This window comes from Oncorhynchus masou, chromosome 5, assembly GCF_036934945.1.
Source record: "Oncorhynchus masou masou isolate Uvic2021 chromosome 5, UVic_Omas_1.1, whole genome shotgun sequence".
NCBI lineage: Eukaryota > Metazoa > Chordata > Actinopteri > Salmoniformes > Salmonidae > Oncorhynchus > Oncorhynchus masou.
The window spans coordinates 68930304-69074482 of record NC_088216.1 but is presented as its reverse complement, the minus strand read 5'-3'; the positions used below and the strand labels follow the sequence as shown (position 1 = coordinate 69074482).

The window sequence follows — 144179 nt, the reverse complement described above, 5'->3', positions numbered from 1 at the left end:
TCATGACCACTGTCAAATTACCTGTGACCGTTGGTCGCTTATGTGTAGCCTACCCACCTTGCTAACGGCCCTCACTAATGGCCTGGTACTCAGCGCTCTATAGTCCCTCTAATTACGTTCTAAACACTTTATGATTTAATTTGAATAATCTTAATGATGAGGACAAATGGTGATGGGAGTTAGAGGTCCCGTTCTGAAATGGACACGGGAAAGCCCTGGACCCAATATGCATCATTACATTTTTAAAACACATTCCGAACTGACCTAAAGACAACGATCAGAAAAGCCAATTATTTTGCTACTTTATTAACCGCTAGGGAGAAAGGGATGGAGAGAGACACACAGAGCAAGCATCTCTAACTACTATGGAGCAAGGGAGGGGCTGTGCGGTGTGTGAGTAAGACGCAGCAGGCTTGCTTGGAGCACTGGAGGCTCGGAGCAGGTACAGAGAGAGAAAGAGACAGCAACCATTAGTGCTAGTAGACTAACTTTTTGCTAGTTATTTATCACCCATCCGATTGCATAGTAGCCTATCTGCCTTGACTGCATCAAACCGAGAGAAGCAAGCTAACTAGGCTAATTGAAGCTAGCCATAACGCTACTGCGTTCTCACAGTCCTACAGTTTGCCTACAAATAACAACAACTCCATTCCGATTATAAATAGCAGCCTTGGCTTTTGGTCGTTGTAGCCTTTCCTTCTAATTTCACTTTTAATTCTGTCATTTTAATTCCATCTTCCACTGATTAGATATCTCCCAACTTGCTTGCTACACAATCAGAGCAGCAATGCAATTCCCTCTCTCTGCGGAAGCACAAGGATTAGAGCGCATGCCTTTTTTCCCAACTTTTTCCAAATCATCAATATAGAGTCGCATCATTTTAATTGATTTATTTTACCTTTATTTAACTAGGCAAGTCAGTTAAGAACAAATTCTTATTTTCAATGACGGCCTAGGAACAGTGGGTTAAATAAATAAGTTCAGGGACAGAATGACAGATTTGTACCTTGCCAGCTCGGGGATTTGAACTTGCAACCTTCCGGTTACTAGTCCAACACTCTAACCACTAGGCTACCCTGCCGCCCCAACACTTTAAGCATCATGGAGCCCATATGTTTTTATTTGTATGGTTTGTATACCTATCACAACTAAAGTTACCAATTAACTCTAAATTAAGTGTAGCCTATAGGACCTGTTTCAAAGATCACTTTTACGCTCAACACAATAGCCACTCCTTTCGACTTTTTAAAATGTATGCCAAGATGTTCCAAACGCCCGCATCAGCAGCTTGTAAGCGTGGAATCCCAGAGATGCTTAAGGTGTTTATGTTAATTAACGGTCACCGCCACAGCCCTAACATAATGTAGTATGTTTGTTCCAATCCCACCCAGGTGCTCCTCACCTCTTTGAGAACCAGGACACAGTTGCCAGGGCCAACACACTGGGGCAGCTCAGCGATGCGGCCCTTGTTCAGGTAGGGGCCAGAGAAGCAGCGGTGGTTGAAGAAAATCTTGGGACAGCAGTACTTTCCGTTCCCCTGTCCTGTACACAAACACATCACACAGAATGTAAGAGGTGTGTCTCACGTCAGAAACCCCAATAATGTATTTCTCTGGTATGTCTACATGAGAAACACTCACCAGTCTCTGATTGGCTGGCCAACTGCAACCTGAGTGTGTCAGGTGTTGTGGATTTGGGTGGTGCTCGGCTATAGGGACAAAGATACAGGTTAGTCGTCAAAGTGCATGGGACTGGAGTGTTAACCAATCAAAAGTGGACAAACAACCAATTACCAGCCAATGATAGATTCCTTCCTTTCCCATAGGCCTACTTACTGTTTCTCAGGCTGCACCACAGCAATCCTCCTCTGCTTTTCAACTGTAAGACAATATATAATCACCAGTAATAAAACTCTGAAACTATACAGAGTACTGTCAAATACGGCAACTGCAATGGTTAAAACTTCCATGCATATTGTGGAATGCTAGTGGCTCCCCTTCACATTAGAGAGAGAGAGACACAATGTTATCTTATTTTGGGACACCCACCTTTGGGTTTGATGGGGTACAGCAGGGGGTAACCGTTGGTCTCACACCAGCTGACAGGGAAGATATCCAACGAGTCCACATGAGCTATCAGCTCTGGTATAGCCTGTTTCAGCCCTAGACACAAAGAGACTTAGACCTACAGAACTAATTCATTATCTAATATTAATAGCATCAGTGTGAACAAGCCCACACTCAAATGGTCCCAGACTAAGATTGAAAAATGCGGGCCCAGATATGATGATTTTATTTATTTAACCTTTATTTAACTAGGCAAGTCAGTTAAGAACAAATTCTTATTTACAATGACGGCCTACCCCGGACAAGGCTGGGCCAAGATGCGTAGCTACAGGTTCTCACCTTCCAGGCCAAGCCAAATATGTTGCCCTTTGACCTTGGTCACCGTTGCCACGTGAATGTGCTCAGGTGAGATTGGGTTGACCGCCTCCAACTTCATGGCCTCTTTAAAGCTGTGATCAGACTGTTCCTGAGAGGTAGACAGGGATACATCAGGAGAGAGAGATTATTCATGTCCCATGTCCACCCATGTTATATAACATGAGTGCTCTATGTAAGACAGAGCTTGACTCACTGTGGGGAAGCAGTGTTGTGGTGCTGCCTCTGCCTGACACTGTTTCAGGTAGTCTGCCCAGTCAAAGTCCTGCCCCTGGTACCCTACACAACCGGAGAGAGAGACGACAATACAATTAGATAAATCCTCAAAAATAATAACTGAGCACATTTTTAAAAGTAGCTCTGTAAATGTTACTAGCGTGTCATCACCTGGAGGGGGGCTGAGCGGGAGGCCGTTCTTAAGGCTCCACTGGGCAGGAAAGATCCCAGGACTGTCCCTGTGACACAGGAAGGACCCAACGCCCTCTGCCCCTGAATCATCACCACGGAGACTGTCCATCTTTACTAGGAAGCACTCGTCACTGAACACCTGAAGAGGAGAGGTAGGGTATCACATCACACTCCCCTCTGGGCACAGACATCAAATCAACTTTTATTCCAAGTTAGTTTAACCAGTGTGTGCCCAGTCGGTCATGTCTGCTCTATGCGGTATTTACCCTACCCTTGTTCCATAAGCATATCACACCCAAAGCTAACCTCACATACACTACCATACTGTATCTTAATGACTTCAATATCTACTTGGTGGGTAGGCTCCCAGAGTTTACATGGGTACTATGTCAGGATTTATTTGAGCAAATCTCGACTCTCCTAGCCCTGAGGTGACCATTGATCTGGGTGGACTGAATATGCAACAACAATATAGCTGAAACTGTTGGGTGGGCTGGAGTGCCTTCACTACTGTACTGTCATCATCCAACCCAGTCATATTAATCATCTCTGGTCCGAGAAGAACATAGTCCGACAATTCTAGGAGCCTGAGGTGAGACTGGGCCAGTAAAGAGGTTGTCACCTTGATAACGGTGGCAGGACTGATGCAGAAAGGGGACGTAGGGTCAACGGCCTCCAGTTTCATCCCCTCAGTAAAGCAGTGGGCAGCAATGGCAGGCCGGTCCTGAAGCAAACACACACACACAGTGATGGCTCATTCGATCAATATTGCACTGGTATTCCACAGACCCTTGTAGTGCTAATAAATAGTGCTTGGTGGTGCCTTTACCTTATAGAACTCTTCAGAGAGGGCCTCATCAAGAGGCTGATCACTGATCCTCTGTCTGACGTCCTCCCACTCCTCCTCTGTGTGCAGGGGGACCAGGGCTGAAACAAGCAACCACACACACAAATGATCATATTATACAGTACAAAAACACAACCTCAGATTTATTCATGAATCATATTTAGCTTTTTGCATTTTGAAACTGAATTCACCCAAGATCTTTCTGAAAAGAGCCGTTTACCTGAAGGAGGCCTGAGGGTGCAGCCGTGCTCTTTGGCCCAGCCAGGTGGGTGGAGGCGGGGGTGCAGGTAGTAGAGCCAGAGGGTGGCGTGTGTATCAGGGAGTCTCTCTGTGCCTGCTAGGCGTAGTCTCAGCCTGCCACCCATGTTCTCCTCCACCTCAGCACCCCACGCCACCCCAGGGTCAACACTGTCCTGCAGCTCCACACTGCAGCCTGGAGTCATCAGGTCCACTGGGTCCTTACCACGCTGGGGCTATAGACACACACACAAGCACATACGCGTAAGCGCACAGGCAGACACACAAGTAAGGACATGCTGGATTACACTCAGCAATACCCTTACTGATACAAAGTGAGTTCAAAACCCTTGCTTATCTGGCATACATTCCCAGTTGTTCCAGTTTATAACTGAGCCCCTCTCACCCCTTCCAGCAGGTTGGCAGGTGCACTGCACTTCTCAGCTAGGGCTTTCTCTAGGACACCCTCCCAGTCTGGTTGGTTCTCTCTCACACCTGAGGTGGGCAATGGAGAGACATGGTTAAGGAATATAAAAACAAGCTTGGGAAATGTCTTTGAAAAACTCAGGTCTGGGTCTCATGGTAATAACCCCATAATAACCCTCGTACAACTAGTTGGGAGTGGAAGAGATATTTCACAACAGCCATCCCAGTGAGTTCTCTCCCCAGTCCTAGCTCCCTCACCCTCAGGGGGTCTCATGGGTTTGCTCTGCTCCCGGCTCCAGCCCAGGGGGTGGAGGTCAGCCGTCATAATGTCACACCAGAAGTCGGCGCGGCGGTCGTCGTGGTAACCTTCATATCGCAGGAGGAGCAGCTGGCCACAGGTGGTGATGATGGTGGCCACCCAGTAGGGTTGGTCGGTCTCTGAACGCACACACACCTCCAGCTTCATACCTGGAGTCAGACCTGTTTGCAAGCCCTGGTCCACCTGGGGAGAATGATATATGAAAAGCTCTTATAAGGTGAACTATTGATCAACATTGTACGAGTATTGTGTGGGGTTATGAGGAGTGTAAATAGTCTCAGTACTTACGTGTTTGAAGGCATGGTGGGGCACAGACACTGCTCCGTTCTCCTCCAAATAGTCATCCCAGTTAAAGTCAGAGACATCCAGACTAGAGTCTCCGTCTGCAACACACACACACACACACACACACACACAAATATACGCACACGCATACACACAAATACGCACACGCATACACACAAATACGCACACGCATACACACAAATACGCACACGCATACACACAAATACGCACACGCATACACACACACAGTTTAATTCTGTTATTTGTGTCAAAAACCCTCTCCACCAGTAACAAAGCTGCAGGTCCATGTTGTTACTCACCGGACTCCAGCAACTCATGACTCATGTTGGCTCCTCCTACCGACCAAGTCTAGAAGCTCTGGGGAAGAAAGAAAAGACAGATTATTATCTAGAGAAGATGGACATCATTCTTTAAATCTGTTTGACAGCCAAAACCAGGAGAGCAAGAAAGCATAGTAGGCTGTTGGTAAAAGTGGCATAGGTGGTCTTAGGGATGTCATTTGAATGTGTCCAGTCCTTACATTTTGTTTTTGGGATGGGGAGGGCGGCTTAGCAAATGGAAGTATAAACAAAGTTTAGTTAGTGTGTGTGAGAGAAGAGTGACACAGAGAATATTTAGGTATGTGTTTTGAAAATACAAAATGACCTTGCTAATAAAAAATGACCTTGCTAATACAAAATGACCTTGCTAATACAAAATGACCTTGCTAAGTTGCTAAAAGTATGAGAGAGGACTAAATCATTTTTAAAATGCTAAATGAGGCGAAATACATCTCAAACAGACCACAACTTTGAAACAAAGTTGAACTGTAGGCTATAGCCACTCTGTGACAACAAAGAGGATAAACTAACTTAACACAACAAGAGAAATAGCATTTATATACTGGGCATGAGAGAACATTAGAGATGACAATAGCCGAGAGGTTTGTGTAAAGGATGCAGAGGATAGCTGCTCTGTCACTGCTGCTCCATTCAGCAGGGCTGTCAGGCCTGTCTTTGTCATGTCTGATGTCTCTATTAAAGAGGAGACAGCCATCAGACAGGGTCTCCCTGACCACGGCCCGGACACCACGGCCCACGTAACCCAGGATCAGCCCTTTACCCTCGACCCTGCTGCCCACACACACACACACACACACACACACACACACACACACACACACACACACACACACACACACACACACACACACACACACACACACACACACACACACACACAGCTATCCAGCTGAGGGCCTCATTGTGCTTGAGGTCACACTCACGTCTCAAACACTAGAGGATGAAAAGAGCAGCAGAGCCATTTAGCTATTGACAAAGAGCCAGCCCTCAGTGTTGGGCTGCCTTCTGATAACTGATTATCTTCAGAAAATATTTTCAAAGTTGTTGATTGAAAGACAAAGAATGTTTGAAAATGTCAGACAGTTTTTCCCTCATTATTTCCATATGACATATACACAAGTCTGAATGAAGCTGAGAAGAGGAAGGGGTTGATGAGAAATGATTTCTTGATGCTGAAATTTTAGGGAATTCACAGGTCATTCTGTTAAACAAACTGTTACTTAATCACCAAAGTGAACTGGAAAACGAACAACTTCCTCCATCTTTTAATAGAGGCCTACCCAGTACTCACACTCACCACCAGCAGACTGACTGCCTGACTCTCAGACTGACTCTTTCTAGCAGAATGTACACTGACTCACCCTGAAAGAGAAACTAGAATGCATACACTAACACACGCTGATCTTTACAACCGCCTCCTAAGAGTTACTGGATCATATGATCAGTGCTTAACATGCCATTGACTGAATGAAGTCCTCTGAGCCACACTGAGTGGTCGCTGGGCAGGAAATGCAAGTTAAAGAAATGCATTGATTGGACACACAGGGGTTTGAGAAATGAACTGTAAACGAAAGTGAAGTCTGTTGATGACATGTTGAGAATAACCTTAGACTAATGGGAGTATTTTCATCAAGTACAACAAGTTCACAACAATGTGTTGATGTGTTTATGAATCCTCATTGTCAGCAATTAGCTTACACATAGGCTTCTTGTTATTTGAGAGATTGCATTTCAGTGTTGTATGTTGCCATTGTCAAATAGTGGCCTAATGTAAGTGGGGTGCCGAGTGCCCCTTGCACGTCACAAGACATTAAGCGCAGTATTGGAACTGTCATTTTAACTGGATTTGTTGTGTTAATGCCCATAGAAGAGTTTGGCCGGGAGAAGTGGAAATCACATTTTTATGCAAAAAACACTTCATATTGATATTTCATCGGCAAGTCAAATAAAACAATGTTGCATTTTAGACTACATGACACATCAATTGAAACAATGTTGCAGTTTATAGCGAAATGTAAATTGAAACAATGTTGCTGCGATTACTCAAGTTGCATAACTGGGAAGTTGGAGTTATAGTTGAGAAATAGGCAGTTTAGTGCTTAGATTAGCCTACGTGTAAATGGCAATGTTTATAGCATAATTTATCTGTTAGGCATACAACAACAATGAAATAAAATTAAAATTTAATCTAAAGGATTCCTAGGCCTATTTGATTTAAAGTCAAATACACCAGAGTCGTCTATTATAAATCGTGCAGCCTTTATTATATAAGAGCGATAAATTGATTAAGTTCAGTAACAACATTTTCGGGGAATTCTCGATTGACGCGTTCAATAATTTTCAAGCTATTAACGCAATAGCTTTGCACAGGCACGAGCGCCGATGATCCAACTTTCACACTGGAACGTGCAATAAGAGAAGGACACAGAATGCAAGAAATAACATGTATTTCATAGCCTCTGTGTTTATTCCATATAGGTCAGTTCTGATGCCAAATGCACCAAGTCGAATGCGGCTGATTCAGCACATGCTAAAAACGTCTGTGACCATGTCAAGTTACTGGAACGTCATGGCTTGAGCAATAGGCTAGCTACACTGTAGCGAGCAATAAGGGCGCTTGCACTCGACCGAGCCCGAGTCATCTTTTTTAGAGACGGGAAAAAAGACGCAGACAGTATCAAAATGCATTATATCATATTAAGCTCGTAATAAACAAAATATAGTATGTGAGTATTTGGTTACATAATCTGATTCTTACCAGTAAATAGTTTTTCAACTCGGTTTTAGATGCCGTCTCTTTCCGCCTAGTCGTTCACGACCTCATTCCAATATGGCACAAACTGCCACTGCGCATGTTCTGCCGCCTATATCCACATTCTAAACCCGGGTAGATAATATTGTCGGCTTTGACAATGAAAAAATGACTAACATCTTCAAACAATACAAATTGACATCTCCAAAACCAGTATTAACAGACGCAAAGAAAATTAAATGTATTTTTTATTCGGAAATAGCCTATTTCAGAGGAGGCAAATAATATTAATATTCTTTAACGTTGATTGAGACAGAAGCTTTAGCCTACCTTTGGCTAATTTCCCTATGGATTCAACACTTTGTTTAATCGTTGAACTAGAATATGGATCGCATGTATAACCGACTCACTTTTGTTGAATGGCATTTTTTTTTTAATATAAAAAAAACTGTGAAGGTGATATTGACTTTTGCCTGGAAAAATAAACGCATCGAGTTGCTTACATTTGCCTCATTGTTCCGCACAGAAATACATATACAGATGAGGAAACTGAAGGATATAATGGAATAACATAGCAGGCTTTGTTTCCACAATCAGAAAATCTAAGATTTGATGGAGGGGTGTCGGGGACTGTGTGATAATAAGGTGTTTGTGAAATGTTTGGGTGTGGAGCTTTTAGAAATATGCTTTCATAGCAATATGCTTCCAATTTCACGGCGAGCCAAATGTGTTTCTCGTTTTGACTAGGCTATATTAAAAGGAGCCCCGTTTGATAAAGGCATGTTCTCACGACGACGATGTAGACTAGGCTAAAGCTGAATTAATCCCCACAAAAGACCAATGCATTTGGTAGATGAATAGAAAACATTTCTGAGATTTCCGTTGCACAGTCGTTGCGAAAGGAAATGGTATAACTACAATTCAATAAACGTGGCATAAGGAGAATTCATTCAATATGCTTGAATGAATGGCACGAATGGCTTGAACATTAAAACCATTTGTAGCCTAACTTCTTTCCAATTTTACGTCGATTTGATCTTTCTTTAAAAAAATGTGGTCTAACTACGGCCATGATAATAACATATGAAACAAAGGAGGATAGTGTAATTTTGAAACATAACATGGGCCTATCTAACTTTATGTTGTTGAAAAAAACGAGTTCATGATAAAGTCTCAGATTTTACTGGTGTCCGAGATGCATAGGATGGAATAACATGCAGTCCTATGCTTAGAAATGCCTTACGGCTAGTCTTAATTCATGCAAACTTCATGAGCAAGTCAGCCTCGGAAGGCTTGTAATGTTGTCCGACGAGGTAATTATGCAACTTTTCAAACGTTGTAGAAGAGTGCAGTGAGCCTATATTGTGATGCCAGAGAGAGAGAGAGAGCGGACTCGGAGGACACTCCCGGTGCGCACTGCATGAATGTCGTCGGCCTTGGAGGCTCCGACACAATGAAGATATGAATAGTAATTGTAGCACCTGGCCGCTAGATGGCAGGGTAGCCAAAGTCCTATTGCAGCCAGTTAATAGGCCACCCGCCTGTGAAAGTGCATCTGAGTAGTGAAATTGTGAAAACATCATGCCAGGGAATAAAAACTAAACTAACCACTGACTAAGCCTACAAGGAGAATAGAAGGAAAAACAATTATCAGTAGCCTACAATATTGATATTTTCAGGACAACAATTTAGAGTTAAATATCTGTTTATTTATAATCAGATGTAAAATATGAAGACAGTAAAAAAAAGTATATCCTCACGTCACCAAATATTGCAACTATTTAGGGCAATATACAGTTCCTTCAGGAAGTATTTATACCCCTTGACTTATTCCACATTTTGTTGTCTTTCAGCCTGAATTGAAAATGGATTAAATATTTTTTTTCTCATCTATCTACACACAACACAAAATGACAAAGTGGAAATATGTTTTTTAGAAATGTTTTCAAATGGATTGAAAATTAAGTACAGAAATGTTCATAAGTATTCACACCCCAGAGTCAATACTTTGTAGAATAACCTTTGGCAGCGATTGCAGCGGAGTCTTTTTCTGGGTAAGTCTCTATGAACATGCCACACCTGGACTGTACATTTGCCCATTATTCCTATTCAAAATTCTTCAAGCTCTTTCAAATTGGTTGTGGATCATTGCTAGACAACCATTTTCAGGTTTTGCCATAGATTCTGCCATAGATTTAAGTCAAAACTGTAACTTGGCCACTCCGGAACATTCACTGTCTTCTTGGTAAGCAACCACTGTCGATGTGGTCTTATGTTTTAGGTTGTCCTGTTGAAAGGTGAATTTATCTTCTAGTCTGGTGGAAAGCTGACTGATCCAGGTTTTCCTCTAGGAATTAGCCTGTGCTTAGCGCCATTCCATTTCTATTTTATCCGGAAAAACTCCCCAGTCCTTAACGATTAGACATATACCCATAAGATGATGCAGCCACCACTATGCTTGAAAATATGGAGAGTGTCACTCAGAAATGTTTTGTATTAGATTTGCCCCAAACAAACACTTTGTATTCAGGACAAGAAGTTAATTGCTTTGCCATGTTTTTGTATTATGTACAGGCTTCCATCGTTCCCTTTGTGTATTAGGTGAGTATTGTGGAGTAACTATTATGTTGTTGATCCATCCTCAGTTTTCTCCTATCACAGCCATTAAACTCTGTAACTGTTTTAAAGTCGCCATTGGCCCCTGAGCGGTTTCCTTTCTGTCTGGCAACGGAGTTAGAAAAGATGCCTTTATCTTTGTAGTGACTGGGTGTATTGATGCACCATCCAAAGTGTAATAACTTTACCATGCTCAAAGGAATATTCAGTGGCTTTTTATTGTATTTTTTTACCTATTATAAATAGGTTCCCTTATTTACAAGGTATTAGAAAACCTCCCTGGTCTTTGTGGTTGAATCTGGGTTTGAAATTCACTGCTTCACTGAAGGCCCTTACAGATAACTGTATGTGTGGGGTACAGAGATGGTCTTTTTTCTATGACTGTGTTAATAACACTATTATTACACACAAAGTGAGTCCATGCAACTTGGCACTTGAAAAGCAAATTTTTACTCCTGAAATAATTTAAGCTTGCCATAAGAAAGAGGTTAGGTTGAAAAGTTGAATACTTATTGACTTAAGACATAAGCTTTTAATTTTGAATTAATCTGTAAAAAAAAATATATTTTTTTTAACATAATGGGTTATTGTTTTTGTAGGCCAGTGACCAAAATCTAAATGTAATACATTTTAAATTCAGGCTGTAATACCAATATGTGGAAAAAGTCAAGGGGTGTGAATACTTTCCGAAGGCAATGCACATATAATTTTAATTTAACGTACAGCATATTATTATTATTATTATTTGCTTTTTAAAATACCTACATTCAAGTAACACAAGACCCAATTTATCCATCCTTTTTCTAAAGGAATCCCCCCAACACACACCCATAACCTTCAAGACGAATTACTGCTGAGTGCCATTACATTAACTCCTTCCAGTATGTCGTCCCACTACATCTCACACTACTGTAACGCAGATCTGAATCAGAGTAGCTGTGGTTTGATCAGAGTAGCTCTGGTTTGTTCTGGAGAGTGGGGAAGCTGCAGTACCATTTACAAATCCTTAGTTTTAGATCATGTGGCTGGGCAGACAAAGGAGAGAGACTATCCATGCCTGTATAAATCTGTGCATCCTCTACTGGTTCTGAAACTTTGGTGTTCTATCATTTGTTTTTTTTTATGACCCTTTCAAATGAACTAATTGTACCTTCCACAGGGTACTGAATTCACACCTGAAAAAGTAAACGTTCTTTTCATTATAAAACATTTAAAATATACTCGAGATTCATGCTGTCACTCAGACATATTCATTCATGCATGCATTTATGCACTGTAAGTGAGTTCTCCAACACACACACACACCCCACACTTTTATATTGCTATCCTTGTGGGGGCCAAAAACTTGATTGCCATCCAAAATCTTATTTTCCCTAACCCCTAAATCTAACCTTAAACCCCAAACTATACCTAACCGTAACCCCTAGCCCCAACCTTAATTATAATCCTAATCCCCAAGTCTAAAATAGCATTTTTCCTTGTGAAGACCAGAAAAATGTCCTCACCTGCCTGAATTATCCTTGTTTTACTATCCTTGTGATGACTTCTGGTCCCCACAAGGACAGTAAAAACACAAAGGAATGATGTGAATGATGGGACGGGAAAGAGACATACAGTAGGCAGAGCACACGGGTGTGAGAGAGAGCCACATTTCACCCCTGACATCCCAGCATGGACAATACTAAACTACTGAATGATGGGACGGGAAAGAGACATACAGTAGGCAGAGCACACGGGTGTGTGAGAGAGCCACATTTCACCCCTGACATCCCAGCATGGACAATACTAAACTACTGAATGATGGGACGGAAAAGAGACATACAGTAGGCAGAACACACGGGTGTGTGAGAGAGCCACATTTCACCCGACATCCCAGCATGGACAATACTAAACTACTGAATGATGGGACGGAAAAGAGACATACAGTAGGCAGAACACACGGGTGTGTGAGAGAGCCACATTTCACCCCTGACATCCCAGCATGGACAATACTAAACTACTGAATGATGGGACGGGAGAGAGACATACAGTAGGCAGAGCACACGGGTGTGTGAGAGAGCCACATTTCACCCCTGACATCCCAGCATGGACAATACTAAACTACTGAACTATGGGGTGTGTGTAAATGAGTGTGTTGATGTATGGTGGGGGATAAAGTACAGTACATGGATTAATTCAAGGTTTGATCCCAAGGAAAAGAAAGAAACCATTATTGAAGGAACCACCACAGAGATAAATGCAACACTGGTTTCCCCCTCCTCCCTTTCCTATGCGTTTATAATGGTGTGGTTGAAACAAAGAGCTGGGGGAATCTTGTTGTGCCTTCATTTGTCCATAACGTGTTCCATCTTGAGGTTGATGAAAGAGAAGCCTGCAAAGGCTGTCTGGTCCATAGAGTCGATTAGGTTCTTGTCCGTGTGGGAGAGACGGGGCTTCTCACTCAGGAACTCCCGGTCAAAGTTGTTGCAGTCATTGGGGCCTTTCTGTGATTGGCAGAGAAGGGCTGTCAGTTCAACAAGAGACCAATGACACCATTCACAATACAACACCAAATAAACAATTAATATGGTGTAAAAAAATCTGAAAATAGCAAGTGTGGGAGTTTCACTAGCCACAGTTCCATTATAAGCCAGAGATCCAGATCGTACCACTTTAGGTTTGAAGGGGGGGTCCACCTCTCTCTTCTCCAGGGCAGGCCAGTTAAGGGTCTTGAAGAAGGAGTGGCCACGGATGTTGTCCACCACACCTAGCCTGCGACTGGGGTCTCTTTCAAACAGCTAGGGATGGGGAACAGAGACACGCAACAGCTTTGGGACAAGCATCCAGCTTGGATTTAAGGTGTGTGTTTTTGTGCCTGCATGTGTGTAGATGGGCAGGGTTGAGAGGGATATAATAGCAAGGTAAAAAAGGGTGTGGAAACATTGCTTCCATATGTAAGGGAACATAACATTTTAATCACAGGCAACATTGTGTCATTCCAATGCCTGTCTTTCTCTAAGTCTAGATGTGGCTGTGTATGAATGTCTGTGTGCAAAGGCTAGTGTTGATGAAAGTCAGGTGAAATTGCAAGACTGATTGCATTGTTTACTAGTGGACACCAATCTGCCACCCACTGTCACAGACTTACAGGCACACAACGTTGTGAAAAGGAGGTCAAGGTTGTGTGGGGAATTAGTGAGAAGAGAATGAGCAGCAGCTGCACCTTCTCCAATAGGTCCTTAGCCTCCTTGGTGATCCAGCGAGGGTAGTGAGGCACGTCCATCCTGATGGACTCAAACAGCTCATCCTCGTCATCACCCTGGAACGGCGACTGGCCAATCAGCATCTCATACACCAGTACCCCAAACGACCACCAGTCCACGGAGAAGGTGTACTTCTGTCCCAGCAGGATCTGAGGATGGACAGATATAGTTAGATAAGTTTGTTATATCTGGAGTACTTCTCCTGTCCTATTCGGTGTCCTGTGTGAATTTAAGTGTGCTCTCTCTAATTCTCTCTTTCTTTCTCTCTCTCGGAGGACCTGAGCCCTAGGACCATGCCGCAGAACTACCTGACATGATGACTCCTTGCTGTCTCCAGTCCACCTGGCCGTGCTGCTGCTCCAGTTTCAACTGTTCTGCCTTATTATTATTGGGCCATGCTGGTCATTTATGAACATTTGAACATCCTGGCCATGTTCTGTTATAATCTCCACCCAGCACAGCCAGAAGAGGACTGGCCACCCCACATAGCCTGGTTCCTCTCTAGGTTTCTTCCTAGGTTTTGGCTTTTCTGGGGAGTTTTCCTAGCCACCGTGCTTCTACACCTGCATTGCTTGCTGTTTGGGGTTTTAGGCTGGGTTTCTGTACAGCACTTTGAGATATCAGCTGATGTACAAAGGGCTATATAAATACATTTGATTTGATATACACATGGACAATGTTAAGAGTCATCTTCTACAGTCAGGATCAAAACACAGACTTACAAATAAATACAGGACAGAGAGTGTAAATTTCATTGCAAACAGAATCCTACAATACCCTATCCTGCACAGACACAGTCACACACCTCTGGTGCGATGTAGTCTGGCGTCCCACAGAAAGTAGTGGCCCGATTCTCTCCAAACACGTTCTCCTTGCACATCCCAAAGTCAGCGATCTTAATGTGGCCGTCTCTGTCCAGCATCACATTGTCCAGCTTCAGGTCCCTGTAGCAGGGAAGGGTTGGGAGGGGAGGGTCCATCTACTAAGCGCTAGTACAGGGATTAATAAGGGAAATCAAGTGCAAGGCCAGACGAGACCATTAAAGTTCATTGATCTCACCTGTAAATGATTCCTTTTGAGTGGAGAAACTGCAGTCCAATTATGATCTCTGCTGAGTAGAACCTGGGGGAGAAGAGTGGTAGAGGGCAAATAACTTCTGGGTGCATCATCCCTACGAAATGCCTACAGTCTGCCCTTAACCGGCTATGAAACTGTCGTGGGTGAGTTCTAAGTAAATAACTACTGCGTGTCTGGTGGATAGTGAGTTAACACTGTAGTCTGTCACTTACGTGGCTCTGTAGAGGTCAAAGCGACCCTTATCCTGTATGTGGAACATCAGGTCACCTCCATTCAGGTACTCCATCACGAAAAACAGGTGTTCCTGGTAACACACACACACAATCAGTTAACTTGGGTGTTTAGACAGTAGTTTGAGTGACACACATCAGTCTGATGAACAATTGTTCCTGGAGTGCTGTGTGTGGAGGTAGTGATAGATGACGGTAAATCCTAATGAAAGCTTTGGAGAGGGGTAGGGGTCTCACCCTGGTCTGGAAGGTGGAGTAGAGGTGTGTGAGGAAGGGGTTGTCCCAGGCCAGGGCCAGGACTCTCTTCTCCACCATGGTACATTCCACATCATCATCCATCAGAACCACATCTTTCTTCAGGGCCTTCACAGCAAAGTACTGTCCTCGCCCCCTCAGCTCAGCCAGCAGGACCTGGAGCGCCACACAGGAGAGGTGATACAGCACAGCCGAATACTCATGTTGAACATACTAAACTATCAGACCAGAGCAGGCCATTTTGTTAGGTTACAGCCTTGTTCTAAAATTGATTCAATTGTCCCCCCCGCCCCCCCATCAATCTACACACATCCCATAATGCATTGAGATGTATTGGCTATTTAATAAGACATTACAAATGAAATAACACATTTATATAAGTATTCAGACCCTTTACTCAGTACTTTGTTGAAGCACCTTCAGCAGCGATTACAGCCTCGAGTCTTCTTGGGTATGACACTACAAACTTGACATGGGAGTTTCTCCCATTCTTCTCTGCAGACCCTCTCAAGCTCTGTCAGGATGGATGGGGAGTGTTGAGGCACAGCTATTTTCATGTTTCTCCAGAGATGTTCGATGGGGTTCAAGTCCAGGCTGTGGCTGGGCCACTCAAGAACATTCAGAGACTTGTTCCGAAGCCACTCCTGCATTAGTCTTGGCTGTGGGCTTCGGGTCGTTGTCCTGTTGGAAGGTGAACCTTCGCCCCAGTCTGAGGTTCTGCGCGGTCTGGAGCAGATTTTTATCAAAGATCTCTCTGTACTTTGCCCCGTTCATCTTTCTCTCGATCCTGACTAGTCTCCCAGTAACTGCAGCTGAAAATAATTCCCACAAAATGATGCTGCCACACTATGCTTCACCGTAGGGATGGTGCCAGGTTTCCTCCAGGCGTGATGCTTGGCATTCAAGGCAAATAGTTTCATCAGACCAGAGAATCTTGTTTCTCATTGTCAGAGTCGTTAGGTGCCTTTTGGCAAAATGCAAGCGGGCTGTCATGTGCTTTTTACTGAGGAGTGGCTTCCGTCTGGCCACTCTACCATAAAGGCCTGATTGGTAGAGTGCTGCAGAGATCGTTGTCCTTCTGGAAAGTTCTCCCATCTCTACAGATGAACTCTGAGGCTTTTTCAGAGTGAGCATCATCTTCTTGGTCTTCTCCCTAGATTGCTCAGTTTGGCCGGGCGGCCAGCTCTAAGAAGAGTCTTGGTGGTTCCAAACTTCTTCCATTTAAGAATGAATGAAGCCACTGTTTGTGGGGACCTTCAATGCTGCAGAAACGTTTTGGTCCCCAGATCTGTGCCTCGACACAATCCTGTCTTGAAGCTCTACAGACAATTCCTTCAACCTCATGGCTTGGTTTTTGCTCTGACATGCACTGTCAACTGTGTGAACTTACATAGACAGGTGTGTTCCTTTCCAAATCATGTCCAAACAATTACATTTCCCACTGATGGACTCCAATCAAGTTGTAGAAACATCTCAAGGATGATCAATGAAAACAGGACGCACCTGAGCTCAATTTCGAGGCTCATAGCAAAGCATCTGAATACTTATGTAAATAAGGTTATGGGGTATTTTGTATAGATTGATGAGAAAATGTTTGTATGGAAACCATTTTAGAATATGGTTGTAATGTAACAAAATGTGGAAAAAGTCAAGGGGTCTGAATAGTTTTCGGATGCACTGTAGCTACTCCAACAATAGATAATAACACGGGACACATACTCCTGGAACCTTTTAGACAAAGCAGTGCTAGCAAGTGATGTGTTTGAAGGCCATTGAGTCTGTGTGCATGGGTGTCAGTGGCATGAGGAATGTAGCAGTGATTGTACCTTGCCAAAGCTGCCCTTGCCCAGCACCTTGTGGAACACAAAGCTGTCAATGGTGAGGCGGGTCTTGGGGGGATGCTGGCTGGGGCAGTGCCCTTACCTCCCTCCCACAGCTTCTCATAGCCTTCTGTTGAACACACACGCACAAAGAGACAGGCATAATGTCAATAGATGCATACACACGTAAACACCCACAAAAAACGAAAGAGAACTAAAAGACCTACATTGTTAAGGACCAAAATATTGTTTACTGCAGAATAACATGTGCTTTCAACTGCAGCAGTGACAGCTGCTTACCACTAGGGTCCGCTCCTGGGCTTTTGTTGAAGTCCTGGTAGATTCCAATGTCCGTTGACTCAGAATTGTTGGATTCAGACCGTCTTGAGGATTTCTGAAGAGGTATAATGCTATTACAATAGGGTTATGAATATGCATTCATGGCTCCATAAAATACATTAGTATGTTTGAATGTGGGCATGACCAGGTGTCTCTGTCTTTCTCACTTGGCTAACTTGGTTGAGGGCCTCAGCCAGGAGTTTCTGGTTGATTCCACAGAGATTTCCCACTTTCTTCTCACATTTGTGATGGGAGTTCATGCCACAGTCTAACAGGAGAGAAGAGAAAAGAGTAAGACAGTAGCTGGGAGAAAATGAAGGGAAAGATATAAGAGGCAGTTAAAATATTGGGTGGATTGAAGATTGTTCTCTATCAAACACCATTGCAAATACATTTGTTTTCCTGTTTGTACTTTAACTCTTTGCTCATTGTAACAACACTGTATATAGACATATAAAATGTCTTTATTCTTTTGGAACCTTTGTGAGTGTAATGTTAACTGTAAATGTTTTATTGTTTATTTTCTATTTGACTTGCTTTGGCAATGTAACCATATGTTTCCCTTGCCAGAAAGCATCTTATATTGAAATGAGAGAGAGAGACAGAGACAGAGATGGAGGCCTCACACCTACCTTCACACTTGAGGCCCTGCTTGACCATTCCCCAGAGCATACTGCCACAGTGGTCACAGAAGGTAGGGCTCATGTAGTTGTGGATCTTAAAGCGATGTGGCATGTCGATCTTAAATCGCTCCTTCTGGAACTGTGGATACACAGAGCTCCCATCATCAATGAGCTAGTCCATAGTACCCATGGGCACTGCACCCCCCAAAAAAAATGGGTGTCTGTGGGGCCTCACAGCCCTTCTGAACCTCCTCATGGTGCCCCACAAGGAGCAAGAGAGAGGGGACAGGGGCACACACCTACACCGATAACTAGTGGACTGACTCCACCCTCTCTTCCCTCACAGCACTGACTTGCCAACCACTCCACCTGTACTGTTCCCATACAGGCTGCAGACAGGGAACAGGTTCACCTCTAACCCCTGAAGAGAAGGCCTCTCTATCCTAACTGCCACAGGTGCTATAGAGCTGATCCCACTACTGCAAATACTCCAAGTCTTTCTAGTACTCCAAGGCTGCAACACTGATCAAAAGTGCTCCACTACTGGTAATAACTGTCCCATGCTGAATCCACTGGCACCATACTGGCTACTTTGGTCCCGTGCTGAATCCACTGGCACCATACTGGCTACTTTGGTCCCATGCTGAATCCACTGGCACCATACTGGCTACTTTGGTCCCATGCTAGCTAAATTACAGCTGAATAAAATGAGAAAAACAGAAGGAACCCGCACACTGCTCTTGATAGCATCACTGTTATTTAATAAGCTTTAAGTATCGGCCTCAGAGCCTTCGTCAGAGTTCAGATGTGTGAGCTCCATTTGAATTCTGCGCTAAATTACAGCTGGAATGAAGCACCACTGTTCAGTTTTAAACACAAGCATATTGATTTGACTGACACAGTTCTCCTGGTCTCTGATGGCTGTTGATTTGACCTCCCTGAAAGTGCCTCGTCTTGCCTATTGAAGGGTGTAGAATAACGTGGCACAGTTCGTACAGCTGCATGACTCCGATGTGATCAGAGAAAACAATATGGAAAAATTAGGACCCTAGTCAAAATATAAAATCAAGGGAATCAAGGGAATCAGTCCATAGAAAACGGATCTTCAAACACCATCTACAGTAGGTTACATGGTGCCATTTGGCCACACAGTATTATATCCAGGTTTTGTGTGTTTTGGGAGGTGAGGTCATGTTGCTCACCATAGTCTCTCTGCTGTTGGCTGCTGTTCCTGTGCACCTCCCGATGATTTTGTCAATACATTTCTTGTGGATGGCGGCGTTGCATTCTGAGACAGATTAAGCCACATTAGGAAAAGCTGCTATTTAAGATATTCACTTATTAATATGAGAAATTCGTGACTATTTTTGGGAGTAAATTATTGCAGAGTGAACGCTTTGGATGTTTCACTCCAAGCACCAAAACAACTACCATATAGTGAAAGATTTTAACGGCAAGAGGTCAGAGACACTCACGTCTGCACTTGTAGCCTTGCTTGTTGAATCCCCTGTTTAAAAAGAAAAACAGGGTAAAGATTCATACAATAAATTACTCATCTTTGTGCACTTTTCCCAAAAGGCATACTGACAGATAGTAAGAATATCTCAATATAAAGTATTGACAGTGACAATAAACAATGGTAGTTTAACAGAATGAGAGGAGAGACATTCATCTTTTGCACAAACTACACCATCCACACACACTAGGGACATTGGTCATTCCTCAACCTGTCACCATAAGGCACCAATAACAACTTTCTTCTCTGGCAGGAAGGGGGCAGCCCTGCACTGGTAATTGTGCTGACATTGTTGGAACATTGCAGCAACACCCTGTGGGTTTTCCCCAGACAGCGTCTCAGACAGCTCACAGAACAGGCACTGCCAGCCAGTCTTACTGTTATTGTTGGACAGACTGTTCCAGTTATGGATCAATTAGAGCTGTTAATTGGTCTACTCAGAGACCCCATGGGGGGCTCGTTTTGGGGTAATCAGTCGACTGTCTCTGTACTGTGGTTAACTGCTAAGCCAAGGCATAATACCGTTGTGTAGCAAAACGAAACACTTGTAAAACAGGTTGAAAGCTCAATGGTCTTTGTCATGGTCAGTGTGGTGGTCACGGTGGTGTTTGGATGGGGTGATCTGCGTCTCTCACCAAACAAACTCCCGGCAGACAGAGCAGAAGGTGGGCTGTCCGAAGAAAGTGGCTGTGAACTCATGGTTCTTGATGAAATGGACCTTGGCCTGTTTCATGGCTCCTCTCCGTCGGGTCAGTGTCATTGCCCCATCCTCCTCTTCACGCCCCTTCACGTTCGACTTAAACACTGCTCGGGACACATAATATTACAATTCATTATTTGATGTACTCAATCATATACCATTGTGTCTGCTGTGAGTGATATTATTAGATAGTGTGTTACATTGTGAGCTAAAAATGGTACCTTGGTGAAAATTTATTGTAAAAATTAACAATACAAAATGACTCAAGTAAAACTGAGTCACCCAGTAAAATACTACTTGAGTAAAAGTCTAAAAGTATTTGGTTTTAAATATACTTAAGTAAATGTAATTGTTAAAATACACTTAAGTATCAAAAGTAAGAATCATTTTACATTTATTATATTAAGCAAACCACACAATTTGTGTTTTTTAAATTTACGGATAGTCAGGGGCACACTCCAACATCATTCACAAACAAAGCATGTGTATTTAGTTAGTGCCAGATCAGAGGCAATATGACCAGGGATGTTCTCTTGATAAGTGTGTGAATTGGACCATTTTCCTGTCCTGCTAAACATTCAAAATGTAACGAGTACATTTGGGTGTATGGAGTAAAAAGTAAATTATTACAGGAATGCAGTGAAGTAAAATACAAATACACAAAAAAACTACTTAAGTATTACTTAAGTACTTTACACTACTGCAAAACATAATCATGTGCCCTGTATCTACATTGTTATATTCTAAAACCACATAAATTATTGCCCGTCTATACAGATATCTCAGCATTAGAGATGATTGCTTATTAAAGACATGCTCTGGAACTTTGGCGACTACTAAGTATTTGTTATCCTCCTGCTTTGGGCTGGATGTGTCAATGTGTAGTTCATAAAGTTCATTCGGAAAATATTACAGCATATTCTAAAATGTATTAAATTGTTTCTTCCCCCCATCAATCTACACACAATATCCCATAATGACAAAGTAAAAACAGGTTTTTAGAAATGTTTGCAAATGTATAAAAAAGGTGTAAATATCACATTTACATAATTATTCAGAACATTTACTCAGTACTTTGTTGAAGCACCTTTGGCAATGATTACAGCCTCAAGTCTTCTTGGGTATGACACTACAAGCTTGGGACACCTGTAATTCGAGAGTTTCTTCCATTCTTCCCTGCAGATCCTCTCAAAGCTCTGTCTGGAATGGGGAGCGTTGCTGCACAGCTATTTTCAGGTCTCTCCCCCTAGCTATTAGAGTTCTAGCCAATGAACTTCAGCCCCTCACCATTTGAGTGATAGCTAGCAAGATGCACACACAGCAGAGTGAGAGAGAGCGCAATGACTTTAGGTGCACATATGTGACATAAAATCGTACATTTTCAGGGGACACCTTTGGCTCGTGAGAGCTACTTTCAGAACTACTGGCTAAAAATTCAAAAGTACTGGAGAATCTCTTTAAACATCAAATCATCAAATTGAGAAAGATTAAGGAAAAGTCATCTAAAGAATGAGGTCAGGTCACAATTATTTGACTTTCAGAGTAAACAGTGAGAATGGCCTTCTGCAAAATGTGGCTGTAGCTGATGCAAACCAGAGACAGAAGAGAAAAGCGAGAAACTCTGCTACCAAATCTTTTGCTGATCGGGAAGGGCCACTCTGATCTACTTGTCCCCGGCCCACAGAGGGGGTGTCCCAGAGCGATACATCACACTAACTCATTTTTTCAGGGTGGAGCGAGGACACTAAATACACCAGATTCAGCTGTTCCCTCTTTCAATTGAGCATGCTAGATATTATGGAGAAACCGTCAGATCACGCGGGAAAGTTTAGATGGAGTTTAAGGGAGGTGATACGTGAAAGGTGTTTGTTTTGAATAATCTTGTTGTATGTATTGTATGTTCATGGGAGCCCCCTTGCAAATGAGACCCTGGTTTCACTCAAGAAAGGGAAAGCCCACTTACACAGACAGGAACCATGACAATTTTTGTCATTAGTGAATGGCCTGAGTAAACAATCTTATTTATTCACCATATTTGACACAAGCCAAGGGGACTCGGTCAAAGGTCATGGAAAGAAAACAAAGAGAGGTGTGAGAGAGGTAAACAAAGAAAATAAAACTGAAATGAGGACTGTGAGAAGACACAAAAGAGGGTGATGGAAGAGGACACAGCTGGGAAGATGGAGTAAAAGACAGGAGACTAATGAGAAAATTGGAGACTAACACATTTCCTCCTCGCCATGTCATTCCTTTGACTGGTGTGTATGTTTAGAGAGGAGATGCTCCCACCTGCCAACACTGGACACATGCTTTTCAGGAAAGCTGCAGAGAGAGGGGGTGGATAATGGATGCTGCTCCAGCCTACCCCCTCTCCTACCCTGGGCCGACCCAGAGCAGGTAAAGCCTGACTGGGACACTAACATACAGATTCCCCCTGGGTCTGGGTCCTATGCCAGCTCCTAGATACACACAATCCTCCTTCCAGGGCCTGTATGGCTGCTAGGCTGAGCGCCATGTGACAAGCTGGCCTGGCAGCCTGGAGGCCACTGTTTACTCTCTGTAGCCAGTGTGTTTGAGTGCTGGAGAGTACAGAGAGCGACATAGATTTACAATAAATGCTAGATTGAGAGCCTGTTTGTTTGGCTTACTACCTGCTGTGTCTGTGTCCTCCACAAAGAACTGGACGACCATCTGAACCTTTCCAGAAGGCTGCAGGTCTACCCAGAATTCAGCACAGCCGTTGCCCTTCTTACAGCGCTCAGCCAGTACGGACACGCCCACCGTGGCCTCGGCCAATGGCTCCTCTGCGGTCTTCATCAGAACCACTTGGAGGACACGGCCCTCGTAGATGTGGGCATCGAAAGAGGACTTCCAGGCAGGGTACATAGTGGGTTTCCTCTGGACTAGGGTCTTCCCCCGCTCTGGAGAGGGGGGGGGAGAGAGAGAGAGAGAGAGAAAGGTTACACCACCACCACAGCTTACACATGTGCATGACAAAGTGTGTTTGTATATGTGTGAAAGGGAGGGAGAGAGAAAAGTGTGTGTGTGTGTGTACACACACACACACACAGTGTTTCTGTGGTATCTGTACTAAACTATTTATATTTTTGACAACTTTTACTTTACTACATTCCTAAAGAAAATAATGTAATGTACTTTTACTTCCTTACATTTTCCCTGACACCCAAAGGTATTTTTATGCTTAGCAGGACAGGAAAATTGTCCAATTCACACACTTATCAAGAGAACATCACTGGTCATCCCTACTGACTCTGATCTGGCGGACTCACTAAACACACATGCTTCATTTGTAAATGATGTCTGAGTGTTGGAGTGTGCCCCTGGCTATCCGTAAATGTAGAAAAACAAGAACATTGTATCTTTTGGTTTGCTTAATATAAGGAATTTGAAATCATTTATACTTTTATTTCTAATACAAGTATATTTACTTAAGTATAACATTTACTTAAGTATAACATTTACTTTTGATACTTGAGTATATTTAAAACCAAATACTTTTAGACTTTTACTCAAGTAGTACTTTAGTTGGTGGCTTTCACATTTACTTGAGTCATTTTCTATTAAGGTATGTTTGCTTTTACTCAAGTATGACAATTGGGTACTTTTTCCCCACCACTGAGTAGTACCCAATGGGTAATGCTACTGACCAGTGCTGAGGGACTCCTTCATCTTAATTGCACAGAAGGGAGCGTCAGTCAGGGGTGGCAAGACACCCACATCAAACGCATTAAAGGCGATGCGTAAGAAGGGAGACATGGTGACCACTCATCCAGCAGCCTCCTGTGAAACATAGACACAATCAGGATTATAATTCTGAAATACAGACATAAATTCACAAACTCTTACACAACACATATCCTGAAAACAAGAAGTAGACACAGCTGTGGGCAGCGATTGCCAAAGAGACAGGAAATACAGAGGAAGTGGAAGCTACCCACTGTCACACGCCGCGCGCTGAAATAAAGCCCTTCATTAAAACATCAGAGGGAAGAGAGACTGTTGTGAAAGACTCTGAAGAAAAACCCTCTCCTGTTCCGCAAACTGTGTGAGAGAGTGAGAGCAATACAGGCCAGCGAGAAAAAAAGGAGAAAATCAGACAGAAATCAATGGGATCAGATTCACATGACATATTAATTCCCTGAGAGGGAGTGTTCTAAATCTGGTGCGCTGGCATTTCCTTCCCCTCCACTAACAGTGTCCATCCACCCTGCTCCTTCACATGCGTTTGATTTTCTGGCTGATATAGACAGACACGGATCAGGCCATTGAAATGCAGTCCTAGGGGTCCTACCCTGGGTAATGAGGCCAACCAGATCCCTACTCCTGCAAGAGCCTTCCATATCTGACCCAAAAAGGTTGAGGTCAGTTTTGCTGATATAGTGATATAGAACCCCAACCGGAGGAGAGACCAGGAGCATCATAGAGGAGAGGAAACAACACTGTGATGAGGTCTGTGAGCTCTCAGAACTGAGTGTTAACACAGCTGACTGGATATGCAGCAGAGGACCATGGCACGCTTTTTGTGACCTTGACGTTGTTACGAACCACAAAAGGCCTGACAATGTTGCTCATATTCCCCCAAAGCTACACTAACTACTAATTGTGCCCTGTGATAAAATCAGGGAGGGGACTGTGGATCTGTTTCCGACCATTAGTAGGTTAGTCACATGCGATATCTCAGACAGCACTGGCCCAATTTTAGAATTACAATAGTTTGGGGGTGCTTATATTTGTCCTGTTACACACAAGTGTTTTTTTTTTGCATATCCCAACTCGCCCTGAGACAACCGCAGGGAGTGGGGTCATGGTCAGGGGTCACCATTGTACAGCGCCCCTGGAGCAATTTGCCTTGCCCAAGGGCACAGCAACAGATTATTTTCACTTTGTCATCTCTAGTATTGAAACCAGCAACATTTCAGTTACTGGCCAAACGCTCTAACCGAGGCTACCTGCTGGTCAGAATTTGACAAAACTTGGGTGAACGATGAGTCTTGCCATAGAGATCCGGCATTTACAACATTACAATGATTGGCTGAAGACGGGAGCTATAGTAATCTCGATTGGCCCAACGGGGGGGGGGGGAGAGACATGCCTTGTTTTCATATGACAGGCTGCACACCTTCAAAGGATCCATAACTTTGGCTGTATTAATATGAACTGGTAAATCCAGTAAGACTGCTCACTCAGCTTACTGCTCCCAACAATTTCAAAATGTGACAGCCGTCCTCTTCAGATGCTTTTTAAAGAATTTCATTCAGTTTCTGGGATTATGACACCTCTTGTTCTGCCACTAGATCTTGTGGAATCCATGTCTTGCATAATGCAACAGGACCAATGGACAGTGAGTGGGGAAATACCTTCTTATATAAGAAAGGCTAATTCAGAACAAAAAATTAGAGGAGCAGAGCTACAAATGGTATGAGTTAGCATGCCAAAGAGGGAGGCAGAATTAGCCTACATCATAATCCCCCAAGCAGCCATGAAATCCCACAGAATTCCTTCAAGAATTTCCACACAGTGGTTTTCTTATGAGCTTTGTGTCATAACTACCCTACTTTCCTCTTTTGAGTCTTTGTGAGCATAATCATGTGGATTAACGAACAGTATTTTCAGAGAAGTACTACTTCCTTGTAACCCAACTAAGGATACATCTCATGACTCAAGCCACTTGGCTGTCCTGTGGCTGTTCATATCAAAGCTCTATAGTGTTACAACAGTGTAGTACTCTGTGTACATGTGATATTAGCAAAGGATATGATATTATCCTTTAACACCTCAGCAAGCAGTGTATGTATGCACTGCCAATGTACTGCCATAGTGGTACAGAGTGCCCTTGGGTGTAAAAAGGTAAATCAACAGACACTGCTTTGTTTTCATGCTCATTTTCACAGGATTTCATGTCATTACCTGGGTTAGCTAGGAAGTCTAGAACACCTTGTGGCTTTCAGCTCACGACAACTGGTAGATGTGACTTCAGTCACAACTTGTTCTGGTTTCATTAGGCTACATTAAAATGAACTGGTCCATGTTTGTAGACTGGTTTTCCTCCAATACCATTCTATGTAGGGTTACTGTCTGAGCTGGTTTAGTTCTAAATCGATTAACATGTCCACACTGTCTGGCTTGGATCTGGTTTCTCTGTGTGTCTGAAGGACAGTAGTTTGAGCAGCCTGAAGTCAAGAGGGGTAAAACAGTTGAGTGAAACTCCCCCAGTCTTCCTTTGTACGCACACAGCTTCAGGAAGTAGACTTTGGAATCAACCTGGCAACCAGTCGAAAATCAACTATAGACTCAGTGCCAGCGGTCAAACAGCTCACAGTAATACATTGCAAAACACTAAAATACCAGCATACACATAGCAATTTAATTTGCGCTCTATTGTAGACAGGCAGGCATATACACATACAGTGCTGTAAAAGAGAGCCGTGTGGAGCATTTGCAAATGCATCTGGGGAGACAGTGGGCAGAGAAAATAGGAGAAGAGAAGGGAAAGAGGGAGATGGAGGGGCAGCATACTATAGGCAGGCTAGTTGTCATTTATAAAAATTAAACATGACCAACATGCAGACTATGGACCTTGAGTAGGGAGTCAGAGACATGCACTTGGACAGACCACTGATAGAATAGGTTTCTGTGTGTTGAAGTCCTTCATTGTGCTATTTAGATTAGGCTCTCATGTAAATATTACGCTTGTGTGCTGGAATTAAAGGACCAGAGAAAGCATAACAATACAACTGGAATGTCACATTTGAGGTTTGTGTTAATAATATAGTAGCTACATGTGGTATGTCTTTATGGATGACACACTAACATGCAGACACAAGGAACGCTGAAAGTACACCAATGAGGGAGGAGTAGTTGCTGGAACAAGACGGGAAACAAATTAGGCCTGGGTGACATACATTTCCAGTCAAATGTCACCATATATATCACCAAGGAATATGCAAATTAAACAGTTGTGACCTTCAAGGAAGTGATACTTAGTGTTATACTTAGGTGGGATGTTTACTGGAATGTCTAGTTATATGTAACTATATACAGCAAATCCCTATGTAGGGTATATTAACTCTTCAGATGACATGGTTGACGGAGGAACATTTCTTGGAACCAGACTAGTGTGAGATAAAGCACGATTAGTCATACAGTACATCTGAGGTCATCTCAATATTCTCCACCAAGTATATAGGACTCCTGAAGACAAGTGAAACTTCCAGTGAATAGAACTGACTGAAAGAAGCAATTAGTTCCCATGTGACCACTTCTTGGTCTCTTTCACAATCTCATTCTACTGCTCCTTCAGTTCATTCTAAAAACAAATGATATAAACAGCAGCATGAGCAGAGACATAGCCACCACTATGTCTGGCTTTGACGGTAAACCGTTTATGCGGTATACTGGGGTATTTTTGAAATACTCAAGAATTTTATTAGGATCCCCATTAGCTAATGCCATAACGTTAGCTGATCTTCCCGGGTCCAACCCCAATTACAGTTTTTGACAATTGCTTACACATGATTTCTGAAACTATGGCTCCTTTTCTCTAGACTCTACCCACAAAACCCCAAAACACACACACCCACTCACCCCTTGCAAAACCAAACACTTCATTCAAAACTATTTTAACTCTTCTCAAAACTCTACATACAAACCTTCAAATGATTAGCTCTTATACACGTCAACTATACAAAGATGTGACAAATGTAAAACACTATTTTGTGTCTTTTGCATGTTCAGTGGAGTCCACGGCAGTTTGTCATAGCACTCACATGTACACAAATATATACAGTATTTAAGCATATTCAGTATATATTTACACTAGAAACAGAAATGCAAGGGGGGAAAATGTAATGTATTTCTTTCTCAGAACATTGTATTTTCATCCAGATTTCAGGATGAACAGTAACAGACAAACAAATAGGATTGTTACTATAAAGAAAAAACCCAATTAGGGTGCATCCTGTCTCCTATTTGGGTCTGGCCACAGCACCTCATCAACATCCCAAGCGATGTTCTCTCTGGCTAAACAGTGAGGGAAGTAGCGTCTGGAGTGGCGTATCCAGCCCTGGCACGCCCCCTCGTCTATGTCACCACAGGCCTCCTCCTGGTCCTCGTCCCCCTCTCTCTCCTTCTCTCTAAATCTCTCTCTCCAAAATTGGCCTCCATTGTTCTCCAAACCAAGAAAGCCAACCTGAAGCCTATGCTCAAGCTCTGATTTCTATGTGAAGACACCGAGCTATAAGTGTTTTCACACGTGAGCACTGGGTGTAGGTAATCGGTAAAGGAGTGTGGCGTTTTGAATGGCAGTGTTTTCAAAAACGAAAAACAAGACCTGTTAGTTTTGCATGTTTAATGTAGAGAACTGTGTTTAGTGTTCTGCACAAAGTGTGTTTTACAATTACAAACTGAGTGTAAAGCAGATAATGTGCCTGCAGTTTTGCAGACTTGTTCTGAAGATTAGGTACACGAGTTAATGGTTTTACTGAGTGTGCCTCAAGTACCACCTTTAGTGTGTAAGCAATTGTAAAGAAAAAATGTTAAACTGTAATAAGACATTACAATTACAAATGAAGACTTTACAAACATTTGACAAGTAGACAATACAGACAATTAAAATAACTGACAGGAAACACATTTAACATTCAGTTGATACTTTCTATTTGCTGTCCTGTCATATGGTCTTTCACATTAGATGTTCTTTGATTTTTTTCTTTAAGGTAGATTTACTTTTTTCCTGAGAAAGTTGGATTGGTAAAGAGTTTTGTCAGCTATGGCTCTATATAAAACTTTAGATTTAAGGCAATTTGTCCTTGTCTTGGGTTGTGCTATATGCCCTGATTTTACCTGTCTGGTTTGATGGTTATGCATGTTGCTAGTATGTACCAACTGGCCTGAAAATACCATCATTTTTGGGGGGAGGTGCGCTACACCAGGGGTTCCCAAACTTTTGGGGGCTGGCTCGGGACCCTTTTGTGATAATTAATTTATAGTTTATAGCAGTTTTACCATCTAAGATGTGCGAAATATGCATTTGGTTTGTTCATTTGCTAGCAACATGAAAGTAGCTAGCTTGCAAGCGCAAGCTTCTTGGTTACAGCAGAGACAAACGATCCCCTCCTGGTTCAGGATCCCTGCTGCCTAAATGTGTTTTGTGCGTGCAGCAAGCTGTGAGTAGCCTTTTAAAATAGTAGTATAACTTTATGAGCTGGGTTGTCTGCCCTTGCAATTAGCATTTAGCTAGGGTCTGCTATGGGACTTCACTAGTAATTTGTTAGCATTAGCATCTGTATACCACCAAACCCCTCTGGCTACATCTTCATAAAGATATCTTTAGATAAGGGATATACATGTGTAGAGAGGTAGGCATGCAGCAGAGAGACATCATTAGAGAGGGAGGGAGTGGCCTTAGCACTAACCACAGGGCCCTGCCCAAACAGGGCAGGCAGGTTTAGGCCGAGAGCTTAGTTTTGGCTACATTATCACTATTATGATTTGCCCTGCCCTTCTTTCTATGGGAAAGGGACAATGACAATGTGTTTGCATCATGTCATCATGAGAAGGTTCCCTGTAATTCAGCATCGTTACAGACTCTTGGTTGCTACCTACATAGTATTCATTCCAAAGGTTAGTAAAGTAACCTTTGCCTGCTAACAATCGGTTAAAATCACATGATACACACCTGATTATGTCATCAGTGTCTCTGGATGATGTCATCAGAAACATCTTTTGGATTACAAAACATATGTTGATGTTGGGTTGGTGGCTGGAGATGATGAATTTGATGTTGAAAAAGAGTGACATTTCCCTTTAAGAGTGGAGGAGATTTAGACAAAAGGAGGTCCATGAGAACTTCAGATGATCTTTAAAGGGTTGATAAGGTGAACAGCCGAGGGCATTTAACAATTGGTTCTGATGATAGGGACCAGAGGGCAGATAGACAAGAGAAGATTTCCTCACCGATACCACAAAGTGCTTTGGCCATAAAGCCTGATATAATGTTACTGTATAGAATACTCTCACGAGAGGTATATGCTGTTCCAAAGCTTCTTTAAAACATGCTAGACCAGAAACTACATTCCTGTTTTTATTGCATGGATACAAGTGAAAAGTGAGGTGGGCGGAAAGACTATTTTAATTACTCCAACCAAATATTCACCCTTGTTTTTCAAATGTTATTACATATATTCTAATTGGATGCTATGGGAGATGGTTGTCGGGATGATGGGTTTGGAACCAAACAGCTTTGACCATATGGTCTTTGTTACTGTAGACAGAGATATAGAAAAGATGAAAATGCCTACCAAAACCGTCCCGCTCACACATACTGTACATCGTCTGCTGCTGGGATAGCTCAGGGTCTGTGTCTGTCTGTCCATTAATCAAAGTGCCTTGGTGTGATCTCTCTGTTCAACAGGGGAGGCTCCCCAGAGGAAAGGGAGGACCATCCTCCCCAGTGAATTTCTTAAAAACGTTACTTGTAAAACACTTAACAAGTTATCTTTTAGATAAAACTATAATAAATATAATCATATCACCAAATAACTTGTTAACACACACTATTTTGCAAAGAATGTCCACAGTAGCCTCAACAGCACTGTAGGGTAGCACCACGATGTAGCCGGAGGCCAGCGAGCGTCAGTCCTCCTCTGGGTACATAGACTTCAATACAAATAAAAAAAATCTAGGAGGCTCATGGTTCTCACCCCCTTACACAGACGTACACAGTAATTATGTCAACTTCCGGAGGACGTCCTCCAGCCTATCAGAGCTCTTGCAGCATGAACTGACATGTTGTCCACCCAATCAAAGGATCAGAAAATTAATTTTCGCATGGTAACACACAGCTGATGTGTTGTGCATTGAAGTCCACAAGCGAAGGGAAGAGAAGGAATACAACGTGGCTGTTATGAGAATGAACTCTGTTTACGCGTGATCAGGGATGTATTCATTCCACTGATTCTGTTGAAAAATGTTTGTCAAACGGAACAAAACGGGGATAAACATACCTGAATTTGTCCAATAGAAACTCGTTTGCAACTGTTGGACTAATGATTACACCCTATATCAGCTAGATGCAGGCAAGAGTGTGCAAGGCAGTATTGAATGTCACTGTCACCTCAAATTTGTCTCTTCACCTGTGTGCACCTGTTGTAAACTTTGATTCATAGGCTAGGTTGTAGCAACCTCATGATGTGTATAAGATTTTTTTTTGTATCATGTAGTACCTAAACCTATCGCTGGTACATTGAACTGGGTGAATATTAATGAGAGTCATCCAATATACTGTAATAGAAATAAGGCCATGGTCATTCAAAAAAAACATTTAAAAAAAGGTCCTCCCTCTTCTTAAAACGGCACTGACTGCCACTGCTGTTCAACCAGAGAATATAGATCCGTCTGAATCGGTCTGGGTTCACAGTGAGTGTGTACAGTATGTGCACAGGTTCCATCACAAACGAACGCACACTCAACACGGAAATATTACGTAAACCCGGTTGGTGCAAAATATTGAGAATCAAATCTTACACAAACCATTTTCCAGGCAGTGGGATTCCTCTAGCACGATAAATGTGTGATTAAAACCCAAGCAAAGCTCAGTTCAGTCCAAACAGCATTGTGTCACTGAGTGTAAAAGGCTCTGTGCTTTTGAACAAGTTCGCCTTTCCAAAACCAAGAGGGCCAGAGTGACTGTAACTTGAGATGTGAAAGACAGAAGAGAGCGGGAGAAACGTATCCAGCCAGAGAACAAGGAGGGCCTATAAACCAGGGCCAGGCTCAGCCCTAGCAATTAGAGCTAAGCAAACAACCTCCACAGGACAATAATGAACCTGAACAAGCATCGCCTGTGGCAGCCTGGACTAGATTACAGATACAGCTAATAACATGGCGTGTGTGTCAACTCAAAGAAGGTTTCTACTGAAGTTATTGCTCATTGTGAGAACTGCAATGGCAATTTGGAATGCGGAAAAAAATGTCGTCACAGAGTGTAATTTACTACTGTTTGTCTGTTAATGCGTCATCTCTTTATCTGTTAATATGGTTAAACTGTATGGCAGCTGCTTGTACAAGATAACCATACCGCTTTACACACAAGTAGAGCTGGCATAAATATACCTGTAAATTCTCTGTGAATGAATCTGACCATCCACAAAAGCTTTCCACTAGCTTTGACTACTTCTGACCGTTTTAGCTGAACATTTTTATTTGATTCAACCATATACTCATCAGCAACTACAGCTAGTGAAGTCACTGAAACGCTTAACAAAGAGTTGCGTCTGTTTTGGAATGTGTCCTGAACATCTCAAACTAAGAGCATTGTATTTGATACAAATCATTCCCTAGGTTCTAGACCTTAGCTGAATCTGGTAATGAATGGTGTGGCTGTTGAACAAGTTGAGGGGATAAAATGACTCGGCATCAACTTAGATTGAAAAATGTCATGGTCAAAACATATAGATACAATGGTTGTAAAGATGGGGAGAGGTCTGTCCGTAATAAAGAGATGCTCTGCTTTTTTGACACCACACTCAAAACAGTAAGTCGTGCAGGCTATAGTTTAGTCGTATCTTGATTACTGTCCAGTCGTGTGGTCGAGTGCTGCAAGGAAAACCCTAGGTAAGCTGCAGCTTGCCCAGAACAGAGCGGCATGTCTTGCTCTTCATTGTAATCAATATAAATACTATGCAAGCCATTCTCTCTTGGTTAAGAGTTGAGAGTAACTGCATCACTTCTTTTTGTAAGAAACATTGTGTTCACAATCCCAAATTGTTTGCATAGTCAACTTAGGGTACCATGGTGCTTTTCAGTTGCCAAATCCAGAACAAATTCAAGAAAGCGTATATTATTATGGTACATAAAATGGCACCGACAGACAGGGCTTCCTCACTTCTTGTCCTTAGGAAACTTTACACCATTTCATTTTTATTTGTATGTATCATTTCTTACATTGTTAGCCCAGAAAACCTTAAGTGTTATTACATACAGCCGGGAAGAACTATTGGTTATCAGAGCGGCGTCAACTTACCAGCACTACAACCAGGAATAGGACTTCTCCGAAGCGGACCCTTTGTCCGCATCACCCAGGGCATTTTAACTGATTTCCAGAGGCCGAGCCAAAACAACACCACCGGAGAAGAGCGAGTCGGAGCAGTCTTCTAATCAGACTTCAGAGGCGCGCACAACACCCACCGCTTCCGAGTATATTACTCACTAATGTCCAGTCCCTAGATAACAAAGATGACCAAATCAGTGCAGGGTTGCTTTCCAGAGAGACATCAGGGATTGTAACATACTCTGTTTCACTGAAACATGGCTCTCTGGGGATACGCTGTCGGAGTCGGTACAGCCACCTGGATTCTCAGTGCATCGCGCCAACAGGAATAAACATCTTTCCGGGAAGAAGAAGGGCGGGGGTGTATGTTTCATGATTAACGACTCACGGTGTAATTGTAATAACATGTAGGAACTCAACTCTTTTTGTTCACCTGACCTATAAATTCCTCACAATCAAATGCCGACCGTATTATCCCCCAAGAGAATTCTCTTCCGTTATTGTCACAGCTGTGTACATCCCTCCTCAAGCCGATACTACAACGGACCTTAAGGAATGTCATTGGACTTTATGCAAACTGGAAAACATATATCCTGAGGCTGCATTTATTGGTCGCTGGTGATGTTAATAAAGCAAATTTGAGAAAAAGGCTACTTAAATACTATCAGCATATCGAATGTAGCACATGAGCTGGACTATTGTTACCCTAAATTCAGGGATGCATGCAAGGCCCTCCTCTGCCCTCCTTTCGGCAAATCTGACCATGACTATATTTTGATCCTTCATTCCTATAGGCAGAAACTCAAACAGGAAGTACCCGTGCTAAGGACTATTCAACGCTGGTCTGACCAATCGAAATCCACTCTTCAAGATTGCTTTGATCACGCGGACTGGGATTTGTTCCGAGTAGCCTTGGAGAAAAATATCGACATTAACGCTGATTCCGTGAGTGAGTTTATAAGGAAGTGTATAGGATATGGTGTACCCACTGTGACTATTAAAACCTACTCTAACCAGAAACCATGGATGACAGCATTCACGCAAAACTGAAAGGGCGTACCACCGCATTTAACCATGACAAGGCGACATGAGTAGTCATTCCCCCCACATGGCAATTAATCAAGCAAAATGTCAGTATAGAGCCAAAGTGGAGTGCAATTCAACAGCTCAGACACAAGACGTACAGTTGAAGTCGGAAATTTACATACACCTTAGCCAAATACATTTAAACTCAGTATCACAATTCCTGACATCTAATCCTAGAAAAAAAATCCATGTTTTAGGATCACCACATAAATTTTAAGAATGTGAAATGTCAGAATAATAGAGAATGATTTATTTCAGCTTTCATTTCTTTCATTATATTCCCAGTGGGTCAGAAGTTTACATACACTCAATTAGTATTTGGTAGCATTGCCCTTAAATTGTTTAACTTGGGTCAATGTTTCAGGCACCCTTCCAGAAGCTTCCCACAATAAGATGAGGGAATTGTGGCCCATTCCTCCTGACTGAGCTGGTGTAACTGAGTCATGTTTGTAGGCCTCCTTGTCCGCACACACCTTTTCAGTTCTTCCCACACATTTTCTATAGGGTTGAGGTCAGGGTTTTGTGATGGCCACTCCAATACATTGACTTTGTTGTCCTTGAGCCATTTTGCCACAACTTTGGAAGTATGCTTGGGGTAATTGTCCATTTGGAAGACCCCATTTGCGAACAAGCTTTAACTTCCTGACTGATGTCTTGAGATGTTGCTTCAATATATCCACATAATTTTCCTACCTCATGATGCCATCTATTTTGTGAAGTGCACCAGTCCCTCCTGCAGCAAAGCACCCATACAACATGATGCTGCCACACCCGTGCTTCACGGTTCGTATGGTGTTCTTCGGCTTGCAAGCCTCCCCCTTCTTCCTCTAAACATAATGTAGGTCATTATGGCCAAACAGTTCTATTTTTGTTTCATCAAACCAGAGAACATTTCTACAAAAAAGTACAATCTTTGTCCCCATGTGCAGTTGAAAACCGTAGTCTGGCTTTTTTAATGGTGGTTTTGGAGCAGTGGCTTCTTCCTTGCTGAATGGCCTTACAGGTTATGTCGATATAGGACTCGTTTTACTGTGGATATAGATAGTTTTATACACATTTTCACAAGGTCCTTTGCTGTTGTTCTGGGATTGATTTGCACTTTTCGCACCAAATACGTTCATCTCTAGGAGACAGAACGCATGTCCTTCCTGAGCGGTATGACGACTGCGTGGTCCCATGGTGTTTATACTTGCGTACTATTGTTTGTACAGATGAATGTGGTACCTTCAGGCGTTTGGAAATTGCTCCCACGGATGAACCAGACTTGTGGAGGTCTACATGTTTTTCTGAGGTCTTGGCTGATTTATTTTGATTTTCCCATAATGTCAAGCAAAGAAGCACTGAGTTTGAAGGTAGGCCTTGAAATACATCCACAGTTACACCTCCAATTGACTCAACTTATGTCAATTAGCCTATCAGAAGCTTCTAAAGCCATGACATAATTTTCTGGAATTTTCCCAACTGTTAAAAAGGCACAGTCAACTTAGTGTATGTAAACTTTTGACCCACTGGAATTGTGATACAGTGAAAGTTAAATAATCTGTCTGTAAACATTTTTTGTAAAAATGACTTGCCAAAAAGTAGATTTGCCAAAACTATAGTTTGTTAACAAGAAATTTGTGGAGTGGTTGAAAGACAAGTTTTAATGAATGCAACCTAAGTGTATGTAAACTTACAATTTCAACTGTATGTTGTGCATTAACTTCAACTATATGTGGCAGGGTCTACAGACAATCACATACTACAATAGGAAACCAAGCTATATCGCAGAATACGGACGTCTTGCATCCAGATGAAATAAACTTTGCCCGCTTTGAGGACAATACAGTGCCACCGATGCAGCCATCTACCAAGGGCTATGGGCTCTCCTTCTCTGTGGCCAACGTGGGTAAGACATTTAACACGTTAACCCTCACAATGCTGCTGGCCCAGATGGCATCCCTAGCCGTGTCCTCAGAGCATGCGCAGACCAGCTGGCTGGTGGGTTCATTGACATATTCACCCCGCTACCATCCAGAAGGTGAGGTCAGTACAGGTGCATCAGAGCTGGGATGAGAGACTGAAAAACAGCTTCAGACTGTTAAATAGCCATCACTAGCACATTAGAGCCTGCTGCTCACATGGAGACTTTGGCCACTTTAATAATGTTTATGCTGTATTCTATATGATCTATTGCATCTTGGCCTATGCCACTGACATTGCTCATCCATATATGTATATATTTTTATTCCATTCCTTTACTAAGATTTGTGTGTATAAGGTAGTTGTTGTGGAATTGTTAGATATTACTTGTTAGATATTGCTGCACTGTCGGAGCTAGAAGCACAAGAATTTCGCTACACTCGTAATAAACATCTGTTGACCATATGTAGGTGACCAATAAAATTTGATATTGAGACATTATTGCATGGAACTCCATTCCATCTCATATTGCTCAATTGAACAGCAAAACTAGTAAAAAAATAAAAAACAGAGAGCAACACCTCACGGCACAACACCTCTCCCTTATTTGACCTAGATATTTTGTGTGCTTGCATTGTAGGCTACATGTGCGTTTTGTCATTTTTGTTTAATTTATGTAGTTCTGTCCTTGAGTAGTTGTCTATTAATGTTCTGTATTATGTCATTCTGTATCATGTTTCATGTTTTGTGTGGACCCCAGGAATAGTATCTGCTGTTTTTACAACAGGTAATGGGGATCCTAATAAAATACCAAAAACATTGCCATGAATCAACATTTCTTAGATTTAGCTCTGTCGTAACTGGCCGCGACCGGGAGGTCCATAGGGCGACGCACGATTGGCCAAGCGTCGTCCGGGTTAGGGAGGGCTTGGTCGGTAGGGATGTCCTTGTCTCATCGCGCACCAGCGACACCTGTGGTGGGCCGGGCGCAGTGCGCGCTAACCAAGTTTGCCAGGTCCACAGTGTTTTCTCCAACACATTGGTGCGGCTGGCTTCCGGGTTGGATCAGCGCAGTGTTAAGAAGCAGTGCGGCTTGGTTGGGTTGTGTATCGGAGGATGCATGACTTTCAACCTTAGTCTCTCCCGAGCCCGTATGGGAGTTGTAGCGATGAGACAAGATAGTAGCTACTACAACAAATTGGACACCACAAAATTGGGGAGAAAAAGGGGTAAAAAAAATCATAATAATACATAAATAAATAAAAAATAAGGCAAGAAAGTATCAAGTATGATTTGATTTTACTATATTTGTTAGACTCAAAAGCCCAACATGCTACAACACACTGAAATGAATAAACATGTTTCTACAAATGTACACAAAAGAGAGCATATCCCTTTATCATCCCCTATAACTTTGGGTATGACGGAGGTTGTTTCCTGAACAATAGCACAGTAGGGACTGGACAGAGCCAATAAAAGCCTTCCTTTTCCTCCCTATCCGGGGATAATGTCTCAACTAGAGGTCGACCGATGAATCGGAATGGCCGATTAATTAGGGCCGATTTCAAGTTTTCATAACAATCATAAATCAGTATTTTTAGACACCGATTAGGCTGATTATGTTTTTACACCATGATTTAATCTTTATTTAACTAGGCATGTCAGTCAAGAACACATTCTTATTTTTCTGCAGACAGAATGCCAATTGCATGCGCCCTCAACTTGAGACATCTGTGGCAATGTGTTGTGTGACAAAACTGCACATTATAGAGTGGCCTTTTGTCACCAGCACAAGGTGCAGTTGTGTAATGATCATGCTGTTTAATCAGCTACTTGATATGCCGCACCTGTCAGGCGGATGGATTATCTTGACAAAGGATCAAATGCTCACTAACAGGGACGTAAACAAATTTGCGCACAACATTTGAAATAAATAATATTTTAGTGCATATGGAACAATTCTGGGATCTTTTATTTCAGCTCATGTTGCATTTATATTTTTGTTCAGTGTATGTTTGTAGTCATAGGTAACCAGAATGTGACTACAACTAAGTCTTTGAACACTGTGTTGTTAAACTCATGCTTCCTACCGTTTAATGTTTTAACCCTATCCAAAAACTCAACCCTTAACCTTCTAAATTCAACATTTGGAGCAATGGAAAGATACTGAGCAGGAGTCAACCCAGGGTGTCAGAAACACAAATTTGCTGTTTGGAGAAACATCTAATTCTGCAGTGAGACAGAGCTTGTTGCTTGATTACCACAAGCTGCAGACAGCACAGTGGCCAGACTAGTAGGCAGATGATAGAGGTGTCTGAGAGTGACTGACTCCACTACACAGTACAGGGTGGGTAGGATAGAGAGAGAGCGAGAGAGGCTAAATGATGCAAGACGACAACATTGGGTGCTGCTAAACTGCTGTCAGAGAGTGTCACTAAGTAGTAGAATGTGTGAAAAACCAAACTCATCACCTATATAACTGCTAGGATAAATAATGGAGTATGGGAGAGTGTTGTAGATTCAGCCAAAGTATCCCTGTTTCTCTCCCACCCACTCTCGCTGTGTGTGTGTGATGCGCTGAGAGCCACGCCTGGCAGCAGGTGTGCTCAAAATGAATAAATAATACAAGCCTGCCATGTAGCTAACACCACAACAGAGCAGACAACAAAGCATTAGTATCTAAACAAGGTCTGTGTGTGTTTTGTAATCGTGTCTGCACAGCAACTTCCCACTATTGCAATAGTACATTATGGTTTACTGATTAAGCTTTTTGGTCAGACAAGCACAGAAATGGCAAGAGTATATTCTGAGTATATAAGAGTATATCCTGACCCACCTCAACCATCTTTCTCCCACCAGAGAAGAGAGACATCACAGTCAGTTGCTCTACCAAAAGAGAGCTCTAAATAGAGTTTGCCAGATTAGCTATGCTATGGAGTGTTTGTCTTTAGCCTCAGCTAAATCATTTTATAGAAAAAGATTCAAAGCAGAGTTAATTAAGCCAATCTCTCCTTATATATCACATGCACAAGCTGTACTGTTTTCCTCCAGCAGATCCATAGAGAGTGGGTGTTTGTTGTGCTTCCCTGTGGATCAGTGCTGCATGGGGAAATCTTCACTGAGCAACTGTCATAACTGTTTCCTCACACCCGGATACAAAGCAGAGCAGACACCAGACCAGCCCACAGCAAATATTGACACACCTCTCAGCCTCCTTAGGCATCCAATGCATGTGTAGAGTTACCCTTCCAGTCCTATTGTGTCCCATTCCCCCCCCCCCCCCACCAGGTAGGCCAGCTGAGAACAAGTTCTCATTTACAACTGCGACCTGGCCAAAATATTACAAAGCACAGAGTTACACATGGAATAAACATACATACAGTTAATAACGCAATAGAAACATCTGTATACAGTGTGTACAAATGGAGTAAGGAGGTAAGGCAATAAATAGGCCATAGTGGCGAAGTAATTACAATTCAGCAATTAACACTGGAGTGATATATGTGCAGATGAGGATGTGCAAGTAGAAATACTGGTGTGCAAAAGAGCAGAAAAAAACAAAAACAAACAAATATTGGATGATGTAGGTAGTTGGTTGGATGGGCTATATAGCTGCAGTGATCGGTAAGCTGCTCTGATATCTGACGTTGTGTGAGATATAAGTCTCCAATTTCAGTGATTGTTGCAATTCGTTCTATTCATTGTGGCAGCAGAAAACTGGAAGGAAAGGAGGCCAAAGTAGGTGTTGGCTTTGGGGATAACCAGTGAAATATACCTGCTGGAGTGCGTGCTATGGGTGGATGTTGCTATGGTGACCAGTGAGCTTGAGGTAAGGCGGCGCTTTACCAAGCAAAGACTTATGGTAAGAGGTGTTGAGAGTAGGTAACAATATGTCTGCCATGCTGATCCTTAACACTGGGTCCCTCAGGGGTGTGTACTTAGTCCACTCCTGTATTCCCTGTTCACCTACGACTGCGTGGCCAAACACGACTCCAACACCATCATTAAGTTTGCTGACGATCACCGACAGCGATGAGACGGCCTATAGGGAGGAACTCAGAACTGGCAGTATGATGCCAGGAAAACAACCTCTCCCTCAATGTGAGCAAGACAAAAGGAGCTGATCGTGGACTACAGGAAAAGGCGAGCCAAACAGGCCCCCATTAACATCTATGGGGCTGTAGTGGAGCGGGTCGAGAGTTAAGTTCCTTGGTGTCCACATCACCAACGAACTATCATGGTCCAAACATACCAAGATGGTCGTGAAGACGGCACGACAAAACCTTTTCCCCCTCAGGAGACTGAATAGATTTGGCATGGGTCCCCAGATCCTCAAAAGGTCCTACAGATGCACCCGAGAGCATCCTGACCAGTTGCATCACCGCCTGGTATGGCAACTGCTCGGCATCTGACCGTAAGGCGCTACAGAGTGTAATGCGAACAGCCCAGTACATCACTGGGGCCAAGCTTCCTGCCATTCAGGACCTATATAATAGGCGGTGTCAGAGAAAAGACAATCAAATTGTCAGAGACTCCAGTTATAGTTATTTCCAGTTATTTCCTCTGCTACCGCATAGCAAGCGGTGTCCGGAGCGCCAAGTCTAGGATCAAAAGGCTCCTCAACAGCTTCTACACCCAAGCCATTAGACTGCTGAACAATTCATAAAAATCGCCACTGGACAATTTACATTGAGACCCCTCCGCCCTTGTACACTGCTGCTACTCGCTGTTTGTTTGTTACCTATGCATAGTCAGTTTGCCCCCACCTACATGTACATATTACCTCAACTAGCCTGTACCCCTGCACACTGACGGTACCCCCTGTATATAGCCTCATTATTGTTATTCTTATTGTGTTACTTTTTATTTTTGCCTACTTTGTAAATATTTTCTTCTTGAATTGGTTAAGGGTTGGTTAAGGGCCTGTAAGTAAGCATTTCACGGTAAAGTCTACACTTGTTGTATTCGGCGCATGTGGCAAATAAGGTTTGATTTGATGACAAAGCAAAAACAGGTTTTAAGAAATGTTTGATATTTTTTACAAGTACATAACTGAAATATCACATTTACATAAGTTTTCGGACCCTTTACTCAGTACTTTGTTGAAGCATCTTTGGCAGGGTTTACAGCATAGATTCTTCTTGGGTATGATGCTACAAGCTTGGCACACCTGTATTTGGGGAGTTTCTCCCATTATTCTCTGCAGATCCTCTCAAGGTCTGTCATGTTGGATGGGGAGTGTTGCTGCACAGCTATTTTCAGGTCTCTCCAGAGACGTTCGACTGGGTTCAAGTCCGGGCTCCGGCTGGGCCACTCAAGTACATTGAGACTTGTCCCGAAGCCACTCCTGCTTTGTCTTGGCTGTGTGCTTAGGGTCGCTGTCCTGTTGGAAGGTGAACCGTCGCCCCAGGTTTTATTCAAGGATCTCTCTGTACTTTGCTCCATTCATCTTTGCCTTGATCCTGACGAGTCTCCCAGTCCCTGAAAAACATCCCCACCGAATAATGGTGCCCCCACCATGCTTCATCGTAGGGATGGTGCCAGGTTTCCTCCGGACAGGACACTTGGCATTCAGGCCAAAAAGTTCAATCTTGGTTTCATCAGACCAGAGAATCTTGATTCTCATGGTCTGAGAGTTCTTTAGGTGCCTTTTGGCAAACTCCAAGTGGGCTGTCATGGGCCTTTTATGGAAGAGTGGCATCCACCTGGCCACTCTACCATAAAGGCACCAGTCTAATGTCCACTGCTATTTTTTTCTAGGCCCAAGCAAGTCTCTCCTTCTTATTGATGTCCTTTAGTTGTGGTTTCTTTGCAGCAACTCAACCATGAAGGCTTGATTCACAGTCTCTGAACAGTTGATGCTAAGGTGTGTCTGTTACATTTTTCACAGAGTTCATGTATGTGGGCTGCAACTTCCGAGGCTGGTAACGCTAATGAACTTATCTTCTGCAGCAGAGGTAACTCTGGGTCCTCCTTTCCTATGGCGGTCCTCATGAGAGCCAGTTTCATAATAGTGCTTGATAGTTTATTCAATTGCAATCACAAAAACTTTCAAAGTTCTTAAAATGTTCCGTATTGACGGACCTTCATGTCTTAAAGTAATGATGGACTGTCGTTTCCCTTTGCTTATTTGAGCTGTTCTTGCTATAATATGGACTTGGTCTTTTACCAAATAGGGCTATCTTCTGTATACCAACCCTACCTTGTCACAACACAACTGATTGGCTCAAACGCATTAAGAAGGAAAGAAATCCCACATGTTAACTTAAGGCACACCTGTGAATTGAAATGCATTCCAGGTGACTTCCTCATAAAAGCTGGTTGAGAGAATGCCAAGAGTGTGCAAAGCTGTCATCAAGGCAATGGGTGGCTGCTTTGAAAAATCTAAAATATATCTTGATTTTTTTTAACACGTTTTGCCTACTACATGATTCCATATGTTTCTACAATGTAGAAAATGGTTAAAAAAATATATTTAAAAAATAGGAAATCCCTTGAATGGCACATTCACCATTTTCTGCAGCTACTCTTTTCTTTTTTAACTCTCCCTATTATCTATCCTGATGCCTTATCAAACACTTTATATTGCCTTCATGCACATACAGTTGGGCAAAAAAGTATTTAGTCAGCCACCAATTGTGCAAGTTCTCCCACTTAAAAAGATGAGAGAGGCCTGTAATTTTCATCATAGGTACACTTCAACTATGACAGACAAAATTAGAAAAAAGAATCCAGAAAATCACATTGTCGGATTTTTTAATGAATTTTTGCAAATTATGGTGGAAAATATGTTTTTGGTCACCTACAAACAAGCAAGATTTCTGGCTCTCACAGACCTGTAACTTATTCTTTAAGAGGCTCCTCTGTCCCCGACTTGTTACCTGTATTAATGGCACCTGCTTGAACTTGTTATCAGTATAAAAGACACCTGTCCACAACCTCAAACAGTCACACTCCAAACTCCACTATGGCCAAGACCAAAGAGCTGTCAAAGGACACCAGAAACAAAATTGTAGACCTGCACCAGGCTGGGAAGACTGAATCTGCAATAGGTAAGCAGCTTGGTTTGAAGAAATCAACTGTGGGAGCAATTATTAGGAAATGGAAGACATACAAGACCACTGATAGTCTCCCTCGATCTGGGGCTCCACACAAGATCTCACCCCGTGGGGTCAAAATGATCACAAGAACGGTGAGCAAAAATCCCAGAACCACACGGGGGGGACTAGTGAATGACCTGCAGAGAGCTGGGACCAAAGTAACAAAGCCTACCATCAGTAACACACTACGCCACCAGGGACTCAAATCCTGCAGTGCCAGACGTGTCCCCCTGCTTAAGCCAGTACATGTCCAGGCCCGTCTGAAGTTTGCTAGAGAGCATTTGGATGATCCAGAAGAAGATTGGGAGAATGTCATATGGTCAGATGAAACCAAAATATACTCGTCGTGTTTGGAGGACAACGAATGCGGAGTTGCATCCAAAGAACACCATACCTACTGTGAAGCATGGGGGTGGAAACATCATGCTTTCTGCAAAGGGACCAGGACGACTGATCCGTGTAAAGGAAAGAATGAATGGGGCCATGTATCGTGAGATTTTGAGTGACAACCTCCTTCCACCAGCAAGGACATTGAAGATGAAATGTGGCTGGGTCTTTCAGCATGACAATGATCCCAAACACACCGCCCGGGCAACGAAGGAGTGGCTTCGTAAGAAGCATTTCAAGGTCCTGGAGTGGCCTAGCCAGTCTCCAGATCTCAACCCCAAAGAAAATCTTTGGAGGGAGTTGAAAGTCTGTGTTGCCCAGTACCAGCCCCAAAACATCACTGCTCTAAAGGAGATCTGCATGGAGGAATGGGCCAAAATACCAGCAACAGTGTGTGAAAACCTAGTGAAGACTTACAGAAAACGTTTGACCTCTGTCATTGCCAACAAAGGGTATATAACAAAGTATTGAGATAAACTTTTGTTATTGACCAAATACTTATTTTCCACCATAATTTGCAAATAAATTCATTAAAAGTCCTACAATGTGATTTTCTGGATTTTTTTCCCACATTTTGTCTGTCATAGTTTAAGTGTACCTATGATGAAAATTACAGGCCTCTCTCATCTTTGTAAGTGGGAGAACTTGCACAATTGGTGGCTGACTAAATACTTTTTTGCCCCACTGTATCTACCTCAAATACCTCATACCTCTAAACAATGATCTGGTACTGGTACTCGCTGAAGCTCCATTCTTGTGTATTTTATTTAATTCTTCGTGGGAACTATTTTATTTTTAAACTTTGCATCATTGGAAAGGGCTCGTAAGCAAGCATTTCACAGTAAAGTCTACACTAGTTGTATTCAGCGCACGTGACAAATAAAATTAGATAAATACAGTTGGTAAAATGTATTATCATCTTCCTATACATTTCCTCTCAGAGGCAGCACAGACAAATGTTGAAAATAAGTCTGGGCCAGTGGTCACAAAATTTGAATTTCTCGGTTGCATAGACCCACTGTATTGTGTGGTGATTGACACCAACGACTGTAAATGACAACTTGTGGTTGTGGGCTTGTTTTGCAGAATTCCTAGATTACAAGGGGCACTAGCAAACACTAGTGACTCATGAGTGTGTGGTAACCACAGTAACATAGAAGAGTAATAACATTGTGGCATAAAGTCTAGAGAAAAATGATAGTGTACATCATGTACTTTGGTGGCAGCTGAAATGGGCCAGATCCTTCCACACAAATAACAATCTGTCCGGAATACCTTGGGACCATATTACAGCTCAAGGCCCACGGAAACTAAATAGACTACAGGTCTTCACGTGTCCAAAAACTTGGACCGGAACGACAATCAGACCCAACTATATTTTCTTATCTTTAAAAAAAATGGAGACCCGAACTCAAATGGAGACCCATACCCTAACGGATCTGGGTCTAGACCAGACCCAACTGGACTAGAGTGACAATTCATTTTTTTCCTCTTATCAGCCAAGTTGCTCTACTGGTTAAGGTATATGTTTTATATGTTGGCTTGGCCTTTTATAAGTAAAGAAATTCAGCTTATTGGCGTAAAATAAAATATACTACAGGACCCGACCCAGACCTGAGGGACATGTTTGTATTCTTCAGCCCCCAATCCATTCGTGCCAGGGTCAGGTCTCGGGTATATAGGGTCCACCCGGACCCATGAAGACATCTAAACTAGACGAGGATGACTGAGTTGATTGATGATTCACTTTTATCAACTTCATTCTCACAAAAACGGAGAGTCCGTAATGCGCTTTGAATTAGCCTACTAACAACCAAAACGACATTTGACAGACCGTAAAATGAGGCTACCAGAAGAAGGCGAGGAAAGTATATGAATAAGGATTCCCACAGAACATGGCTTACGTAACATGAACAGAGAGGAAATCATTATCTGAGAGCACAATGTTTGTTACCCACCAACCGCTTCGTTTTGACCCGGTTCGATGTATCGTTTTTTTTTTTTTGCTTTGAAGCGCACATAGGTTACCTAAAACTTTCCCGCAGTGATTTTGTAGTAAACAAACTTGTCCGATTGCTCATTTTCAGCAATCAGCAGATGTGGTAGGTACTAAGTAGTGCCCCAAAGTATCAACACAAAAAAACGTTAAACCACTGTAAGATTTGATTGTAAAAAATCACAAAAAACAATGCGCTTCAGCACTTTTATCGAAAGTAACTCGTCCCGATCGTGACGTCAGTGTGCAATTCGACCATGTCCTTTTACTGTCATTTTGTCAAATATTGAAGATTTCCTCCAATTGAGTTACAATTATTCAAATATTAGGGAGTCGACTTACCTTTATAAAGCGTTTAAAAGGGTCCCGATCAAGTTTGCTTTGACTTATTATGTTCTGCCCTTGTTTGTATGCTACACCGGGAATCTTCAGTGTGTTTAAGGAAGCATTCGCACGCAGCTCTCTCGCAGCCTGTCAGCTATGGAGTGCAGTGGTGGTGACGTCGTCCAGGTGCAATCCCAAGTACAGAGAGCGGTCAGAGCGTTTGATTTCTGTGAAAGTCGAAAGTCAGAAATAGAGAGTACAGTACACAGAAAGGGATAATTGGCCACCAATAGAACATTACTTCAAATTTGAGTCATAATCGATTTTGAGAGAGAGGTGTAAATGTTTTTGTAGTTTTACCACATTTGTACTTTTCACTGCTAGGAGACTTGCCTCAAAGAAGATATTCAGTTTTGTTGTTGTTGTAGCAAACAGTATCAACAATGGTGCCTAAGATGCAGTCCTCTAAAAGCTCTAATATGTTGTTTGCCAATCTTTACATATTGAAAATAAAACCCAGTAAAGCTCATGAATAGGCTACAGCATTCAAGGCTGCCTCTATTACTTTCCATGAAAATGTGTATTTGGCAGAGGGTCATATAACCAGCAAACTGAACGAGGGCAGTGTACACACAAACAGAAAGCCCCTTACTCCACAGGTTAGAACAGCCAGAAACACCCTTTGGAGGCTTGGCTAAACCATTGTGGCCCCACCTACATGCTCCCAGTCCTGTGGCCCAGCCATTTCTTCCTCCTTATCCACGCAGAGTAGAGTCATGTGCTGCTGAGTCATCATACCCCACACACCCCGCCCACCCACCTCTCTGGCTATAAGAGACAAAGAGCTGGTAAATTTAGCCAATCTGTCCCAGCTCCTATACTGCTATTTTTAGTCCCATTCAAAGTTTACGGATGACACACACACAACTGTACTTCTAATTGTAAGTGAATGCTGACACAGATTTGGTGTGTTAGACTAGAGGTGGTTACTCATCAATCACATCCATAAACAGCAGGGTGCTCTCCAGTATAAATAAAATACAGTGGTTTCTAATGAGGGGCCAGAGAAGGGTAATGACACAAAAATAACCCCATGGATGCTTTTGTGTCATACAAATGCCTGTGGCATTGTTGTGAGAGAAGAAAGGAAAGAGTGTGTTATTAACATGATTGTGTACTGTATAGAGTTAGCACATTGTTTTATATATATATATTTATTTTATTTCACCTTTATTTAACCAGGTAGGCTAGTTGAGAACAAGTTCTCATTTACAACTGCGACGTGGCCAAGATAATGCAAGGCAGTGTGACAAAAAACAACAACACAGAGTTACACATGGGATAAACAAAAGTACATTCAATTACAATAGAAAAATCTACATACAGTGTGTGCAAATGGAGTTAGGAGGTAAGGCAATAAATAGGCCATAGTAGCGAAGTAATTTCAATTTAGCAAATTAACACTGAAGTGATAGATGAGCAGATTATGATGTGCAAGTAGAAATACTGGTGTGCAAAAGAACAAAAAAGTAAATAAAAACAATATGGGATGAGGTAGGTAGTTGGATGGGCTATTTACAGATGGGCTGTGTACAGCTGCAGCGATCGGTAAGCTGCTCAGATAGCTGGTGCTTAAAGTTAGTGAGGGAGATATAAGTCTCCAACTTCAGCGATTTTTGCAATTGGTTCCAGTCATTGTAGCAGAGAACTGGAAGGAAAGGCGGCCAAAGTAGGTGTTGGCTTTGGGGATGACCAGTGAGAATACCTTCTGGAGCGTGTGCTACGGGTGGGTGTTGTTATGGTGACCAGTGAGCTGAGATAAGGCGGATCTTTACCTAGCAAAGACTTATAGATGACCTGGAGCCAGTGGGTCTGGCGACGAATATGTAGCGAGGACCAGCCAACGAGAGCATACAGGTCGCAGTGGTGGGTGGTATATCGGGCTTTGATGACAAAAACGATGGCACTGTGATAGACTGCATCCAGTATGCTGAGAAGAGTACTGGAGGCTATTTTGTAAATGACATCGCCGAAGTCAAGGATCGGTAGGATAGTCCGTTTTACAAGGGCATGTTGGGCAGCATGAGTGAAGGAGGCTTTGTTGCGAAATAGGAAGCCGATTCTAGATTAGATTTTGGATTAGAGATGTTTAATATGAGTCTGGAAGGAGAGTTTACAGTCTATCCAGACACCTCGATATTTGTAGTTGTCCACATATTTTAAGTCAGAACTGTCCAGAGTAGTGATGATAGTTTGGCGGGTGGGTGGGGCAGCGATCGGTTAAAGAGCATGCATTTAGTTTTATTAGCGTTAAGAAGCGTTAAGAGCAGTTGGAGGCCACGGAAGGAGTGTTGTATGGCATTGAAGCTCGTTTGGAGGTTTGTTAACACAGTGTCCAGAGAAGGGCCAGATGTATACAGAATGGTGTCGTCTGTGTAGAGGTGGATCAAGGAATCACCCTCAGCAAGAGCGACATCATTGATATATACAGAGAAAATAGTCGGCCCGAGAATTGAACCCTGTGACACCCCCATAGAGACTACCAGAGGTCCGGACAACAGGCCCTCCGATTTGACACACTGAACTCTATCAAAGAAGTAGTTGGTGAACCAGGCGAGGCAGTCATTTGAGAAACCAAGTCTGCCGATAAGAATACGATGATTGACAGAGTCGAAAGCCTTGGCCAGATCGATGAAGATGGCTGCACAGTATTGTTTTTTATCGATTGTGGTTATGATATCGTTTAGTACCTTGAGCGTGGCTGAGGTGCACCCATGACCAGCTCGGAAACCGGATTGCACAGCGGAAAAGGTACGATGGGATTCTAAATGGTCAGTGATCTGTTTGTTAACTTGACTTTCGAAGACTTCGGAAAGGCAGGGCAGGATGGATATAGGTCTGTAACAGTTTGGGTCTAGAGTGTCACCCCCTTTGAAGAGGGGGATGACCGTGGCAGCTTTCCACTCTTTAGACATTTCGGATGATACGAAAGAGAGGTTGAACAGACTAGCAATAGGGGTTGCAACAATGGCGGCAGATCATTTTAGAAAGAGAGGGTCCAGATTGTCTAGCCCAGCTGATTTGTACGGGTCCAGGTTTTGCAACTCTTTCAGAACATATGATATCTGGATTTGGGTGAAGGTAGCTGCAGGGAGTGCGGAGCTGTTGGCCGGGGTTGGGGTAGCCAGGAGGAAAGCATGGCCAGCCGTAGAGAAATGCTTATTGAAATTCTCGACAAAGTTCCATTCCCTGGAAGGCAATGTAAATGTTATTGTACATGGTTCCAAGGCTGTACTATTTCACACACACGATATGTTTCAGTAAGGTTATTTCCCTAAAGTGTGCATGTGTTTGACATGTACAGTGTAATCAACCTCGTGTAAAAAGAGATGGCTCTGGCTTTTGTAAATGCTTTGTTTTAGTCCAATTTGTCTCCTGTGCTGTCATTAAATTCAAGTGTTGAAACAGTGATACGACTGAATTTGGTTGTGTTCTGTACCCTGCATTTTGCTCTGATGCTGTGTGGTATATCACTCCTGTATCTCCTGCCTGCCCTGGATATTGTGCAACTGTATATTCATATTGGCACTGGTCGTTAGGGCAGGGTGCACAGACGTTTCCCATGGAGATGCCTGCTGCTGTCGTCCCTGTGGTGCCAGGGCAAACATCAGGGTGAGTAACAAGAGGAAGGGATGAATGAAGGGGAACTCTACAACACATAAAACAGGAAATAAATTATCCTTTCATCATGACCTCCGCTATGGACGGAGAAAGACTTTCTCTATGTTCCTCCCCTGGTTCTATAGCATCCATTCTCACTTCTTCTTTGTGTCCTGTCATTTTCTCTTCCTCTTCACGTCTTGATTCACATGTCCTTGTTTATTTGAGCTTCATGAAAACACAGAACTGCTCTTAAACTGACACAGTGGCTTTCTGTATGAATCGGCTACTGTTTGTTTGTATGTGTGTGTCTGTGCGTGTATTAAATTGGCTTACACACAAGCATGAGATAAACCAGACCACTGTTCTCTGGCCAACACAGTTGTTTCACCCATATATGGAGACAGTGTGTGAGTGTCAAACAGTGAAGCACTTCATAGAATACACTCTCTCAAAGCAGCAAAACTTCACTTTCCTCTTTTAGCCACTGACTATCAGATGTTTTAATCTAGAACAAATGGCTTGTCCATCTGTTTCATATGCTTTACATGCCATGCTAACCTATACTGTGTATAACATCAAGGGCCTGATTATCAAATGGACACTGGTACATTCTGTTTTAATGCACAACATACATTTGAAGTTGTAAGTTTACATACACTTAGGTTGGAGTCATTAAAACTTGTTTTTCAACCACTCCACAAATTTCTTGTTAATAAACTATAGTTTTGGCAAGTCGTTTAGGACATCTACTTTGTGCATGACACAAGTCATTTTTCCAACAATTGTTTACGGACAGATTATTTCACTTATTTCACTGTATCACAATTCCAGTGGGTCAGAAGATTACAAACACTAAATTGACTGGTGCCTTTAAACAGTTGGGAAAATTCCCGAAAATTATGTCATATCTTTAGAAGCTTCTGATAGGATAATTGACATAATTTGAGTCAATTGGAGGTGTACCTGTGGATGTATTTCAAGGCCTACCTTCAAACTCAGTGCCTGTTTGCTTGACATCATAGGAAAATCAAAAGAAATCACCCAAGACCTCAGAAAAATAATTGTAGACCTCCACAAGTCTGGCTCATCCTTGGGAGCAATTTCCAAAAGCCTGAAGGTACCACGTTCATCTGTACAAACAATAGTACGCAAGTATAAACACCATGGGACCACGCAGCCGTCATACTTCTCAGGAAGGAGATGCGTTCTGTCTCCTAGAGATGAGCCTGCTTTGGTCCGAAAAGTGCAAATCAATCCCAGAACAACAGCAAAGGACCTTGTGAAGATGCTGGAGGAAACTGGTACAAAAGTATCTATATCCACAGTAAAACAAGTCCTATCTCGACATAACCTGAAAGGCCACTCAGCAAGGAAGAAGCCACTGCTCCAAACCGCCACAAAAAAGCAAGACTACGGTTTGCAATTGCACATGGGGACAAAGATTGTACTTTTTGGAGAAATGTTCTCTGGTCTGATGAAACAAAAATAGAACTGTTTGGACATAATGACCTACATTATGTTTTGAGGAAAAAGAGGGAGGCTTGCAAGCCGAAGAACACCATACCAACCGTGAAGCACGGGGGTGGCCACATCGTGTTGTGGGGGTGCTTTGCTGCAGGAGGGACTGGTGCACTTCACAAAATAGATGGCGTCATGAGGAAGGAAATTTATGTGGATATATTGAAGCAACATCTCAAGACATCAGTCAGGAAGTCAAAGCTTGGTCGCAAATGGGTCTTCCAAATGGACAATGACTCCAAGCATGCTTCCAAATTTGTGGCAAAATGGCTTAAGGACAAAAAAGTCAAGGTATTGGAGTGGCCATCACAAAGCCCTGACCTCAATCACATAGAATATTTGTGGGCAGAACTGAAAAAGCGTGTGCGAGCAAGGAGGCCTACAAACCTGACTCAGTTACACCAGCTCTGTCAGGAGGAATGGGCCAAAATTCACCCAGCTTGTGGAAGGCTACCCGAGTCGTTTGACCCAAGTTAAACAATTTAAGGGCAATGCTACCAAATACTAATTGGTGTATATAAACTTCTGATATCATCCTCTCTACTATCATTCTGAAATGTCATAATTCTTATAATAAAGTGGTGATCCTAACTGACTTAAGACAGGGAGTTTTTACTAGATTTAAAAGTCAGGAATTGTGAAAAACTGAGTTTAAATGTATTTGGCTAAGTTGTATGTAAACTTCCGACTTCAACTTGTATGCTCTGTCCCAAATCTGAAGGAGTTATGTCCTATTGGTGAACACATTATCCCTTCGTATGTACTGTACTCTCCATTTCTATTGGCAGCCCTTTATCCCTTTCCTGCAGTCAAATGACCTTGTGGGTCATGGGTGGAATGTTAATATTTTTCATAATTTCATAATTCATAAACATTATAATTCAGTCTCCTGTGATGTATATAAAGTGTAATATTGGGATGCAAACTCTACATTGAATACATTTCAACTATATATCTTGCATGCAAAACAATTTCTCTCTCTTTTTTCTACATCTCTACATCTGTCTACAATCCTTCTGATGGTGCAGCACTCAATCAATGACACATTGTAACTTCTGAATGTGCTTCTGAAACTTTCTGAGGAGGTACAGACAGGAAGTGTCATTGTATATCTTTAGAGCTCCTTTCTCACCTTTAGGACTCTACAGAACACAGAGACTCAAAGACAGAGGAAGAGAGAGAAAGAGAGAGGGAGGGAGAGGTCTACCACCTGAGAACGAGGAGGGACATGCTCGAGGAGAAGGAGAGCACAAAGGACATGGATGGATTCGTGAAAAGTAGAGTAAGCCCACTGGGCACACACTGGTTAAATCAACTTTGTTTCCACTTAATTTAATTAAAAGTATGTTGAACCAATGTGGAATAGACGTTGAATTGACGTTTGTGCCCAGTGGGAGGTGTATTTCATGTTTAGGTTCTTTCGAAAAGTGACATTTTTCCTGTTGTCTCCGTTTCTGTTTCCCTGCCTCTTTCTTTCCTTGTCAGCACTAACTTAGTATTGGGTCACGGTGACTTCAGGGATTGTGGTAACTAGAACCACCCCATTTATTTCTCCATCTTTCCTTCACGGTTCTCTCTGATCTCAGTAACTCAATCTTTTTTTGAAACATTTAGCCAACATATCCAAACATACTGTACCTCTACCTCAGTCTTGAACACTGCTACATCTTAATTTTCCCTCAACCCCTGCTACCTACTTCTTCCTGTTTTGTCCTCGCTCACTCTGTCAAGTATCCCCTCGTTCCTTCTCTCCTCACTGACCTGAATAAGGTTCTGTTAGTTTGTATACTCTGAGACAAACCCAGGCTTTGAGGTGGTTTCAGAAGACCTGGATGGATCAGCCATTGAAGTGAAAACAAGGTACTTACAGTGCCTTGCGAAAGTATTCGGCCCCCTTGAACTTCACAACCTTTTGCCACATTTCAGGCTTCAAACATAAAGATATAAAACTGTATTTTTTTGTGAAGAATCAACAACAAGTGGGACACAATCATGAAGTGGAACGACATTTATTGGATATTTCAAACTTTTTAACAAATCAAAAACTGAAAAAATTGGGCGTGCAAAATTATTCAGCCCCCTTAAGTTAATACTTTGTAGCGCCACCTTTTGCTGCAATTACAGCTGTAAGTCACTTGGGGTATGTCTCTATCAGTTTTGCACATCGAGAGACTGACATTTTTTCCCATTCCTCCTTGCAAAACAGCTCGAGCTCAGTGAGGTTGGATGGAGAGCATTTGTGAACAGCAGTTTTCAGTTCTTTCCACAGATTCTCGATTGGATTCAGGTCTGGACTTTGACTTGGCCATTCTAACACCTGGATATGTTTATTTTTGAACCATTCCATTGTAGATTTTGCTTTATGTTTTGGATCATTGTCTTGTTGGAAGACAAATCTCCGTCCCAGTCTCAGGTCTTTTGCAGACTCCATCAGGTTTCTTCCAGAATGGTCCTGTATTTGGCTCCATCTATCTTCCCATCAATTTTAACCATCTTCCCTGTCCCTGCTGAAGAAAAGCAGGCCCAAACCATGATGCTGCCACCACCATGTTTGACAGTGGGGATGGTGTTTAGGGTGATGAGCTGTGTTGCTTTTACGCCAAACATACAGTTTTGCATTGTTGCCAAAAAGTTCAATTTTGGTTTCATCTGACCAGAGCACCTTCTTCCACATGTTTGGTGTGTCTCCCAGGTGGCTTGTGGCAAACTTTAAACAACACTTTTTATGGATATCTTTAAGAAATGGCTTTCTTCTTGCCACTCTTCCATAAAGGCCAGATTTGTGCAATATACGACTGATTGTTGTCCTGTGGACAGAGTCTCCCACCTCAGCTGTAGATCTCTACAGTTCATCCAGAGTGATCATGGGCCTCTTGGCTGCATCTCTGATCAGTCTTCTCCTTGTATGAGCTGAACGTTTAGAGGGACGGCCAGGTCTTGGTAGATTTGCAGTGGTCTGATACTCCTTCCATTTCAATATTATAGCTTGCACAGTGCTCCTTGGAATGTTTAAAGCTTGGGAAATATTTTTGTATCCAAATCCAGCTTTAAACTTCTTCACAACAGTATCTCGGACCTGCCTGGTGTGTTCCTTGTTCTTCATGATGCTCTCTGCGCTTTTAACGGACCTCTGAGACTATCACAGTGCAGGTGCATTTATACGGTGACTTGATTACACACAGGTGGATTGTATTTATCATCATTAGTCATTTAGGTCAACATTGGATCATTCAGAGATCCTCACTGAACTTCTGGAGAGAGTTTGCTGCACTGAAAGTAAAGGGGCTGAAAAATTTTGCACGCCCAATTTTTCAGTTTTGATTTGTTAAAAAAGTTTGAAATATCCAATAAATGTCATTCCACTTCATGATTGTGTCCCACTTGTTGTTGATTCTTCACAAAAAAATACAGTTTTATATCTTTAAGTTTGAAGCCTGAAATGTGGCAAAAGGTCGCAAAGTTCAAGGGGGCCGAATACTTTCGCAAGGCACTGTATGTTTAGCGTTGAAAACGAATTAGGCCAAAATGTTTTGTGCTGTTTCTTTAACTTTAATTATTCCTACCAACTGCTGGTTACTTTCCTTGGTGTGCTGGTCGGTTGGAACTCTGGGAAACTCTTTGATATAGCTAATTACCGTTCCTCAGTTGTGTCATATTACCATCAGTTCTAGCCGGGAAGCAGGGTGAGCACAAAGACACTAAGGGATACATGCATCTATAGAGATAGAATCTGATGCTACAGAAGACTTCAGGTAGAGTCCACAAGCGGTATGTATCATAAACCCCTCACAATGGAAATGAGCTCATGTCTACTTTACTATCAGATTTTGAGAGTACAATCATTTGAATAATGAGGGCCATTCGGTGCATACAAATGTCTGCATAGGACTACAGATGGTCTGATGGAGAAGAGTTTAATATCTCTGGAACCACCTGAACATAACAATCATATAAGCTGTGCAGAAGCACACCCAATGACTGTGTTATAGTTTTAAGATACATTCATCATGGGTGATAACAGAAACAACACAATTTAAGCACAGCAAATGTGCAGGCTAGTTTACTGAACACCAGCCAAAACTCCACAATCCCAGTTGTGTTCCTTCACTGGGAGTAAACTCATTACACTGTGACGCATTCCAGAACAGGCTGATATTTTTGCTTCACAATGTGAGTCTCTCTCTCTGTCTCTCTCCCTCAAATTTGTATTGGCGGATCGCAACACCGCCACCTACCGAACTGGAGTGTGATGCCATTCACATGTGTGTCTGCATGTGTGCACACGTGTTCAATTAGGGGAAGGCTCCAGGTGCGTTGGGAAAACAAGCTACTTTCCTATTCTGCCACCAGAGGGAGCCTATGTACAGCCCCATCCTGATGATCCAGAATACTGGTGATCTTGATGCTCCAGATATAATAAATCATTATGTTTGGGTAGTGTATTTTTCCCCAAACGAGGTTAGCCAAAATCACGCCCCGTATTCGAGCATACATACGTCCATGTCATTGGTCAACAACATAAGAGTGGTGATTGGATAGATTCGGAGAGCCTCTACCAGGCAGGTGCCTTCAAAAGACAGGAGAAAAGGATTATCGGTACTGTAGCCCGCAATTTGGTGCGTTCCTGCACCCCTGGGTGAAGGACACTCTCTACCGGTGTACGGCTAGCTAGCTACTACAGAAGTATAAAGAGGGGTTCCTGCACCCCTGGGTGAAGGACACTCTCTACCGGTGTTCCTGCACCCCTGGGTGAAGGACGGCTAGCTAGCTACCACAGAAGTATAAAGAGGGGTTCCTGCACCCCTGGGTGAAGGACACGGCTAGCTAGCTACCACAGAAGTATAAAGAGGGGTTCCTGCACCCTGGGTGAAGGACACTCTCTACCTAGCTACCACAGAAGTATAAAGAGGGGTTCCTGCACCCCTGGGTGAAGGACTAGCTAGCTAGCTAGCTACAGAAGTATAAAGAGGGGTTCCTGCACCCCTGGGTGAAGGACACTCTCTACCGGTGTACGGCTAGCTAGCTACCACAGAAGTATAAAGAGGGGTTCCTGCACCCCTGGGTGAAGGACACTCTCTACCGGTGTACGGCTAGCTAGCTACCACAGAAGTATAAAGAGGGGTTCCTGCACCCCTGGGTGAAGGACACTCTCTACCGGTGTACGGCTAGCTAGCTACTACAGAAGTATAAAGAGGGGTTCCTGCACCCCTGGGTGAAGGACACTCTCTCTACCCCTGGGTGAAGGACACTCTCTAGGTATAAAGAGGGGTTCCTGCACCCCTGGGTGAAGGACACTCTCTACCGGTGTACGGCTAGCTAGCTCCACAGAAGTATAAAGAGGGGTTCCTGCACCCCTGGGTGAAGGACACTAGCTAGCTAGCTACACAGAAGTATAAAGAGGGGTTCCTGCACCCCTGGGTGAAGGACACTCTCCGGTACCGCTACTACAGAAGTATAAAGAGGGGTTCCTGCACCCCTGGGTGAAGGACACTCTCTACCGGTGTACTAGCTACTACAGAAGTATAAAGAGGGGTTCCTGCACCCCTGGGTGGGTTCTCTATAAAGCCTGCACCCCTGGGTGAAGGACACTCACAGAAGTATAAAGAGGGTTCTCTACCGGTGTACTCTACTACGAAGTGTACGGGTGAAGGACTAGCTAGCTACTACAGAAGTATAAAGAGGGGTTCCTATAAAGCCTGCACCCCTGGGTGAAGGACACTCTCTACCGGTGTACGGCTAGCTAGCTACTACAGAAGTATAAAGAGGGGTTCCTGCACCCCTGGGTGAAGGACACTCTCTACGGCTAGCTAGTGAAGTATAAAGAGGGGTTCCTGCACGGGTGAAGGACACTAGCTAGCTAGCCCACAGAAGTATAAAGAGGGGTTCCTGCACCCCTGGGTGAAGGACACTCTCTACCGGTGTACGGCTAGCTAGCTACCACAGAAGTATAAAGAGGGGTTCCTGCAGATGCAATAATGCCCACATGCAGGAAATCCCCGAATTGCGGGCCACAATTGCACCCTCCTCGAAAAGTAGGCACGTGCGGTGACTACAATCAAAATACAGGAGAAAATGTGATCGAACTCATTGAAGTACCAACATTACCTTGTTAACGAGTCGTATTATTGCTGGAAAAAGTACAAACATAAAGTGTGGTGACTGTACATTACTGGCTTAAATAATGTCCTTGCAAAACTTGCTCTAAAAATGTGATTTTAGCAAGCATGGATGCTGCAAACGATACAGCAAGCAATGAATGCTCCAAACACGGTACTGTGAGTTAAGACTATTTTTCAAAACTCTTGGCTATTGTAGTTAGCTAGCTGACAGGATAAACTTGATATTATACATGATTTGTGTTATATTATCTCTGTCGACAAGTGTAGGCCTAGCTGTAGTATTATGTAGAAAGGTTAACAGAAATTGTAGTTCGGTTGATCAAAACGTTTTCAGGCAAGAGTATAGAAAGCATCTGGGTCCACAATTGGAGAGACTGGTTTCAGACTAGGGCCCAGTCCCAAATGGACCCCCGACCTTATGCACTTGTGGAGTTCTGAAATTATTTGGCAGGTGCAATCAATATGGTAGTAGCTCCACCTTGTTATCCCCTGATAGGCTAGTTTGAAGGTTCATCATATTGCATCTACCAATCAAATATCCTCAGATCTCTACAAGTGCATAGGGTCTAGGGGTCCATTTGAGATAGGGCCTAGAATAGCAAAAGTCTGCGTGATGAAAAAAAAGAGACATTCTGTAGCAAACCTACTCCAAGATGTGTGGAGATAGGGCTTTGTTAATAAAAAACAAGGGAAATGACTTGAATGACTAAGCTACTCAATTCAAGATTTTAATGTACTCTGCTTTTCTTTCATCCAAATACAAGGCTGCTGTGGTGTGGGCGTATGTGTGACTATCAAACAGCTTCCAGTCACAAATGCAAGCTGCACCTGTGCAACTCCAACCCCCAGTTAGTAAACAGTGAGTGACAAACTAACGAAATAAGGGAACATCCTAATAGTCAAAGTGGCTACGCCTTCTTGTCCTTCTCTTCGTCTGGATAGAGTGTAGACTTCTAAATGTTCACTGCTAAATGTGTAAATGGAGTCTGCAGCAATGTAAAATAACTGGATAAGTGAAAGTATAATCTGAGAAGACATTAAATGTAGATAACGGGGAAAGGATGATTAAAATTCAGGTGTTAAAAGTGCAAGTCATTATACTGTACTTATTTATGTTAACAATATGCTGAATATTACTCTTACTTGTCAGATTTCACGATTGGCAAACACAAAGATGAGTACAGATGAGGCATGCAATGACCAGCCCAAGGAAAATCAGCAAAGAAGTGGTGAGTGAATAACCATTTCAGTCTGTAGGTGTAGCCTACTGTGTAGTCCAAGGCATGCTCCCTCTAACCACCTTGTTTCCCGATCTCTGTTTCTCCCTTGCCGGAGGGCCTGAGGCCTGATGACTCCTGTCACAATTCACTTGATGCAAATCACCATGTGAAAAGAGAGAGAAATACGCAATAAACCAATCTATTAATTTCTTATCTCTGTCTGAAATAAAAATGGGTAATAATAGGCCTGCTATAGGGTTACTGCTAGTCCTACATAGCTTGTTGTCATGTATACAGTTAATAACAGTAAGTACAGTCATTTTAACAGTAACAACATGTCTTAGGGCATACCATTGGAGAGGCGTGCAAGATATTTGCTGGCCCGTACCTATGCCATTTTGGCAACGTTTTCCCACGTCAGGAAGAAGAATGAAGCGTCGGTGCGAGCGCAGACATTGACATCCATGTTTGGTTTTGATTCAGGAGGGTGGTTGCATCTAACAATTGGATTTTATTATTAATTGGGCACCGCTAGGCCACGCAAACAACATTCCTTATCAAAAGCGCCCATGGATATGCACTCCGAAGTGGGAGAAGCATCGCCAAACAACAGGCACAGGTCGGCAAATAAATCGCAAGGTAGCTAAATGTTATACAGCAATACAGAGCAATGAAAGCAAATCCATGTGTCTGTTTTGCTCATTCAGCATCTACTGACTGACTTGGCTGTCTCAGTGGCTGCAGAAAATCCAGAGGTATTGCTGCTGTAAGAAATACAGTATTTAATCAACTTCAGCACTCTGCTTTGGTACATCAAATATTCACATGAAAATGATTGTCTAACCATAAACAAAAATAAAATAGCCACTATTTTACCTCCTGTATCTTCAGCAACTCAGCCCTCCAGTGTTTGTAGGTATTTGTATAACTGGACCACAGCAGGCTGGCGCTTGCATGGAGCTCCTGTGTGCCCTACTAGACAAGTGCAGAGGTCTATCTCCATGGTCACAGTTTCAAATAAAATACAATTTTATCAAATCAAATTTTATTGGCCACATACACATATTTAGCAGATGTTATTGTGGGTGTAGAGAAATGCTTGTGTTTCTAACTCCAACAGTGCAGTAGTATCTAACAATTCACACATCTACAAGTCGAAGAATGGAATTAAGAAATATATAAATATTAGGACGAGCAATGTCGGAGTGGCATTGGCTAAAATAGAGTAGAATAGAATACAGTATATACATATGAAATGAGTAAAGCAGTATGTAAACAAGATTAAAGTGACCTGTGATGCCATATCTATGTACTTGGAGCAGCAGCCTCTAAGGTGCAGGGTTGAGTAACCGGGTGGTAGCCGGCGAGTGATGGCTATTTAACAGTCTAATGGTCTTGAGATAGAAGCTGTTTTTCAGTCTCTCGGTCCCAGCTTTGATGCACCTGTAACACCTTCTGGATGGTAGAGGGGTGAACAGGTCATGGCTCAGGTGGTTGATGTCCTTGATGATCTTTTTGGCCTTCCTGTGCCTTCGGGTGCTGTAGGTGTCCTGGAGGGCAAGCAGTGTGCCCCCGGTGATGCGTTGGGCAGACCGCGCCATCCTCTAGATAGCCATGCGGTTGCGGGTGGTGCAGTTGCCATACCAGGCGGTCATACAGCCTGACAGGATGCTCTCAATTGTGCATCTACAAACTTTTGTGAGTGTTTTAGAGGCCTAGCCAAATACCTTCAGCCTCCTGAAGTTGAAGAGGCGCCGTTGCGCCTTCTTCCCCACACAGACCTAACACGGTCTGTGTGGGTGGACCATTTAAGATAGCAGTTGATGTGTATGCTGATGAACTTGGTGGCACTGTGTTATCCTCAAAGCGGACGAAGAAGGTGTTTAGCTTGTCTGGGAGCAAGACGTCGGTATCCGCAACGTGGCTGGTTTTCCCTTTGTAATCCGTGATTGTCTGTAAACCTTGAAACATACGTCTGAGTCGTTGAATTGCAACTCCACTCTGTCTCTGTACTGACATTTTGCCTGTTTGATTGCCTTATAAACAGTGTAGTTATTCCTTCCATATTTGACCATATTCACAGTCACCTTGCTATGGTTAAATGTGGTGATATGCACTTTCAGTTTTGCGTGTATGCTGCAGTCTTTCTGCGGTTTCTGGTTTGGGTAGGTTTTAATAGTCACAGTGGGAACAACATCCCCTACACACTTCCCTATGAACGCAACGTGTCAGTGTATATGTCAATGTTACTCTTAGTGGCTACCCGGAACATATCCCAGTCCGCGTCCCAGTCCATTTTGAAGCATGGATTCTGATTGGTCACACCAGCGTTGAATAGACCTTAGCACAGGTACTTCTTGTTTGAGTTTCTGCCTTTGGGAAGGGAGGAGCAAAATGGAGTTGTGATCTGATTTAACGAAAGGAGGGCAGGGGAGGGTCTTGTAGGCATCCCAAAAGGGGGATTATCGGTGATCAAGCATTTTAATAGCGCGAGTACTACAGTCAATGTGTTAGTAGAACTTCAGTATCATTTTCCTCAGATTTGCTTTGTTAAAATCCCCAGCTACAATAAATGCAGCCTCAGGATATGTGGTCAACAGTTTGCACAAAGTCCAATGTAGTTCCTTGAGGACCATCGTGGTATCGGCTTGAGGGGGAATATACATGGCTGTGACTATTACCAAAGAATTCTCTTGGGAAGTCTCATGACGTTGGCCTGGGGGGAGGTTTATGACAGTCATAAATACCTCTTCCCCCCCTTTTCCAATCTCTACCCTACTGATGTTACAACACCCCCCTATCCACATCGATGGAACAGTAGTGGAGAGGGTAGTAAGTTTTAAGTTCCTCGGCATACACATCACAGACAAACTGAATTGGTCCACCCACACAGACAGCATCGTGAAGAAGGCGCAGCAGCGCCTCTTCAACCTCAGGAGGCTGAAGAAATTCGGCTTGTCACCAAAAGCACTCACAAACTTCTACAGATGCACAATCGAGAGCATCCTGGCGGGCTGTATCACCGCCTGGTACGGCAACTGCTCCGCCCACAACCGTAAGGCTCTCCAGGGGGTAGTGAGGTCTGCACAACGCATCACCGGGGGCAAACTACCTGCCCTCCAGGACACCTACACCACCCAATGTTACAGGAAGGCCATAAAGATCATCAAGGACAACAACCACCCGAGCCACTGTTCACCCCGCTATAATCCAGAAGGCGAGGTCAGTACAGGTGCATCAAACCTGGGACCGAGACTGAAAAACAGCTTCTATCTCAAGGTCATCAGACTGTCAAACAGCCACCACTAACATTGAGTGGCTGCTGCCAACACACTGACTCAACTCCAGCCACTTTAATAATGGGAATTGATGGGAAATGATGTAAAATATATCACTAGCCACTTTAAACAATGCTACCTAATATAATGTTTACATACCCTACATTATTCATCTCATATGTATATGTATATACTGTACTTTATATCATCTACTGCATCTTTATGTAATACCACTTTAAATAATCAAGGTTTATTTGAAAACACACGGTAATGGGTGGGGGGGGGGGCAGGAAAAGGGGCTGAGCTGGACCCAAGGAAAGAAACAATATGTATTCAAAAACACCCCTAAGCTAGACTACTTTAACAACAGCTAACTAACTAACCAAAAATAAAGTGGGTGGTCCGCCCAGTTCTAACTAGTGTATTTAACAAAGTCTACCTACGGGTAGTGTATGCCCATGGGCGACTTGTCTTGGTTCCCCCTTTTCCCACCAGCAAACAAACACCATAACCAAAAACAATACTCACAGGTGAGGACAAAGTGCCATGGAGGTGCTCAAACAAAAGAGAGGTTAATACACAAAGAGAGAGTGAAACACAGAGACCTACAGACATGGCATTTACAGAGAGATTGAGCTCTAGAGCAAACAACTGACAGGGTTTTTAAACCAAGGGAAAGGAACTGTGATAGGGTAGGAAACAGGAGGAGGTGTGTCTTCTGATTGATGATTGGATTGGTGACTGATTGGGGAGTGATGATTTTCACCTGTGAGGGGAGAAGGAGAGAAAAGAACACAGGATACACACACAGGATACTGGTATCCGTAACACATCACTCATTCATATATCTTTATGTACATATTTTTTTATCCCCCTACACTTGTATAAGACAGTAGTTTTGGAATTGTTAGTTAGATTACTTGTTGGTTATTACTGCATTGTCGGAACTAGAAGCACAAGCATTTCGCTACACTCGCATTAACATCTGCTAACCATGTGTATGTGACAAATAAAATTGGATTTGATTTGATTTTCAAAACCCTTGGTTAATATAGAGATTCTGGGAACATCAGAAGGTGGGGGGAAATTAACTATAATCTGGTAATCCGACCTATTGAACATATGTGGTACTTAATGAATATGATGTCAGTTCAGTTGTCATCTGAGACATTCTCATCAATGATAAGATGACAAAACTCTACAGAGGAAAGTCCACACACACATCAGAGTTATCAGATTCACATGGAATTGTTGTTCAATTTAAATGTTTGAATATGAAATTATTCGTGATGGGATGAAATGTGATTTTAGCTTCTAAAATGTGAGAATTGGGTTTTCATAAGGTTAGTGGCCCGCCCCTGTGAAGAGTCAACTTTTCAGACACACCCTTCTCGCTCCACTATATAAAGCCTTGACGATAATACAACCTCCTGTTCCGAGGATGTGAGGACGACGGTCCGATGTCAGAATGGTTCAGATAATAACTACAGAACGAAGCCAACATCAGCGTGAGCTTTGGTTGCGAATGGTATGAACTTTGAACTCTTATTCACTACAGAAGTGATACCTCCTAGCCGTTGAGTTAGCAACAGCAGCTGCAAACGTAGGTTAGGAAGGAACAGACAGAGTATCCCGTCTATCACACAACAACGTTACTACAACGTATCCAATTGACCACCATAGACATTCTTCAAAGGACTCGGTTTGGCAACACGGCCTTCCATCTACCACCAACCTACCGAAGCGCAGCTCAGAGTGAATATTTATTGCATTTTCCTTTTCCAAATGGGCGGTAATTTAGAATGCACAAGATACTGTATTTACGATAGCACAGCTTCGCCCTTTGGTCCTCAGTCTTCCCGCTCTTTCACTCAAACCCAGCCCTTTTCTTTTGTGTAACCAGCTGTCATATCTGCTCCGTCTGCTAGGGACGTTTTCCTTTATGATGTAATTTGTAATGAAGTTATGATTAATTATGTGTATATGTAATTCTGTGTGATTAGTTAGGTATTTAGTAAATAAATAATTAAACCCAATTTTGTATTGCTGATTCAACTTGTTAGCCAGGTTTCGTGAAGAACCAAGAATTTACAACTTTCAGATGAGACTGAATTAAGGTGATGATTAATATTGACTGCTATTGATGTAAAATATTACTAGGTCTTTAAGAGTTTATTCGGAAGATAACAGCTCTATAAATATTATTTTGTGGTGCCCGGACTAGTTAATTACATTTACATGATTAGCTCAATCAGGTAATATTAATTACGGAGAAATTATTTTATAGAATAGCATGTCATATCACTTAATCCGGCATCGCCAAAGACACGACAGAAGTAATACGGTTGGAATTTAATTGTGAGGTATTCTAGGTCGGGTGAACAAAAGGACTTGGGTTTCTGTACGTTATCACAATCGCACCAGGAGTAGTTAATTATGAAACATACATCACCACCTTTGAGGGCCTTCAACTGTTGAAGGAAGTCCTGAGGAAGAGGTCAGGCTGGTCCTCATCATTACAGATGACTGCAAGGCAGAGAGGAGAGCATTAGGAAAGGCATTTCTAGGGGGCAAACTGCTCCTCTACACGTCCCACCTAGTCCAGGCAGTGTGGAGGTGACTGTGGAGCAAGGAGAGTGGAGTAGACTGTCTTCGAAGTTATAATTTATGCAAGGCAAGAGATGGTTGAGCCCCTGTATCAGCAGCCAAAACACAACCCAGTTGTTGCCGGGTTAGTGTAGTATAACAGTATAATGAGGTGTGATCTATTAGCTTGTGCTTTGTTCAGTCATTTTCTAATGATAAAACCAAGACTTGCTGGTCAGTTTTAGTCTTATATAAATTTACCCAGTCCTTGTTTGGGATATGTTGTTATTTGGGGAAACATTTTCCCTTATTTTGTCAGCAATATGCAATAGTACAAGACATTGTTCAATTACTTTACCCTGTTTACAGGTACAAGAAATTCACAGCCTACTTAGATCAACTGTTCAGTTGTCGAGAGTGTTGAGCACTCCGCTATCGGGAGGGAACGACACATCACTTTGTGGAGGCATAAATGCGGGTCCTTGCTGACATTGCGCCTAGAGGCCTACTATAAGGCACCGATGACAAATGTTGCCCTTGGCCACTGGGAAACGTTCCAGCGCTCATGTTTTCTGTCCCAGGAGAGCAACGTCAACCCATCTGACATCAAACAGGTAAGATGTACTAAATACAGGTTCGCAATATTACAAAAATCCATCATGTGGTCTTTTATTACTTGTTGTATCTTATAGCTTGCATTATAAGTTGTCTATCCTCTCTCTCCTAATGTCTGCCAGATGGGGGAGAAATAATGAAGGCCACCACACCAGGCCAGCAAGATGGCGCCGACAGACATGGCAGCTCTGCTTCTAGCTCTTTCGCAACTTTGCAGTATTTTTTTTGGTGTTATTTCTTACATTATTAGCCCAGAATGTTTTTTATGTTATTACGTACAGCCAGAAATAATCCTTCATTCGTACCACCCAGGCAATTGAACTTATCCTATGCTGCTCCAAGACGCCTCGGAGAAGAAAGATTCGGAGTGGACTTCTAATCCGACTCAGTAGGTGAAGGGTTACAGAGGGGTATAAGTGGGGTGTGAGCAGCTCGTCCTTGATTGCAAGGACAAGGATAAGAGGCACAGCCAGCCCACGACAAAGAACCAAGTGCCTGACCAACACACACACACTGAACTGACCGCTGCCCCACCCTGCCCTGTGCTCAGCCCCTCAGATCTTTCTCTCCCTCTAAAGACCTAAGGTATTTTCCTCTCCAGATCTCAGGTCTGGTCTCAGGCTATTTCAGTCTACTGCTATTTCTAGACAGTAGACAGGGCTCAGGCACCAACAGTGTTGTGTACCTAACCATTTCTTGATCTACAAATACACCTGCATATCAGGGAGAGGGGATACGTGTTTGTTTTAACTTAATTTAAAGTGACTCTTTAACAGTCTATGGTTCGAGAACCACCTGCACAGATATCAGTTTGTTTATTATGACTTTGTCCCACTGACTTTGTTATTATATAGTCCCAGTAACTCTGTCATATCTATTGCAACACTATTGTTTCTGATCAAATATACATTCTTTCTTTGTTTGTCTTAAGTACAGAGGAAATCATTTTCTGATGAGTTTATTTACTGTACTTTTTAACTACATACTGTACATCAACATTTACATTTACAATGCCGAATTATATGCATGTTAGAGGTATAATCCCATAACACTATTGACATAACCCATAAACACAGGTATGAAGAACACATGTATTGGCTAAGTGCAGATATACAGGACATACGCATGACAAGCTGCATTTTGAACAGACTACTGTAAAATGTACTCCGACAAGCCTGACAGGATAGTCAGTTAACATACGATCTCAAAGAAGCAGAATTAGAAAAGAGTGATGTCATCAGCATCTAAAAATAAAAACAAGGCAAATAATGTTTCTCTTGAAAATTGACTGTTAGTGCTAAAACTAATATAGGTATTTTTAGTTTTACCATTTTCTTTGCATCAGTTTTTTTTCATAGACTAATTTTGTATGTGTAATTTATATACAATAATAATGCAATGTAGTCGAGAGTGTTTAGATTATGGTATTAACCTAATTGTTAATGAATTGTACAGTACAGTGCAAAAACAGCATGCCAAAAGGCATCAACATGGCACCTCCACATATTCTTTTGTGATTGCAAGAAGACACAGTGGAATCACATGGATTTAAGGTGATAGGATGTTATGTGTGTTATATAAATGAATAGGACTCTCTTTGCTAAGTTTCGAGCATTTTTTTTTACATCTACCCGGAAGAGATTGGCACTTAAGACATAATTAATTGTAGTGTTGAGGAAGCTCCTCTGAAAAGATAGTTTACCAAGCCACCAATTACTTGACACGGAAAGACGTTAAGCTACACTAAAGATACCCTTAAATATATATATTTCACGAAAGTAACATTACTTTAAAAAAGTAGTTCACTACCAAACTACTTTGTGAAGAAGTATTATATGTAAATGATTAGAAATTGCAAGAAGAGATCACGTCGGGGTCATATGTTAACATAAATAAATACCAAAAAATAAATTCCAGGTGAGAATTACGCAGGTCTGATCCCGAAAAGGAAAGGAAATGATTGCCTACTTCACCCATATTTTCATTTATTTTAGCAAAAAAAGTAGTGTGTAGTTTCAGTAGTTAGTTACACCACTACAATAAAATAAAAGATTGATACAATCTATAAAATATTGTATCATGAAGGAGAGGCAATGCAGGTTCCAATTTCATCAAGTAGAAAGGGAAGAGGTAGAAAGGATGCTGTTGTCTCTTTCGGATGAAAAGTCACCTGGTACAGAGTTACAGCTAACCAAATATCGACCCCAATCTCTCATATTTTTAATAAGTGCTTTATGTATGGGGTGTGCCCAGACGTCTGGAAAGAGTCAAAAGTTATTCCCAAAAAATCTGCATTCACTGGTCCTAATAGTCGTCCTATAAGCTTGCTGCCTGTGTTAAGTAAATTATTGGAAAGAATTATATCTGTACAAGGATGATTTCTCATGTAATGGTATGATAACGGGTTTCCAGCATGCATGCAAAGAAGAGCATTCTACGAGTACAGCCTTAGCACAAATGACAGATGATTGGTTAAAGATTATGGATGATAGGAAGGAAGTAAGTTGGTGCAGTGTTGCTTGATTTCAGTGCTGCTTTTGATGTAATTGATCATGAACTGTTACTAGGACAACTCAAATGTTATGGTTTTAAGGATGCAGCTCTATCCTGGATGGTATCTATCCTGGAGAAATCAAAAAGTGTTCTTTAATGGTAGCTTTTCAAATATTAAAGATATACATTGTGGTGTTCCTCAAGGAAGCTGCCTAGTCCCACTACTCTACTCTATCTTTACTAATGATTTGCCTTCAGTAATGAACAAATCAAGAGTGGTCATGTATGCTGATGACTTTACAATGTATAGTGCAGCATCAGAATGTAATGAGCTAACAGATGTACTGAGCAGTGAACTAAGAATGGTGTCTGAGTGGGTTGACATGAACAAATTAGTGTTGAACATTTCTAAAACTAAATGTATTGTGTTTGGTTCAAGATATATGCTTGCTGATGACCCTCAATTGACTTTGTCGATGAATAGAATACATGTAGTGAAATAAACAACAACCACTAAGTGTCATGTTGGACGCAGCTTTATCATGGTCAGAACACATAGATAATATTGTTATTAAGATGGGTAAGGGAATTGCTGTTAGAAGAAAATGTTCAGAGTATGTAACAGCTAGCACTCTGAATCAGGTGATTCAATCCCTAGTCCTATCACACTTAGGGTACTGTCTGGTTATATGGTCAATCCCTGGTCCTATCAGACTTAGAGCACTGTCCGGTTATATGGTCAATCCCTAGTCCTATCACACTTAGGGTACTGTCCGGTTATATGGTCAATCCCTGGTCCTATCAGACTTAGAACACTGTCCGGTTATATGGTCAATCCCTGGTCCTATCAGACTTAGAACACTGTCCGGTTATATGGTCAATCCCTGGTCTTATCACACTTAGAGTAATGTCCAGTTATATGGTCAATCCCTGGTCCTATCAGACTTAGAACACTGTCCAGTTATATGGTCAATCCCTGGTCCTATCAGACTTAGAACACTGTCCAGTTATATGGTCAATCCCTAGTCCTATCACACTTAGGGTACTGTCCGGTTATATGGTCAATCCCTGGTCCTATCAGACTTAGAACACTGTCCAGTTATATGGTCAATCCCTGGTCTTATCACACTTAGAGTAATGTCCGGTTATATGGTCAATCCCTGGTCTTATCACACTTAGAGTACTGTCCAGTTATATGGTCACCTGCCGCAAAGAAAGATATAAAATGCTCCAAATGGCTCAAAACAGGGCTGGTAGATTACCTCTTCATTGCTCTAAACAGGGCTGGTAGATTAGCTCTTCATTGCTCTAAACAGGGCTGGTAGATTACCTCTTCATTGCTCTAAACAGGGCTGGTAGATTACCTCTTCATTGCTCTAAACAGGGCTGGTAGATTACCTCTTCATTGCTCTAAACAGGGCTGGTAGATTACCTCTTCATTGCTCTAAACAGGGCTGGTAGATTACCTCTTCATTGCTCTAAACAGGGCTGGTAGATTACCTCTTCATTGCTCTAAACAGGTCTGGTAGATTAGCTCTTCATTGCTCTAAACAGGGCTGGTAGATTACCTCTTCATTGCTCTAAACAGGTCTGGTAGATTAGCTCTTCATTGCTCTAAACAGGGCTGGTAGATTAGCTCTTCATTGCTCTAAACAGGGCTGGTAGATTAGCTCTTCATTGCTCTAAACAGGGCTGGTAGATTAGCTCTTCATTGCTCTAAACAGGGCTGCCAGATTAGCTCTTCATTGCCCTAAACAGGGCTGGTAGATTACCTCTTCATTGCTCTAAACAGGGCTGGTAGATTACCTCTTCATTGCTCTAAACAGGGCTGGTAGATTACCTCTTCATTGCTCTAAACAGGGCGGCCAGATTAGCTCTTCATTGCTCTAAACAGGGCTGGTAGATTACCTCTTCATTGCTCTAAACAGGGCTGGTAGATTAGCTCTTCATTGCTCTAAACAGGGCTGGTAGGTTAGCTCTTCATTGCTCTAAACAGGGCTGGTAGATTAGCTCTTCATTGCTCTAAACAGGGCTGGTAGATTAGCCCTTCATTGCTCTAAACAGGGCTGGTAGATTAGCTCTTCATTGCTCTAAACAGGGCTGGTAGATTACCTCTTCATTGCTCTAAACAGGGCTGCCAGATTAGCTCTTCATTGCCCTAAACAGGGCTGGTAGATTACCTCTTCATTGCTTTAAACAGGGCTGGTAGATTACCTCTTCATTGCTCTAAACAGGGCTGGTAGATTACCTCTTCATTGCTCTAAACAGGGCTGCCAGATTAGCTCTTCATTGCTCTAAACAGGGCTGGTAGATTAGCTCTTCATTGCTCTAAACAGGGCTGGTAGATTAGCCCTTCATTGCTCTAAACAGGGCTGGTAGATTAGCTCTTCATTGCTCTAAACAGGGCTGGTAGATTACCTCTTCATTGCTCTAAACAGGGCTGCCAGATTAGCTCTTCATTGCCCTAAACAGGGCTGGTAGATTACCTCTTCATTGCTTTAAACAGGGCTGGTAGATTACCTCTTCATTGCTCTAAACAGGGCTGGTAGATTACCTCTTCATTGCTCTAAACAGGGCTGCCAGGGCTGCCAGATTAGCTCTTCATTGCTCTAAACAGGGCTGGTAGATTAGCTCTTCATTGCTCTAAACAGGGCTGGTAGATTAGCCCTTCATTGCAAACAGGGCTGGTAGATTAGCTCTTCATTGCTCTAAACAGGGCTGGTAGATTACCTCTTCATTGCTCTAAACAGGGCTGCCAGATTAGCTCTTCATTGCCCTAAACAGGGCTGGTAGATTACCTCTTCATTGCTTTAAACAGGGCTGGTAGATTACCTCTTCATTGCTCTAAACAGGGCTGGTAGATTACCTCTTCATTGCTCTAAACAGGGCTGGTAGATTAGCTCTTCATTGCTCTAAACAGGGCTGGTAGATTAGCTCTTCATTGCTCTAAACAGGGCTGGTAGATTAGCTCTTCATTGCTCTAAACAGGGCTGGTAGATTAGCTCTTCATTGCTCTAAACAGGGCTGGTAGATTAGCTCTTCATTGCTCTAAACAGGGCTGGTAGATTACCTCTTCATTGCTCTAAACAGGGCTGGTAGATTACCTCTTCATTGCTCTAAACAGGGCTTCCAGATTAGCTCTTCATTGCTCTAAACAGGGCTGGTAGATTACCTCTTCATTGCTCTAAACAGGGCTGGTAGATTACCTCTTCATTGCTCTAAACAGGGCTGGATTACCTCTTCATTGCTCTAAACAGGGCTTCCAGATTAGCTCTTCATTGCTCTAAACAGGGCTGGTAGATTACCTCTTCATTGCTCTAAACAGGGCTGGTAGATTACCTCTTCATTGCTCTAAACAGGGCTGGTAGATTACCTCTTCATTGCTCTAAACAGGGCTGGTAGATTACCTCTTTATTGCTCTAAACAGGGCTGGTAGATTACCTCTTCATTGCTCTAAACAGGGCTGCCAGATTAGCTCTTCATTGCTCTAAACAGGGCTGGTAGATTACCTCTTCATTGCTCTAAACAGGGCTGGTAGATTATGTGATAGACTATATGACTGGACAGGAAATAGAAAAAATCTAATGTGATAGACCATATGACTGGACAGGAAATAGAAAACATCTGTGATAGACCATATGACTGGACAGGAAATAGAAAACATCTAATGTGATAGACCATATGACTGGACAGGAAATAGAAAACATCTAATGTGATAGACCATACGACTGGACAGGAAATAGAAAACATCTAATGTGATAGACCATATGACTGGACAGGAAATAGAAAACATCAACTGAATGTTAAATCTGTTTTCTGTCAGGTATTTTAATTAGTTCAACTACCACCAAGTTTAAATGACTAGTTAAACTACATGCAGTTCACTACTCCCCAAAACGGATGAATTATAATGTGAATGAATGATAATAAGGATAATAACGGCACGGCAGGCACATTCTTTCAGCCATAACACACTGCATTCAAGTGGAGACTATTGGCCCATAAAAATGTAGTCACCCTTTTAAAAATGTTTAAAAACTATACATTCATCTATGAAATATACTTCAAAATGATGTTTTGTTGAATAATACTAATACTGTCTGTAACATTTGACATTCTGTCATTGTTATTACAGGTGTAAACCTACGGTGTAAAATAAGTATGTTTACATAGAGTACAGAAAATACATTGGGCATGATGTAACATCATGTCATAACATTTCTGTTATGTATTTACAAATCATTATTATATCTCACTTCAAAATATGGGAATTGAATATTACACTATATATTCCAAATATGACATGACTATTATATGTTCTCATACAATACATAAGCTGTTCATATTAACTTGGTATTGTTTAAACAGCATCAAAAAGCCTATGATATCAAAAACAAAACCCATAGAAAGTTGTTCTATGTACATACACATCCATGGTAGAAAAGGAGTGTCAGAAAGGAAAGATAAGTCTCTGAATGTACATGGCACTGGAGACTGTTAATGGAAAAAGTTGTAAAAACACATTGTCTATGAGCTTTTAGACACAGGAGCGGAATTTGTGGCATGTTGTGGCATGCAGTATACTCATCTGAGAGGTTTTCACCTTAGAGACTCCCAAGCAGTAACCTCACACTTGGATGTTTGCCCCACACAGAGTCTGCATGATCTTCTTTCTGCCTGTAGATGGCAGCCATGTCAAAGATGCTCTTGCACAGCACAGAGACTTGTATTCTTCCAGAGTGAGAATTGGTCCAGTGCATTAAGGGATGGATTATAAGAATGATATTCAATGTCCTTCAAGAGAAGATACGTTTTCATAGATATTCCATTTAGGCATTGTGAGGGACAGCTGTAAACCAGGACAGGGAGCGTAGGTAGGTAGGTAGGTGATGCACAGCAGGGTCCGTCTGTGCAGACAGGCAGATGTTATAACACTGTGGCCTCCTCCATGGCATTGACCCACCTGTGAAACACAAGTGAACTACATGAACACCATGGACCTGTGTGTGTGTGTGTGTGTGTGTGTGTGTGTGTGTATTTATCCTGACCTGCGGGCAGTGTGCTGGTCATCTGCTCTAAAGGTGTAGTATAGAGTCTTCTTGTGGTAGAGCTGAAACACGTTGAATCTCTCCTCACCCTCTGGCCTCTCTGTCAGCTTCACTGTGAAACCCTGCAGGGGCAGACTCTCACATGCCACCTTGTCCTGTGTTGAGCGATAGACAGAGAGAGAGAGAGACAAAGAGAGAGAGGGAGGGAGAGACGGACAGAGAGAGAGAGAGGGACATTCATAAGGGACAAGTCACATATTCAGCTGTATATACCAATGATATTTGTAAAACATTCTGAGAAGCATGGAAACTAACTGCTAAATTGTATTCACAAGTTCAGTTGTTAATGATACTGCTTGTTCAAAATGGTAGCTACAAAGCTTGATACAAAAACACACAATAAACAGTACAAAAAAAGAAAGAGAAAGAGAGCACAGAGAGACTATGTAGAAGCTTTTAAGTATAGTATAGGCACAATGTGAGTATATTAAGGGTGTGTGTGTGTGTATGTGTCTCTGTTTGGGGCTGGTGTGGGAGACTGTGCCCCCTCACCTCACGTGCTGTGAAGGTGTAGAGCACCTTGTCTTTGAGGATGAACCACAGCCTCTTCCACTTCCTCTTGCTCTTCTTACGCCGTTGCAGGTTGCCACTCATGGCAGAGTCCTCAGCCCTCAATGCCACCTGTAACAAAGGCTCACAGGTCAACGCCAGGAAGTTAGCAGGGTCTACCATAGCTGCCTGCATCAGTGCAGAACGTCATGACTACAAAGATAGGTCAAAGGTCAAATGTGATGAATATTGCAGACCTGGTTGAGAGGGGAGGTGCTCTTCCTGCTTCTCCACAGGCTTGGGGGCTGTAGACTCTGGAACACAGCTGAGAGGGGCCGACTGGCCCGGTGGGTGCAGGGGCTGGAGTTACCACACGCCCCTGAGATACTGACACCTATCTTCCTGAGCTCAGCGTAGCAGTGGTCACACACTTTGGCCATTCTGTCTTTGAGGTACTTCAGAGGATACCTGTTCCTGGAGCAGGCACGACACACAACCTGGGTTTGGATAGAGAGAGAGAACAGGTATGAGAGTGGAGAGAGAGGGGTGATCCGGGGAGTGTTAAAGCATAGGTAGAGAGTGACTTTCTGGCAGGATAATGTAAAACAGTGGGTTGGGCTGGGGTCAGGATGTTGTCCTGTAACAGCAGTGTGAGTGAGGGGTCCTAAAGCAGCAGTAGGAGTGAGGGACGCCTACAGTAAGGTGTGTGTCTCACCTTCCCACAGGCGTTGCAGTGGTGGCGTCTCAGGGTCAAGCTGAAGTCAGAGGTACAGTTCATACACATCATCACATGAGACACGGGCACCAGCACTGGAGCTGCCTCCCCTAGGGCCATCCACAGCTTCTCACGTCCCTGCATGGAGAAACGACATTACCACAATGTTACCACATTCTCACAACAACGTCACCGCAATGGTACAACAACATTACCTCAATGTTACGACAGCGCTACGACAATGTTACAATCACATAAAAACATTGTTACGATAACATTAGCCTTATTTGCATAAGTGAGTTTCAATGGTATGTCCTGTACTGAGTCATTCAAGGGTGAACTCATTACCTCACTGCAGGGGCCACCAAAAGTACACAGGCCTGCAGCATGGTCTGCTATGGCCCGACTCAGTGTGTGGAACCAGTCGTCCCTCTCTCCACAGGAGCTAGGGACACAGAAACAGATATGTGTTGAGGCTGTACACATAATTATACATATGTACATAAATACTGTATCTAACCAATGGACAAGCCTTGTACAAAGCCCCAGACAGGTGTCCTCTGCTTTGACTCACCTGGCTGACAAGGTGATGGTGACGTCAGACACCTCGATCCTCAGGGCATTGAGCACGTTGTCTATGACAGGTATACTGACCTGGGAGAACAGGACACACAGCACAGCATAGCACATTCAGCACACAGTGAGCACACACACAAGACACGACAGAGCCAGAGGTCAGGGGTGAAGGGTCAGGGAAGGTTATCTCTGTAGGAGGGGGAGGACTCACCTTCATCCCAGACAGATAGAGAGTGTTCTTCAGCCTGTATTTACCATCTTGCTGAGGGTAGGTGTACAGCATCACGTCATTCATCTAGTGGAGACAGAAGCAGATGGTTACAATCATAGCTTATTGTTTGCATGGAAAGCCTGACTGCCAGCCTGAAATGTATATCTCATTTAACTATCTGACTAGTGTAACTCTGATGCCACAGGGGGGCACTATAAGCTTTTGCAATTCATGAAGAATCTCCTGAGTCGCACAGAAACAGCTTTGGATTTCCATATTATTACACGTTTACCCCTCAAAGCAGACATTCCCATGTAAACACACAACAAAGGCTACATGATAAAAAGTCACCAATGTTTATTTGCTCATCACACCCAATATACTGTAATCCTCAGAACTTCAGCCTGTTATGTTAAAGGGCCTTATTTAGTGTGGGACAAAAGTGGTGACATCATTGGTCACACATAATGTTTGCTCTAAACCTGTGTGGCCCATAAGGCAGCATCCAGGAATCGTCTTCCCAGCTGCTCTGAGAGCATGCCTGATCTGGATGGAGGTTCTGGAACCAGCCACCACAACAACAACACAAGCTCAGCAGGGACAAAACAGGATGTGACCCTACAGTCCTGACTGTGACCTCTAGTGGTGCTCACACTGCAGGCCTATGCCACCCTGTCTCAGGCTCACACACTCACTCTCAGTAGCAAACTCACCACATACAGATTGCTCAAAATGAACCCAGGCAAGAGATGTGTACCAACCAACTCCATTTTGACCATGCATTAGATGCCCAACTACAACACATTCACTTTCCCAACACGTTTCTCTTCCTCTCTTCTGTTTCAAGTAGAAGAGAGGAAGACAGTGTGACAGTACCTCTCTCTTCTCCATCCTCCCCTAATCCCTTCCTTCACTCATGGCTCTCTCCTCTCTAAGACTCCCCTCTGGTTACCATGACAGTGCCTTGATGGTTGTTGAGCGCTGTTCCTCAGTTTCACTAAGTGAGTGATGGCTTTCATCCTCTCTGTTTGGACTTTCCTTAAAGGCCCATATATTATACCTGCTGCCCCTTTCCAGCCATCTACTCCAGAGGAGCTACCCAGTTACTCACACACACATCAGTCTCTCAACCATCACTCATAAACAACCCAGTTTAGAGAGACACATGGAGAGAGAGACATGAAGACACTAGGAAAGTGAAGAAGCAGAGAAAGAAAATAGCTCCTCAATGGGCCTTTCTCCCTCTCATCTCCCATCTCTCTGATTCCTATTCTCTCTTTCTTGAATTGTTCAGATGATTTGTGTTAAAAGTGTTATTGTCTATACTACTGTGTGTGGATTTGTGTGAGTGTGTGTGTTTGACTGCTGAAGAAACAACTGAATTTCACAATATATTAATGTCACATTAATAATTCATACACTTTTCTTCTGGCCCATCTACTTCCTTAAGACTGTGTTTTTATGTCTCCCCCCCATCCAACAGAGTGTCTGGCCTTCACAGCCCTGTCAGTCCCCTCTCTGCACAGGAAGCCAGCATCCAGTAACCCACACCAAACATCCTGTGAGTAAGCAGGGCCCTCGAAAACAAGCCCTGAGAGAGGGAGGTCCCTGGCTGGGTGTGGGGGGGCCCTGTAGCCTTGTCCTCCTGCCTCCCAATACATTCTGCCTCTCTAGGCCTCCCCGCTTTGCAACTCTCTGCCTCGCCATGTCTCCCTCTATATCTGATTGCCTCGACCAGCCTGGACGACACCCCACCCTTCTTTGATCAGAATAACCACCATGTGTGAAACTGAAATATCAGATAGTGAAAGTTATAGTTCTAATGATACAAGGAGAGCATAGTAGTTAGACAGGTAGTAGTTACCAGAAACAGGTGTCTGGGCTGTCTGCTTTTCCTCGACACTTTCCTTAGTGTGCCTTCCTTCACAAACACCTGCAAACACACAGAGAAACAGAGACGATGTTAGCAAGAGGGGCTGCCTATACTGTAGTATCACTGGGCTTATAGTTCCTGTGTGGGAATCCTAGTAGGCCACAGTCTGAGATTGCTATTATTCACTGTTTATGTTATGTTTGTGGAACAGAGTAACACTGTCCAGAGATGGAGAGGAGAGAGAGGCAGACTGATCTCACCCTTCCTGGCTTGAGTAGATCTCTCTTGCCTCTGACACTGTACTCAATGTGGACCAGCCGCAGCAAGTTCTCCTGTGTGTCAGAGAGAAAGGGCGAGAGAGAGACAAAGATAGGAGAGTGAGAGAACGAGGGATTTTCCTGTGAGAGATGGAGAAAGAAATAAACTCTCCTTGTCTGTTTGTGAATGAGAAGGAGGGCGGCGGAAAGGGATGTGCTGCTGGAAGCTGAAGGGGGTGGAGCAGATAGAGGGATCCTAAAGGGAGTGGAGCAGATAGAGGGATCTTGAATGGAGTGGAACAGATAGAGGGATCCTGAAGGGAGTGGAGCAGATAGAGGGATCCTGAAGGGGGTGGAGCAGATAGAGGGATCCTAAAGGGAGTGGAGCAGATAGAGGGATCCTAAAGGGAGGGGAGCAGATAGAGGGATCCTGAAGGGAGTGGAGCAGATAGAGGGATCCTGAAGGGAGTGGCGCAGATAGAGGGATCCTAAAGGGAGTGGAGCAGATAGAGGGATCCTGAAGGGAGTGGAGCAGATAGAGGGATCCTGAAGGGAGTGGAGCAGATAGAGGGATCCTGAAGGGAGTGGAGCAGATAGAGGGATCCTAAAGGGAGTGGAGCAGATAGAGGGATCCTAAAGGGAGGGGAGCAGATAGAGGGATCCTAAAGGGAGTGGAGCAGATAGAGGGATCCTGAAGGGAGTGGAGCAGATAGAGGGATCCTGAAGGGAGTGGAGCAGATAGAGGGATCCTGAAGGGAGTGGAGCAGATAGAGGGATCCTGAAGGGAGTGGAGCAGATAGAGGGATCCTGAAGGGAGTGGAGCAGATAGAGGGATCCTGAAGGGAGTGGAGCAGATAGAGGGATCCTGAAGGGAGTGGAGCAGATAGAGGGATCCTGAAGGGAGTGGAGCGGATAGAGGGATCCTAAAGGGAGTGGAGCAGATAGAGGGATCCTGAAGGGGGTGGAGCAGATAGAGGGATCCTGAAGGGAGTGGAGCAGATAGAGGGATCCTGAAGGGGGTGGAGCAGATAGAGGGATCCTGAAGGGAGTGGAGCAGATAGAGGGATCCTAAAGGGAGTGGAGCAGATAGAGGGATCCTGAAGGGAGTGGAGCAGATAGAGGGATCCTAAAGGGAGTGGAGCAGATAGAGGGATCCTGAAGGGAGTGGAGCAGATAGAGGGATCCTGAAGGGAGTGGAGCAGATAGAGGGATCCTGAAGGGAGTGGAGCAGATAGAGGGATCCTGAAGGGAGTGGAGCAGATAGAGGGATCCTGAAGGGAGTGGAGCAGATAGAGGGATCCTGAAGGGAGTGGAGCAGATAGAGGGATCCTGAAGGGAGTGGAGCGGATAGAGGGATCCTAAAGGGAGTGGAGCAGATAGAGGGATCCTGAAGGGAGTGGAGCAGATAGAGGGATCCTGAAGGGAGTGGAGCTGATAGAGGGATCCTGAAGGGAGTGGAGCAGATAGAGGGATCCTGAAGGGAGTGGAGCAGATAGAGGGATCCTAAAGAGAGTGGAGCAGATAGAGGGATCCTAAAGGGAGTGGAGCAGATAGAGGGATCCTGAAGGGAGTGGAGCGGATAGAGGGATCCTAAAGGGAGTGGAGCAGATAGAGGGATCCTAAAGGGAGTGGAGCGGATAGAGGGATCCTAAAGGGAGTGGAGCAGATAGAGGGATCCTAAAGGGAGTGGAGCAGATAGAGGGATCCTGAAGGGGGTGGAGCAGATAGAGGGATCCTGTGTGTGTGACGGGGAGTGGAAGGAGATAGTGAAGAGGGTTTGTGGAGGGAGTCAGTGTGTGTTTGAGTAAAAGAGGGAGAGATAAAGAGAAAAGGGGAAAAAAGAGAGATATGAGAAACGGGAGAAATGGTAAGGATTATGTGAGAGACGGGAGGGATAGTAAGGATTATGGGAGAGATGGTAAGGATTATGTGAGAGACGGGAGGGATGGTAAGGATTATGGGAGAGATGGTAAGGATTATGTGAGGGACGGGAGGGATGGTAAGGATTATGGGAAAGATGGTAAGGATTATGGGAAAGATGGTAAGGATTATGTGAGAGACGGGAGGGATGGTAAGGATTATGGGAGAGATGGTAAGGATTATGGGAGAGATGGTAAGGATTATGTGAGAGACGGGAGGGATGGTAAGGATTATGGGAAAATTGGTAAGGATTATGTGAGAGACGGGAGGGATAGTAAGGATTATGGGAGAAATGGTAAGGATTATGGGAGAGATGGTAAGGATTATGTGAGAGACGGGAGGGATGGTAAGGATTATGTGAGAGACGTGAGAGATGGTAAGGATTATGTGAGAGACGGGAGAGATGGTAAGGATTATTTGAGAGACGGGAGAGATGGTAAGGATTATGTGAGAGACGGGAGAGATGGTAAGGATTATTTGAGAGACGGAGAGATGGTAAGGATTATGTGAGAGATAGGTGAGATGGTAAGGATTATGTGAGAGACGGGAGGGATGGTAAGGATTATGGGAGAGATGGTAAGGATTATGTGAAGACGGGAGAGATGGTAAGGATTATGTGAGAGACGAGAGAGATGGTAAGGATTGTGTGAGAGACGGGAGAGATGGTAAGGATTATGTGAGAGACAGGAGAGATGGTAAGGATTATGTGAGAGACAGGAGAGATGGTAAGGATTATGTGAGAGACGGGAGAAATGGTAAGGATTATGTGAGAGACAGGAGAGATAGTAAGGATTATGTGAGAGACAGGAGAGATGGTAAGGATTATGTTAGAGACAGGAGAGATGGTAAGGATTATGTGAGAGACAGGAGAGATAGTAAGGATTATGTGAGAGACGGGAGAGATGATCTGTTTCAGGATGATCTATGTGAGGGTGTTTGTGTGTTTCAAAATATACGTCATGTCTTCTCCCACACTGTACCCTTTGTTACGATGCACCTGGGATCTTTTGATGACATCATCTTTCCTCACCCTCTCATTAATCAATAGGCAACAGAGCCCAGTGAAAGTAAAGAGACAGGCGTCTCCAAGATCATTGACGTGGGTTCACTCACAATAGTGTTGTCATCCAGAATGAAGAAGGATTTACACAGGGAAAACCTGAAATCTGAGCTGTCATGTATACCGCTAGCAAACACTTGAATGAACAAATGCACACAGTAGTCTGAAATAAATACAGAAACACCCATACACACTGACATACCCCTTGCTTTAGATTGTCATTAGCCTGGTCTGCCACCTCTGACACGATTACTAAGGCAGCTGAAGCAGAGAATGGAGAGAGAAACAGAATGGGTTAATGCACATCAATATGCTGGGAGTATACACAGCTTTGTTTGTCCCGGAACAACTATCCTCTGATATTATATCTAACAGCCTGTGTGTGTGTGTGTGTGTGTGTGTGTGTGTGTGTGTGTGTGTGTGTGTGTGTGTGTTGACTGCTGAAGAAACAACTGAATTGTTAAAGTATATTGGAGAGTCTACAGAGTAAGACTATACCTTGTGTATCCTCATATTCTTTAGAATCAGGGGAAAGGTTGTTTAAGTAATCTAGAAAAAAATGATGGCACAGACAAATTAGTCAAAAACATAAACTGGTTAATAAGGTTTAGAATGCCACATACTGAAACACTATTCAAGGTGGAGAGCCATGATAGGGTATGCACATGAAAATTAGTATTACAATATTGCAATAGTACATCATGAGGTGAGTATAGGGTACCTGTGAGCAGCATGCGGTACTGGAGGACTCTCACAATGACCTGTAGCAGCTGATGCCGCAGTGGGAACTGAGGTCCATCTGGGCCCTGCTTCTGAACACATAAACACATTGTCAGGTTAATACATGCTTGCATTCTCAACTGTGGAACATACACACACACACAGAGACATAAACACACAACCTCACACAAGCACATAGATAATACAATGCACACACTACTCTGCCTAAGTGACCTTGGGTTCAAATGTCATAGATGAAAAAGGGAATGCTTATATAACCTTGCTAGAACGTTTGACCACCAACCTGACCTCTGAACCGACCCTATTCTTCTGCCCTATGGAATTATTTAAGGGGAGAAAGATTGTTTTTAAATCCATCAGGGGATAATTGTGTCTGACAGATCTGCATTCCCAGTCCCAGAGGTCTATAATACAGAGGACCCAGAGCAGTGCTCTCCTAGAAAAAAGGGTCCCAAAATGATTATTCGGTTGTCCCCATAGCAGAACCCTTTTTGGTTCTAGGTACAAAGAACCCTTTAAGTTCCAGGTAGAACTCCTTTGGGTTCCACATAGAATCCTATGTGTAAAGGGTTCTACCTGGAAACCAAAAAGGGTTCTTCAAAGGGTTATTGTATGGGATCAGCCGAATAACCTTTTTAGGTTCTAGATAGCACCTTTTTTCTAAGAGTGTGGGAGCAGGTACACACATCAGCACTGACTGAGGATCCTCCTAATCCAATAGAGCCCCGTTCCGCATTGGAGAGGGAGAGAGAACACCCCACGGGACTGAGACAACCATCCCTTAATTTACACTGGGTGACTGTGGAACACACACATGCATGCAAGACTCACGCATACCTATGCACACACATGCACCGGGTTGGTGAGATAATATTGCTTACCCTGTAAAAGGGAGAATTAGGAGCCAACACACACCTTTGGCTTCATTATCAGAGATGGAGCCTTGAAGAGGCAGAGCAACAATTTGGAAGCAGGATTCTAGTGTCAACCCCCCCCCCTCTAAATCAACTAAATTATCCTTCTCTCTGTTTCACTCTCCCTCTCTTTTATTCCACTCCCTCTCTCTCTAAAGGCCCTTTCCAGGATTATCTCTATCAACATAGCAGCCTGCTTAGGAGACTGATGGTCTGGATTTGGTAGGGCTCCAGTCCTCTCTGTCATAATAACCAACAGAGGACATGGGAATCAGATTATATCCCAGAGAAATAGAACTGGAGTCAATGTAAGCAACCTAATCTATGATCCTTTAACTGTTAGCTCTGAGGGTATTGTCAGCAATAATCATATGCCCATATAATTGAATGTCACTGTTTGCACTGAAACTGTCTGCCTTTAGGAAGAAGCCCACTGTGAGCAGCCCATTGGCTTAAATGTCACTGACATGTCTACCTCGGATCAGCCTCTCAGAATAGCACCAAAAACAAGCAAGCGACCCATAACCCATATTAACATATGTAGCGTGAGGAACAAGTTTCATGAAATTGACAACTTACTGACATCAGAAAATATTCATATTCTGGCCATCTCTGAAACACATTTCGACCATTCCTTTGATGATGCAGTAGTATCTATACATGCACATGGTTATAGAGCATACAGGAAAGATGTACATGGAAACGGAGGAGGTGTTGCAACAGTGTTATGTCCAGTGTCAGATTCCTGGTAGGCTGAGAGAGGATCTCATGTCAGATGATATAGAAGTGATATGGCTACAGGTTGATCTGCCTCACCTAAAGCCTGGTCTCATAGGAAGTTGTTATAGACCACTGAGTGCTAAAAGTCAGTATTTGGACTATATGTGTGAAATGCTAGATAATGTATGTGATATCAACAGAGAGATATATTTTCTGGATGCCCTAAATATTGACTGGTTGTCATCAAGCTGTCCACTAAAAAATAAGCATTAAGCTATAACTGATGCCTGCAATCTGGTTCAGGTTATCAGTCAACCTACCAGGGTATTTCCAAACAGAACAGGAGCTAAATCATCCACATGTATTGATCACATCTTTACTAATGCTGCAGAAATCTGCTCTAAAGCATTATCCAAATCCATCAGATGTGGGGATCCTAATATAATATCTAGAAAAAACAACGTTCCAAAGACCTGACCTAAAATTGTGCATAAGTGATCATACAAGAGGATTTGCAATAATACCTATGTTGAATGTTTGTTGAGCTGATGTGTTTAATGAGGAACAACCTGACGCAGCACTTGAAGCATTAATGTAACTGCTTCTTCTGGTTACTGATGGGCATGCACCGATTAAGAAACAGACTGTTAGAATTTAAAAACACCCATGGATAGAGTCATTGAAAAACTGTATGGCTGAGAGGGATGAGGCAAAGGGAATAGCAAATAATTCTGGCATCACAGCAGACTGGCAAACATACAGTAAATTGAAAAATCACATAACTAAACTAAACAAAAAGAAGAAGAAACTATACTATGGACCAAAGATAAATTATATAAAGAATGACAGTAAAAAGCTCTGGATTACTTTAAATGAATTTCTAGGCAAAAAAGGTAAATCTGCTCCATCCTTCATTGAGGCAGATTGCTTGTTCCTCACAAAACCCTTTGCCAACCACTTTAATCACTTTTTTGTTTTCAAGACATGGAAAACAACAAAACGCTGAGCCTTCATATTCATGCATAATGGAGCAAATAATGAAAGTATTGTAGTTTTGAGTTCCGCAATGTGGGTGTGGAAGCGGTGATAAAATGGTTGCTATCAATAAATAAGGACAAGCCACCTGGTACTGATAAACTGGATGGTAGCAGAACACATTGCCACTCCTGTTTTCCACATCTTCAATTTAAGCCTAGAAGACAGTGTGTTCCCTCTGGTCTGGAGGGAGGCAAAGGTCATTCCGCACCCTTTAATGGTTCAAACAGCCGACCAATCAGCCTGTCACCAGCGCTTAGCAAACTTTGAAAAAAAATGGTGTTTGACCAAATACAAAGTTATTTTACAGAAAACAAATTAACAACAGACTTTCAGCATGCTTATAGGGAAGGGCACTCAACATGCTCGGCACTGACACAAATGACTGATGATTGGCTGAAAGAAATTGATTGTAAGAACATTGTGGGAGATGTTTTGTTAGACTTCAGTGCAGCTTTTGATAGCTTTGATCATAACCTATTGTTGAGAAAATGTAGGTGTTATGGATTTTCAATCTCTGCCTTATCATGGATTGAGAGTTACCTATCTAATTGAACACAGAGGGTTTTCTTTAATGGAAGCCTCTCTAATGCAAATTCAGTTGAGTTTGGTGTACTGCAGGGCAGTCGGCTTGGGCCATTATTGTTTTTATTAATGACAAGATGGCGACCAGCAAGTTTGGCATGGTGGCAGCACTTTTACTTTATGTGTGTGTGTTAAATGTTACTGGAAATAATTGCATCTGCAATTTAAATGAAAGAATAGTACATTCCCAGCAACTTCTCAGTCATGCAAACAGTTTTGATGGCATCCAGCACTTCGGATTTGGAAGGAATGTTAAACACCAAACTTTCATAGCACCTTGGCACAAACCAAAACGATCATTGAAAGCCAGTCTGAAATCTCAAATTAATGGCGGAGATCTTATAATAACTCCATGCCTTCTCTTATCGGGTGATATCCATCAATGCCCTGGACCTCACTTTATCACCAACCCCATCAAACGGTCTATGTACCCATCCTCCTCTTGCGAACGGTGGATAAAGAGTAACAGCAAAGCTTTGGTATGTTTGGAATGCGCACAGTGGATTCATTTAAAATGCGGTGGCCACCAGAGGCGAGTGACGGGGGACACGGAGGTGAGGACGATGGAGTAGCACCTGGGGAGGGGTGCTCCATGGCAACAGAGAGGCCACCGGAGGCAGTGCAGTGGGAAGATGGCAGCACAGTGGGAGGCGAGTTACAAGTGGATCGGGAATTCAATGAGGCCTTTGGGGAGAAGGGCTTACATTTTGTGCACTTCAACGCCGAAGCCTACTACCGAAGATCGATGAGATACGCCTGTTGGTTTGCAAATCAGAGGTGGGAGTCTTATGTTTTACTGAGACATAGTTGGATTCATCTTTTTGTGACTGAGAAATTGAGATAGATTGAGGTAATTACTCTGTTGTCAGGAAGGATCGGAATTGGAACGGTGGGGGAATATGTGTGTTTGTAAGATCAGACATTGCTTTTAACGTCAGATCGGATTTAAGCGCTAATCTGGAGATTGTCCGGCTGGATATCTGCCTTCCCAAAACCAAGCCGATTTTGTTGGGGGTGTGTTATAGGCCGCCCAAGCAGAATGCATTCTATGAAGGTCATGAACTTGTGTTGTCAAACTGATATGATTCCCTGTTGAAGGGAATAATTTTGTTAGGGGATTTCAATACTGATGTCTGCAAAAAGAATAGCCCAACCCACAATGTATTTATGCACTTTTGTAGATCACTTGCTCTGACCCAAATTATAAAATATCCCACCAGGATATGTGAAACAGTGCAAAGTACGATTTACTTAATATTGGTGTCTGATAAATCTAAAATATCACAGTGTGGAGTAATAGTATATGGAATCAGTGATAATTTTATTACATTTTACACAAGGAGGATTTTTAAAGATATATTTAAGTGTCACAAAACCGTTAGAATCAGAGGACTCAAAAAATACTGTGTTGAAATGTTTAGGCAGGAAGTGGTTAAAATTGACTGGTCACCTGTGCTAGATAGTGTAGGGGTAGACAGTGCCTGGGAAGCCTTTAAATGTAGATTACTTGATGTGGTGAATGTGATGGCTCCCATTAGACGGATCAGGGTAAAGCAGAGATCTAGCCCTTGGTTTAATCATGAGATTCTAGAATCTTTCCAAGCAAAGAATTAAAAAAATAAAGAATGCTCAAGAGCAGGATGATTTCATCCTGTATAAACGTCACAGAAATGAAGCACAGAGCAGGATGAAGCTAAGAAGGGTTACTTTGCTGAGAAAATATTTGAGACCAAAAAAGTCCCTAACAAAAAAAAAAAAAAAAAAAAAAAAAAAGTCCCTAAGTCCCTTAAGGAACTAGGCTGTAGTAGTACTACCAAAAACAAACTAAACAGTATTGGACGGAACATCAGGTGGGAGATGGTAGAGTTGAAGTCATAAGTTTACATACACTTAGGTTGGAGTCATTAAAACTTGTTTTTCAACCTCTACACAAATTTCTTGTTAACAAACTACAGTTTTGGCAAGTCAGTTAGGACATCTACTATGTGCATGACAGAAGTAATTTTCCAACAATTGTTTACAGACAGATTATTTCACTTATAATTCACTGTATCACAATTCCAGTGGGTCAGAAGTTTACATACACTAAATTGACTGTGCCTTTAAACAGCTTGGAAAATTCCAGAAAATTATGTCATGGCTTTAGAAGTTTCTGGCATCATTTGAGTCTATTGCAGGTGTACCAGTCAATGTATTTCAAGGCCAACTTCAAACTCAGTGCCTCTTTGCTTGTAAAATGAGTCTTATAACAACATAATCTGAAAGGCCGCTCAGCAAGAAAGAAGCCACTGCTCCAAATCCACCATAAAAAAGCCAGACTGCTCCTCTGGTCTGATGAAATAAAAATAGAACTGTTTGGCCATAATGACCATTGTTATGTTTCGAGGAATAAGGGTTATGCTTGCAAGCCGAAGAACAACATCCCAACCGTGAAGCCCGGGGTATGGCAGCATCATGTTGTGGGGGTGCTTTGCTGTAGGAGGGACTGGTGCACTTCACAAAATAGATAGCATCATGAGGTAAGAAAATTATGTGGCTATATTGAAGCAACATCTCAAGATGTCTTCGAAATGGACAATGACCCCAAGCATACTTCCAAAGTTGTGGCAAAATGTCTTAACGACAACAAAGTCAAGGTATTGGAGTGGCCATCACATGCCCTCCGATTTGACACACTGAACTCTGTCTGCGAAGTAGTTGGTGAACCAGGCGAGGTAGTCATTAGAAAAACTAAGGCTGTTGAGTCTGCTGATAAGAATACAATGATTGACAGAGTCAAAAGCCTTGGCCAGATCGATGAAGACGGCTGCACAGTGCTGTCTTTTATCGCTAGCGGTTATGATATCGTTCAGCACCTTGAGCGTGGCTGAGGTGCACCCGTGACCGGCTCGGAAACCGGATTGCACAGCGGAGAAGGTACGGTGGGATTCGAAATGGTCAGTGATCTGTTAATTAACTTGGCTTTTGAAGACTTTGGAAAGGCAGGGCAGGATGGATATACAGTGGGGAGAACAAGTATTTGATAACCTGCACAATCGGCAGTGTTTCCTACTTACAAAGCATGTAGAGGTCTGTAATTTTTATCATAGGTACACTTCAACTGTGAGAGACAGAATCTAAAAATCCAGATAATCTCATTGTATGATTTTTAAGTAATGAATTAGCATTTATATATATATATATATATTGCTAATATTATACCTCTATATAAGAAGGGGATAAAGTCTGACCCTGGAAATTATAGGCCTGTATCTATCATCAAAGATCCTGGAGAGAGTTGTACATGAGCAAAATATATGAATATGTTAACAAACAGGGTGTAATATATTATTTTCAGTCTGGTTTTAGAAAAACATACTCCACTGATTCATGTCTACTTTACTTGACTGACTTCATCAGCTAAGAGATTGATGAGGGAAATCTCTGTGGAATGGTACTGCTTGACCTACAGAAGGACTTTGATACAATTAACCACTGTCTCCTAATCTCCAAACTGGAGGCACTGGGATTAAGTAGTATCCCTCTAGGCTGGGTAAAGTCCTATTTATCAGGAAGGGAGCAAGTTGTAGAGGTTTATGGTTCACTGTCTCAGGCAAAACTAATGAGTTGTGGCGTTCCGCAGGGTAGTGTGCTTGGGCCTTTGCTGTTTTTATTGTATATTAATGATATGAAAGATGCTTGATCTTGCCATCTTTTTCTTTATGCGGATGACTCTAGACTTCTGCTGTCTCACAAAAGTAAAACTATGTTGGAGAGCATACTTAGCACAGAGCTTACTAACATTAGCAAATGGCTAGGAGATAATAAGCTATCTCTGCACGTGGAATTAGGGGGCGATGTGCTGACTACTAAAACTTCTGTTAGCTACTTGGGATGTATCCTAGATGGAAGCTTGGGAGGTGTGTGCATGGCCAATAAAGTGCTAGGGAAGGTTAATGCCAGGACTAAGTTTTGGCTAGAAAGTCCAAGCTGCTTGATAAGGACTCCATGAGTGCTAGCTACTGCCCTCATTCAATGCCATTTTGACTATGGTAGTACTTCCTGGTTTGGGGGCTTATCTAAACTTATGAAGGGGAAGCTCCAGATATTTTTATTTTACCTTTATTTAACTAGGCAAGTCAGTTAAGAACAAATTCATATTTTCAATGACGGCCCAGGAACAGTGGGTTAACTGCCTTGTTCAGGGGCAGACAGACAGAATATTACATTGTCAGCTCAGTGATTAAATCTTGAAACCTTTCGGTTACAAGTCCAACGCTCTAACCACTAGGCTACCTGCCGCCCCAGAGAGGACATAGTTTTTATGGGCAGAGGCAACTCATAGCCCAGAATAAGCAGATCAGGGATGTATTGAAGGTGAGTCCACGTACTCACATAGGCAGGAGCTGCTTTCAGGAACTAAACTGTCTGCCTGTTGAGGCTAGGGTGTCCCAGATTAGACTAGGTTTGGTTTACAGGAGTATTTATGGTCCTGCGCCCAGATATTTAAGTGATTACTTTCCTCGTGAGTTGCCTCTGCCTATAAAAACAACTTCCTCTCTGGGCAGCTTTAAAAATAAAGTAAACATATGTTTGATGTCCTCTGTGCCCATATGAATAACCCCTATGATGTAACTGGAATGATGAGATAGATCTTCTTCTCTGTTTTTGTTTTATTATTTTACTGTGTTTGATCTTGTCTAGCCATCTTGTCTCAAGAGGACCACAATGGAAATAGGTCCCAGACTTCAGTGTTATGCCAATAACATGTATGTCAATCTCTCTTGGCTCTAAGTTGAGGAGAGCCTGACTGCATCACTCCTGGTCTTTGTGCGAGGTGTTGAAGGTACCGAACCATCTGCTCAAGCAGTTGGCACACAGTTCGGACACTCATCGGTAGAACACAAGACATGTAATCAGCAGTCTCTTCATAGTCCCCAGCTCCAGAACAGAGGCAAGGAAATGCACAATATTAAATAGAGCCATGACTACATGGAAATCTCAGCCACCCCAGGTAACACCCCAGGTAACACCCCAGGTAACACCCCTGGTAACACCCCAGGTAACACCCCAGGTAACACCCCTGGTAACACCCCAGGTAACACCCCAGGTAACACCCAGGTAACACCCCAGGTAACACCGCTGGTAACACCCCAGGTAACACCCCAGGTAACACCCCTGGTAACACCCCTGGTAACACCCCAGGTAACACCCCAGGTAACACCCCAGGTAACACCCCAGGTAACACCCCAGGTAACACCCCAACACCCCAGGTAACACCCCAGGTAACACCCCAGGTAACACCCCAGGTAACACCCCTGGTAACACCCCAGGTAACACCCCAGGTAACACCCCTGGTAACACCCCAGGTAACACCCCTGGTAACACCCCAGGTAACACCCCTGGTAACACCCCAGGTAACACCCCAGGTAACACCCCAGGTAACACCCCTGGTAACACCCCAGGTAACACCCCAGGTAACACCCCAGGTAACACCCCAGGTAACACCCCAGGTAACACCCCTGGTAACACCCCAGGTAACACCCCCCTGGTAACACCCCAGGTAACACCCCAGGTAACACCCCAGGTAACACCCCAGGTAACACCCCAGGTAACACCCCAGGTAACACCCCAGGTAACACACCCTGGTAACACCCCAGGTAACCCTGGTAACACCCCAGGTAACACCCCAGGTAACACCCCAGGTGACACCCCAGGTAACACCCCTGGTAACAACACCCTGGTAACACCCCAGGTAACACCCCAGGTAACACCCTGGTAACACCCCAGGTAACACCCCAGGTAACACCCCTAAACACCCCACACCCTGGTAACACCCCAGGTAACACCCCAGGTAACACCCCTGGTAACACACCAGGTAACACCCCAGGTAACACCCCAGGTAACACCCCTGGTAACACCCATGTAACACCCCTGGTAACACCCCAGGTAACACCCCTGGTAACACCCCAGGTAACACCCCAGGTAACACCCCTGGTAACACCCCAGGTAACACCCCAGGTAACACCCCTGGTAACACCCCAGGTAACACCCCAGGTAACACCCCTGGTAACACCCCTGGTAACACCCCAGGTAACACCCCAGGTAACACCCATGGTAACACCCCAGGTAACACCCCAGGTAACACCCCAGGTAACACCCCAGGTAACACCCCTGGTAACACCCCCCCTGGTAACACCCCAGGTAACACCCCTGGTAACACCCCTGGTAACACCCCTGGTAACACCCCAGGTAACACCCCTGGTAACACCCCAGGTAACACCCCTGGTAACACCCCAGGTAACACCCCTGGTAACACCCCAGGTAACACCCCAGGTAACACCCCTGGTAACACCCCAGGTAACACCCCTGGTAACAGCCCAGGTAACACCCCAGGGAACACCCCTGGTAACACCCCAGGTAACACCCCTGGTAACACCCCAGGTAACACCCCAGGTAACACCCCAGGTAACACCCCTGGTAACACCCCAGGTAACACCCCAGGTAACAACCCTGGTAACACCCCATGTAACACCCCTGGTAACACCCCAGGTAACACCCCAGGTAACACCCCCGGTAACACCCCAGGTAACACCCCAGGTAACCCCCTGGTAACACCCCAGGTAACACCCTGGTAACACCCCAGGTAACACCCCTGGTAACACCCCAGGTAACACCCCAGGTAACACCCCTGGTAACACCCCTGGTAACACCCCAGGTAACACTCCTGGTAACAGCCCAGGTAACACCCCAGGGAACACCCCTGGTAACACCCCAGGTAACACCCCTGGTAACACCCCAGGTAACACCCCAGGTAACACCCCAGGTAACACCCCTGGTAACACCCCAGGTAACAACCCTGGTAACACCCCATGTAACACCCCTGGTAACACCCCAGGTAACACCCCAGGTAACACCCCCGGTAACACCCCAGGTAACACCCCAGGTAACACCCCTGGTAACACCCCTGGTAACACCCCAGGTAACACCCCTGGTAACACCCCAGGTAACACCCCTGGTAACACCCCTGGTAACACCCCTGGTAACACCCCAGGTAACACCCCAGGTAACACCCCTGGTAACACCCCAGGTAACACTCCATGTAACACCCCTGGTAACACCCCATGTAACACCCCTGGTAACACCCCATGTAACACCCGTGGTAACACCCCAGGTAACACCCCAGGTAACACCCCTGGTAACACCCCAGGTAACACCCCTGGTAACACCCCTGGTAACACCCCAGGTAACTCAAGCTAGCAATAAAAAACAGATAAAAGAACACCTTACGGCACAACGAGGACTGTGAAGAGGCAGACATTTTGACACATGTTGTACTGTATTATGCATTTTAATATATAGGAGGGTGACCTTGCACGAGCCTTGGCTAGTGTGACCCGGAACGGCTCATAGGGCAGGAGCCATCTACTGTTTCTGAAGCATGAGGCAGGATATTATGTACTATTATATAGCATTATGTAGTATTATGTTGTGTTATGTATTTTATGTAGTGTTATGTATATTATTTTAGGTATATTATGTTGTTGTTTTGTTTCCTGTTCGGACCCCGGGAAGAAAATCCCAATAAAATACTACAAAACATTCGCTCAGTGTGGTTTCCTTTATCTTTGGATTACCCTTAAAATGTTCCCCTTCATGTTCAATAACAACATCCCTTCAAAAAACCTTACTGACAGAACACCAGCTCCTCAAGTGTCGCTTGTTCATATAAATTGTGATCCAATTGAAAGGCGGAAGTGGCTTCTGTGGTGAGCCAAAGACGACAATTAGTGAGTAGTTGTTTGGGTTAGTGAGTCAAAGAGAGAAGATGTCTGCAGTTCACATGCCAGTGCGCACACACACAAACACGCACACACACACACACGGCCAGCTGATTCACTGGCTGCACACACAGCTGATCTAATTGGGGAGTTGTAAAGGAGGCTGCATCTCTAATTAGCTTGTGTCTGCCTCATTGCCCAGCTGCCTATACTGGGATTTCACACCATCACACTGTCTTTATCTCTCTCTGTGCACCTGCTGCATCACACACACACGCACCTACGCACACACACACACAGTACATAGCAGCACAGTAAACAACAAATTGGCTGAAGAGGGGCTAATCCTGTAAGGTCCTATGGTGATCTGATCACAGACCGTAGCTACTTCATCACTGTCATCACCACATCCACAATGAAATTACACCCCACAATACAAGACTGCTGAACCAATGCTTAAAGAGCTTAACCCTCCACTTCCAGAGAGACAGAGAGAGAGACAGAGAGAGACAGAGAGAGACAGAGAGAGACAGAAAGAGACAGAGAGAGAGAGACAGAGAGAGAGAGAGAGAGAGAGAGAGAGAGAGAGAAACAGATAGAGAGACACAGAGAGAGAGAGAGAGAGAGAGAGAGAGAGATAGACACAGAGAGAGAGAGAGAGAGACAGAGAGAGAGAGACACAGAGAGAGACACAGAGAGAGAGAGACAGAGAGAGAGACAGACAGAGAGAGACACAGACAGAGACAGAGACAGAGAGAGAGAGAGAGAGAGAGAGAGAGAGAGAGAGAGAGAGAGAGAGAGAGAGAGAGAGAGAGAGAGAGAGAGACAGAGAGAGAGAGAGACAGAGAGAGAGAGACAGAGAGAGAGAGACAGACAGAGAGAGACAGAGAGAGACAGAGACAGCGACAGAGAGAGAGAGACAGAGAGAGAGAGACAGAGAGAGAGAGAGAGAGAGACAGAGAGAGAGAGAGAGAGAGAGAGACAGAGAGAGAGAGAGAGAGAGAGAGAGAGAGAGAGAGAGAGAGACAGAGAGAGAGAGAGAGACAGAGAGAGAGACAGACAGAGAGAGAGAGAGAGACAGAGAGAGAGAGAGAGACAGAGAGAGAGACAGAGAGAGAGAGAGAGAGAGAGAGACAGAGAGACAGACAGAGAGAGAGACAGAGAGAGAGAGACAGACAGAGAGAGAGACAGAGAGAGAGAGACAGAGAGAGAGAGAGACAGAGAGACAGAGAGAGAGAGACAGACAGAGAGAGAGACAGAGAGAGAGAGACAGAGAGAGAACGAAAGAAAGAGGGAGAAAGAGAGAGAGCAGATTAAATAATATGAAGGACAAACTCCTTTAAGCTATCAAAATTAACAACAAAAACAAACCAATTAGGAAGAGATATAAAGTATACATAAATCATTTTTTTATTTATTTATTTTTTATTCCACCTTTATTTAACCAGGTAGGCTAGTTGAGAACAAGTTCTCATTTACAACTGCGACCTGGCCAAGATAAAGCATAGCAGTGTGAATAGACAACACAGAGTTACACATGGAGTAAACAATTAACAAGTCATCCGTGCTACGGATGGGTGTTGCCATCGTGACCAGTGAACTGAGATAAGGCGGAGCTTTACCTAGCATGGCCTTGTAGACGACCTGGAGCCAGTGGGTCTTGCGACGAATATGTAGCGAGGGCCAGCCGACTAGAGCATACAAGTCGCAGTGGTGGGTAGTATAAGGTGCTTTAGTGACAAAACGGAGGGCACTGTGATACACTGCATCCAGTTTGCTGAGAAGAGTGTTGGAAGCAATTTTGTAGATGACATCGCCGAAGTCGAGGATTGGTAGGATAGTCAGTTTTACTAGGGTAAGCTTGGCAGCGTGAGTGAAGGAGGCTTTGTTATGGAATAGAAAGCCGAATCTTGATTTGCTTTTCGATTGGAGATGTTTGATATGGGTCTGGAAGGAGAGTTTGCAGTCTAGCCAGACACCTAGGTACTTATAGGTGTCCACATATTCAAGGTCGGAACCATCCAGTGTGGTGATGCTAGTCGGGCATGCGGGTGCAGGCAGCGATCGGTTGAAAAGCATGCATTTGGTTTTACTAGCGTTTAAGAGCAGTTGGAGGCCACGGAAGGAGTGTTGTATGGCATTGAAGCTCGTTTGGAGGTTAGATAGCACAGTGTCCAATGACGGGCCGAAAGTATATAGAATGGTGTCGTCTGCGTAGAGGTGGATCAGGGAATCGCCCGCAGCAAGAGCAACATCATTGATATATACAGAGAAAAGAGTCAGCCCGAGAATTGAACCCTGTGGCACCCCCATAGAGACTGCCAGAGGACCGGACAGCATGCCCTCCGATTTGACACACTGAACTCTGTCTGCAAAGTAATTGGTGAACCAGGCAAGGCAGTCATCCGAAAAACCGAGGCTACTGAGTCTGCCGATAAGAATATGGTGATTGACAGAGTCGAAAGCCTTGGCAAGGTCGATGAAGACGGCTGCACAGTACTGTCTTTTATCGATGGCGGTTATGATGTCGTTTAGTACCTTGAGTGTGGCTGAGGTGCACCTGTGACCGGCTCGGAAACCAGATTGCATAGCGGAGAAGGTACGGTGGGATTCGAGATGGTCAGTGACCTGTTTGTTGACTTGGCTTTCGAAGACCTTAGATAGGCAAGGCAGAATGGATATAGGTCTGTAACAGTTTGGGTCCAGGGTGTCTCCCCCTTTGAAGAGGGGTCATCTACATGGTCATCTCACATAATAACAACCACTTCTTGCATTGATCACTGGCTAAACTGCCATAGCCAGGCAGAGGGGATGTTATTTCTAGTACAAGTTTTTAACTAGGAATAACATTCATCTTCATAATATTCCTCAGTGTTCATATTTGAGCAAAAAACCCTAGATTTGCTTTCTGCTTGTTTCTGTCTGAAAATGTGATTTTATCTACAGATGTACGATCTTAATTTGATCCCCATGTTGCAGGATTTCCTGTGTATTTGAGGTTTAAAAAGGCTTCTGAAGTTTGTAATTTCCACTTTGAAATTTGACTTGGTTTTTCCTACAAAAAATATAAACCCCTGCAAAAATGTCCATGAATTATAATCCATGTAATATTTCCACATTTCCTTTTGCTGCCGGATAATTTTTTTGCTGCTGCCTCTGCCTCTCTCTCTCTTTCTCTCTCTTGCTCTCTCTCACCTACATTGCCTGTCCCTATCATAGTCTGTGGAACCACAGTATCTCTGGTGAGGGCAGCTGCTCCTGAATATTCATGAGCTCTGAGACAGTTGCTTCCTTGTCGGGTTGCGATCCTAATCACCATTGAGATGCGTAGAATCATTATGTCCACCAATCACTATGCATCAAAATATGGTGAGGAACCGCTATTTGATAAATATGCAAGAAACAGTATGTTATGCATATCTGTGGGCGGTCTTGGGTAGAATCTTGGTAGCATGTAGAGCCAAGACTAATTTCCAAAATTAACATAATTATAATGAAACTTGAGGTGATTCAATTTAATGTGGTAAATTAATTGAATTACTTCATAACACAAAGGTAAATTTAATATAGAAATAGTGCATTATTCTTGCACAAAGATAAACAAGCATTCTACAAGTCGACCTGTTAACTCTACCGTTACCAATCAATAGGACTTAACAGGGTAAGCTAGGTAACCTGGAGCATGTGAGAGTTTTCCACTATATGAGCACTGAATCAAGTCTATAGGTCAGACCATGCCTGGAGTGGAAATGAGAAACCCATTGTTGCATCCCAATGGTCTTATCTGAGAGCATGTTTAATATCCTCTGCCATGGTTAATGGTTCCTATCATCATCATTAGGGGCCTTGATTACATATCTCCCTACTCAACGGAGGAGTCATTTGCTTACTATGGAGTTGTGCATATAGTTTGAAGACATCCTCTCAGATACTACTTCCTAGGTTCTGTTGACAGCCAAGATAAAGGGATTCACAGTACAAAAAGGTATGTGTTCGGACTGTGAAAGGTATCAAACATGAGAGTAGCGCATTGAAAAGGTCAGTCCCGTAGAGGAGAGCAGAGCAGAATAGAGTTTGGAAAGGCCATTGACTCCCAGTGGAGTCTGGATAACAAACTAAAGCTGCTATAAAAATGGAACAGGGAACTCCTGCCTGAATAAAGACATTGTTATAGTAAATCCCTCTGCTCATAGAGAAACCTGCATGAGACTGGCAGGTACAGCCTCAGGACTGATGTTTCTGAGCCTGCATATGCAGAGGTTAGTTTACAGACGATAAACTCACATTGAGTTTTTTGTTAGAGGACTTCCACTTTAATAAGTAGTCTGTAAGCTCAAACTAAGTCCAGCCTCTTACCTCAAACTGCTTGACGATGTCATGGAAGGCAGGGTTGAGTTTACAGCTCTCTGCCAGTAGGGACATGCTGCGGTCGTACTTAGAGATATAGGTAGCGAACACAGCAAACTCCTCCTGACGAGACAGGATAACATCCACCACCTGCTGGCTCTCCTCCCTGGTGATGGGGAATAGAATCATGTTGAGGTTTGGCAGATTGGTTGACAGTTAAGTTATTGAATAATAGTTTACATTTAAGTTATTGACTAACAGTTAACATGTAAGTTATTGAATACCAGTTGACAGGTAAGTTATTGAATACCAGTTGACAGGTAAGTTATTGAATAACAGTTGACAGGTAAGTTATTGAATATCAGTTGACGGGGAAATTATTGAATTATGGTCAGAGAAACATGTCAAAACCTCCTGAGCTACTGAATAGACACACATACACACTTACACTCATCATTTCCTGCTGCTACTCTGTTCTTTATTTTACTCTTATTATTATCTATCCTGATGCCTAGTTAATTTACTCTGCCTTCAGGCACATATCTAGCTGAAATACCTTATTATTATCTATCCTGATGCCTAGTTACTTTACCCTGCCTTCATGCACATATCTAGCTGAAATACCTTATTATTATCTATCCTGATGCCTAGTTACTTTACCCTGCCTTCATGCACATATTGTTACGGTTTTCTAGGTGTGAAGGAGAGTCGGACCAAAATGCGGCGTGTAGATTACGATCCATGTTTAATGAACTGAAGAAACACAAATCAAAATACAAACACTGCAAAAACAATGAACGTAACGAAAACCGAAACAGCCTAAAACTGGTGCAAACTAATACACAACAGACATAAGGACAATCACCAACGAAACACTCAAAGAATATGGCTGCCTAAATATGGTTCCCAATCAGAGACAACGATAAACACCTGCCTCTGATTGAGAACCACTTCAGACAGCCATAGACTTATCTAGAACACCCCACTAAGCTACAATCCCAATACAAAACACACCACATACAAAAACCCATGCCACACCCTGGCCTGACCAAATAAATGAAGAAAAACACAAAATACTTAGACCAGGGCGTGACACATATCTAGCTGAAATACCTTATTATTATCTATCCTGATGCCTAGTTACTTTACCCTGCCTTCATGCACATATCTACCTGAAATACCTTATTATTATCTATACTGATGCCTAGTTACTTTACCCTGCCTTCATGTACATATCTACCTCTAATACCTCATTATTATCTATCCTGATGCCTAGTTACTTTACCCTGCCTTCATGCACATATCTAGCTGAAATACCTTATTATTATCTATCCTGATGCCTAGTTACTTTACCCTGCCTTCATGCACATATCTACCTGAAATACCTTATTATTATCTATACTGATGCCTAGTTACTTTACCCTGCCTTCATGCACATATCTAGCTGAAATACCTTATTATTATCTATCCTGATGCCTAGTTACTTTACCCTGCCTTCATGCACATATCTAGCTGAAATACCTTATTATTATCTATCCTGATGCCTAGTTACTTTACCCTGCCTTCATGCACATATCTAGCTGAAATACCTCGTACCCCTGCACATTGATCTGGTACTGGTACTCCCTGTATATAGCTCCACATTGATCTGGTACTGTTACAACCTGTATATAGCTCCACGTTGATCTGGTACTGGTATAACCTGTATATAGCTCCACATTGATCTGGTACTGTTACAACCTGTATATAGCTCCACGTTGATCTGGTACTGGTACTCCCTGTATATAGCTCCACATTGATATGGTACTGGTACTCCCTGTATATAGCTCCACATTGATCTGGTACTGGTACTCCCTGTAAATAGCTCCACATTGATCTGGTACTGGTACTCCCTGTATATAGCTCCACATTGATCTGGTACTGGTATTCCCTGTATATAGCTCCACATTGATCTGGTACTGGTATGACCTGTATATAGCTCCACATTGATCTGGTACTGGTACTCCCTGTATATAGCTCCACATTGATCTGGTACTGGTACTCCCTGTATATAGCTCCACATTGATCTGGTACTGGTACTCCCTGTATATAGCTCCACATTGATCTGGTACTGGTACTCCCTGTATATAGCTCCACATTGATCTGGTACTGGTACTCCCTGTATATAGCTCCACATTGATCTGGTACTGGTACTCCCTGTATATAGCTCAAAATTGATCTGGTACTGGTACTCCCTGTATATAGCTCCACATTGATCTGGTACTGGTATTCCCTGTATATACCTCCACATTGATCTGGTACTGGTATTCCCTGTATATAGCTCCACATTGATCTGGTACTGGTACAACCTGTATATAGCTCCAATTGATCTGGTACTGGTACTCCCTGTATATAGCTCCAAATTGATCTGGTACTGGTACTCCCTGTATATAGCTCCACATTGATCTGGTACTGGTATTCCCTGTATATAGCTCCACATTGATCTGGTACTGGTATTCCCTGTATATAGCTCCACATTGATCTGGTACTGTATTCCCTGTATATAGCTCCACATTGATCTGGTACTGGTACTCCCTGTATATAGCTCCACGTTGATCTGGTACTGGTATAACCTGTATATAGCTCCACATTGATCTGGTACTGTTACAACCTGTATATAGCTCCACGTTGATCTGGTACTGGTACTCCCTGTATATAGCTCCACATTGATCTGGTACTGGTACTCCCTGTATATAGCTCCACATTGATCTGGTACTGATACTCCCTGTATATAGCTCCACATTGATCTGGTACTGGTACTCCCTGTATATAGCTCCACATTGATCTGGTACTGGTATTCCCTGTATATAGCTCCACATTGATCTGGTACTGGTATAACCTGAACATAGCTCCACATTGATCTGGTACTGGTACTCCCTGTATATAGCTCCACATTGATCTGGTACTGGTACTCCCTGTATATAGCTCCACATTGATCTGGTACTGGTACTCCCTGTATATAGCTCCACATTGATCTGGTACTGGTACTCCCTGTATATAGCTCCACATTGATCTGGTACTGGTACTCCCTGTATATAGCTCCACATTGATCTGGTACTGGTACTCCCTGTATATAGCTCAAAAATTGATCTGGTACTGGTACTCCCTGTATATAGCTCCACATTGATCTGGTACTGGTATTCCCTGTATATACCTCCACATTGATCTGGTACTGGTATTCCCTGTATATAGCTCCACATTGATCTGGTACTGGTACAACCTGTATATAGCTCAAAAATTGATCTGGTACTGGTACTCCCTGTATATAGCTCAAAAATTGATCTGGTACTGGTACTCCCTGTATATAGCTCCACATTGATCTGGTACTGGTATTCCCTGTATATAGCTCCACATTGATCTGGTACTGGTATTCCCTGTATATAGCTCCACATTGATCTGGTACTGGTATTCCCTGTATATAGCTCCACATTGATCTGGTACTGGTACTCCCTGTATATAGCTCCACATTGATCTGGTACTGGTATTCCCTGTATATAGCTCCACATTGATCTGGTACTGGTATTCCCTGTATATAGCTCCACATTGATCTGGTACTGGTATTCCCTGTATATAGCTCCACATTGATCTGGTACTGGTACTCCCTGTATATAGCTCCACATTGATCTGGTACTGGTATTCCCTGTATATACCTCCACATTGATCTGGTACTGGTATTCCCTGTATATAGCTCCACATTGATCTGGTACTGGTACTCCCTGTATATAGCTCCACATTGATCTGGTACTGGTATTCCCTGTATATAGCTCCACATTGATCTGGTACTGGTACAACCTGAAAATAGCTCCACATTGATCTGGTACTGGTACTCCCTGTATATAGCTCCACATTGATCTGGTACTGGTACTCCCTGTATATAGCTCCACATTGATCTAGTACTGTTACTCCCTGTATATAGCTCCACGTTGATCTGGTACTGGTATAACCTGTATATAGCTCCACATTGATCTGGTACTGTTACAACCTGTATATAGCTCCACGTTGATCTGGTACTGGTACTCCCTGTATATAGCTCCACATTGATATGGTACTGGTACTCCCTGTATATAGCTCCACATTGATCTGGTACTGATACTCCCTGTATATAGCTCCACATTGATCTGGTACTGGTACTCCCTGTATATAGCTCCACATTGATCTGGTACTGGTATTCCCTGTATATAGCTCCACATTGATCTGGCACTGGTACAACCTGAAAATAGCTCCACATTGATCTGGTACTGGTACTCCCTGTATATAGCTCCACATTGATCTGGTACTGGTACTCCCTGTATATAGCTCCACATTGATCTGGTACTGGTACTCCCTGTATATAGCTCCACATTGATCTGGTACTGGTACTCCCTGTATATAGCTCCACATTGATCTGGTACTGGTACTCCCTGTATATAGCTCCACATTGATCTGGTACTGGTACTCCCTGTATATAGCTCAAAAATTGATCTGGTACTGGTACTCCCTGTATATAGCTCCACATTGATCTGGTACTGGTATTCCCTGTATATACCTCCACATTGATCTGGTACTGGTATTCCCTGTATATAGCTCCACATTGATCTGGTACTGGTACAACCTGTATATAGCTCAAAAATTGATCTGGTACTGGTACTCCCTGTATATAGCTCCACATTGATCTGGTACTGTTACAACCTGTATATAGCTCCACGTTGATCTGGTACTGGTATAACCTGTATATAGCTCCACATTGATCTGGTACTGTTACAACCTGTATATAGCTCCACGTTGATCTGGTACTGGTACTCCCTGTATATAGCTCCACATTGATATGGTACTGGTACTCCCTGTATATAGCTCCACATTGATCTGGTACTGATACTCCCTGTATATAGCTCCACATTGATCTGGTACTGGTACTCCCTGTATATAGCTCCACATTGATCTGGTACTGGTATTCCCTGTATATAGCTCCACATTGATCTGGTACTGGTACCCTGTAACCTGAAAATAGCTCCACATTGATCTGGTACTGGTACTCCCTGTATATAGCTCCACATTGATCTGGTACTGGTACTCCTCCACATTGATCTGGTACTGTATATAGCTCCACATTGATCTGGTACTGGTACTCCCTGTATATATAGCTCCACATTGATCTGGTACTGGTACTCCCTGTATATAGCTCCACATTGATCTGGTACTGGTACTCCCTGTATATAGCTCCACATTGATCTGGTACTGGTACTCCCTGTATATAGCTCAAAAATTGATCTGGTACTGGTACTCCCTGTATATAGCTCCACATTGATCTGGTACTGGTATTCCCTGTATATACCTCCACATTGATCTGGTACTGGTATTCCCTGTATATAGCTCCACATTGATCTGGTACTGGTACAACCTGTATATAGCTCAAAAATTGATCTGGTACTGGTACTCCCTGTATATAGCTCAAATTGATCTGGTACTTGATCTGGTACTGGTACTCCCTGTATATAGCTCCACATTGATCTGGTACTGGTATTCCCTGTATATAGCTCCACATTGATCTGGTACTGGTATTCCCTGTATATAGCTCCACATTGATCTGGTACTGTATTCCCTGTATATAGCTCCACATTGATCTGGTACTGGTACTCCCTGTATATAGCTCCACATTGATCTGGTACTGGTACTCCCTGTATATAGCTCCACATTGATCTGGTACTGGTACAACCTGTAAATAGCTCCACATTGATCTGGTACTGGTACTGTATATAGCCCACATGATCTGGTATATATAGCTCCACATTGATATGGTACTGGTACTCCCTGTATATAGCTCCACATTGATCTGGTACTGATACTCCCTGTATATAGCTCCACATTGATCTGGTACTGGTACTCCCTGTATATAGCTCCACATTGATCTGGTACTGGTATTCCCTGTATATAGCTCCACATTGATCTGGTACTGGTACAACCTGAAAATAGCTCCACATTGATCTGGTACTGGTACTCCCTGTATATAGCTCCACATTGATCTGGTACTGGTACTCCCTGTATATAGCTCCACATTGATCTAGTACTGGTACTCCCTGTATATAGCTCCACATTGATCTGGTACTGGTACTCCCTGTATATAGCTCCACATTGATCTGGTACTGGTACTCCCTGTATATAGCTCCACATTGATCTGGTACTGGTACTCCCTGCATATAGCTCAAAAATTGATCTGGTACTGGTACTCCCTGTATATAGCTCCACATTGATCTGGTACTGGTATTCCCTGTATATAGCTCCACATTGATCTGGTACTGGTACTCCCTGTATATAGCTCCACATTGATCTGGTACTGGTACTCCCTGTATATAGCTCCACATTGATCTGGTACTGGTACTCGCTGTATATAGCTCCACATTGATCTGGTACTGGTACTCCCTGCATATAGCTCAAAAATTGATCTGGTACTGGTACTCCCTGTATATAGCTCCACATTGATCTGGTACTGGTATTCCCTGTATATACCTCCACATTGATCTGGTACTGGTATTCCCTGTATATAGCTCCACATTGATCTGGTACTGGTACAACCTGTATATAGCTCAAAAATTGATCTGGTACTGGTACTCCCTGTATATAGCTCAAAAATTGATCTGGTACTGGTACTCCCTGTATATAGCTCCACATTGATCTGGTACTGGTATTCCCTGTATATAGCTCCACATTGATCTGGTACTGGTATTCCCTGTATATAGCTCCACATTGATCTGGTACTGTATTCCCTGTATATAGCTCCACATTGATCTGGTACTGGTACTCCCTGTATATAGCTCCACATTGATCTGGTACTGGTATTCCCTGTATATAGCTCCACATTGATCTGGTACTGGTATTCCCTGTATATAGCTCCACATTGATCTGGTACTGGTATTCCCTGTATATAGCTCCACATTGATCTGGTACTGGTACTCCCTGTATATAGCTCCACATTGATCTGGTACTGGTATTCCCTGTATATACCTCCACATTGATATGGTACTGGTATTCCCTGTATATAGCTCCACATTGATCTGGTACTGGTACTCCCTGTATATAGCTCCACATTGATCTGGTACTGGTATTCCCTGTATATAGCTCCACATTGATCTGGTACTGGTACTCCCTGTATATAGCTCCACATTGATCTGGTACTGGTACTCCTGTATATAGCTCCACATTGATCTGGTACTGGTACTCCCTGTATATAGCTCCACATTGATCTGGTACTGGTACTCCCTGTATATAGCTCCACATTGATCTGGTACTGGTACTCCCTGTATATAGCTCCACATTGATCTGGTACTGGTATTCCCTGTATATAGCTCCACATTGATATGGTACTGGTACAACCTGTAAATAGCTCCACATTGATCTGGTACTGGTACTCCCTGTATATAGCTCCACATTGATCTGGTACTGGTACAACCTGTATATAGCTCCACATTGATCTAGTACTGGTACTCCCTGTATATAGCTCCACATTGATCTGGTACTGGTATTCCCTGTATATAGCTCCACATTGATCTGGTACTGGTATTCCCTGTATATAGCTCCACATTGATCTGGTACTGGTACTCCCTGTATATAGCTCCACATTGATCTGGTACTGGTATTCCCTGTATATACCTCCACATTGATATGGTACTGGTATTCCCTGTATATAGCTCCACATTGATCTGGTACTGGTACTCCCTGTATATAGCTCCACATTGATCTGGTACTGGTATTCCCTGTATATAGCTCCACATTGATCTGGTACTGGTACAACCTGAAAATAGCTCCACATTGATCTGGTACTGGTACTCCCTGTATATAGCTCCACATTGATCTGGTACTGGTACTCCCTGTATATAGCTCCACATTGATCTAGCACTGTTACTCCCTGTATATAGCTCCACATTAATCTGGTACTGGTACTCCCTGTATATAGCTCCACATTGATCTGGTACTGGTACTCCCTGTATATAGCTCCACATTGATCTGGTACTGGTATTCCCTGTATATAGCTCCACATTGATCTGGTACTGGTATTCCCTGTATATAGCTCCACATTGATCTGGTACTGGTATTCCCTGTATATAGCTCCACATTGATCTGGTACTGGTACTCCCTGTATATAGCTCCACATTGATCTGGTACTGGTATTCCCTGTATATACCTCCACATTGATATGGTACTGGTATTCCCTGTATATAGCTCCACATTGATCTGGTACTGGTACTCCCTGTATATAGCTCCACATTGATCTGGTACTGGTATTCCCTGTATATAGCTCCACATTGATCTGGTACTGGTACAACCTGAAAATAGCTCCACATTGATCTGGTACTGGTACTCCCTGTATATAGCTCCACATTGATCTGGTACTGGTACTCCCTGTATATAGCTCCACATTGATCTGGTACTGGTACTCCCTGTATATAGCTCCACATTAATCTGGTACTGGTACTCCCTGTATATAGCTCCACATTGATCTGGTACTGGTACTCCCTGTATATAGCTCCACATTGATCTGGTACTGGTACTCCCTGTATATAGCTCCACATTGATCTGGTACTGGTACTCCCTGTATATAGCTCCACATTGATCTGGTACTGGTACAACCTGTATATAGCTCCACATTGATCTGGTACTGGTACTCCCTGTATATAGCTCCACACTGATCTAGTACTGGTACTCCCTGTATATCGCTCCACATTGATCTGGTACTGGTACAACCTGTATATAGCTCCACATTGATCTGGTACTGGTATTCCCTGTATATAGCTCCACATTGATCTGGTACTGGTACAACCTGAAAATAGCTCCACATTGATCTGGTACTGGTATTCCCTGTATATAGCTCCACATTGGAGTGAGCATTTCACAGTAAAGTCTACACCTGTTATATTCGGCGCATGTGACAAACACAATTTGATTTGACAAACATACAGTATGGTAATATACCATTTACAATCATTCTACTTGATGTGCTTGAAATGCAAAACTCTCCATGCTTTATTCTATTGAGTTTACAAATCTGTGGGTATTTATCTATGAGTGCATATAGACTGTCATATACCCACTGTGTTTTAACTACTGTATGTCTCACCACTGTCTGATGCGTGCGTCCAGCTCGGTGAGGATGTTGCTGTGGAGTATGTAGACCTCAGGGAGCGTGCCCAGTATCTCCCCCAGCCTCTGTTCCTCGACCACAGGTTCCCCATCCTCCCCCACCGCCTCCAACACTGCTGCCCTGAAGTCCTGCATGAGAGGGAGGGAGAAAGGATAGAGGGAGAAGCGAAGAGGGGAGAATGAGGGGGAAACGGGGAAGGAGGGGGAGAGGTAGCGGGGTGATGGGTCAGATTCTCCTAGAGTTTAACATTCTTCCCATCCCCTAATCCAGTATCAACTTAGTCTGTGTCCCTCTGTGATCTCTGCCTGTCCAACCACTCAGGAAAAGGTGTGTTGGACCTGAGTTACATACCAGCTGTTGGGTTACATAATGACTTTGGTTGCTGATACATTGTTGACACAACCCTACCATTTATCAACATACTGACATTACTTATATGTTCATAACCATGGTAAGCCTTTATTAAAATGTGGTTGTGTCAGTGTGACCACAGAGGCTAAAACGCCAGTGGAGTTATGGCACTAGGAGGGAATGCTCATGAGAAGGGTCATTTATCTACTCCAACAATTGGGGAAAACATGAAAGCTCACTAATCGATTGTAGGTGTCAAAATGCTTAACCAATATCAATTGTCCCTCCTGGTATGGTTGTCTGGTAGCGAACACCATCTATAATATAAAGCCATAATGTGTCTACAAGGACAAGCGTCTGGACCTCATCAATTTCAGTTTTACAACACTGCAGATATAAAACAAGTATGACACTTTACTTTAGCACCTCCCGTTCATCATCTACTATCGATCCCATCTGAGTTAGCATTCATCACTGCTACTGTGAAGCAGACCTGCTACTTTATGTCCTGGCTGCCCGCTCCCCAGGGACGGACACTGTTGTCCTGCACACAGCTCACTAAGTCCCTACACAGGCCAGCAGCTTTACCCTCTACTTCTCTAATCTCCTTTCACCCCCAGTGTATTGAATGAAGCCGTACCAGGTTAAATGACAGCGTTAGACAGTGGGTTAAACAGCCAGTCAAGCTAGGTCAAACCTGTTAGACACATTTTATAAAGACATCAAAAGTCAGGTCTGAGTAACATACTGTATATTCAACCTGTCACTGGGAAAGCCCTGGAGAAGAACACTCAGAAGCAGATCTTCACTTTCCATTTGGGGACAGTGTCTGGAAATTCTTTGTATTTGTGTTATTCCTTATCAAACAATTGTTCCATTGTTTGATACATCTTTTTGTGTGTGTGTGTGTGTGGGGGGGGGGCAGTTCTAATCATGGATTCCTGAGTTAGGTCTGTTGGAGAGGGAACCCACTTTGGAATATCCCTTACCAATCTAAAGATGTCTCTCTTCTGCGGTTCTAGCTTTAAGAATTATTATAGACCATTGTTGTTTTTATGCATTATTGCAACAGAATGATGAAACATGGTTGGATGTCATGCCTGATAGGTGGGTATGAGCAGTGCTGCCTGTAGCGTTTTGGAGGCCCTAAGCGAGATTTCAAAGGTAATATCCTGCAATTGTATATGTTTTGCCATGATTTATGAAATGCTCATATGATATCCAGACCGGGCACCAGGATAAAGTGACTAAAAGCTGGCAGTTGAAATTGGTGAGGGATAAATATTTTTGGGAGTTCTTGCATTGGAATTATATTGAATTCTGATTATATCACGCTATACCACTATAAACATAAAGTTAAAATGCTGAGACTCTAAGATCATAGAGTTATTTTGAAGTAACAGGTAGACTACAGATTTCACACCAATCTCCGATGCGTGGTATCAGCTTAAATGGACATCGCCCTACACAGTAACGCAAGGCCGTTTTGGTAATGAATATAGGCTACAAGATAAATAGGGTAATTCACCTATTACAAACAGCCTATGTGAATACAGCTGTACAGACAGCAGTCTTACCAAAATAATGTAAACTAAATGCCAAACGTAGCAGCCTAGATATTCATACATGCAAACAAAAATACTGAATAGCAGTTTGGCTTAGAATACCAACATAACTGTGAATGCGAACGAATGGAACAGAACTAAACAGCGGTACCAAGTAGTAAACCTGGTAAACAACATATCAGATCGATAAAGACATGACACAATGTATATTCAGGCTAGTTACATTAACAGTAAAGAAATGCAGTAAACAAAAGGCGTCGCCGGTCTACTAGCCATCACCGATCCACCTTTCATTTTCCATTTGTTTTGTCTTTGTTTCTACACACCAGTTTTTCAGGAGTTTGCGTTGGACTTTCGGACCCTGGCCGCCAGTGCGGGATGGAACGACAGGGCCCTGGTCGATCACTACAGTTGTAGTTTGCGTGAGGACGTCTGTAGGGAATTGGCTTGCAGGGACACCACACTCATCTTTGACCAGCTAGTGGACATGTCCATCCAGTTGGATAAACTGCTGGCTACCCACAGATGTCCAGATCGGGGTCTGTTGGTTCCATCCCACAGCACCACCGCTGCAACGCCCATGAAGCTGGGAGGTGCTGCACTTAGGGCGACCGGAGGAGGGGCCGTTCCATGCACCATCTGTGGCCGCAGAGGGCACACTGCCGGTCGGTGCTGGGGAGGTTCCTCTGGGAGTCGAGGCAGCAGGCAGAGCACTCTCGTGTCACCCCAGGTGAGACGGCACCAGGCTCACCCAGAGCCCCCTGATGCTCACATGTTTTTGTTTATTAATTTTCCTGATTTTTCCCCGCATTCCCAGTATAAGGCGCTCGTAGATTCAGGCGCAGCTGAGAATTTTATTGACAGATCCTTAGCACCATAGTTTAGGGATCCCCATTGCTCCTGTGGACATGCCCTTCCCTGTGCACACCCTAGATAGTCGACCATTAGGGTCAGGGCTAATTAGGGAGGTCACCGCTCCACTGGGCATGATTACGCAGCAGGGTCACAAGGAGAATCTCTCCTTATTGATTATCCTGCTTTTCCCGTGGTGCTGGGCCTACCTTGTTTGACCTGTCATGACCCCACTATTTCGTGGCAACAGAGGGCTCTCACGGGGTGGTCACGAAAGTGCTTGGGGAGGTGTTTAGGAGTTTCCGTCGGTGCTACCACGGTGGAAAGTTCAGACCAGGTCTCCACCGTGCGCATCCCCTCTGAATATGCCGATTTGGCTCTCGCCTTCTGTAAAAAGAAGGCGACTCAATTACCACCCCATCGACGGGGGGATTGTGCGATAAATCTCCTGGTAGACGCAGCACTTCCCAGGAGTCATGTGTATCCCCTGTCGTAAGAGAAGATGGAGGCTATGGAAACATACAGTATGTCTCCGAATCTCTGGAGCAGGGTACATTCGCAGGGCGGGGTACATTCGGCCTTCCACTTCACCTGCCTCCTCGAGTTTCTTTTTTGTGAAGAAGAAGGATAGAGGTCTACGCCCGTGCATTGACTATTGAGGTCTCAATCAAATCACTGTGAGGTACAGTTACCCGCTACCTCTTATCGCCATGGTGATTGAGTTAATGCATGGGGCGCGCTTCTTCACTAAACTGGATCTCAGGAGCGTGTACAACCTGGTGCGTATCCGGGACGGAGACGAGGGGAAGACAGTGTTTAGTACCACATCAGGCCATTATGAGTACCTCATCATGCCGTACGGGTTGATGTTTGTGTTTGGACAAGTGTATTGTTTTACTTAGCACCATTCATTATTCTGAGTAAAGTTACGTTGCTCCCAATTCTCTGCTCTCCTGTGCCTGACTGCATACACCAGCTACACCCACCATTCTGACAAATATATGGAATTCTGTTTATATCCCGCTATACCACAATACACACAAACTTTTAAATTCTTTTAAATTCTTTTGACCAAGAAGTGATAGGTTGGCGCGAAATTTCCACTGCGCTCTATCAGACCCATGGACAGTGCCCTACAAAACTAAAGCAAGATTTTGATGAAAAAAACAATATGCTAGATTGTTTCTTACCTCTTCCGAAGAGCCACCTATACGGTAACTAATTACAGTGCCTTCAGAAAGTATTCACACCCCATGACTTTTTCCACATTTTGTTGTGCTACGGCCTGAATTTAAAATGGATTTAATTGAGATTTTGTGTCACTGGTCTACACACAAAGTGAATAAAAATGAAAAGCTGAAATATCTTCAGTCAATAAGTATTCAACCCCTTTGTTTACGGCAGGACTAAATAAGTTCAGGAGTAAAAATGTGCTTAACAAGTCATATAATAAGTTGCATGGACTCATTCTGTGTGCAATAATAGTGTTTAACATGATTTTTAAATAACTACCTCATCTCTGTACCACACACATACAATTATCAGTAAGGTTCCTCAATTGAGCAGTGAATTTCAAACACAGATTCAACCACAAAGACCAGGGATGTTTTCCAATGCCTCCCAAAGAAGGGGATCTATGCAGACATTGAATATCCCTTTGAGCATAGTAAAGTTATGAATTACAATTTGTATGGTGTATCAATACACCCAGTCACTACAAAGATACGGGTGACCTTTCTAACTCAATTGGCGGAGAGGAAGGAAACCGCTCAGGGATTTTACCATGAGGCCAATGGTGACTTTAAAACCGTTACATAGTTTAATGGCTGTGATGGGAGAAAACTGAGGATGGATGAACAACATTGTAGTTACTCCACAATATCAACATAAATGACACGAAACGAATGAAGCCTGTACTGAATAGAAAATATTCCTAAACATGCAGCCTGTTTGCAATAAGGAACTAAAGTGAACTAATAAATTAACTTTATGTGGCCTAGTTACAGTTTTGACTTAAATTGGATTGAAAATCTATGGCAAGACTTGAAAATTGCTGTCTAGCAATGATCAACAACCAACTTGACAGAGCTTGAAGAATTTTCAAAACAATAATGTGCAGATATTATACAATCCAGGTGTGCAAAGCTCTAAGAGACTTACCCAGAAAGACTGGAAGCTGCCAAAGGTAATGTATTGACTAAGGGGTGGGGATACTTACATAATTGAGATATTTCTGTTTTATTTTTCAATAAAAGTTTTCACTTTGTCATTGTGGGGTATTGTGGGTAGATGGGTGAAAAAAATTATACTGAATACATTTTGAATTCAGGCTGTAACACAAGTCAAGGGGTATGAATACTTTCTGAAGGCACTGTACAAAAACACTATTCCTTGTGTTCCAATGTGTCGCATATGCAAAACTTTATAGCCTTTGTTTCTTTGGTTTTTACTTTCCTAAAACAATAATTGTTCACCTCACGATTCAGCTGTTGGAGATTTGAGCACTAAATGCTTCGGGCATTGCTTACAAGGCCTACTGGATTAGGCGTCCACTGTATTAACATTTAAAAAAGGAGGAGGAAGCTAATATGTTAATTTTCAATTTGAATATTTTTTATAAAGATAAGCATTATATTTTTAGATTATAGGAGTAACTGATAGGCCAAAAACATTCTTCCACACCTCAAGTTAAACTGTCGGAAATCAGTTGGAGCACCTGTGCGCCCTGCATTCATACCATAGGCTTGCAGTATAATCGGCTAGTAGCAACACCACAACAAACCTTCATAAAAGTTTCCCAACTTTATTAGGGTAATATCAAAAGTAAGTCAAGCCATTATTTATGGGGAAAATACAAGCAGGATATTATATTGCAGCAAACACAAAGTTTGGCCAAAGAAAATGGCCCAACAGAATGAAACAAAACACTTGCGAAATGGTTTGAACCTTCACAAAAGTTTTGAACACGCTATATTGCATCAATTACCAAGAAAAGCTAGCACCTTACGTACCCAACAAATGACAGCAATATGATAAAGATATTTATTTTACCACAGGCTGTCACACCCTGACCATAGAGAGCCCTTGTTTCTCTATGGTGTAGTAGTTCAGGGCGTGACTAGGGGGTGTTCTAGTTCAATATTTCTATATTGGTGTTTTGTATGGTTCCCATAAATAATAAAGAAGGAAAATATATTTTATTAGTTTACTCCAATTAGGGGAGGGGTGGCAGAGTTAAGGGAAAATAATAAAGAAGGAAAACACATTTAAATATATATATTAAACATAATATATATATTTACAAAAAATGTATGGGGAATTGGAAATGATGCAAACAATTACACTGATAGAAGCCACAATCTATCTGCAATATTATCCTAAAAAAATATAATCATTAAAAAAATTATCTCTGGCTTAATTATCTAATGTTAGTTACATTTTGTAATGGATAGATTGGCTAAATTTCTTTAAACTGACAATTCTTTGAACTGTCTTGTGCAAGTTTTAAGTGTACACAATACCTGTTAGCTAAGATGTTTGCTAGACATGATGTACAGGAGAATGCAGGGATTTGTAGTCTCGCGTGATGTCTACTTTGATGCTAATTAGCATTTCAAAATCTGAGAGTAAATAGAGCCGAATATATTGATAAAAGTCACCTTGTCCGAGAGATTTAAATGGTTATCAAAATGTCATGCCAGGGTAAGCCTACACAAAACACAGCCCTCATTTGAAGTGTTTCTAAAATTCCCCGTGGGAAAAATGATAGGTACCATTTCCCTGTTTGACCACTAGGTTTTGGGGGTATTATGACACCTCCATTGTGGGGCCCTAATAGCATACTCTCTAACTTTCTTTTTACTTCAATGAAAAAGGCCTCCATCTTAGAAATCAACAGTAGCCTAGGCCAAGGCTCCTCTCTCACTTTCTCTCTCTCCTCCTTATTTATCGGCTTTTCATTTATTTTATCAGCCAAAAGCCGGCAATTAGAGGCTAACAGAAACCATGCGCCCCAGTGGCATTCCATAGCCCCCCGACACACATCACAGAGAGTTATGTCCATTGTGCTGATACAGCGCAGATACAGATGTTATGCCAACCTGTCACTCACACATTTTTCAAATAAGAAAAATAGAATTTGCGCCGAATACAACAGGTGTAGACCTTAAAAAAATATGGATAAGAAATAAAAGTAACAAGTAATTAAAGAGCAGCAGTAAAATAACAATTAAACAAGCTGAGTAATACATTTGCTATTTTTATATTGGAACATAAAATTAAAACGTATTGGGCACACGTTTCAACTGAGGGGACTAAGCCCCCTTTTGCCCCCAGGTGGAACAATGATATCTATGTGAGAGTGACTAACAAAATCAATGGCAGCCCTGTGGAGGTCAGGGCCCCGGGCACATGCCCTGTGTGCTTAGTGGGTCATTTGGTCATAATTAGGCCTACAAGGTTTAGAGAGCTGGCTAGATTACTACCTTATTTAGCAATCAAAATCTGAAATGAGGTAATTAAGCGACTGTCGGTGACTGACATAAAAAGAGGAGCCCTGCCAATGTACTACAAAATTTCAAAATTACACTTTGTGTATACTGCTTTTCTAGCTGCCACAGGACCCCACACGCAGTACATAGTCTGCCTACAGGAAGAGGCGGCTCTGGGTATGAGGGACAAGTAGCTTAAATAATAACATTATTGTGAAGGTAAAAACCCAAGGTTAAACTACTTGCGTTCAGTATTAAAAAACATGGGAAGTGTGCAGGATTAAGAATAAATGGGAAAAAACCATAACGACAATAAGAATGCTCATGATCTTTACATGAAAGACTCATAACAAAGAAACAAAAGAATCCCATAAATATCATTATGTCTACACTATAGTATCTAATAAACAAAGTATAATAATGATATAGAGTACGATCATTAGAGTGGAGAGTAAATGTATCACTCAGCTTGTTTAATTGGATCAAATTGCATAGACTACAGCTTTCAAATGAAACAATCATAAATCATGGGTCTATACCTAGCTAACTAATTCAGGTTGTGCCTTTGCTCAAGGGTATCCAGTATGAATGATGAGGTTCCCTGGATTCAACCTGTCAGGTTCCAACTATCCAAGTAACCACACACCAGCTCTACATACAACATTCTTCTGAGAACAAAATGGGATCAGATTAATTATTCAGAGTACCACATTCAATCTATCCTAAATGTGAAGGTTGAGCTTCAGTGCCTTACTGGGATATGTCCATCTTTCAGCCAACCCTGATGGGATCTGGACTGGACACTTACTCTGACATGCAGAACAGAATAATGGAGAGGAATGACACTTCTGTGTTTGATGCATCACTGACCTCTGGGAATCAACAGTTCAACCCTTTGTTTTCCTCACTGCACTGCCCTCAGTCTCCTTCTGCTATATTTCCTGCCCAGGACAACTTGTACAAAGAACCAATCCCCTTGCCATCTTATACCAACATTTTTATTGAAGAGGTGAAGTTACAATAGGCATAACTGAATAAAAGGTTGACCTATTCCTGACCTTTGCCAGGTACCCTGGTGTCAACGAATTTGGTTGTGCCTGAGCGCTTGTGCAAGGACATCCAAAACAAAGCCTGGTGCGTACGTTTCTGCGTCATCCTCTGGCTGACTACCCCTGGGCTGACCAGCCTAAGTTGTCCAGGCGAGGAAGTCAACCTAGCTGGAACAACACTGATAAACCTGAGCACATTGCAGGCTGACAGCTGGAGAGAACCACCACAAACCAAGGAGCAGACACACAGGAAGTGATGTTATCAATGGCTTTTGGGACCTTTAATTGTAGTGTTCAGAGGGCTTTTTCCAGAATACATTCTAGTCTGTTCACTGACAGTGATGTTGATCAGTTTGTTTATCTTACCTCTTGAAGGACCTTGAGGGCATTTACATGTCTGAAAAACAACAAGAGAGAGTTAGTGATATTGTATTGTCAGCTTGAATGGGAATCCATTCACACATCCATTCAGACATAGTAGGAGATTATAACAAGATATAAAAGAACAAGGTGCAAAGTCTTTCCCATGATTTACATATACTGAACAAAATTATAAACGCAACATGAAAAGTTTTGGTCCCGTGTTTCATGAGCTGAAATAAAAGATCTCAGAAATGTCTCTCAAATGTTGTGCACAGATTTGTTTACATCCCTGTTAGTGAGCATTTCTCCTTTGCCAAGATAATCCATCCACCTGATTTCCTTATATGAACTTTAACTCAGTAACATCTTGAAATTGTTGCATGTTGTATTTATATTTTTGTTCAGTATAGTAAAACGATTACCATTATTACATTTCAAGTATCAATGCGCATCCACTGTCCCACTGCCCAGCCAGGCATGCATAAACTTAATATAAACTTAGAAACATCTAGACATGAATTGGTTTGGTGCAGTGGGGGTTATATAAGCCTTGCTGTGTGCCTGTCTGACCTGTGCACCATGAAGCATTATTATATATATTTATATAATCTCCACTGTGGCACGCATATGAACTTCACTAGACTGACAGCTTCTCTGATCCAGGCGAATTCACTTATCAGGATCATTATAATGGATATATCCAAAGAATTGGTAATAAAAACAAAGGTAAAACAAATGAATATGGGCATAGTTTGCTGTCACTTCAGCTGACTGATGTGATTGTGTGTTAGCTTTAGTTGGCTAGTTAGCCTAGCTATCCTCCATAGCTATCTTATTTTTCATTTTTAATTTCACCTTTATTTAACCAGGTAGGCTAGTTGAGAACAAGCTCTCATTTACAACTGTGACCTGGCCAAGATAAAGCAAAGCAGTTTGACGCATACAACAACACAGAGTTACACATGGACTAAACAAACATACATTCATTAATACAGTAGAATTGACTCGGCAGTAGAATTGACTCGGCAATTGCCTATTTATAAATTATTTATTAAATAATTATTTGAAGAAGTTCTTGTTGCCTATTTATATGTATTAAATAATTATTGATTGAATTTCTTGTCTCTCGTCATCATTGACCATCTGGTAGCTAGCTACATGCCAATGACTTGTTTAGCATAACAAAGTGGAATGAATAGAATGAAAGACAGGGTCAAAACCAATGATGTAAATAAACCCTGGATTCTTGATGCTAAGTACTGGCAAGTGAGAGTCTTTGAAGCCCCCAGTCAGCCATATTGGCACTACCCAGTAGGAGCAGTCCTCCATAGGAATTCATGGTATTCTACAGTATTTCAATTCATCTTTAAAGGACAAAATTACATGTGTTTAAGTATTTTGTTGTTGTAGTGGGGACAGTAACACTAGAACTTTTAAAAGTATGCATTAACGTGTCTGTAATATAATAAACGTGGCAAAAACATTAATAAATGCATTTCTATAGTTTCCTAAATATGTTTTAGAATGGTGGGGTAGTGCCAAGATAGATCATTGGTCAAAACATGATAATAGAATAAACGACCAGCCTGTTTGGTTAGCAACTTAACAATTGGCTTTTGCCTGGGCTATATCGTCTGTTGGAAGGAAGAAATAAAACACATTTACTATATGTTGGCAACCATTTTATCAAATAAATAAGGCCCTCCTAAGGGCCGTTACCCGGCTCTTGGCTTCCCTTCGGGCCTAAGAACAGTTCTTAGTTGGGAGTTATCACACAATAATCCCCGGGTTCTCATGCTTTATGGTTTAAATAGAATTGTCTGTCAGTTTGGGTTGCTGTGGATGCTGCTCAATGAATTTGTGAAAACAGTGATGAAGAGGACAGAGAGGGAAGAGAGGAGAGAAAGAGAGAGAACAAGAGAGGTGGTGAATGGCCTGACTAAAGCAGGGAGGATTTTGAATCCATTAAAAGAGTTACTCACAGTCTCTCAGAATCCACCAGCTCTTTGGCGACATAGAAGGCTCTGGATCGCCCATCAATCTGCGTGACAGAAGGGAAAGTAGCATGAGATGAATGAACAGAGCTGATGTTAAAAGGCTCTATGTGTGCACTTATTCCTGTGAAACATAAATAACAACAGTTACATGGGGAACAGAAGATTGAGGAAAAGCAAATTCAGATTGTTTTAGATTTTCTGCTGTCAAAATAAGACTGATTATTTCATTAGTGTGAAGCATCGACGAGAAAGCTTTTTCAAATACACAGGTTTAAATTCATATGCATTATGTATGAGAGGCTGATTGGCTGTGTTCGTGGCGACAACAATGCTCCCCATTGATTTAGAGGGTAATCACTAGCCTCTTTAACCTCTAGGACCTAAAATAAACATGAACACATTTTAGGGAATTATGGCCATTAGTCTTACTCTTCTAGTTTTTTACTAAACCAGAACAGCGTACAAATATAACCAGACTAGTATGTTGATCCTCACATCCTTAGAATGTGACCAAACCCCACTTTTATCCAGAGAACTGTTCCTGGGACTGGCTAAACTATTTCTCTCCTTTTGATGAAAAATAAAACAAGGAAGTGTGAGTCACGTGGCCAGAGCCAGGCTGATATTATTGTGGCAGAGGGATGGGGTGGGGTCCATCTCTGGGCTGCTATAAAATGGCTGATTGAATAGAAAGAAGGAGGAACCTGGAGTTTGTACAGAAAGTGAGTCACATCATTAAATATGGTAGCCAAGTTAAATATTATTTTGTGGATAATACAAGTAAAGGTCATCCATCTTAGAAAAATTAGCTCATAACCGTTTTATTCCCAAATCTTTGAAGATCTGTGAAACCTGTGACTTAATACATGTTCATAAAATGACATAGTCTATTGTCTTTCCTGCTAGATGTCTCACCTGTTTGTCGTAGCCATGCTCCACTCCTCCCTCCTCCTCCTCTGAGGTACGTCCATGGTCCTCCTCAGCCGAGAGCCCTGCTGGAGTATGGTTCACTGGGAAAGGCTCCGTGTAGGCACTGCAACATCAGGGAGAGAAGAGGGAAATAACGTTTTACTATAGAGGCTGCAAGAGTGCAAAGAAGACAGTCAAATGTGCTCTTCATTTTTCAATGCACCGCTCCTCCTGCCCTTGCATGTAATAGCCACTCAGCTGTGTGAGTTTGCGTTTGAGTGTGTGTGTGTGTCTACGTCCTACAGTAGTACTATGGATGACGGGAGACAGATTGCTGGGGCATTAATAGCATGAGAAGAAGTGTCTGCTTTGGGATCCTGCTGTGAACAGGTTCATCATAGAGAGACAGACCAGAGGGACACACACACACACATGTGCGTGCGCACGCACACACACACACACACACAGTTTGACATGAACAAATATAGGCGCACACATATTGTCCTGTACCAAGATTTACAAGGAAACACACACACATACATTGCGGTAGAGGGTATAACGAGCATGTTATATTGATAACTAGAAGAGATCACCCCATAAAGACAGAGGCTATTACAGGCCTGTACTGCATGTCTAACCTCTCACCTTCTGAGTACCAAATGTTAAAAGAGTTCCTAGCTGGACTTCATATTCACTGAGACACAGTCATCCTTCATTTGGGCCACACCACAATGTAGGCTCACACACGGGTGCTATTGACTGGGCTGGAAGAAGTCTCTAGAAGACATTACTCATCCGTGACCTCCCTCTATCCCCCTGTGGGGCCAAGTCACAGTGATGGTGAGTAGACCAGAGGGGAGGGTCTATGAACCTTTGAATCCTATGAGCCCATAGTTACTGTATTTAAAATAGAGGGAGTCCCTTATACATTTTCTTGTGACCACTGCTTCAGTTTTTGCACTCTGTCATACCAGTGTTAAATCACCATCCTCAGCTTCTCCAACAATATAATCTCTCTTTGAATAGTAGACCTACTCTCTCACCCAGTGTCTGGACTAAAGAGTAATTTCCTGCACAACCTATATTTTATGAAGCACAAATTATTTATTTTCATGATCTATTTTCACATTTAAAATTCAAATATGTTTCCCTGATTCCATATGACATGTGTCTACTGTGGTGCATATTGTGCCCCAGACACATCTCTCCATAGTGCGCTCTCCTGCCAAATGAGAGTGTTTGGTTTTTGCATTGAACATGTTAGATCTTGTTTTCCCAAGTTAAACTACATACACATGAACATTTGCAAGACTCATTCTATCAAGTGTATTTTCTTTTCTGATAGTTCTTGGAGCGTCTCGTCTGTTTCTAATGTCCTGTTCCTGTATAACGTTCTAGGCTAGAGTACGTGAACTACCTGGATTTCACTACTATGCATCGACTGTGAATTGTGAATAAAATGGTATTTCCTTTGTGAACGGATTCTGATTAAGATCATGTCTGCTTACTTTTATACACTGACTATACCAAAAATTAGGGACATATTCCTAATATTCAGTTGCTACCCCGCCTTTTGCCCTCAGAACAGCCTCAATTCATTGGGGCATGGACTCTACAAGGTGTTGAAAGCATTCCACAGGGATGCTGGCCCATGTTAACTCCAATGCTTCCCACAGTTGTGTCAAGTTGGCTGGATGTCCTTTGGGTGGTGTACCATTCTTGATACACACAGGAAACTGTTGAGTGTGAAAACCCAGCAGCATTGCAGTTCTTGACACAAACTGGTGCGCCTGACACCTACTACCATCCTCAGGTTTTCCATACACTTGATAGATAGACTTGCAAATGTTCATGTGTATCTTATGTCTTGCCCATTCATCCTCTGAATGGCACACATGTACAATCCATGTCTCAATAAATGTACACGTATAGTTTTCATTATTTGTAAATATTGCCAATTGGATCTGTGCACCACCATCTTCTACTGTAAGTAAAAGCACAAGTTCTGCACAGCAACCTGCCTGCCTCCAGCAGCACTTCTTCCCATATACGACTGTTCAAGACAAGGCCCTAATTTACCAACACCAGAGATCATCACAATCCTCAGATTCTCCAATAATATCTCACTCTTTGAATAGTACTGTACTCTCTCTCCCAGAGTCTAGGCACACAGGACATAATTGTACTCATAAAGCAATCAAGTATTACAGAGCTACATTAATGACAATATACATAAACCATTACAGAACAGTTAGATTGAAATATTTCCCTTTTACTGCCTACTAAGGGTCATTTCAAGAGTTAACTCCAGTTCAACCACTGCTTTAATAGGAAGCCTAATGGTTTCTTATTAGATATCTATTCCACATTTAAAATTCTATGTTTCCCTGGTTCCATATGCAATACATGTCCTCATTACACTGTATATAATTTTGCCATCAGGAAAACTGGCAATACGAACAATACTTTAAAGACTTTAAAATGCTCATTACACAGCAATATAATTATGCTGGCAATATCTTTGATTTTGCAACCAGTGTCTTCCTTAATACCTGGGACTTAAATCTACTGTGACAAATTCAGAAGAGCATACAGAGATTTTCTATTAAAAGACCTGCGTACATGTCCCCATATTCCAAGGATTTGATGGGTTATATACAGTTGAAGTCGAAAGGTTTACATACACATAGGTTGTAGTCATTAAAACTCGTTTTTCAACCATTCCACAAATTTCTTGTTAACAAACTATAGTTTTGGCAAGTCAGTTAGGACATCTACTTTGTGCATGACACAAGTCATTTTTCCAACAATTGTTTCACTTATTTCACTGTATCACAATTCTAGTGGGTCAGAAGTTACATACACTAAGTTGACTGTGCCTTGAAACAGCTTGGAACATTCCAGAAAATGATGTCAAGGGGTTAGAAGTTTCTGATAGGCTAATTGACATCATTTGAGTCAATTGGAGGCCTACCTTCAAACTCAGTACCTCTTTGCTTGACATGGCAAAATCAAAATAAATCAGCCAAGACCTCAGAACATTATGAAAAATGATTTTAGACCTCCACAAGTCTGGTTCATCCTTGGGAGCCGTTTCCAAACGCCTGAAGGTACCACGTTCATCTGTACAAACAATAGTACGCAAGTATAAACACCATGGGACCACACAGTCATCATACCGCTCAGGAAGCAGACTCATTCTATCTCCTAGAGATGAACGTACTTTGGTGCAAAAACGCAAATCAATCCCAGAACAACAGCAAAGGACCTTGTGAAGATGCTGGAGGAAACAGGTACAAAATGATATATATCCACAGTAAAACGAGTCCTATATCAACATAACCTGAAAGGCCGCTCAGCAAGGAAGAAGCCACTGCTCAAAAACCGCCATAAAAAAGCCAGACTACGGTTTGCAACTGCGCAATTTTGGAGAAATGTCCTCTGGTCTGATGAAACAAAAATAGAACTGTTTGTCCATAATGACCATCATTATATTTGGAGGAAAAAAGGGGGATTCTTGCAAGCCGAAGAACACCATCCCAACCGTGATGCACAGGGTTGGCAGCATCATGTTGTGGGGGTGCTTTGCTGCAGGAGGGACTGGTGCACTTCACAAAATAGATGGCATCATGAGGGAGGAAAATTATGTGGATATATTGAAGCAACATCTCAATACATCAGTCAGGAAGTTAAAGCTTGGTTGAAAATCGGTCTTCCAAATGGACAATGACCCTAAGCATACTTATATCGGTTGAAATCTTACATTCTTGATAATCCAACTGCACTGTCCAATTTACAGTAGCAATTACAGCGAAGCATGCCATGCGATTGTTTGAGGACGGCGCCCCACATCAAAATATTGTTCCATAGGTTTCATAAATTCACAAATAGTGATTAAATATTCACTTACTTTTTGAAAATCTTCCTCTGATTTGTCATCCAAAGGGTCCCAGCTATAACATGTAGTGTCGTTTTGTTTGATAAAATCCTTCTTTATATCCCAAAAAGTCTGTTTATTTGGCACCATCGATTTGAGTAATCCACTCGTTCAACATGCAAAGAAAGGAATCCGAAAATCTACTACTAAACTTTGTTTCAACAAGTCAAAATACATTTCTATTTACTCCTCAGATACCCTAAAATATTTCTTATGGATAGAAGTATGTTCAATAGGAAACCAATTTTAGCAGGTGCGTCTTGTCTTCATCGTGCTCCCAAACGCGAATTTCCAAGAATGTGTCCCTGTACAAAAACTCATATTTCTTATTTGTTTTGGAAGTTACACGCCTGAAACCTTGAACATAGACTGCTGACAGGCTGTGGAAGCCATGGGAATTGCATCCTGGGAGCTAGAATTCAGTATGCCCCTATACTTTCCATTGTCAGAGCTTGGTCTCTCAAAAAAACAAACATTTCTGGTTGTTTTTTATTTGGATTTTCTCCTACCATATCTATTGTGTTATAATCTCTCCTACCTTATTTTAACATTTCTACAAACGTTAAAGTGTTTTCTTTCCAATGGTACCAATTATATGCATATCCTGGCTTCAGGACCTGAGCAACAGGCAGTTTACTTTGGGCATGTCAGTCAGGCAGATGTTTAGAAAAATGTGTCTAGCCCTAAGAAGTTTTAAGGACAACGAAGTCAAGGTATTGGAGTGGCCATCACAAAGCCCTGACCTCAATCCTACAGAGAATTTGTGGGTAGAACTGAAAAAGAGTGTACGAGCAAGGAGGCCTACAAACCTGACTCGGTTACACCAGCTCTGTCAGGAGGAATGGGACAAAATTCACCTAACTTGTGGGAAGCTTGTGGAAGGCTACTTGAAACATTTGACCCAAGTTAAACAATTAAAAGGCAATGCTACCAAATACTAACTGAGTGTATATAAACTTCTGACCCACTGGGAATGTGATGAAAGACATAAAAGTTGAAATAAGTAATTCTCTCTACTATTATTCTGACATTTCACGTTCTTAAAATAAAGTGGTAATCCTAACTGACCCAAGACAGTGAATCTTTACTAGGATTAAATGTCAGGAATTGTGAAAACCTGAGTTTAAATGTATTTGGCTAAGGTGGATGTAATCTTCAACTGTAATATGTATTTCAATTGGGCTAAACATTGAGCATTTAAATATGTATTGTGTGCATTCACAGGTCAGGTGCTATTCTGTCCTTGTAATTGTGCTATTAAAGAAAACAGGAAAAGTGTAAATAGGGTCATTAGTTGACTCAACAAGGGAAATGTAAACACAGAGGGGGATTTAAAAACACAAGAACAGTTTTAAATTGTTTTGTTCTGCTTATGTTGATCATTCTGTTTGACTTATGGCTGTTGCTCTGCTAGATGTCTGACAGTGTTATATGACTGTGACTGCCATGATAGAGCATCCACACAAACAACAGAAGAGCATCTGAGAGGCTATTTGTCTTTTGAGTGGGGCCTGTATCATGTCATACTGTGAGCACCCTGTTTAAATGGTCAAGACTGGGTCCCACTTGCTCTTTACATTAGGGTAAATCAGAGGTGGCACCACAGGTCCCAGAGTGGTGTGGCAACAGAAACAATTCTGGGGCCCGTAGTTTTTACTGATCTGGTAACCTAACCAGGTAAAACTCTGGACCTTATACAGTATGACGTCAATTATGTGTTGTAGAACATTTTAATATGGGCTATGATGGGACCAGAGTTTTTATAATCAGGTCAAACTCCTGGACAAACTCCTGGCCTTGGGGAGGATGAAAACTCTGTCAAACTGTAGCAAACTTGTACTTGTTCATATGAATTATATTTTAAAGGACTAGGGGGTTTCCTATATACAGACACAGAGAAAGAAACTGTCACGAATACCCCCGAAGGTGGCTCCCCTTCCTGTTCGGGTGGCGCTCGGCGGTCGTCGTCGCCGGCCTACTAGCTGCCACCGATCCCTTTTCCTTTTTGTTTGGTTTTGTCTAATTGTTTTCACCTGTTTCTGGTTGGGGTTTTGGGGTTGGTGTTATTTAAGTTTCTTTAGCCTGCTTGTGTTTGTGTGTTGCTATGTACGTAGAGGTGTATTGTTTCGTATTGGGTTTTCGCTGTCCGGGTTAGTACCAGTGGTCCTTGGGTTGTGTTTGTGTGTTGCTATGTACGTAGAGGTGTATTGTTTCGTATTGGGTTTTCGCTGTCCGGGTTAGTACCAGTGGTCCTTGGGTTGTGTTTGTGTGTTGCTATGTACGTAGAGGTGTATTGTTTCGTATTGGGTTTTCGCTGTCCGGGTTAGTACCAGTGGTCCTTGGGTTGTGTTTGTGTGTTGCTATGTACGTAGAGGTGTATTGTTTCGTATTGGGTTTTCGCTGTCCGGGTTAGTACCAGTGGTCCTTGGGTTGTGTTTGTGTGTTGCTATGTACGTAGAGTTTCGTATTGGGTTTTCGCTGTCCGGGTTAGTACCATTGTTTCGTATTGGGTTTTCGCTGTCCGGGTTAGTACCAGTGGTCCTTGGGTTGTGTTTGTGTGTTGCTATGTACGTAGAGGTGTATTGTTTCGTATTGGGTTTTCGCTGTCCGGGTTAGTACCAGTGGTCCTTGGGTTGTGTTTGTGTGTTGCTATGTACGTAGAGGTGTATTGTTTCGTATTGGGTTTTCGCTGTCCGGGTTAGTACCAGTGGTCCTTGGGTTGTGTTTGTGTGTTGCTATGTACGTAGAGGTGTATTGTTTCGTATTGGGTTTTCGCTGTCCGGGTTAGTACCAGTGGTCCTTGGGTTGTGTTTGTGTGTTGCTATGTACGTAGAGGTGTATTGTTTCGTATTGGGTTTTCGCTGTCCGGGTTAGTACCAGTGGTCCTTGGGTTGTGTTTGTGTGTTGCTATGTACGTAGAGGTGTATTGTTTCGTATTGGGTTTTCGCTGTCCGGGTTAGTACCAGTGGTCCTTGGGTTGTGTTTGTGTGTTGCTATGTACGTAGAGGTGTATTGTTTCGTATTGGGTTTTCGCTGTCCGGGTTAGTACCAGTGGTCCTTGGGTTGTGTTTGCGCCTGTGTTTTGGCTTCACCCATTTGTACGTGTTCCTGGTTGTTTTGGACATTAAAGCGTTTTTCCCTCGTATCTTCTGCTCTCTGCGCCTGACTCCACACCCATCACTCCTCAGACGTTACAGAAACATGATTGGACAATACAACTCACAGGGCTAAGCATGCTTTATGCAGGTTTGTATCCCTGCAACTGTAGGCCTAATAAAACATTAAGTTACAGTCTATGTCAGCTATTGCGTTTGCTGATTAATTCCAGTCAATAATTTTGGATTGAAAAAGTAGAAGTAAACTAGTCAGCCCAAGTTTGAATATAAACCACATTTTCTCCCATTTACATTTTCTTACAAATAAAAGGGCTATAAATACACAGCTTTTACCGCTCTGTTAACCCCGGCCAGAGGTACATAGAAGGCTAGACTATGCAGTTGCTGTTGTTTGCAGCCTACAGTGACCTTGATAATTTATTGTTAAAACGAGAGGCTGCCTGGATCTTTAATTTAAAGACCCTTGCGCCCTTCGGTCTCAACGTAGACTTTGATCTGAAGCCATTCTTGTGATTATTGTGACTTTGCCATTGTAATTGTTTGTAAACTTGTGTAGTCAAATTAATCTATGATCGTATGCTATCCATTTGTTGTTTGTATGCTGTTCTTTGTATGACATTTTCATATTTGATTATTAACCAATGATATTAGGCCAATCTTGGCCATGATTACAGACACCTGTGTCTTTTGACACTAAATAAACGAGTCATCCCGCAGTGTTTGTGATTATACCCTGATGAAGACAGCTTGGCTGTTGAAACGTTGGTATTGCATTTTTGCATCTGAGCTCCTAGAGTGTGCGGCTCTCTTTTATTTTCAAGTAGCCTACAGTTAATCAGACTAAATAATTGTCTTGTTTCCATGCAATACAGCATGTCACATGGCTAATGATTAGGTGTATAGGCTGCTACATTTATGGAAGAGTTTTTGCTTGTGTCTATTGGAAGTGATGTGTTATCACGCTTGCTAAATAAATACCAGAGGAAAGTGGAGATAATGCCTTGAGCTTTGCGCCCGACCCATGCAACCTGCGACTTACGCGAATCTGAATGGTCAAGACACCTTATAAGAGCCTGCAGCCAGAAGTCCCATGTGAAGGACAGAGAAATTGTGCACGAGTTGTCAAATCATGTGGCAAATCGGTCTAAAAAACAAGTGGTGTGGCACTGCTACACACGATTAAAAAGTGGTGTGGCACTGCTACACACGATTAAAAAGTGGTGTGGCACTGCTACACACGATTAAAAAGTGGTGTGGCACTGCTACACACGATTAAAAAGTGGTGTGGCACTGCTACACACGATTAAAAAGTGGTGTGGCACTGCTAAACAAGATTAAAAAGTGGTGTGGCACTGCTACACACGATTAAAAAGTGGTACGGCACTGCTACAAACGATTAAAAAGTGGTACGGCACTGCTACACACGATTAAAAAGTGGTGTGGCACTGCTACACACAATTAAAAAGTGGTGTGGCACTGCTACACAAGATTAAAAAGTGGTGTGGCACTGCTACACACGATTAAAAAGTGGTGTGGCACTGCTACACACGATTAAAAAGAGGAACGGCACTGATACACACGATTAAAAAGTGGTACGGCACTGCTACACACGATTAAAAAGTGGTGTGGCACTGCTACACACGATTAAAAAGTGGTGTGGCACTGCTACACACGGTTAAAAAGTGGTGTGGCACTGCTACACACGATTAAAAAGTGGTGTGGCACTGCTACACACGATTAAAAAGTGGTGTGGCACTGCTACACACGATTAAAAAGTGGTGTGGCACTGCTACACACGATTAAAAAGTGGTGTGGCACTGCTACACAAGATTAAAAAGTGGTGTGGCACTGCTACACACGATTAAAAAGTGGTGTGGCACTGCTACACAAGGTTAAAAAGTGGTGTGGCACTGCTACACACGATTAAAAGTGGTGTGGCACTGCTACACCGCGATTAAAAAGTGGTGTGGCACTGCTACACACGATTAAAAAGTGGTGTGGCACTGCTACACGATTAAAAAGTGGTGTGGCACTGCTACACACGATTAAAAAGTGGTGTGGCACTGCTACACACGATTAAAAAGTGGTGTGGCACTGCTACACACGATTAAAAAGTGGTGTGGCACTGCTACACACGGTTAAAAAGTGGTGTGGCACTGCTACACACGATTAAAAAGTGGTGTGGCACTGCTACACACGATTAAAAAGTGGTGTGGCACTGCTACACACGATTAAAAAGTGGTGTGGCACTGCTACACACGATTAAAAAGTGGTGTGGCACTGCTACACACGATTAAAAAGTGGTGTGGCACTGCTACACACGATTAAAAAGTGGTGTGGCACTGCTACACACGATTAAAAAGTGGTGTGGCACTGCTACACACGATTAAAAGTGGTGTGGCACTGCTACACACGATTAAAAAGTGGTGTGGCACTGCTACACAAGATTAAAAAGTGGTGTGGCACTGCTACACACGATTAAAAGGTGGTGTGGCACTGCTACAAACGATTAAAAAGAGGAACGGCACTGATACACACGATTAAAAAGTGGTACGGCACTGCTACACACGATTAAAAGTGGTGTGGCACTGCTACACAAGATTAAAAAGTGGTGTGGCACTGCTACACACGATTAAAAAGTGGTGTGGCACTGCTACACAAGATTAAAAAGTGGAACGGCACTGATACACACGATTAAAAAGTGGTGTGGCACTGCTACACACGATTAAAAAGTGGTGTGGCACTGCTACACACGATTAAAAAGTGGTGTGGCACTGCTACACACGATTAAAAAGTGGTACGGCACTGCTACACACGATTAAAAAGTGGTGTGGCACTGCTACACAAGATTAAAAAGTGGTGTGGCACTGCTACACACGATTAAAAAGTGGAACGGCACTGATACAGACGATTAAAAAGTGGTGTGGCACTGCTACACACGATTAAAAAGTGGTGTGGCACTGCTACACACGATTAAAAAGTGGTGTGGCACTGCTACACACAATTAAAAAGTGGTGTGGCACTGCTACACACGATTAAAAAGTGGTGTGGCACTGCTACACACGATTAAAAAGTGGTGTGGCAAATGCCGCCTTGCCCTGAGGTAAATCCATTTGATTTGAACGACATCTTCCATTGTAGAAGTGCTCATCAAGTTACTTTTTGGACCTGAATGCCAGGTTCAAAAGGTGCTGAATGTTGAACCATTTTAGAAAACCCACCATAAGACATCCATGTCATCATCACTGGAAAATACAAACCAGTAACCCCTCCACTCTTCTACCAGTGAAGACATCAGAACATTCTAGTTCTAGGTCAGACCTTTCTTTCCTGATAACACCTCGTCTTGTTGTACGCATGCACACACACACACACACACACACACACACACACACACACACGCACGCACGCACGCACACACACACACACACACACACACACACACACACACACATACACACACACACACTGATCTCCTCAGTCTTCCCCTACCCACTCACCCTTGTCTCCCTCCCTCCTTCCCTCTGCCCTTATCCTGCATTTCCTGTAAACAGCAGAGCGGTGTGGAAGGCTTTAAGGCAGGACACTTCCTCCCTGGGGATGACCTGGCAATGACCTCAGAGGGCCTGGCTCCAGGCCTGCAGTACCCACACCCTTCCCTGCAACCCCAAAGTCCCGTAGCCCTGCCGCCCAACAGGCCTGCAGTCCACCCGGCCACCTCGCCACAGCGGACAGCCACCGTCCTCAACAATGCACTCAGGACGGCTCTCTGAGTAGAACTAACAGAACACAGCACAGAGGCAAAAAGGAACTATTTGTACAGGCTGCACTAGGGGTTTACCCATCTGCTGCTGTATCTCAAGGTCGAGTAAACCTTTTTACCATAAATAAGAATTGCCCTGGCAGGTTTCTCTCACTCTCTCTAAGACTATATTTGCATATTTTGCAGATGGAACTAATATATGAATCTATAACAAGACCTGCACAATATATACAGTATGTACACTGTAAACTGTCCAGTTTATTAGGTACACCCATCTAGAACTACAGAACAGCCTGAATTCTTCGGGGCATGAATTATACAAAGTGTCGGACACGTTTATTGCTCAATTGGTATCAAGGGACCTAACTTGTGCATTCCCCACACCACTACAAAACCGCCACCTTCTTGTATCAGGCAGGGGTCCATAGACTCATTCTGTTGATGCCAAATCCTGACTCTGCCATCAGCATGACGCAACAGGAACCAGGATTCATCAAACCAGGCAATGTTTTTCCAGTCCTCAATTGTCCAGTGTTGGTGATCGCGTGCCCACTGGAGCTGCTTCTTCTTGCTTTTAGCTGATAGGAGTGGAACCTGGTGTGGTCGTCTGTTGAAATAGCCCATCTGTGACGAGGATCGACGAGTTGTGCATTCCGAGATACTGTTCTGCACACCACTGTTGTGCTGCGCCGTTATTTATCTGTTTGTGGCCCGTCTGTTACCTTGCACAATTCTTGCTGTTCTCCTTTGACCACTCTCATGAACGAGCTGTTTTTGCCCACAGGACTGCCGCTGACTGGATGTTTTTTGTTTATCGCACCATTCACAGTAAACCCTAGACACTGTCGTGTGTGAAAAGCCCAGGAGGGCGGCCATTTCTGAGATACTGGATCCGTTGCACCTGGCACCAACGATCATACCACGCTCAAAGTCGCTCAGGTCACTCGTTTTGCCCATTCCAGTGTTCAATCAAACAGTATGTCATGATGCCTGTCTGCCTGCTTTACATAGCAAGCCATGGCCACGTGACTCACTGTAGGAGCGATCCATGTTCGTGAACGGGGTACTGTACCTAATAAGCTGTCCGGTGAGTGTGCGTGTGTGTGTATAATTGGCAGGTCTCTTTCACTCTCTCATAATATATTTGCATATGTTGCAGATGGAACAAATATATAAATCTATAACAAGACCTGCACAATATATACAGTATGTACACTCTATATATATTATCTTGACTATTGTGGTTTGGTCTGTTGTGGGGTTATTCCAGTGGGATGACATTAGTTCACTGGTGCTGTTGATCCTACTGGTACTGCATAAGCACATTGACTGCCCTCTGAAAAGAACACAAGCACAGTCAAGACGCCTTCCTTTCTGACATGATGCTTTCTCACAGAGCTCACTCTTCTGTTTGTCCCTATACAGCTATGTTGGCAAAGGCAAGACAGTCACAGAGCTCACTCTTCTGTTTGTCCCTATACAGCTATGTTGGCAAAGGCAAGACAGTCTCAGTCTGTCCCGGTGAGCTCCAGCTCTGATCCAGCAGGACCCTAGTTTAAACAGGCACACACATTCATTAATGCGTAAATTCTTACTTTGCATTTCTTTACCCTGCCTTACTTTACACTTACAAACAAAATGTGTTTTTCGTTGCCTTTCTATGCTAAACAGTGTGAGAACTGTGTTGTATATTAATCAAATCTGGTGTAAAAAAAAGATACTGTTGCAACATTCTAACTTTGTGGTAACTATTTGCCTTCTTATGTAGGCATTATCCCATTGTCTTACTTCAGCCCACTGTCCCTTTGCCCTCAACAGTCTCGCTGCTCTCTATTGGGTGGTTAGAGAAGAGTGTTAACTTCTGAATACATGCTCAATAAATCACCCTGCCATCATCGGTCCACCGGACAGTGGCAATGTCAACCCTTCAGCATAAGCTTGGCAGGCAAATACAAATACACACTAACATTCGAATGCAGACACACACAAACACACACACACACAGCAAAATGAAACAAAACAGACACAGCATCCACGGCAACAGCGGTATCTCCAGGGAGAATGCAGCCGAGGCGAGGCGACAGGACAGATAGTCCCCTTTAGATCAGTGAGTAGGGCCTGAGATTTCAGACCACCACCACACAATGAGCCCAATCGATAACGTCAACAGCTGAAAAATATCCTGGTCTGGGGGAGAGGAAAGATACATGCCTACTGTAGCCTTAATTGGCTGACAGCCGTGATATATCAGACCGTATACCACGGGTATGACAAAGCTTTCATTTTTACTGCTCTAATTAAGTTGGTAACCAGTTTATAATAGCAATAAATCACCTCTGGGGTTTGTGGTATATGGCCAACTCCGCGATGCGTCGTGCCTAAGAATAGCCCTTAGCCGTGGTATATTGGGTATATACCACACCCCCTCGTGCCGTATTGCTTAATTATTCTATAAATCAAAATATACTGTAATTGCATGTTAATAGAACACTCCATCTTGGCAAATCTTTCAAAATATAAAACATGAATTAAAATAATAACCTGCCCAGGGACTGCGGTTGAAAATTAGCTGGCTAAAACCGGCACTTTTACTGAAACGCTGATTAATGTGCACGGTCCCTGTAAAAATAAAAATAAACTCAACTCAAAATGATCACAATAAGTGTGAAATAAGCAGCTTTGCATACCACAACCATAAATGCCCAGGAATTGCTGTGAAATGAATAAAACATCTGTTAAGAGGCCTGTAGAAATGTTCTGTCCCTATGAAAACACAGCCACCATCAAACAGGTGTCTAAATGTGACTGGAGGGTGAGATGGCTGTAGAGAGTAGTGGTTGAGAACAGCTGAGAACAGAGAGATTTGGTTCTAGCAGGTCCCAGTGAGTCCTCCTCCTATCTCTATTCAGCCCTGTTGTAAATCTCACCACTCCTCCTGGGCTCAATGAAAAAGAGGCAATTGGGGGAAACTGCCTTTAATAAAAGCGATCCTAAACTTAACCACAGGTGTCAAGGACAGGGGAGCAATTATACCAATCTACTCCTACCTCTCTCTCTCTCTTTCTCTCTCTCATAAAGCTCTGTCTACAGTGTTCAGTGTCTGTGAGCTATTCCATCCCCTCAAAAGACATATGAAACCAACACCAGGTGTGACCTTGAAATCCAGAAAATGAGAAAGTGGGATAAGCTCTCCCACAAGCATTGTCCATCTTCCCAAACCCAATGAGCCTCCGCACAGCAGGCTGCTCATCTCTCACAGAACACAACACTCTCCAAAAAAGAGAAGTGTTGTCAGCCAGGAGCCCACTGTTCATTTTAGCTACAGTTATCTCTCAGCTGGTCTGGAGATTGCAATGTTGAACTGAAGGAGCCTGGCCAAACGAGTTCACTAGAAAACAGTGTGTGCAGAGTACTATGGGGAAGAGCCCTCTCTGCAGACTGTATGAAATTGAGAGGCATTTTTTTCATGTGCTGGTAATTCAGTTCAGACAATCACTGAAGAGGCCCAACATCCGAGAATATAATAATTTACTGTACCTTTCAGGCTCCTGCAAAGGTGACTGGGGTTTGCTGTCGATCCCAGGGAAGCTGTTCATATCCACATAGCCATCGTTGTCATTAGAGGGGGCTACCATGCGGTTGGGGTCCTCAAAGAACTCTGTGACAGTCATGGATCTGGTGGGTCTCCCTCCAGGGAGGATCTGAATGTTCTCATAGTCAGAGCTCATAGCTGGGATGTTCTCATAGTCTGATGTGTCTGCATTGGGGAAGGAGATAGAGCGGGGTTTGGTCAGGGGGAGGGGCATGAGGGGGCGACGGGAGCGCTCCTCGAAGGACTCTACCCTGGACACGCCCCTGCTTCCGTAGGCTTTAGGGTCTCCTTTCCTGTGATCTTTGTAGGGCAGGAAGGTTGAGGGCAGGTCTGGAGGGCGCTGCTGGGGCTTCACCATGCGAGACTGAGACTGGGGCTGAGGGGAGCCAGTGCTCCTGCGCTCTAGATCCAGGATTCTTGTTGGCCCATGGTGGCTGGACTCAGAGGAGGAGCGCGAGGAGCGGCTACTACCGTCACCAAAGCCTTTAGTGTCCATTTTCCTCTTGAACTTCAGGGCCAGGAAGCGCTTGAATGAGGACTTCTGCTTCTTGGGCTTGTTGTCTGTGGACTCAGGAGAGACGCTGATCAGGAGGGATGGGGAGCTTTTAGTGACGGGTCTTTTGGTGATGTAAGCCAATTCAAAGGGAGCTGGAATGTCCACCAGAGAAGTTGGCGTGGAAATTCCGCTGGATGACTGGTGGCTCTGTTGAGAAATGCTTCCTGTAGAAGTGACAACACATGGCAGATAGAGGGTGTCATCTGTCCTTTTCAACCTGTCTTCCTCTTTCAGCGATTGGTCAGCCTCTGTGTGAGCACCCGATGACAGTTCTTGACCCTCTACGGAGTATGAGCGTGGGTATAGTAGGAAGCGGCGTGGCTTCAGAGAGGGGATGAGTCTGTTGATCTCAGGCTGCTCAGGACGTACCAGAGGTTCTCCATTTTGGTTTAAGGCCACAGTACAGTAGTCATGAGTACTCTGGTACTCTGATGTCTCCTCAGGAACTGTCTCAGGGACATAACCCGGAACTTTCCCAGAGTAGGAGCGTGACCGCGTCACAATGCTCTTAGAGATAAAGTTCTCCCCATCAGAGTCAAAGCCAGCTTCCTCATAGATGTGCTCCTCACTATCTGAGTTGGAGTCCTCGTAATAAGGCACGATGTGGCCGTCCAGCTCCTCAATGTCCTCCTCGAAGGCCTCTGTGGTGTGGGCGAACACCACCCTGTTGGTGAGCTCCGGGGTACGGGTCCGGTCCAAGTCTGCTGGCACTGTGATGTTACACAGCCTGAGACGGGGCTGGCAGCTGTTCCGCTGGCTGGAGAAAGCCTGCTCACGCTTGGCTGTTCTCTCTCTCATACTCCTGCCTCTGATCTGCTTCCTCTCGGTGTCATCCGTCTCATCATCGTCCCCAATCTCCACATAGTCCTCTGATGATGCACCCTCCAGATGCTGAAAGTCATGGGCCTCTGGGCAGAGGGAGTCATCGATGTCTGCGTATTCATCCATATCCTCCTTAGCTGTTTCTCTGTCTTGGCTGGATTGCTCAGGACTGTCCTGGACCTCACACTCTTCTGGGAGTTTCTGTTTATCCTCTAGCTCTGCCACGTCGTCCGATGACACATAATAAGGCTCTTGGTTAAAGGTGCCTGCTGTGTCCATCTCCTTTGGAGTGTGTGGTTTGTCACCACAGCATATATCGTCGTGATTCACATCAGGCTCAGCGGTGCGAATCCTGTCAGCAGGCACCACCTCAATGACAGAGTAAGGCCCAAACATATCCTCAGTGCTGCCAGAGAAACGGAAACGCCCAGAGGGGTCCTTGGTGGCACGCTCGGGCTGCCACACACCTGTGTCACCGGGCTCACCAGTGTCACATGTGTAAACAGGCTCATCTGAAGGGCCAATCACGTCGTAGGGATAGTCTTCACAGACGGGTGTGTGTGTACAGCAGTGTGCTCCCAGTGAGAGAACCTCTGCTTCTTCCTCAGCCTCATCAGTGGGTACCTTGCACTGCAAATATCCCCCAGGGGATCTGTCCTCATCTTCAAGCCCACTGTTAGTGTCTGCGGCAGGTTGACTAGGGAAGTTCCCATGATCATAATCCTCTGTGTCTGGTTCTTCTGCATCTTCTTCTGGACATCCAGTAGGCTCCTCGGCTGTTTCAGTCTCTTCAGATAAAATATTTTCTTCCTCCCTCCGCTCTTTGACACACTCTGCTTCTTCATTCCCTCTCTCACACTCTGAGAGACACGGCATCAAAACATCTTCAGGGTCCACAGATGTGTCATTACTGTCACTCTCAAGGTTCAAGTCATCTGTTTCTTTAGAGTTTTCCTCCTCTACTGCAATGTGAGTGTCAGTAGCACTAGTGTTATCCAATGGGGCTGCATCGGTCAACACCTCTCCCTCTCTCTCTACCTCATCGCCCTTCTCCTCCTGTTCACTCCCCCCTTCATCATCTCTGATGTCATTGAGGTTTTCTTCTGGTTCTGCTTCCTCCTGGTTATGTTCTGTGGGGTGAGTTATGTGGTCCTCTACCACCTCCTGGGGGTCCTCAGGTTCCTCCTCTGAAGAGGTCAGGTCTCCATTGCTCAGACCGTGAGGGGGGCACTTCTCCTCCTCTTGCTCTGTCTCAGATAAGGAGGGTCTGGGCTTTGGGGCGATGGGAGGTTTGGGACCCCGGGTAGAGGGACAAGGCGTTGACATCAGTTTGGACTGTACCTTGATCGTTAGGTGACTGCGGATCTTTGGTTGGGGAACTTGGAGTCGCTTCTGTGAATCTGGAAAGAAAAGGAGACAAAAGTATGATTCATTTCAGTCCAATGTTCAACCTCAATAGTAATTGAAGTAGTAGATGAATGTGCAATACCTACCTAGAATCATATTTCCATACCCTTTTTAACAAATTGGTTGAATTTTGGTTGTTTGGATATATAAAAAGCAATCCCTTAGCCTTTGTTTTTATTTGTAAAGAGAAAAACTGCAGATTTGTCTCAAACTCTGTGATATGCAGATGGCTATCTATTGGGAAAACAACAAAGCCATAGGGAACACACTGTAGGAACAATGATATCTTCCTGACTGGAATATAGAGACGTATTGTTCTACACTTAAATGGCATGATCATCATTCAATGTTCATCAATGAATTAATTTATCAAAAAACGACATGCACAGACAAACACAACCCAGTTTTATTGTATTTCACCTATATCAAAGTCCCATGTTCCCGGACTCAGGCACTGCATGCATGTAGCTTACAGTCAAGTCAAGTGTTTTCTAGCTATTTTCTTTCAATAACTAGTACAATTCAAGGATGGAGAACCTGTCAAAGACAGTTGACTGGTTGTTAAGTCTTTTCATGACACAAAACTTACCCCTCTTCCTGTAATTTAGTACCTGTCGTGACACACAACTTACCCCTCTTCCTATAATTTAGTACCTGTCGTGACACACAACTTACCCCTCTTCCTGTAATTTAGTACCTGTCGTGAAACAAAACTTACCCCTCTTCCTGTAATTTAGTACCTGCCGTGACACACAACTTACCCCTCTTCCTGTAATTTAGTACCTGTCGTGAAACAAAACTTACCCTCTTCCTGTAATTTAGTACCTGTCGTGAAACAAAACTTACCCCTCTTCCTGTAATTTAGTACCTGTCGTGACACACAACTTACCCCTCTTCCTGTAATTTAGTACCTGCCGTGACACACAACTTACCCCTCTTCCTGTAAATTAGTACCTGTCGTGAAACAAAACTTACCCACTTCCTGTAATTTAGTACCTGTCGTGAAACAAAACTTACCCCTCTTCCTGTAATTTAGTACATGTCGTGACACACAACTTACCCCTCTTCCTGTAATTTAGTACCTGCCGTGACACACAACTTATTAAACCCTGCGGGCACTATGCTCTCTCACTCCTTGTCCATCTCTCTGCCTCTGTCCGTCTGTCTGTCTGTCCGTCCGTCCGTCCGTCCGTCCGTCTGTCTGTCTCATTGTTGTTTTCCAACACCACTAATAAACTATTCCAGCAGACTCCTCTTGAGGACTCCACGCAGGAAGTCCATGAGGAAAGGACATTAACAGCGCACCCTTACTCCTTCATGAACCCTTCTAGGAGTACAAATTCTCACACAAATGGACTTCCTTCTTGTCATTTTTCCCCTGACACACACACACTTTTGCTGAAAATGTCATTTCAGTGTGTCAAAGAACAATAAAACGGAGAAAAAAACAAACATCCCACTAAGTCCCTCTGCAAACAACAGGATATGAATTATGCAACAAGAATTCAATTAAAACAAATGTTTAAAAAACAAATGAAAAATAGACACTGGGACCCTGACTGTGCCAAGCTCACATGATATGATCTCAGACTGTGGGGGAATCATGAAATGTCACCCATCAAATAATAACAATAATTCTATAAACTACACAGTAAATAGGCCAATCATCACAGTGCAGTAGAAATTCAGTAGATCTTTGGGTTCACCTCAAAAGTTGAATAAATAATCACATCATCGGTCATACAGTATAACATGCCACATGAATCACTCTATAGACTGCTGCAGGACATCCGCGATGACACTGGTGAGTGACTTCACTACCCATCACTACTCATTGAATTTTATTCCGCAATAGCTGTTCTCTCACCCAGAGTGATTTGACCCCCTATTAGGCGATCTCTCAAAGAAAAAGTAATAAAAATACATAAAAACGAATCTAAACTGTGTACCTGTTTGGTCTATGATGCTGCAATGATTTAAAAAAAATACATTTAATTTATCCAATGCTATTTCAAGTGGTGTAGGAAAAGGTGAATTTGTTGTGAACACAAAATAGAGAAATTCTCTATGTCACGCACACACACTTGGAACATCCTTTATGTAAATACACTGGGTGGATGAGTAGTCTATAGCTGCTCAATTTTATTGAATGCGCATCGCTACATGAATATTATTACATACAGTACCTGTGTTCATTTTGGAACATCATCCACCATAGCAACAGATATCCATATATTTTTCACAAGCAGGAAACAATCGCCACATGTATCCACAGGTTCTAGAAACTTATCCCTAATTCATGTTGAAAGTATTCAAGTCGTCTAAATCCAAAAGTTCCCAACCTTCTCTCGCTGTTTATCCGAGTGTTCGCTACTTGTCGAGGATTTCTCCGTTAAGGTAGCAGCTGTTTGTCCACATAGCTTGCATCCGATGGGCGGCTGGTGCGCTCGTGAAGGGAGGTGCTCTCTCGCAGTTCCAGATGAGGAGGAAGGTCTATCGCGCGGACAAGGACCACTGACCAAACCCACTTAATCTACATTCAGATCATTAAAAAGTAGACATTTAAAATTTCAATAGCTATATACAACATAAATTACTGCATTAATCTTTGATGTATGTATTTGAGACAGAGTTGGATGTATTAGATGTGTGAGTATACAAGGCTATATGAGGCATTGATCACAGTCACATGAAGTGGATATTTTTGTAATCTGTGGTTTCATAGTGTCTCTAATTATTAACTTATTATTAAATAAGAAAACAAATGTTCCTTTTCAATATTGATATCTTTATTGAAATTCATATATAATTAATACAAATTGAATGTGAGCTAGGTCTGAGAGCAAAATCGTCAGCAAAATCGTTTTCCAATATGGGGCAGCAGTGTGGCCTAGTGGTTAGAGCGTTGGACTAGTAACCGAAAGGTTGCAAGTTCGAATCCCCGAGCTTACAAGGTACAAATCTGTCGTTCTGCCCCTGAACAGGCAGTTAACCCACTGTTCCTAGGTTGTCATTGAAAATAAGAATTTGTTCTTAACTGACTTGACTAGTATAATAAAATTAAAATGTATGAGTCATGATAAACTTGTGTTCTAAGACCTACTATAATATTCCAGAACATACAGTATTTGTCCCTCAAACATTTCCAGACTACTAGGAACTCTAAAGTAGGCTTTTGCTATTGGCCTTTCTGGCTGGGCATCTGTTGCATGATTGGAGAAAAGCAACCCTTTAAAAACTGCTCTACATAACAGGAAACCGCTCTCCCTGTTTCCCGCACAACAGGCAACCCTTCCTTAGCAACAGATGGACAAGGCTGACAACGTTAACCCCTTAGGTATGCTAATGTCGGCTGATTGAGTGGTGCTGTGTACATTCCTCAAGGCTCAAGGAAAGCCAAACTTTCAGTAACCTCTATCTGGGCTCAAGCATGGGCTGCTCAAGGACACAGAGACATCCCGAGACACAAGGGGAAGCTGGAATAGTCAGTCACCTGGGGCCTCTGATTTGCCAGCTAACATCGCTGGTTAAACACCCACAGGTTGGGAGGGTCAAATTTAGCCTCTTTATTATTATTTTTCTACAAACTAGAAGGTCAGACACTGTAGCTGATCCTCCTGGATATATTACCGTCGGAGGTGAATGGAGGAAAGTACAATAGAATGATCACCTTTGTTCAATCGCTGGAGAGCACTTCCCACTGGCCACACACTGGTTGAATCAGTGTTGTTTCCACATCATTTCAATGAAATTTGACCCAAAGTGGAATACACATTGAATTGACATCTGTGCCCAGTGGGTTGGCCTATGGACTGCAGAGGCATGTCATGTGTTACACATTGCAAACTCCCCAATCCAGATGGCTTGGTGCAGAAAGCACTGTGTGTTGCAGATATATTAGGCCACAGTAGGTGATCCAGGTCCTCTAGACTAGACTATCTGAAAAATGGTTGGCACCTGCTACTGTATGTGGAGTTTGTATTGTCTTACATAGGCTGATTAACTTTTGCAATGCCTCAAATGATAATATAACTTTTTTGCATGGGCTTGTTAATGTTTTCATGAAATATTAGCCTACTATTCAAGCCAGCCAGGTCAATGTTATGTGTCAGTAGCACATTCACAGCGGCAATTCCTGCCCTTATGTTCTCCAAATGGCAAATCACCTCTAAAGATAGCACTTGCCTGGTTGTTGGCACAGTCAGTTGTGTTTCTCTTTGGAGAGTGCTGTATTGAGTGCTGTATCTGACCATGTTGTTTTCACTATTATTTCACAAATCTGTTTTGCTACTGGAGTATGGGTCTTTGTGTAATGTGTATTGATAGATGTGGACAGACAAGAGAATGGGTTCATGGGTAAATATCCCACCAGATGTAGCATAGACTATAAAAACATGTTTTGGACTGAAGACACATTTCCTGGACTATGAGGGTCTCTGTGTGCAGTGCTCTGTCCCACCACCTGGAACACAGACAAAGCAATAGAGAGAGAAAGGGAGCGGAGACACCAGGAAAAACATGTCAAAGAACAAATCGATCCCCAGCCCCCCTCCTCTCCTTTCCCCACACTGCCCTAGACAGGAAAGAGACCAGGGAAAAGGGTCAGCGACTTGTTCCCAGCCCTTTAGACATGTCCAGATGTAACACCTGCTCTCCTATCCACTGGACCTGGATGGTCTCAATGTTTTTGTCCCCAGTCAGTAAAGTTGTCAGACATTATTTTTGTAATGAGGCCAATTACTGGAAACCACTGTTTTGGTAGGTATTTATTCACACTCCCAAACATTGCACAATGTGTCCTTACTGTCCGTCACAGATGTATTACCTGTGAAGTTTAATTCAATGGAACGGTTAGCCAAGATTACACATTATTTGCAAAGGGTTCTAGTGTACTGATGTGTGTCATTTCAGAGAGCAATCAAGAAGAAACCCTCCATAAAATGACCTCAACCACTTTGTAATTAGTCGATGGTAAAGCGTGACACACTGAAAGTCTATTGACATATTTTATTGAGGTTTACACACATCAAGTCCCTTGAATATTTGAAGCATGAAAATAAAATGAAAATATGATGAAAATAATCATAATAAACCATTTTAATTCATTAAGGTTGATTGCCTGTAAATGGACTTGCAATAGAAGTATACAATGACCCAAATCCACTGAAGTCGCACAACTGGCCAAAGCTCAGTTGTTTTTCTTTGTAATAAAAGTGAAATAAAAAATCCTGGTGTCAGCAAATGTGTGTATAATACAGTATGCTCTCCCAACAGCACTACCCAGGACCACTACTCACACCTCCCCCAGTAACACAGTCTGGAGCACAGTATTGCAGTAAACAGCTGGATCTGGGAAGTCAGCACTTCATCAAAAAACAGCAAAAAAAGGCTCAATTTCCCACAGGCCCAACAACCTCCGCAGCCAATCAATACAGCCAGCCTGTATCACCTAGGTCACCGAAACCAACCTCGACTTGATAATACACATTGCTACAGCCTTTTGCCTGGTTCTTTTATTTACAGCACTGTAACGTGTGTTTGTATTCCTACTGTATATAAGTCTTGTGAAGAGTTTTCCATTCTGCATTTGTTATTACTAAGTGCTTTGCTTCAAATGTTTTTACATTGTCTAATTATTTGCAACTTGTCTGTAATGATATCTCTGTAATGTGTGTGTACAATGAAAAAGGTTTAGGCTATGAATGAAGAATGAAGTGCTTCTCTAGCTTTGTTTCCCCAGTTAATAACACGGTATTATATGTGTCTGTACAATGGCAGTACAATGGCTGTTAATTAGCCGAGAGACTGAAAAAGAACAGTCTGATAACTGACTGATTTGTCATTCTACTTTCTCTATTCATAGAGAGACAATCCTCCACGCTTGACTGTAAAAACAACCATTTATAAGGCTCAAAACCCCTCAAGAAGCATTGTAAAAAGAGTTGTGCATGGCTTTTAAAATGAAGCACAACGTCACAGTCAGAACATCAGCCGATAGCCTTTAGTGCTATAGATTTATGAGCACTGTAAAGGTATATCCTTTTGAGAGAGTGTATGGTTTGTGCACTCTTTGATGGCTTTATATTTCCTAATTCTGTGTAATATGTTTTTGTTTATCATGGTAATAGGACTGAACAGTTACGGTATGTCCCATGGTTCTGCCCATGATATCATGTGAAATCCTTAATTGTGTTATCAAGCTCATTATAAACTGGGTGTTTTGAGCCCTGATTGACTGAAAGCCGTGGTATATCAGACCACAAGTATACCACGGGTATGACAATACATGTATTTTTACTCTTCTAATTACGTTGATAATCAGTGTATAATAACAATAAGGAACCTCAGGGGTTTGTGATATACGGCCAATATATGGCTAAGGGCTGTATCCAGGCACTCTGCGTTGTGTCATGCTTAAGAACAGCCATTAGCTGTGGTACAGTATATTAACCACCTTGTGCCTAATTGCTTAATTGTAGCGTGTGGTTTGAAGGTATTTTTCTGTAGGGCCTGAAGGAAATAATAGGATCATGAATTAAAACATTCCCTTGCCTGGATTTAGCCTACTCTTCCTGTGGACTGTGATCTTTCAGTCAAAGGAGACTGGAAAGATTTTATTTTATTTATTTTTTTATTTCACCTTTATTTAACCAGGTAGGCAAGTTGAGAACAAGTTCTCATTTACAATTGCAACCTGGCCAAGATAAAGCAAAGCAGTTCGACACATACAACGACACAGAGTTACACATGGAGTAAAACAAACATACAGTCAATAATTTAATCTTTTATTTTACTAGGCAAGTCAGTTAAGAACAAATTCTTATTTTCAATGACGGCCTAGGAACAGTGGATTAACTGCCTGTTCAGGGGCAGAACGACAGATTTGTACCTTGTCAGCTCGTGGATTTGAACTCTAACCACTAGGCTACCCTAATACAGTATAAACAAGTCTATATACGATGTGAGCAAATGAGATAAGATAAGTGAGGTAAAGGCAAAAAAGGCCGTGGTGGCAAAGTAAATACAATATAGCAAGTAAAACACTGGAATGGTAGATTTGCAGTGGAAGAATGTGCAAAGTAGAAATAAAAATAATGGGGTGCAAAGGAGCTAAATAAATAAATAAAATAAATAAATACAGTAGGGAAAGAGGTAGTTGTTTGGGCTAAATTATAGGTGGGCTATGTACAGGTGCAGTAATCTGTGAGCTGCTCTGACCGTTGGTGCTTAAAGCTAGTGAGGGAGATAAGTGTTTCCAGTTTTAGAGATTTTTGTAGTTCATTCCAGTCATTGGCAGCAGAGAACTGGAAGGAGAGGCGGCCAAAGAAAGAATTGGATTTGGGGGTGACTAGAGAGAAATACCCGCTGGAGCGTGTGCTACAGGTGGGAGATGCTATGGTGACCAGCGAGCTGAGATAAGGGGGGACTTTACCTAGCAGGGTCTTGTAGATGACATGGAGTCAGTGGGTTTGGCGACGAATATGAAGCGGGGGCGGCCAACGAGAGTGTACAGGTTGCAATGGTGGGTAGTATATGGGGCTTTGGTGACAAAATGGATTGCACTGTGATAGACTGCATCCAATTTGTTGAGTAGGGTATTGGAGGCTATTTTGTAAATGACATCGCCGACGTCGAGGATTGGTAGGATGGACAGTTTTACAAGGGTATGTTTGGCAGCATGAGTGAAGGATGTTTTGTTGCGAAATAGGAAGCCAATTCTAGATTTAACTTTGGATTGGAGATGTTTGATGTGGGTCTGGAAGGAGAGTTTACAGTCTAACCAGACACCTCGGTATGAAGATGCAGATATGACTCTGGCCAAATACATATATTTGGCAACACTACATTGCATAGGCATTGTTCATGTGTAACGATATGGGAATAAGTTACACCAGGAAATCACAAAGAAATGACAGTAACAGAAGATATTTTCCCTAAAGAAGTGGAAAGTCGATGCAGACGTTTATGCAACAAACATTTAGTGTACCAAAAATAACTCAAACCTCATAATGTATCAGCGGTTATTATGTAGGCCGAGGTTACGTAATCTACCCTCTATAGCGAAGAAAAATGTAGTCTATTGGAAAAACAATCACACAAGGGCAAGCGTAAGAAAGAAAACATATGTTGGGGGTTCTCACATGCATTGACAATGCACCTTTCATCATGCTGCCTGTGTGTAGATTTGAGGAAGTTCTGTGATGTCAACTGGCTACTGGTTTGCTCAGGCAGGGGAGATAGGCCACTACAAAACACAGATGGTTGTTGTTTTGGTTCTTCCGCCAGACCTGCGTGACACAAAGCGGTCTCTTATCCCCCATCCCCCTCGCCAAAACACTGCTTCTTGGCAGCTCAGACAGAGCACTTCCTTCTTGCTCAGGGCTGTCTGATATGGCAATATCAGTAGCTCCACTTTTTTATCCTCTGCCTTTGATTTTGATTAATTAAATATTTTCTAATCCCTGATGGACAGGAAATTAGAAATCAAGGTCAAAATAACATTAGTGTTAGACTGTATAATACGAGAGCGCCGGACTACAAGTTATGAATACTCAGCATTCACAGCTGACACTCAAAGTGTCTCCACCTATCCTACACATAGTGCCCCATTGTATCAGCTGCTGTCTAAAGTCATTTTTAATGAATGCCATAGAGTATTTGAAGTCAGTTTTGACAATAGTACACAGTCAAAATGTCACCTATCGGGAGTAAACAGTGTATGCAAGTTCTCCTGCCCTGAAAGATAGCCAGTGAATAACAGCCAATGAATGACAGCCAGTGAATGACAGCCAGCTCTCATTAGGAGACAGATATGGGACATGTTGTTTACTATCCTGACAGGAGCCTACATGGGGCTTCATGGGTCAGTCCAGTTCTATAACAGCTGACAGTGGTACATCTACTGTACAGTACAGTAAGTGTCCTTGAAGCTAGAATCCTTAGTTGCTAAACCCATATTTGGACTTATAAATGTGTGATATATACCCTTTGATTCTTGTAGAAAATAACTTATACATGCCTCATGAGCTTATAGCTAAACTGTCGTACCCCATTAGAACCCAAAATAGAAGTTAGTTTAACTCCAATGTTTGTAAACAATGTACATTTAAATAATCACTGTATAGCCTCAAAACATGTTTAAAACTATAATTTTGATATCATGGATGATCAGTCCTTAGCTCTGTCTATGAATTTGAGAGTGGTTACATTTTTCCAGTCCCATTCTTTTTGACCAAAGCTGTGGATTCTAGCTTTAATGGTATGCCCTTTAATGGTATGCACTCATGTCTTATGTTGTCACCCCTTATGCCCAGAGATGATCGGGTCCCTCCAGGTAACTCATCACGATCTCCTAATATAAGCAGGACGTACACTCCCCACAGTGCTGGGATCCCCTGGGTGAGCAAAGTGCCCCTCTTGTAGGGGAGAAGCCCGTGGGATCCTCTGCTCAGGTCCTCTGAGGTACTGCTAAGACTGCGTGGAGCATAGTGTGTCATTCATAGTCAGATCTCTCAATGCGTCTGTTCTGCTCTCCACACGCACAAACCCACACACACACATATCTTTTGTGAGGGTTGGTTAAGGTTTTGCTTGGATGGTCTTAGCAGGAGCTCTCCTTCATTCACATGCACAGGACGCCCCAGCCCAGGGGATGGAGGGAGGAAGCTCAAATGGCATATTCAATGTTCATTTCTGGGAAATATGTACGGGAGGTTTTGTGCGTGACTGCATTTTTTAATAACCATGTATGCAATAAACGTTGGTTGTGTCAATTACGCTGCATGGGACATCAGGAAAAGGACATAGGATGAAAGGGGGAATTTCAAATAGGATGTTTTGTGACAATTTCTCTGCATCTTTGTCCTGCCAACCTCCATATCAACTGATATGTCTATCACTCTGGGCACCTGAATTGTGATGGATTTGCTGTTGCCATGGCAACACAGGGGTCAAATAGGTCTGTTTTTAATACAATGATACCCCCTCCAAATGTCACTAATCACTATCTTGGTAAACAGTTGACGGCTGATAATTTGTCCCTTTATTCTCAGGTTTTAAATGAAAACCTCATGTGAATCTTTCCTTTTCTCTAGGGT

At 42.9% G+C, this 144179-nt stretch overlaps 2 protein-coding genes and 2 pseudogenes across 6 annotated transcripts in view; 1 reads left to right on the top strand and 3 right to left on the bottom strand.

Moving 5' to 3' along the window:
• LOC135540145 (scm-like with four MBT domains protein 1) overlaps positions 1–8168 on the bottom strand; it is a 14311-nt gene extending 6143 nt beyond the window's left edge. For both annotated transcript variants that reach the window (XM_064966563.1, XM_064966564.1), the window contains exons 1-15: positions 8084–8168; positions 5284–5341; positions 4967–5061; positions 4618–4861; positions 4340–4428; positions 3917–4169; positions 3679–3776; positions 3472–3573; positions 2829–2988; positions 2638–2720; positions 2406–2532; positions 2049–2162; positions 1836–1878; positions 1641–1708; positions 1403–1542 (exon numbers count right to left, since the gene is read on the bottom strand). In XM_064966563.1, coding sequence (XP_064822635.1) covers positions 1403–1542; positions 1641–1708; positions 1836–1878; positions 2049–2162; positions 2406–2532; positions 2638–2720; positions 2829–2988; positions 3472–3573; positions 3679–3776; positions 3917–4169; positions 4340–4428; positions 4618–4861; positions 4967–5061; positions 5284–5308 — 1641 coding nt within the window. In that variant the 5' untranslated portion in view covers positions 5309–5341; positions 8084–8168. The remainder of the gene's footprint in view (positions 1–1402; positions 1543–1640; positions 1709–1835; positions 1879–2048; positions 2163–2405; positions 2533–2637; positions 2721–2828; positions 2989–3471; positions 3574–3678; positions 3777–3916; positions 4170–4339; positions 4429–4617; positions 4862–4966; positions 5062–5283; positions 5342–8083) is intronic.
• Positions 8169–9764: 1596 nt separating this feature from the next.
• On the bottom strand, positions 9765–46984 carry LOC135540144 (protein kinase C delta type-like; annotated as a pseudogene).
• Positions 46985–62410: 15426 nt separating this feature from the next.
• Positions 62411–136536, bottom strand: LOC135540143 (FYVE, RhoGEF and PH domain-containing protein 5-like). 4 transcript variants are annotated; one of them, XR_010455716.1, is made up of 22 exons: positions 136269–136536; positions 131243–134075; positions 116896–117013; positions 115966–116024; positions 113987–114017; positions 105290–105441; positions 96172–96328; positions 80782–80872; positions 80559–80609; positions 80263–80321; positions 77084–77155; positions 76815–76883; positions 74951–75034; positions 74738–74817; positions 74512–74608; positions 74164–74301; positions 73706–73945; positions 73452–73580; positions 72900–73054; positions 72455–72814; positions 64605–64683; positions 62411–62923 (listed from the first exon to the last, which is right to left on the bottom strand). XR_010455716.1 is itself a non-coding variant. In XM_064966562.1 (20 exons), the coding sequence occupies exons 1-20, from the start codon at positions 136276–136278 to the stop codon at positions 72778–72780; spliced, it is 4662 nt and encodes a 1553-aa protein (XP_064822634.1). In that variant the 5' UTR covers positions 136279–136536; the 3' UTR covers positions 71253–72777. The 4 variants fall into 4 exon arrangements, 1 of the variants encoding a protein (XP_064822634.1); XR_010455717.1 differs by having other exon boundaries at positions 73479–73580; XR_010455718.1 differs by having other exon boundaries at positions 136425–136536.
• On the top strand, positions 92390–93132 carry LOC135525536 (RNA-binding protein 25-like; annotated as a pseudogene).
• Positions 136537–144179: the final 7643 nt, after the last annotated feature.

Bases quoted from the DNA above. Each gene is read 5' to 3' on its own strand.
- LOC135540143 (XM_064966562.1), bottom strand. The intron at 114,018-115,965 runs GTGAGTAACTCT...GTTGTTTTTCAG, and splicing joins CTGGTGGATTCTGAGAGACT to ACATGTAAATGCCCTCAAGG. The intron at 74,302-74,511 runs GTAATGAGTTCA...TTCTCCATGCAG, and splicing joins TTGGTGGCCCCTGCAGTGAG to GGACGTGAGAAGCTGTGGAT.